General features: G+C 33.1%; 3 protein-coding genes across 3 annotated transcripts; all 3 read right to left on the bottom strand.

The window, feature by feature from the left end:
* Positions 1-1,548: 1,548 nt before the first annotated feature.
* On the bottom strand, positions 1,549-29,910 carry LOC140452099 (uncharacterized). Its single transcript, XM_072546163.1, has 3 exons — positions 29,650-29,910; positions 10,389-10,581; positions 1,549-6,434 (listed from the first exon to the last, which is right to left on the bottom strand). The coding sequence occupies exons 1-3, from the start codon at positions 29,840-29,842 to the stop codon at positions 6,278-6,280; spliced, it is 543 nt and encodes a 180-aa protein (XP_072402264.1). The 5' UTR covers positions 29,843-29,910; the 3' UTR covers positions 1,549-6,277.
* A 14,013-nt stretch (positions 29,911-43,923) lies between these two features.
* Positions 43,924-48,751, bottom strand: LOC140451734 (uncharacterized). Its single transcript, XM_072545576.1, has 2 exons — positions 47,447-48,751; positions 43,924-44,004 (listed from the first exon to the last, which is right to left on the bottom strand). The coding sequence occupies exons 1-2, from the start codon at positions 48,749-48,751 to the stop codon at positions 43,924-43,926; spliced, it is 1,386 nt and encodes a 461-aa protein (XP_072401677.1).
* A 1,960-nt stretch (positions 48,752-50,711) lies between these two features.
* On the bottom strand, positions 50,712-132,494 carry geko. Its single transcript, XM_072546162.1, has 3 exons — positions 132,144-132,494; positions 76,586-76,721; positions 50,712-54,364 (listed from the first exon to the last, which is right to left on the bottom strand). The coding sequence occupies exons 1-3, from the start codon at positions 132,358-132,360 to the stop codon at positions 54,193-54,195; spliced, it is 525 nt and encodes a 174-aa protein (XP_072402263.1). The 5' UTR covers positions 132,361-132,494; the 3' UTR covers positions 50,712-54,192.
* Between the last annotated feature and the right edge of the window lie 11,685 nt (positions 132,495-144,179).

Below are 144,179 nucleotides of genomic sequence, written 5' to 3'. Positions count from 1 at the left end.
GTGCCAATATTTGTATTCAAATCGGTTCGGATTCCGTAGGTCAATGATCCTGTTTTTGGCCCAAGTTCATGGCTTGTAGTTGGTGGAAATATGTTATTTTTATATAATATTTAGCTATGAGTTACTAAAACGTTTGAGGTTTTTTACAGCAGGTATTCATTTTAACTAACTTTTATTCAGGTTACTGTCAATAGGAGCAATTGCTACAAAATATACGCCAATAACACTAAGGGTGAAAGTACATAATGTGAAGTAAACACTATATGTTCCTGAATATTTTTAATATTAATCATTTATTCTGCAGCCCTAGGCGAGATCATTCATAAAAGACTTATCGTGAACAACTTGGCTTAGTTTCACCGTCGTTAACATCGGTATTACTGCTGATCATTGACCTTCAGAAGGACTTATAGGCTTTCAAACAGCGCTCAAGATGTTGTCATAAGACTCTTACCGAAAATTCAAAGAATTCAATTCAAAGAAATATTTTGATAGACAACTCTATCAAAAAGTGACTACCCTTAGATTTTACTGTTCCTGAGACCAGAACATCAAATTCCAGCATGTTTGGATTTCACTGTAAATGTACACTTCTATCATATATGCCTTAAGTAAAAAACAATGTGTAACTGTTCTCCACAATGCATCACAATGATGATTTAGATTTAGATACAGGTGATCTTTTGAAACCAGTAATAATAACGGATTATAATTCAACAAAAAGTGGTGTTAATGTAATGGATAAGCTAATGACGAACTATAACTGTGCTCATGGTACCCGAAGGTGGCCTGTAGTAATATTTTATGGGATAATGAATATTGCTAGTATAAACAGCCAAATTATTTATGCGGCTCCTAATCCGAATATTGAAATGTTGAAAAGAAATTTCATTCTTAATCAATCATATGAACTTTTTACTTCACATATGTAAAAAATGTTCAATTCGTCATATGTTCCAAGACTGATGCGGTTACGTCTAAAAGACTTACCAACCAAGATACTACCGAAGCTCCAGTTCAAAGAAGGCGAATTGGAAGAACATTGCGGTGTTTTTTGTGTTTAGAACACTTATATATAAGGACTGTAAATAATTTATTTTATCTTTGTATGGCGTTTTTAGTAGTTTGCTGCAGCATTTTTCATTATTTTTACTATTCATTTTAAGAGCTGCCTCTTCTTTGTATGTTATTTGTTCTTTTGTAAGAGTATATTTTTAATTTAAATAAAAACTGGTTTAAAATATGTAGTGCTGACATTTTTGATATAATAAAGTTAACCTATAGTTAGCAATTACCCAGCAAAAGCGGTCACAGGGACTGACGCGACCAGAGTATCCTAAATTTATCAGGCGACAAATGTATAGTTACACCTAAGATATAATAAAGAACATTAAGTTACACCCATAAAGGTGAAAAAGTCAAATAAGAAGACATTGTTGGATACTGTGTTTTTTATTGGGAGTTCAACCATTTACTATGTAAATGTAAAATGTAAAACACTTACATTCTCAATGTAAAAATAAAAGTAAAAATAAAAAAACAACAGTAAACAAATTAGACTTTTTTTGATAATAAATTATAAAATTTAAAACGGAATTTACATTTTTCATATACCTACTTAGCCTACGATAATATCATTACAAACATTGACTAGCAAATTAACGATACTCGATTTGAAGCAAATGTTTTTATAGATAAATACAAAAATTAATCTAGGTAATGCCCTAAATACATTTATGACAACTTAAAATATCTGCTCCACAATTAGTAGATCCATGGTATCCAAAAACATATCAAAATTGACCAAATTCCTTCAGTATTTTCTGATCAGTATGTACATAGTAATCTAGAACTTATCTAAACTGTTTTTTTCTAATATATCCGTGGTACTAACGAACGCTTGTCTAATTTTGCAAACTGGAGATAATAAGTTGTTATCATATAAAAAACTTCTCATAAAATTTCATTCATTTTTTGCAGATGACCAAGTCATTTTTACACAAGACAGGCATGACATGGAATTATGATGAGAAGAAAGTTAAAGGAAGAATGGAAACTAAAGATAAATATGTATAAGACCGAATAGTTATGTATCGAATCCGAGTTATATATGTGTAGTATCCGAACTATATGAACACACTATTTTAAAGATAAAGTGCTTGACACACTCTCAAACAAATTTCATTCAGAACAATGTATCAGACAAGGATGTATACTCACTCCACAATTATTTAATAATATATATATATATATATATATATATAAACGAAACCGAATTCAAATTTTTTACCACTGTGTTTCCTAAAACTTGCGAAACAAACAGCTGGATAAATTACTCGGCAAGGGAATCTAAAATTACACTCCACATGCTGTTTATCCTGGTCAAAATTCGTAGTGAACTCAGTTTCTGGTACTCCAAACGAAGTAAGTAATAAAACATAATGACGGTATTAGATTTTTGTTTTGATACAGGGCAGCGACAACCGCTTATACGTATTTCGACCTCTTTAGGTCTCGTCAGAACGGTATAGTCACTGCTCTGAACCAAAACAAAAATCTCTCCCGTCCTAGACAATAGTTATCAAAATAACTATATACGGACGTAACTACGCCATCTAAAAACAAAAAAAAAATCAAACGATTTCTACCTAGCGAAACCGAATTCAAATTTTTACCACTGTGTTCTCTAAAACTTGCGAAACAAACAGCTGGATAAATTACTCGGCAAGGGAATCTAAAATTGCATTCCACATGCCGTTCATCCTGGTCAAAATTCGTAGTGAACTCAGTTTCTGGTACTCCAAACGAAGTAACTAACAAAACATAATGACGGTATTAGATTTTTGTTTTGATATAGGGCAGCGACAACCGCTTATACGTATTTCGACCTCTTTAGGTCTCGTCGGTTTCGCTCGGTATAAATCGTTTGATTTCTGTTTTTGTTTTTAGATGGCGTAGTTACGTTCGTATATAGTTATTTTGATAACTATTGTCTAGGACGGGAGAGTTTTTTGTTTCGGTTCAGAGCAGTGACTATACCGTTCTGACGAGACCTAAAGAGGTCGAAATACGTATAAGCGGTTGTCGCTGCCCTGCATCAAAACAAAAATCTAATACCGTCATTATGTTTTATTACTTACTTCGTTTGGAGCACCAGAAACCGAATTCACTACGAATTTTGACCAGGATGAACGGCATGTGGAATGCAATTTTAGATTCCCTTGCCGAGTAATTTATCCAGCTGTTTGTTTTGCAAGTTTTAGGAAACACAGTGGTAAAAATTTAAATTCGGTTTCGCTAGGTAGAAATCGTTTGATTTCTCTTTTTGTTTTTAGATGGCGTAGTTACGTCCGTATATAGTTATTTTGATAACTATTGTGTAGGACGGGAGAGATTTTTGTTTTGGTTCAGAGCAGTGACTATACCGTTCTGACGAGACCTAAAGAGGTCGAAATACGTATAAGCGGTTGTCGCTGCCCTGCATCAAAACAAAAAATCTAATACCCTAATACCGTCATTATGTGATATATATATATATATATATATATATATATATATATATATATATATATATATATATATATATATATATATATATATATCAACAGCATATTATGAGAAAAGCACTAAAAGGATTGAAAAAGGATATGAGATGTCCTTTTCCAATCCTTTGGCCAAAAAATAAACAATTTACGTTTTGCAGATGACACAGCCCTTCTAGCAAATAGTCTCATGCGACTGGTTGAAAACGAAAGTCAAATATTTGGTCTGCAGTTAAACATTTCAAAGACAAAATTTATAAGAGTGGATAGACTACACAACAATCATCCACATATAACCACGATTGACCGGTGTGGTCGGTACGAATTCAGAGTACCGACCACAGTACAAATAATTTAATAATTATAAATTAGCTAAAAGTCAGCAAACGGCTAAAAAGCAAAGTCCATCTCTCACAATTAAAATACTGTGGACATGTTATAAGAGCAGATACAGATAATATGGAAAGACTTATTATCCAAGGAAAGGTGAAACGCCGAAAATCACGGGAAAGATACACAACAAGATGGATCGATCAAATTAAAAGACCTATGCATGAGTTAAAAGAAATTACCAGAGAGAGATCTTTGGAGACGGACAATACGCGACATCACGATTACCACTACACTTCCTCTGGGGGGTGGGGAAGGTCAGAATTGCAGAGAGATATTTAAGCGGAGTAATACCAGGAGTACGGCTGAAATCGAAGTTTATTCTTCTTCTTTTTGGTGTGCCTTTCCGTTACGAATGTTGGCGATCATCTTGGCAATCTTTATCTTATCTGCAGCAGCGAGGAAAATCTGCACATATGTTGTATTGAAACAGATTCTGAGGTTCTTTAACCAAGATGTTCTTCTTCTTCCTGGACCTCGTTTTATAAATATTTTTCCTTGTAGTATGGCTTGAAGGAGAGCATATCTGGATTCATTTCGCATAATGTCCGAAGAACTGTAACTTTCGAGATTTGATAGTGGTCGGTACCTTTTGGTTCTTATTCATTCTTCTGAGGACCTCCTCATTTGTGACTCGGTCAGTCCACGGCATCTTAAACATTCTCCAATATAGCCACATTTATTGCCGACGTTTATTGCTTTACCAATATTACCGCATCCTGCAGTGATTTCCGGACCATCAGCTTAATGAACCATCTTTTAAAGGTATTTCTAAAAACCATACATCAAAGCATATATATACTATTTGAAGAGAAAAACAGGAGTACACTGTTTGGTTTTCGAAATGCAGTGGGTACGAGAGAGGCTCTCTTTAGCATACAAGTGCTATTTCAACGATGTAGAGAAGTAAATTGCGGTATTTATGTTTGCTTCGTTGATTAACATAAAGCGTTCGATATAGCTAAGCAGGACAAGCTGGTGGAGATATTAACAAATATTGGAATACGTACCTGTAATCTAAGAATTATTCGCAATCTAATAGAATCAAACATTGTCTATCCTACAGAGACAGGAGAAACGTAAGGTCCAATAGAGATGTATACTATTAGCCCTGCTGTTCAATAGGAAACTCTGAGAAAATCTTTCAATAAGTTTTAGAGGATGTTGAAGCCGTTATTCGAATTAACGGATAATATATCAATAACATCAGACAAGAGTTAGACACGGTGGTACTCGATGACAGTTATGAAGCCCCCAGGAGTTAATAAATAAGATAACAGTAAGATAAAGTAAGTCAGAGATATAAAATTGCACTAAATAATAAGAAAACAAAATGTATGATGATATTTAAGAAGTAATAGTAATTTAGATAAATTAGTGTAAACGATTAAGAAATAAAGCGAGTAAAAACATACATCTACCTTGGTACGAACGTCAATTAAAATTGGAACCATTTCCTAGAAATCAAATGTAGTATAGAGGCAGCAAGATCTGCACTTGCTGTCAAAAAAATGGTGAAGCTATTCAAATGCCATCATTGATCAATACCCATAAAAATGAGGTTACAACGAATTTATATCCTTTCTATACTATTGTACGGAGTTAAGTCGTGGACTCTCACAGACACTACCTGCAAGAAAATTTATGCTTTTGAAGCAGGTTACTAATCAGGATGTTTTAATAAAAATACAAAAAGAAAAAGAGCTGTTAACAAAAATAAACACAGCCGCAACTGAATGCATCGGTCACAACATAAGGAACCGGGAAAGATATGGATTGCTGCACCTAATTTGACAAAAAAAGTAGAAGGAAAACGAGGACCAAGAAGGATTTCCTGGCTGAAAAATCTACATACGTAGTTCAACACAACAACCACAAATCTTTGCAGAATAGTGTGCAAAGTATATATTGCCATGGTGGTCGCCAATATCTGGCGTTTGAAAAATGGGCACTACAACAAGGAGAAGAAAGTAAAAGGGACGAAGAAATCCACAAAAACATGTTACGCCGCAAATTCATGACCACATCACCAAAACTTTCATTGCACTGTAAATGGTATGAAGTATTGTATGGATGTTTTCAGTGATAACTTCTCCATACAATCTCTACTGCTATGTATTGCATAATCTACTTAAATTCACTATCACAAACTTTTTAAACAATTTTCACGGGATTATGAATGTGTATGGCGGCTATAGACTTCTATGGATCTATAGGATATTATTTCATATTTTTATTCTATTTTAAAAGTGTGTTTAAATTTTTTTTATTAATTTAAATAATTTTGTATGTAGCGTTCGTCAGATACCTTACAAATAATCTCATTCCTCATTATACACAAAATTTTATGATGCTGATTTACTAGTTGATCCTATTTCATCCTTACAGGCTCGACCTCGTTTCACTAACTGATTGCAGAATTTGGGAGACTGAATAAAATCACCCAAGAAGACGCTGAGTAGGTAAAATTCTTTGTTCTTTTCAGGAGAAGCTTTGTAATTCCTAAAACAGAAGAATGTTTAAGTTTAAATTCTTTAATAAGTGAGGTAGCACATCAAATGTTTAATCCTTTGTATTATTACATTAGCTACAAAGTATATCAATTTTTTTATTACTAAAGTTAGTTTCTAAACTTGGTGTTAAAAAAGATATGAATGACTTATGTTTGATGGAAACTAATACTGATATTATCTAAAATGGATAATATCTTTATTTGGTATACAAATCGCAGTATTAGAAGAGTAGCACCATTAACCGGAAGATTATTATTTATTATTTAGGATTATTCTCAACAAACATGCTTTATTCGCAACAAATCACAAGGCGGGTGGAATTTTCAAGACAATTTAATCTTCTTAATATATAGAGCAAATATATATTGTAACGGTAGTTTCCTAATTATCACTGTGTAAAGCAGTGTAAATCAGTGGCGGCCGGTAAGGGTCGACCCACACCTTTATAGATACTATAGATTTTTTTTAATATTTAATTTATTCAGTATTTCAATAATTAATTGTGGCAGGTAATCAGTTGATGTCATTTGTTTCTGTGAAATAAAAAAAAATATCTGTGAGATAATAAAGACTAAATTTCATTCATGGTTTTTAAAAGAATTCGTCCAATCTGAACGTTAACTGATCCCTGCGTAAGACACTTTTCAAATTAATGATCCGAAATCGGAGACATCCATCCGCCTGTGAATTCTTAAAAAGACACGTTTCGGGGTTTCGGCAAGCCGATCCCAAGCTTGACAATTGAAATGTAAAAATCAACGGAATATTAGTTGATGAGTAACCAAACATACATTTCTTTCCATATGAATTTAATTACCAAGTACGGCAAATTTAAATTTGCGATGCTTCATTTGGATTGGTGATTGGTCGCGAACTGTACCTTGTGAGCGCAGGATGAAATGTTATTTCGGGATGGATAAGTACTTAAGAACTTAAGTAATGAATATTGAGTGCACGAACTAGCTTTTCTTTCTGTGATTTATTTTTATTTTCTAAAGTAATACTGTGATACGTTACGTCTGCCGTAAATAGTTAAAGGTTAAAGGGTTTTTTGATATAGGTAGAAGTTTTTTTTTAATTAAAGTGTAAACAAATTCAGGTAAATTAACCTAAAAAATGCAAGCTATGGGAGAAACTGTAAGTATTGATAAATCTGATCTTGTAAATTATATTATGCAAAATGGGTTTTCATATATTCCATACAAAGAACAAATTGTTATTAAATATAAGGGGCGTCCTTTGCCTAAAATGTCCCGGCTTATAAATATTAGTGCGGGGGGTAAGGTAAGTAATAAATCATTTTCAGATAATTGGTACAGCAAGTACTCATGGCTTACCGGGAGTGAAATAAAAAACAAACTTTCTGTTGGCCTTGCATTTTATTTTCGACAAATAGGGCAAACACGAAAATCCGTGGTGTGAATCTGGTTACGATAATTTAAAGGAATTATTTAGGGCTTTACCTAAATATGATATTTCGAAAGATCATACATACAGCGAGATTAAATTAGATTTATTTGGAAAACAAAATATCTCTGTTTCATTAGATAATTCCCAACGTGAAAATGTTATTAAACATAACGAAATTGTAAAAAATAATCACGCAGTTTTACGTCGTTTAATTGATATTATAATTTTTTTAAGTTGTCAGGAATACGATTTGGAATTTTCTAATTTACTTTCTGATTCGAAGACACTTAGCGATGTATCTAAAACAATCCAGAATGAATTAATAGAATCAATTAGTTACATTTTGAGTAACGTTATTGAATCTGAGATTTAGGAAACCGTTTGCTTTTCACTAGAAGGAGATGAAACTCTTTGATGAAAAGTCTTTAATGCTTGGAGTACTTCATATAATTCTGCGGTGTAAATAGTACAACTTCTGGGTAGTCGCACAGAGCTTATTGTCATTGTCATTATGGACACAGCGCAGCCACAACAATCTTCATTCTTGGAAACATTGGTGTACAAAATTTCATCAAATTGAGAATGTTTCGGAAGGATTTTCTAAGGATTGAGTTTGTGGTTTCTATGTTGAAATCTGCATAAATCAGTATTGAATATTGAAAGATTGTCCATCCATGGAGCTGCCTTGGGGGTATAAATAGAAATAGTATTGGAAAGGTTGATGGAATCTAATAACGGAGATAATATTTGTGGTAATGTGAGTAAGTGATTGGTTGAGTTTGCTGGAGGAGGTTCTATGGGATTAATTACATTTATTACCGTGTTACTTGCTGGGTATGCTGATATTCTTACAAAGTATGAAAGTAAAAGTTGCTGCCTTCTTAGATGGAGTAGTGACTCTGAAAATTTAACACAAACACTTTTAGCGGTGCTTGATTTGAAAGCACCAAGACATAGTCTTAGGAATGTATTTTGAGTCGTGTTTAGAGACTTTAGTAAGGAGCTACTATATGCCATATAAAAAATACTGCCATAGTCTAACTTAGAGCAAATTAACGCTCTATATATTTTAAGGAGAGATTCCTCATCAGCCCCTCAAGAGTAGTCAGCAAGAGATTTAAGAAAATTGATTCTTTGGTCACAGTTACCTTTCGTTTCAAGTGCCTGAAAATGCTGTTTCCAGATAAGCTTTTTATCAAAGGTGATACCAGGAAGTGTCAAATAGTTAACTGTTTTTAAACGAAATCTGTTTAGAGTTATAGAAGGTAGATTAGGTCTATGCTTTTTGGTAAAGTGAATTACTTTGGATTTAGAAGCTGAAACACAAATCCAGTACGCGTAGACCAGGTGTCTATTTTGTTTATTGGATTTTGTAGCAAAGTGCTGGTGGTAGCTGTGACTCTGCTTTGGCAGTATAATATAATATCATCAGCATATACAGAGTACCTGACTGGTGGTTCTATATATGAGGGTAAGTCATTCATGCTAAGTAAAAATAAGGTTGTGCTTAAAACTGAGCCCTGAGGTAAACCGTTGTCCAAACCATATGGGTTTAATATTTTTCCATTTGTTAATACTCTAAAATATCGATTTGTTAAATTGTTTTTCAAAAATATATAAATGTTACCAGTTAAATTATATTCTGTTAATTTTCTGAGAATTAGAGGTCTTTGTACAGTGTCGAAGGCACTTTGGATATTCAAAGTTGCTACTATGAACTCGCATCTATTCGAAAATGCGTTAAAAGTGTTAGTGTGTAGTGTCACCAAGTTATCCATTGTACTTCGATTTGATCTGGAGCCTGTTTGGAATGGGTCAAGAATCTTATTTTTTATTAGATACCATAGCAAGCATTTATTGACCATCTTTTCTAACAGTTTAAACAGTGAACAAGTAAGAGAAATTGGTCTATATGATTTTAGAAGATTTGGGGATGAGTCATTCTTTCTGATAGGAATTGTACTTGCTTGTCGATATAATGTTGGGAAGTGCTTATACTATAAACCAACGTTTCTTATTTTAACGGTTTTTAGGAGCTCGCTCATCTATACGTCCGAACAGTAACATGGTCCGAACCAAAATCGCTATAAAATCTCTATAAAATCGCTATAAAATCGCTATAAAATCGCTATTAAATCGCTAAAAAAGTATATTTTTACAAGGAATAAAGTGTATAATTTATAATTTAGCAAACATCTCGCAAATACTAATTATTTTTTAATAATTTCATAGTGTGTGCCGGACCATTAATGTTTTAAAAGAAAATCTTTAACTTTAGGTAGTTTTCAAGAGCTATTCGGACCGAATTCAAGATCTACCGAGAAAGGACTTTAAATTAATATTTAAAAAACCTACATGTATAAAATCACAAGTGATTTGTAGTATTTCAAATTATTCATTACAAAAATGTTTAGTGTTTCTTTCAAAATAGATTGTAAAAGAGGGTCAAAAAGCTCATATATTCTCCAAAAGTTCAGAAGAATGGCTGGCATTTCGAAAGACCGACTGTAAGATAGCCGAATTTTTTATTTACCTGAAAACCTCGTCCCAATCAATGGCTATTTCCTGTCGTCCTTTGGATTTGCTCGCTTTTTCTGCGTGATGTAAACAAACTTTCGGATAAATGCAGACATTTTCACCCAATTCCGAAACTAATCTCTTCTCGGCTTCTATCATGTTGATCATTTCGTCCGATGAAATGGCACGACGTGTTCGTCTGTAGGTGCCTGAAAATAAACTCTGATAAAATAAAATCCTTCGAGATTGAATCGTTCCGTCGAAAAAACAACTAAAAAGGTTTTGCTGATTGAAGCTTAAGGGATAAACTGTTTTTACGTAACACTTGATACATAGTCTTATATGAACTCTTTGAGTTTTGGATTTTCTTTGCATGAGTTTCATTTGAATAAATAAAAATGGAAATATAAAAATTTTGCGAAAATATATATTATGTGTAATTATTGAAATATGCAAATAAAACGTTTATTGATCACTTATATAATATAGAAAACGATATAAATTTTTTTTAAAAAATATGAAAAGTTTGGATTTACAGCTTACTTTAATCGCTTTCGATACTTACTTTACTTTTTCTCATTAGAGGTCGCTAATTGCATACTTTGGTATATTACTTTACTATAATTTCCAAATAGCCGCAGCCGGTACTTTTCGATTCAGTTTTATCACAAATTTCCCTGATGATAGGTAGACCTTGAAACACGTGCAGGAAAATGGTGAAAGATTCGAATTAAATCGAAACAAAACCGACTATATATATTTACTTTATATGAAAACGTCATGTAAAACATGTTTATCGACTTTTTATTATAATAATAATAATAATAGAGTTTTTTTATAACAAAAAAAATGTGTTACAATATAAATTTACATATTTTACACAATAAATAAACCCAGTTTCTCACAGAAGTTGTGTGTCACATGGACTACAACTTGTACGTGAGGGTTGAATTTTTTTTTTTGACATATTCGCACAAATTACAATTATAAAAATTTCAAAGTAGTAACATACAAACTGTTGACAAATTACAATTAGGAAAACATAAAATTTAAAAATATAACATTTATTGGAAATTGAAGCTCATTAATAGCTGTTAGTAATAGCTCAATAATTCATGCAATTTATATCTATTACCATGGATCCATTGTTTTAATTTTTTTTTAATTTTTTATAGTTTTTTGATGGTAGATGGTAAACAAATAAACATTTTTGGTCCCAAAAAATCAATGCAACGTTGGCCAATGGTTTTTCCTTTTTTTGGTACTAATATCGTTAAATTTCTATTTCTAGTTTAATATGTATGGTGGGTACAATTCAGAAATGATTTCTCACTATGTAAATATAATAATGATTTGTAGGAGTACAACTGGTTTAAATCCATGAAATGACTGTCTGTAAATAATTGGTCCACTGAAGATCTTATACCCCTTCTATATATTATTCTAATTATCCAATTTTGTATAATGTTTAGATTTTTAAGGTGAGCATTGTATTCTCTTCCCCATGCAATAATCCCATAGGTTAATTATGATTGTACCAGAGAATAGTATAAAATCTTTAAGTGGTGAACATCTAAGAAGTCGCGAAGATATTTGAATTTTGGCAGTAAACCTCTTATTTTTTGGACTACATATTTGATATGATGATCCCATTTTAAGTGTCTGTCTATTACAATACCAAGGTACTTAATGTTTTCTGCTTCTGGAATTGTTGTATCTTTATCAATTTCAAGTTGATTGAAGTTTGGTAACCCAGTGGTGTATGACGAAAATGCAGAGTATTTAGGTTTTTCAATATTTAATGTTAACTGGTTATGTTAACGTACAGGTGTATGCCAAGGGTCAAATAATAGAACAGGTAAATTCCATAAAATATTTGGGAAAAAATATCAATAGTCAGTGTAATCCAAAAAAAGAAATCCTGTCAAGAATCGAACAAGCAAGGAAAACATTCATGAGCATTAAAACATTTTTTACAAGATCAGACCTTAGTCTACAGCTTAGAATCCGAATGATCAGATGTTACGTTTTTTCTGTCTTACTGTATGGCTGTGAAAGTTGGACAATGGACTCCGAAGTAGAAAAAAGAATAGATGCCTTTGAGATGTATATATACAGACGAATGTTGAGGATTCCATGGGTACAAAGAGTTACTAATGTTGAGGTACTTCGTCGCATGTGTAAACAAAAAGAATTACTAAGAATAATCAAAGAGAGGAAAATGCAATACTTGGGTCATGTGCTGAGAGGCGAAAGATATGAATTACTTCAAGTTATACTGGAAGGAAAAGTACAGGCCAAAAGATCAGTAGGAAGACGCCAGAACTCGTGGCTGAAAGACCTGAGGAGATGGTTCGACCGCTCATCCGCAGAGATCTTTCGCGCAGCAGTTTCCAGAACTACAATTGCCATTTGGATCGCCAACCTTCGAAAGGAGACGGCGCAATGAGAAGAAGAAGGTTATGTTAAAATTTTTTTTTATTTTTACAAAGTCCATTTCAACATTTTCCTTTAACTTTTTCCAATTATTATTGCTATAAAAAATGGCTGTATTTTCAGCGAAACTTATGATCTGGCCTGAATTCTGTAATGTAAGTAATGGGTTTATATAAATAGTAAATAAAAGCGGCCCCAACACCTTTCCTTGCGGGACTCCGTAAGTCACAGTTCTGGTCATGCTGATTTTACATCTACAGTTACCTTTTGCTGTATGTCACTTAAGTAGCTCATTAACAATTTGTAGACCACACCTTTGATGCCGTAATTTTTTAGTTTATGTAGTATTTTGTGGTTTACAGTATCAAATGCTTTAGAGAGATCTACAAATATACATAAAGAAGCTTTTTTTATTATCTAAAGAATTGTAAATATTTGTTACCAATTTACCAATTGCATCTTCTATAGACCGTCCCTCTCTAAAGCCATATTGACTTTCAGATAATATATTACGTTTCTTTAAAAAATTATTTAGACGAGATTTTATAATTTTTTCGATTACTTTACTGAGATTAGAAGTCAAGCTTATTGGTCTATAGTTTCCAAGTTCACTACGAAATTCACCTTTAAAAAGCGGTTTAATGATATATAATAATAGTCTCCCGTTTTATACCGCTGTCGCGGCTTTGGGAGTATAGCAGGGTAGTCTGCTATATCTAGGGCCTACGGTATACAAGGAAGGTAACATGGCCAGTGCTACGCTTCAACCGTCTATTATTACCCCTGGTTTTACCCAAGGTACTCATTTTTATTCAGGCTGAGTCGACCTGGGGCCTATAGACATTTTTAAAATGTCTAGATGTTCTTGCCGGCGGTGGGATTCGAACTCCGGACCACCGGCTTGCGAGGCTAGCATCCTACCGCTTGCGCTACGCAGGCCCTGTGGTTTAATGATACCTGTTTTTAATACATTGGGAAATGTACCCATTTTGGTTCTCAGTAGACTTATTTTTCACTTCTTTTCTATATTCTTCTTTGTGTTGTTACTCTTAATCGGATTTGATGGGTTTTCGAGTGTTCCTATTGGTTTTTCTTCAAATACTGGTATTTCTGCATCATTCTTCTTTTTGATACTTGGTATATTTGGTTCACTATTTGTTTGGTATATATTTTCCTCTGTATCTTGCAAGTCTTCTAAAGAGTAAGAACTTCCGTCTACAAAAAGTTTATTGCCTTTAATGTAGCTTCTAGTATTAGAATTTTCTCGGGCAAGTTTAAGATGGTATTCTAATATTTTTTGCTCTTCTCATTGTTTTTGGGTATAGTCGTGAGTTATGTTTATGGTCGTCCCTTTCAATCGATGGCAATTTTTAAGAACCTCTCTTTTCTTTATATTTGAAATTAATTCTATTTTAATCGGGTTATTTTGAGAATTTTTAAACCAGATAAAGTTGTTAATATCTTGTCTGTTTGACTCAATTCTAATCCATAGATAAAAATTGAGTTTTCCTTGGATTTTCTTTCTATTTTTTCTAATTTACTTTTTAACTCCAAATTTTCTTTCTTTAAATTTTTTACTTTTTTATTTAAACCTTCAACTTTCATAATAATTCGTGTTTAACTTGCCCCTATGCTTCTTTTCAGACCATTAATTGCTTCTTTAAAAGATTTCATTAAGTGTTCTACATCTTCTCTCGTTTGCGCTATTTCGGTTAATATTTTATCGTAGACCACACACTACGTGTGTGGTCTCCTTTATTATTTTCACATTAGGCGTAGTAATTAGTAAAATGGTAAATTTACTGTCTTTTTTGGTTGTTTTTCCGATAAATTTAATCTATTGATAAGAATTGACTCGTTTGATCATTTATACATTTGGAATTCGAAGCATTTATTTAAAAATACATTCAATAACTTACAGTTTTCGATTTTTCTTTTTCACAATATTGCACTGTCTTTTAAACTGTATTAACACAACTAATTTTAATTATTTTACTATTATTTATACCACTCAAATATTGGTTTTAATCGGGAACTAATAAGCGCTATGATTCTTGCATACAAGAATGTGTATGACATGTTACGTTTGATCATATTGATGTTTCTGATATTTGACAATATTTGAATTGACAAAATTTTTATTTTATGATTAAATTAAATTAAACAGCAAATTTTTACAAATACTACTACCACTAGTGAACAATAAATAGTAGTTTGTAAACAATAAATTATATTGTTTACAAAGCAATAAAGTTAATGAAATGTACTCAGTCCACGAAAAATCGCAATAATGCTGTATTCAGGCAATATTGCGAGCACTGAATAACTTTATTTAACGTAAGATATTATAATCCACTCCAATTCAATTCCAGGTTATACAACAATTCAAAGAATTTCAATATAGTTTTGCTGTGATCCTCCCCAAAAATAATTTATGATAATTTCTAAACATAAAACTATAACAAATGTTCAAACAATAAGCCATTTTGTACTAAGCAGTATCCCAATCGATTGTAAAATTCTCGTTCTACATTAGCTAGGATGCGTGGCATTACTTTTGCACACTCTTCAACACATCGCATTTTAAATGCTTCAATATCTGTAAATTTTTGGTCAGAATAGATTTTTCATGCCCCTAGTTAAAATAATCATTTGGAGCTAGGTCGCCCGATCTCGGAGGCCACTTATATTATAGTCAGGTCAGTGCTTTAAATATTGAGAGAATTTGCTACTATTGTTTTTTTACCTTTTATTTCGAAGCTTTCATCCCTTATCCAAAATTGTCGCAAATTCGTGGAATGTACTAGAACTAATGTGTATATTTTGACTCAGGGATATCAGTAGTATATCATAGGTACAGGACTGGTCCTAAAACTACTTTGAGTTACATTTGAATTAACATTTTTAGTTTCGAGTAAGCTTCTTCCTGTAATATCAGTCATTCTGTATATTCTCTGAGTAAAATCTTGCTTAATTTATTTTTAAATTTTTTGTGCCAAACTTTATCAAAAGCTTAGAATATTGTTCCTATTATATCCGTTATTTTATGAACTTAATATATAGTAAAATGGCTTGTTTTAAATCCAAATTGATGTGATGGAGCTATATCTTAAATTTTTATGACAGATTTCATACTTTTCAACAAAAGGTTGTCATGTAACTTCAAAATTTTTGTGGAACATATAGGTCGTGATCTATCTCTTAGTAAATTGTTTACAATATTCTCTTTTTGTACTTTTTCTTGTCTTTGGTAGACGTTTTATTTCGCTCTTTAACCTTAATTCCAATATTGGTGTTGCAATCATTAAATAAGGAATTTTAATTAATTTTTAAGAAATATTAGATTAGAAGGGAATATACACAAAATATTTGAATAATACATAAACCTATACTATATCTAGACCAACTAAATGGCTTAATTTAAAATAGTTTCTTGTTGCCGTGAATTACGATTTTAAATAATGGTAGAACAGACACACCCAGTATATATTAACATCCTTGAAACCCGTTTCCTTTGGACTATTAGCTTTGCTCTAATTTTTGTTGCAAAACAAAAGATATTAGTCACCACTATTTACAATATAGCTTGCGAAAGATACCTATTAATATTTTTGTTCTTTAACCTTTAACGAAAATTGAAGATTATAAATATGTGTGTATCTAATTACTTTATAAATTGTCATTGCATTATATTAAGCAATTATTTTAATTGAATGAAAACGTTTAGTGGATCTTTGAGACGATTGCGCCAGAATAAAATTGTTTTGCATGGCCACCTTGAACTGAAAAATACGAAACTTTAAGAGAATTAGTTATTTTCTAATGTTTAACCCTGCGTTAGTGGGCATATATAAATTGGCACGAGAAGTGTTCCGGGTTATGTCATATCCCAAACTAACTAACACACGAAGTTAAAATTATTAAAATTTAATTATTTAAAATGGTTAATCTTGGTTTTTTACTTATTTATGATTCAAATAAATTAAATATGGTACTGTAAAAGTCTTATATTTAAATGTTAAATGTAAATTATCCAAAATATTGCAATTACGCTAGTCAAAAAACACGAGCGAACAATAATACACTCAGATATTATGAAGCATTTTATTGATCACACAACTCTAAGTAAACTAATAGACTAAGATTCTACAAATTAAAGAAAAAATGTTTCCTTAAAATTGTTACAATTTGAACACGTCATTATTTCGTGTTTTGGAGAATCAGATCGCATGCATATGTAAAAAGTCTTCCTATCTTTATTTCTTAGACAAACAGAACATCTACTGCTTTTTCTATGTAAGATCTATTTCTATGTATTCTAAAGATATTTTCTTCCTCGTGTGTTCAGAAGTGCTGTTGAAAATTGCCTTTTATTCTTCTCAACTGTCCCAACCGATGTAAGATGATGAGTTTGAAGTAGACTGATCATAAGAGGATAACTAGTAAACCAGTTATCGAAAGTAATATTAAGTTTAGTACCAGAAACTGGCCCAATCAAACGTTCAACTATGTTTTGCGGATTGTTACTTTGTCGAAAGGGTCCTTCTGGCTGTATACCTACGTAAACTTACATGTTTAGACAGTAGTAAAGTTTGGAATCCACTAGCGCAAGTACTTATAACCCATACTTCGCTGACTAATTGGGTATGGATTGAAGAAATGACACACGTCCCTTGAATGATTCCAGTTTTTCGTCTGTTGTAAAATGTTGACTTAGTATATAGTTTATCTTACAGTTGCCAACAAATTGAACAAATAATCCTCTTAATGATGCCAATTTGTCGATCTGTTTCCGTTTTACTTTATTTTGCAAATTGTCGAATCGCAAACGTTGCAACAACATGAAATATCTTTGTTGTTGCATTGTTGTTTGAATGAGATCAATACCGTTGCCATCAGTATTCCAAAGATCTAAAATATTTTGTTGGTTTGACTTTTAAAATCCCGTCAAATAGAGCAGGCCTATAGCAGCTTTGATTTCTTTTTTGTTAGTCTCTTTGACTAAATACTGATGTCGTGCATAGTACCGTGGGGCTTTCGTCGCTAATTTTACATTTGTGTAGTCAACAATGTCATTTAACATTTCTTCTGTAAAGAATAAGAACTAACAATCAAGAACACTCTGGTTTTCTCGTGCTATTCCTCTTACCAGGTAAATATGATCCTCCCTTTTGTGTGCTCTCCTTGAGCCTCTTTTTACAATATGATTGTCTCTTGACTTTCTAATGCGGTTTGTTCTTCCTCAGATTTACTATCAATGAACGATTTCTCTTCATCAGAAATAGTGCCAAACACCGCCACTACACGTTTTAACCTGTCCTGCTCTTGTTCGTAAGACATATACTAAGTGACATAGAAATCCGAACACCCAGTTTAAATGATTTTATGTTAATAAATTTTTGTATAAGTACTTAATGAAGCATAATAAGTAAATGATTAAAATTTTAAAATGATTGCATTGCTTTAAAGCCCTTTTACCTTTAATAATATGTGGATGCACCCCGATGTGTTACGCATTCTCCAACGCGCCTAGGCATGATTCTGATCAGGTGGTCAATATCCTCTTGTGGTATCTCATTCCAGGCAACCACCATCTCCTCTCGAAGTGCTTGTAGAGTCTGAGGAGGACGTTGCAAATTGAGCAATCTCCTACCCATCATATCCCACACACGCTCAATTGGGGATAAGTCGGGAGATCTTGATAGCCATGCTAACAATGTGATATCACTATGTTGAAAGAAGTCTATTGTGACTCTTGCAACATGTGGTCGGGCATTATCTTGTTGGAAAGTTGGATTTGCCAGGGTGTCAAGATAGGGTAAAAGTTGGGAAACGCTGCGCGTTCATGTTACCTCTGATGAAGATTAAAGGTGACCTGAAACCATAAGCTATAGCACCCCAAACTCTAACTCCAACAGTGTGATGAACATGTCTTTCAACAAAAAACTGTGGATTTCTCCTTTCACCACGTCGCCTTCTAACTCTCGCTCGACCATCGTGCATGCCTACACAAAATCGAGACTCGTCACTTAAGACAATACTGTTCCATTCCTGATTCCAGACTGACCGTTTTCTGCACCACTGAAGGCGATTACGGCGGTGTTCTGGAGTTAAAGGGAGGACCCAGTGTGGTCGGTATGAAAACAGGCCAAAACTTCTCATTCGTCATTAAACACTTCGCTTGCCAATTGGTCTTCCGTGTTCTGCAAACCATTCATTTGCAATGGAGCTGGTAGTGGAGAAACGGTCTCTTAAGGCCAATAATCTCAGGCGGCGATCTTCACGGTCTGTTGTTCTACGGCGGCGTCCAGTGCCCCGTGCTCTTTGCGTACGGCATTCTTGAAGCCATGCCTGATAACACCTAACCACGGTGTCTACACTTCTTTGCACTCTAACTGCAACTTCCCGAAAAGAAAGTCCAGCTACCCGAAGTTCCATTATACGGTCCCTATCAAACTCACTAGGTTGACGAAATCGTACAGGTCTTAGTATTCTAGGCATCGTAACCAATCGTAAAGAATGTCAAGAACCACAATCCGCCAAATTTGGATCTTTACTGCGGCTGAAATATTCATTTTTAGATTGTTAGTGAATTTAAAAACAAAAAGTATAAAAACCGGAATTTCCAACTGATTAAAAACTTTATCACTTGTTTTTTTCAGTAAGATAAATAAATTACACCAAATTTTATTGAAATAAAATCCTTTAAACTGGGTGTTCGGATTTCTATGTCACTTAGTATAATTATTGTATAATTCAGTATCGCTAAAAGAAAAATAAAAATCATAGTACATCTCTAAAAAATATCAAAAACATCATGTAAATTTACCTCCAGAAAACAAAACAACTGAAAGTTACAACAGTAGTGTACCGGGGTATGACATACCCCGTCTGTGACCAACTCCTAATTGAACTGAAATTATATGAACAGTTGGCAACAAGGTCATCGCGAGAAAACATATATAAATTATTGCTACTAGGCTCTAGAAGACGCTATTTCATCTATTTTTGATTTTATAGTAACAAAAGGAGTACCTGGGGTATGGTATACCAAAAACACTAACCGAGGGTCAAGTCAGTTTGGTCGAATAGATGATTAGTTCTTCATAGTACTCAGTATACCAGTTGAAACACTAAAGCTTATAGTCCAGGAAGCAACTGCGCTAGGAAAAATATTTTGATTGGTTTTTTTTTGCACAATCTTACTCGAAAACCTGTTTTAAAAAATTTGCATGTTGCCAGGTCCAAAAGTGCGTGAGAAATTATTTAAACAATTTTTTTAAACAAATTGCAAAAATTGGTCTTTTCGCTCCTAAAAAAGTTTTTTAAATTTTTTTGGTCATTCTGAATAAAACAAATTCTTAGATTTTCTAAGATGCGCCGTTTGGGAATTACAAACGATTTCAATTATGAAAACACGCAAAAATGGCCATTTTCAACTCCGAAAAACAATATAAAAAAAAGGTAGTTTTAATGTTGTCATAGGTCAACAATATTCTCTAAAGATCCATTAAGAAGATCCTGAAGAATGTTAGTGTATAATATTAATCTAAAACTAAATTTTTAAATTTTTAATCAATAGCAGATAATCAATGAATATCTGCTGAAGCGCGATTTGTTCATATATACCGCATCTCTCTCACATTCATGCTGAATATATAAAATGCTGGCGCTTATATTTGAAAGGTAAGTACATTTTATTCTTGCTTTAGGTATCTAAATTTAAAAAGTATACAATTCTTTAATCTTTTATTTTGCCACGTATATTCAAACTATTTTTATTATCGCAACGAAACTAATTTACACTCATAATTATGCAAGAAGAAAATAAACTTACCTTTCCAATATAAACGCCAGGCATGGTACATATCACAGGTATGTCCCCAGGGTGAGCCCTCTCTCCCAGTCTACAAAGTTCGAATCTCCTATTTTACGAGACGTAGCAGTCTACTCCAGTACTCTCAACTTTGTAGCAAAACTGCCGTTCTGCCTTCTTGCCGATTACACCAGTGCCCAGACCCATCCTGTTAGGGAATTGCTGGTTGACGGACATGGAAAAGCGGCATCACTACTTAGATTGCATTTCCCGGAGCACTCTGATCTTAAATAGTACGCGACCTTCTGGCCTAGGTACAGACCCGCCTTACACTTGCGATGGCAGGACACATATGCGCAGCGGGCGGGATTCGAACCCAGGTCACCCAATAAAACCTGAATCCCTTACCCTTCAAGGGATCCATGTCAATACAAATGGATAACAAAAATTTCCTCCCCGTGAAAGCCGATGACTCCTGGATATTGACGACCCAATACGCTACCGTTTGAGTAGAGTAGGAGCATAAAGGGTATTGCCGACTTCCAAGGGAAAGTGTATCCTATTCTGGTAGAACCAATGCCCTTGTGAGTCCGTCTCCAGTAAGGATAGCCATGTCGTGGGGATCTATCCTTCCCGCAATACCTGTGTTGCTGAGTTGCCGTACTCATCTCCTGCTATAGGCACGTCTTACAGGCACACGTTTAGATTGTGACTAATCGTATAGAACCTGCAAAACCTCCTGCAGAGGTTATGTGGAACGAAAGCAGAGTGGTCCCACATGAACTCGTCTCGAAAACTAGGAACGCAACCCGTTGACCAGTGCGACTTATGGACTCGAGTAGCCCCCATACCGACTACCGATACCTAAAATGACGGTCACGTTATTGTTCCTACGTACGAGACGTAAGAACTAGATCGCGCCCTGTGCTCGTTGCTGCAATCCCGACACCTCAAGCGAGGGCTCACCATCACTTTACGATCAGTAGGGACCAGCTCCCTAGCAGTATTTAGTTCGTTTTTTCGCTCCGAAGAGCTAGGCAGCCGGACATCCCATTGGTCGCCTCTTACAGCTGGTAAGGACCAGCACCCTAGTGGCATTCTTTTCATCCGTTTGCTCGTAGGAAGTTACTAGGATTAGGCCGCACGCTAGCCATATAGCAAAACAATTTCCTCGTGTTAAATTATAACCCAAACAGATATCTTCATATATCTAAAGAAGTATATATTTATTTTTGCATATAAAAACCAAAATAGCTTAAAGTAGAAGAGAATGATATCGCTATTGCAAAGGCAATTGAAAGAAAGGAATGACCAAGTTCAAATAATTGCCCTGTTAAGAAAAACTTTTTTAGTTAAATTTAATTTAATCTATATACATAGGTTGCACACATTTTGATTTTAATTATTATACATTTAGTTTGATTTAATTTTGGATTCCCTTTTGTATCGTATGCGTCTTTTTTTTTCGCCACTGAACAAGCTCTAAGAATTAATATTCCTTTTTAATCCCCCTGTCTCAAATTTCCTATGTGAGCTTCATGCATATATTATATTTATATATCTAAGATTCTCCCCGATATGTGCCTTCTTGACGAACAGTCTAATTTAATTTACTTTTTTACCGGATGAGTTGCGATCAGTTGAGCAGATATTGTTAGTGATGCATACAGATTGGGGATAATTCAATTATAGAAGTGGCTTTATTAGGCGGTAACGGTTTTGCATATCGAGACTTTCCGTTGCTCCTATTTAATGGTACTTTCGGATTATCGATTTCTTTACACTCGATGCATTTCAGCATCGTGTCGTTAAACGATTGGTATCGCATCTGGCAATTTTGTGAAATTAGACCTGATTGAAATAAAATTTTAATTTAGAAAAGTAGAAGGCCTCATATATTATTTAATTTAGAAAAATGAAGGTAAAAATACATAAAGATTATACAAGAAAACCCGATTTATTGATATGACCCCTCTTTTTATGTTTATTTCGTTTGTTTATCTTTCCTCAATTTTTACTGTAGTTCTTTGGTTATACTAAAGGCTAGTGATTATCATTAGGTCTTTGGAATCTATGTATTTATCTTTAATAAGTTGTATAAGTTGCACACGTCTCATTTTGTTGTCGAATGCTTTGTTGTAATCGATCAAGCGTACATAGCTATGTTGATTTACATCTAGGCATCGTTGTGTTATACTTTTGTTGAATAAAAATTGGGAATCTCGATGTTTTATTCGAGTTTGGCTCATCGTCTATGGTGTACGATTTTCAGAAATAGTTTTAACATAGGACTCATTAAACTTGTTCTTCTTCTTCTTCTTTTTATGTAGACATAACTGTTTGTTTTTCAATGTGCCTCCAGTAAGTTGTAGTTTCATCGTTTTCATGGTCTTCCTACTGATTGTCTTAGTATTGGGGAACCGTCTCTTGCCGTCTTTACTACTCTATGTGTTGTCATTCAGCTTATATGATCGTTCCATTATACTTTTATATTTCTTACCCAGTGCTTAATGTTTTTCACCTTGCATCTACGTCGTATATCCGTACTTCTAGTTCTGTCCTGTAGTATTTTCCCTTCAATTTTTGTAACTGTTTTCATCTCTGCTGTTTCTAACATCCTATTTGTCTTCTCCTGTATCACGTCGTGTTTTTACGGCATCTGTCATTATAGGTCTGATGACTGTTCTGTAAATTCTACCTTTTATTTCTTTCCCGATATTTTCATTTCTTCATATTGTTCCATTCAGGCAACCCGCGACTCTGCTTGCTCTCTTCACTTGACCTTCCACTTCTGTTTCAATCTTTCTAGTAGCTTTCTATCCTTCTCGTAGCTAGATAATGTTATTCCCAGATATTTAAAATCCATCACTTGTTTTAACTATTCAGCTCCTTTAATTTGACCCGGTCAAATACTTTCTTAAGGTCCACAAAACATCGATATGCCGGTTTGTTGTATTCTAATGATTTCTCTTGCACTTGCCTCATTATAAATATGGCCTCGGTGTTATAATTTCATTCAGTTTATTTGTTATCAACTTGGTTGTAAATTTTAGTGTTGTGTTTAATAATAAATTAATTCCTCTATAACTTTCCGGGTATGATTTGGCTCCCTTTTTGAAGAGAGGTATTAGGATGCTTGATCTCTATTCATCAGGAATTCTGTTATGTACTATTATTTTTTGGATTAGTTTTAATAGTTGTTTGGTTCAATAAACTTATCGTGCAATATTCATTTCAGTATTTGGCGTTTGGTTTCTTTTAGTGGTGAACTAAATTACAAGTACACCAGAGAGATATAGAAAAAAAAAACTTTTGGGAATACCTTTAAGAGATAAAAAAATTGAGAAATGGATTGGGCAACGAACAAAAGTCGAGGATATTATACAAAGATATTTTATAATTTATTATTTTTATAATTTCCAATTTAGCTAAAAATTTATTTCAAGAATTTATGATTGGCAACCGAAGATCTCCAACCGATTGGCGCTAAAGGTCAACCACAGTTCGACACTTCTACGGTTTGACCTCTACCAGATAATTATTTTTTTTTATTTATTTTAGTTTTTCTTTATTTATTATTACCAACTTTGCCGGTAAAACCAACGTTCCTCCGTTATTTTTTAAAGTTCGGATTTGAAAATGGAGCGTGCTCATACACATCTACTCGCTTCGGCCAAGTCTAGACAGATTTCATTTAATGCACACAAATACTTAAATTCAATGTTGAATAAAATTATTTTGTACTAAATTTTAATTATATTTGACCTCGATAGTGGTTGACGAATACTATGTAAATAATTTTACTATTATTACAATTTTTATCCATGAAAATCTTCCTCGAGGAATAATATCGATCAACACAACGATTCAGCGAAAATCTCATTGTGTCGACTTAGCTCTAAATAATTTTTTTTCTATGGGGATATTGTAATGACAAAAGATGTATGGTCAATTTTTTGCAATAATCCAAAATTAGGAAAACTCAAAAAAAAAATCACCAAAATCATGTTGGAAAATGTAAGAGAATCGTTATAAAATGGTTTAAAAATCTAAAGGCTGAAATAGATACTATTTTAGATAGATCCAATATTAATGTTAGTAAACGTGATACGTACCATACTAGTGATCAATTACGTTACACGTAGAATATTAATTAAATCTTTTACATTATTTAATAATTATAATATAATAGTAACTGTAAAAATAATGAGTGGAAGGGACTAGCTATACGGCTTTGTAAGATATAGCTCTTGTATATTCAGTTATTGGAGTTCCAACCCTGTATAATTATCAGTAATAAAAGTGGAGGCAAAAATTGTTCTATCATCAATATTGCCTCAAGAGCTCTTTAGAGCTAAAGCTAAAGTAAAACAAAGCTGTTAACTTTAAATAATATCTTTATATGGGAATAAGCCAAAATTATTGGTTGCAATGGAAATCATATTTTTAACTAACTAATGTTTGACGTTTCGTCTTCCACTGCGGAAATCATTCTCAAAAAAGATTATTATAAAAAATTATGCAAAATTTATAACCAGTTATTTGTTATTAGGTTGTGTCATTTCTAAATTAATAGACTTGGCCTCGATCTTGTAGTCAGCAGCATGTAAATGTCTGAAAAATCCTCAAGGTGTTATTTTTACCCTAGGGTAAAAGTGGAATATCCTTATTATGAAATCAATCTCTTACTGTCGCTGCAGTGTGTTGCTTTGTATTATCCTGCATGTAACGCAAATCAGGACATGCAGTAGTTGCAAATAGAAGGACAACAGGTTCTAAGATACGATCGATTTATTGATATTGATTTAAAATACATTCCACGAAAAGGGGAACAGTTTAATAATAAAAAACTTATTACAACACACATCATAACTTGTAGACCGCTATAGGAACGAACACCTTGTACATGCCTGAGTCTCTCTTGTCTACCAGGTCCTCTCCGAACTCTTACTCTTTCTGAATCAGGATAGATACAAAACCTAGCTTCATCTGTGAATACCACAGAACTCTATTCATGTAAGCCCCAATGCACCCACTTTATGACGATATCAATGACGTAACATGTGAACCCTAAATGGATGTCTGACTTGCAGGCCAGCTTCATGTTATCTATTTCTCAAAGTTTGATCACATACAGTAATGTTGATATTATTTTTTAAGGTCCCACAGGGTTCACATGCAGTTATATGCACATTGCGACAAGCTAATCCTACCAGAGACTGAACATGTCAAGGAGTAGTTGCACGTTGCCGATCTCGGTGTCTTTCAGCGACATTAACAAATTATTCATATTGACGTCATAATCACGAAATTACTTCAAGATACTTCAAAATGACCTGCAACATCAGCGTGTCAAGGACCAGCCTCAATCATATTCACAGCACTTACCATTTGAACATTTGTTCAATGCCGACGCTCCATGACTATCGTAGCGTTTATCGCAATCTTGTTTTAACAAAATTTTAAAGTAAGTACAGACTATTAGAAGCAATTAATCGTATGAATTTGAGGCGCTATCACTTTTGACTTATTAATAAAACAGTACAATTGATAGATTAATCATCATGACATAACTTGATTTGTAGATCCAGTTTTAAAATCGAATGGTATTTATTGAACAAAGGTGTTTCTTGAAAGAAGGGTATTAATAGTGGTATCCCTTATTTTTTTGCATACAAATAGAGTCTTATTTGAAAATTAAACAAGAAAGATTTTTTATCATAAATTAAAATGGGAAATAAAAAATGATTTTTAATTTAAAATATCTAAGTGGAGTACTAATTTTTTCTCTAATAAAATTTAGACCATTTTTCGAATGCGCGCCAATGATTAATATAAAATTCTTAATTGTATCCTAAAAAATATAGAATGGTATTTAATCCATACTTATCCACTTAAAACCCACCAAATTTGATTACCATATATATTAATCGGTTTCAGAGCAGTAAATAAATCGGCAGTTTGTAAGAAGCATTTTCAACACCCTGTATCTCGGAAACGAAACCTTTGTTAAAATTATAAAATACAGTATGTTTTATTTAAAATTATTGACTTATTTAGTGACTTATGTCTATATGTAGTTTGAGGTTTAAAGAAATGGCATAACATTTGTGACTACACTGTATATAGAAACTCAATTTCGATATAAATTCCTGAAAGAACATCACCATTTGATATTGAGAATGTTATATCTTCCTTAAACTATACCAGCTCAGTAGGTATTGACCAAATCCCCACTAAAATAATTAAATACGTCTCTTCATAATTATATATTATCTCCTGTTCTGTCTCACATCATCAACCTATCTGTCAAGAATGGCAAGTTTCCAAGTGACCTTAAAACGGGAGTAGTTAGTCCAATTTTCAAAAAGGGAGATCCATGTTTGGTTGATAATTACAGGCCAATCACTATAACAAGTGTACTCTCTAAGATTATCGAAAAGTGTATTTACAATAAAATGTTAAATTTTCTGAATAAATATGATATTTTAAATAAATGCCAGCATGGGTTTCTTCCTAATAAATCTACAGAGAGTGCTTCTATTTCATTAGTTAATTATATCCACACTGCTTTGGATCGAAAAAGGTATGTGAGTGCACTATTTTTTAACTTAACTAAGGCTTTTGACTCTATTGACATTGAAATTATACTGCATAAATTAGAAGCCCTTGGTTTTCGGGGTCACTTCTTGAACTGGTTAAGGTCATACTTACAACATCGTAAATTCCTAGTAAAAGTCGATAATAAGAAGTCATCTGTTTTTAATCTTGATCAAGGTGTACCACAAGGATCCTTATTGGGACCCTTAATATTTCTTTTATATGTCAATGATTTGATAAATTTTTTAACTGCAGGTCATACGGTTCTCTATGCAGACGATTCAACAATTGTAGTTGACGAGTCAACTGAAGTCGAACTCATCAAAAATGAACTTGGTAGCACAGGAATTTACAACCTGCCAACCAATTATAAGATCACAGTGAGTTCTGAGGAAATACCTTTTAGTGATACAACATTATTTGTTGTCTTGTGGGAAAACTCTAGGAACTCTTCTAGAGTTTTTACAACTCAAAAGAGAATTCTTAGATTGATATTCAATATTGATAATAGACAATCATGTCGTAACTATTTTATTGAACACAGACTGTTGACTTTCCATGCTTTATATATTTATAAGTGTATTATTCACGTCAAAACTAAATTTCAAAATTTTACCCTCAACTCATTGTTTGACTTTCATAATTACCCGACAAGACACGGAAGGTTGATAAGCGTGTGTAAACACTCCGCAACTCTTTTTGAAACTAGTCCTGATTTTGCAGGATCTAAATTTTACAATTGTTTGCCATTAGAAATGAAAATAGTATTCAAAAATAAATTAAAATCATGCTTGATCCAATTATGCGTTTACAACCTAAATTATTATTTTGACTTAATAAAAGACTACAGGAACTTTTTTTATATTAATCTATATTTTGTTTTTTATATTCATCTATATCACATTGTAATCTCATTGGATTATTAAAGAATATTCTATTCATTATCTCTAGTCTTTGTGTATAAATGTTTTCAATGAATTATGATTGTAAATGGAGGAGATATTAACTTTGAAAAGTTTGGCTCTATCTGTCAAAATTTTTGAAAAAAGATAAAAAACTAGAAAAGTAGTTTTGACCTATGATACGTCTTACAAATTTTATCTAGAATCCTACGCAAAATCTAAAAAAAAAAACAATAATATACAGGATGTTTAATTTAATATAACAAAGTTGCTGCTCACTTCTGGTATAACCGGAAGTGGCATCTCTGTCAAATTTGTTTTTTTAAGTTTTTTCTCCCCATAACCCCCATAAACTAATTTTCATAAATATCGTGTAAATAGTTTCCGATGTATATATATATATATATATATATATATATATATATATATATATATATATATATAGTTCGGATAAATTTCCGCGGTCAGGTAAATGAAAATTACTAAGTTCTCGGGAAGAACCGCGTTGAGAATTGAATACTCGACGTTTTGACACCCATTTTAAAGCCATTATTAAGAGAGATACGGTTGCGTTCGAGTTCGGGGTCCAAATCTGCCTGCTCTCCTTACTCGTGACGTACCAGTATCGTGTTCTGTGTAAATACAATCCCTCAAACGTCACTGAGGTCTCAATCTGCCTACTCCTCACTCGACACTGCAAGCGTATTGTGACGAGTGAAATTAATTCGGATCAGATCAAAAACATACAGGCATATAGAGAGATAAGAAGTAGTTACTCACAAAATAACAATTCCAGCATGCCTAACCTAACATACAAGAAAAAATCTAGGCCTAATACCAATTCAAATTTGAACATCTAATCAATGACAAAAAAAAAAACAAAAACAAAAAATGACCCGTACATACCGTTAAAAAAAGGAGGTTCTCTAAATGAAACGGAGGTTTAATACACAAACAAGTGATGACCGTAGCTGAACGACTAGGGAAAGGCTTATCAAGCCAGATGACCTGGGTTCAATCCCGACAAAGACATCTGAAACTTTTAAATTTCTTATTGAACTGAGCCGCCACCGTGCTTCGGAGGGCACGTAAAACCGTCAGTCCAGCTACGTAAGTACTCTTTATTACTAAAATCTGAGCGAAAAGGTTACATGATTAGGGAATATACAATTGGCTGCAATACAACTGGTTATAACAAAAAACTGCTTCCGAAAACAAAAAATCAACAAACAGAGACTTAAAATTGGAAGTACTAACCTTACGAAAACAAATAATTGCTGTATGCAACTTGTTAAATTATCACCAACACGGTAATAACAGAGAAGGAGATATAAAACAATAAAAATAAAAGAAACTAAGATGAATTTTTGTAATTGATACCTTAAAACTTAATACTACATTTAGATTAAAAATATTGAGTGTTTATTTTATTTCTAGTTGGTATTTATTTTCAAACAATAAAATATCTTCCCAAGATTATGCAAGTACTTTTTAAAAATTGTAATAAATATAGTAATACTTACTTGGATTTAATGAATATGCTAATTTTTTAACAAAATTGGACAGCCTGACTGCCACAATAATGACAGGAAAACCGATCAACTCCACTGGCAACTCAAACGCTGGTTCCTGGGCGGCCGTGTTAGCAGGTTGATCCAAAAAAATAATGCACTGAAACAAAACTATAGTAATAGTCAACAAACCCACTTGATTCATTTTGAAAAGAGTGGTTACATCGACGTGAAACTGACTGAAGAATAAGAATGAATAGAACTGGACTACCAAGTGAAAGCGACCACCACTCCTTATAGTTAATAATCGGCGAACGGATCTGCATGTGTAAAACTCAAGACTGTTAGCTAATTGATACCGAAAGTATTACGCAAACTAAACATTATCTAAAGAATTTAATTAGGCTGAAATTGTTGGTTTTATTGACACTTATATTTCTTTGTATTGATGTTGACACCGTGGGTAATATATGGTAGCCAAAATAATTAAAATTTCGACAAAAGATGTTTTTATCGCGAGGTATATGAACAGGCAATCTTAAAACAAAGAAAAACAAATATTAATCATTTAAAATGGAGTTTCTCAGAATACGTTTCATATAGATGAGCGTTTCCGAACCTTTCAGTTTTCAATGACAGTTCTGATGGGCTATAGTTTTTTTTTCATAAAATAATAAAATACAAAGTACATATTTTATATTATACGTTGTGATAAAGAATAGTAGATATGTGCTATGAAAGCGTATAGATAAACAAATCTGCCCTATGGACACTAGAAATTATCCCAGAGGATTGGAAAGTAGGAATCATATTTTCTATGTACAAGGGAGAGACGAACGACTCAGCGAAAATTATAGGGTCATCACAGTGTTAAATATCGCCTACAAGGTATTATTTGGAATTATATACAGCCGCCTTGAATCTTTTTAAGCGGAAATAATTGTGAATATCTTTTTTTAATATTTTTTGTATGCTGAGGATCTGGTAATTCTAGCAAGAAATAAAAACATATTATCGGCTTATAATCGTATTTCTGCAGCTCGTATAAGTCGATAGAATCGTGGTCTAACAATATTGGGCTCCAGTTTTCCAACACTAAAACAAAAGCTATACATTTTTCACGAAAATCAAATACACAAAAGTTCCCAAATCTATTTTTAAACAATTCTCCTTTATGAATATACAAAAGAAATTAAATTCCTAGGGATGCAACTGGACTCAAAATTAAGTTGGACAAGTCATATACACTCGCTAAGAGTATCGTGCCAAGCTGGACTAAACATTATGAAATCTGTATCACATAAAAATTGGGGAGCAGATTTTCCAACTCTAATAAATTTATATAGAGCTTTAATTAGATCAAAACTGGACTACGGATGTGTTGTGTATAACACCGCAAACCAAGCATTGCTTAAAACTTTGGATACTCTTCAGAGTTCAGCCGTTAGACTTGCTCTAGGAGCATATTGCACCAGTCCTGTAGACAGTCTACTCTGTGAAGCTGGAGAGCCACCCTTAAACCTAAGAAGAAAATACTTAACTCTATCGTATGTCTCGAGTATAAAATATAACCCAAAAAATCCAGCTCTTCATCATGCTGTTGCTAACAGGTTCCAGGAGGTCTATCGAAAAAGAAATGGGGGTCCTGTACCTTTCTATGAACGAGCTAATAGATACTTATTCGATTTTAATATTGAACTACCACCCATTTATCCTATCTGTGAAATAAATTTATGTTTTCCTTGGGTTGTTCCCTCTCCGCTTTGTAACCTTAAACTTACAGCATATAACAAAAATAACGTGATACCAAATTTTTTTAAAACTCACTTTCTCCATGTTCTCACACAGTACAAAAATTTCCATTTTATATACACGGACGCATCTAAGACCATAAATGGAGTAGGAGCATGCTTTGTGACATCCCATGAACATTCCATCTATAAATTGTCGCCTAAGACAAGTATTTTCACAGCAGAACTATTTGCCATCAATAAGGCCCTAACCTATATTCTAGAAAAAAAACTTCCCAAATCTCTTATAATATCTGATTCACTTAGTTGTCTGACATCAATTTCTCAGATCTATCCCTCTCATCCAACATTGCAGCAGATTAAGTTAATTTTATACCGTATATACCAAAACAATTTGACAGTAGAGTTCCTCTGGGTACCGTCACACGTTGGAATAGATGGTAACGAAAAGGCAGATAGTCTAGCTAGGTCCGCAGTAACCAATACAGCAGCATTAGTGGAAAATCTAACGGTGCATTTGGATTTAAAACCTTACTTAAAATCAAAATTGCACGATGTTTGGCAAAACCAATGGAATAGAAGCACCACTAAATTGATAGAAATAAAATCTTCCATCCTTCCATGGAACTTCTGGCCTTCAAAGCGACAACATCAAGTCCTAATAACACGTCTTAGATTAGGACACACTTCTACAACACATGAATACTTGTTGAAGAAAGAAGAGGAACCAGTGTGTTTTGTTTGTGAATGTAAAGTGACAGTGAAGCACATTTTGATTGAGTGTCCAATATACTCAGTGGAAAGACTATATCATCACTTTCCAAAAACATTAAAAGAACTTTTAGGAGAATCTAAATACGTAGCTGACTTGATAGAATTCTTGAAAACTATAAACCTTTTCAATAAAATTTAATACAATACATTAATAATTAAAATATATATTGTATACATTATTATGTAATTGATATTTTGTATATGCCTATTTATGTCTTTATCACTTTTGTATTTTTCTTATGCTAATAACCCTAAGTGGTTGAAGCAAAATAAAAAAAAAAAAAAAAATTGTGAATATCAATGTGGTTTTAGACCAAAAAGTCAACTATAGACCAAAGATATATTATGTTAAGAGGTATATATGAATAATGTGCTGAATATAACATACCAATTTACAACTTGTATATTGATTTCAGACAGGTGTTTAATGTAGTAGATAGACACTCTAGATACAATACAAAGTGAGAGATGGTAGGTGAAAAGAGACATTTTCTTTGCGAATATTTGGATCAGTGCATTCAACCCTAAATTGTAAGAAAAGGGTTGATTTTTTGGGAGCAATGATACAAAAGTTTTTTATAGGTCATTCAAAGGCCTTTAAAATAAGCACTGCAAAATGTCATTTACGTGTATACTAAGTAAGTTACAGGTCGTAAAAGATGGAGTCTTCGAATATTTTAAGGAAAAACGGGCAGTATCCTTATAATCATCATCATCATTATCTTGGTGCTACAGCCCTTAGAGGGCCTCGACCTTCTCAAGCTTTCTATGCCATTCTATTCTGTCCCTCGCTTGCATTTTCCAGTTGCCGACTCCGATCTTCTCGGCATCTTGTGTTACCCCGTCCATCCACCTCAGCTTTGGTCTACCCCGTCTTCCCATTCCCACGGGTTGCGCTGTTAGAATCTTTTTTATCATGTTTGACTCAGGGGCCCGGCTACATGTCCTGCCCACTGCAGGCGGTTTCGCTTAATTATAGTGGTAATATCTTTACCACCAAACGTATGCTTGTAGATATTCTGCAGTTCAAAGTTATATCTACGCCTCCATATTCCGTTCTCACAGACCGCTCCGAATATCTTGCGTAGCACCTTTCTTTCAAAAATGGATAGAGCGGATTCATCTGTTTTCGTTAGCGTCCATGCCTCTGATCCATATGTGAGAACGGGGACTATCAGTGTTCTATACAGCCTTAAACGAGTTTTTTGAAACCTTATAATCACCAGAAATAAAATTAATTATTTTCCTTCTACATAACATTTTATTTTAGTGTTCTTCATTAGATCCAGGGGATTGACTGGTTTAAAATGTATTATTTTGAAAAAAGTTATAATAAATTGTATCGTCTATCTTCAAAATTTCTAAAAAATTGTTATTTATTTTAAAATAACGTAAACACTGTAATATATACGTTTATTGTACAAAAACGTAGCTCTTTTTTCAATAAATATTTTAATTTTCTATAATCTTGTGTACCTTAAAAAGCAATGGAGATATCATCCATTAAAATGTATGTCTTGGTGTGAACACTCCCTGTTTCGGGTGCTTGAAACCTTAATTTTTCGAAATTGTTGCTCTTGCACCAATTGCACAAATAACCTTTCAAATGCTTGAAAATTAACCGACTTATTGAGGAAAAAACAATCATATTTTTGGGAGATAATTTTGGAGCGTGAAAAATATATTTTTTGGAGCTCTCACATATCTAAAGTACGCATAATAGTTTTGTAGATGAATATCTCGGCACCAACAAATAATATTGAGTGCTTTTTAGTGTTATTACCATAAGGGGTAGTCTCTAATGGTTAAACAAGTTGTAACCAAAGAAATAATGTTTCCTAAGCAAAGAACAAATTTTTATTGATTTAAATACATAAGTTTAGAATTTTAATGTGTACAAAACTATTTTTCAAGTTGTAGTGGTCTTTAGGAGTGATTTTTAGGGGTTGACAATTTGTATTAAAGTACAAATTATTATTGAATATGTATGTTTTACTTAATTCAATCAGATTTTACTGCATAATACGCTAAATACGTGTTTTTCTATTTTTGCTACTTAGGGGTAGTTTTAACTCCCTAAAAACAAAAAATACATTTCGTCCACATATAATGTTTGCAAAGGAGTGTTATGCAATTGTCTCGGGTAATTGTTTATGTATTTTAACCTTTCACTGTATCATGTTGTTTAAAAACAACATACTAAAAATAAACATTTATTTTAAAAGCAGATAAAAATGAATCAGTTTGTGCATGACGTTGTCCCCTAACAATGCAATATTAATCAGCGTAAGTAGCCTAAACAATCATGGATGGTGTTGGTTACCAGTATTGTGTCTTTTTAGTTAGGTAGTGTACAAGATTAGACACTGACACGTGTTTCAGATTCGTTTTGTTAGTTTTACTAAAGTAATTTGAGTTAATTTATTTTACGTGTTATTAATAAGCTAAGTAAAATGCATAATTTCTTGCGGTATACAGTACTGCGCATATTTGTCTCATAATGATGTTTTTTGTTGTTGTTGTTTACAAACAACATCATGCATATCTAGTAAATTTTATCTTTTATATAAAACATCATGAGTTGGAAAGATAAAAGGCCGCTGACTGAGAAGGAACTTGCCGATATAATAGATAGGCTTTGGGATAGCGAAGATGGGTTTGATGATGATGATGCAGATCCAGATTTCTTACCTGACGAACAAGTTGGTACATATGATGAGTCTGATAATGAGGATTCTGAACCATTAAACGAAATGGACGAGAATGCTGTAGACACTAATATAGTTGATAGCACTGTAGAGGAAGAGCCTCCAGTAACTCTGGTATACATTTGCCCTTGGAAAATGTATACTTATTTTAGAATCAATTTGTGATCAAAAATACTAGATGTTTTTTTATTTTTAAACATTACATGGAGAAAAAAAAATTTAACTTATCCGAAAAGCAACTGGAATTTAGAGGAAATCAGAGTCTTCCAAATCATATTCTACAACTTGAAAGTCCCTATGAATATTTTAATTTATTACCAAACAAGCCACATAAATGAGGTTTTAAATTTTTTGTCTTATGCAGTAGCTCTGGATATGCGGTATCCTATATAATTATATACAGGACAAGAGAATGATCAAAAAACGAGACCTGCTTTTGAACCTGACCTCGGAGTATTTGCAAATGTTATGGTGAGATTGGCTAGAATTATTCTTAGGAATAGGAGTCACAGGCTTTATTTTGACAATTATTACTCTTCTATACCTCTCCTCGTATATCTTTCCAAACAAGATATTCGCAGTTTAGGAACCGTAAGAAGGAATAAGATTCCAAATTGTATGCTTCCGGATATAAATGCTATGAAAAATGAAGATAGAGGAACTAGTGTACAGTTTATTGGTACTTGCGATGGTGTGGAAATAAGTAGCTTAGTGTGGAAAGATAACAAATTAGTCACGTTTTTATCGACTTTCGCTGATGAAGTTCCTAAAACTACTGCCAAGAGATATGACAAGAAAGAAAATAGAACAAAAGAAGCAAGTTGTCCATATCTTGTACAAGAATACAATCGTCAGATGGGCGATGTTGATTAGTTGGACAGAAATATGGGACGAAATAAAGCTATTCTAAAGAGTGAAAAATGGTATTTTAGAATATTTTAGCATCTACTAGATCTAATCGTTGCTCTATTATTGTAACAGTTGGATTCTTTACAAGAATTCAGCTGAACATAGAACTGGCGCGAAGCTTAAAGTCAAACACGCTCAGTTTAGAACACAACTGGGAGAAGCATTATCCAGGATAGGAGAGCGATTCACCAGTGCAAAAAGCGGAAGACCTCAGCAAGTTAAACTGAGAAGTCGCTACAAATAAAGAAGAGAAAAGGCCCAACACAGGTTATACCAGTAAAGGATGTTTGAATAGATGGAATTCACCATTGGCCTGTAGGTCCGAAAAACAAATAAGGTGCAAATGTTCACAGTGCATCATTTTTCTGTAAAATGTATAAACAACGTTTTATAGAAAAAACGTTAAAAAAACAAAGCTGTAACTTATATACCTTTTACAACCTTCAAGAAACTGTATAAGATTTTTTCAGCTTCTTTGTCTTTTACTAAACTATTTAGGCCTAGCGCGATAGTCATAATACACAAAAAAAAAATCTAATTTTAAAAAGCTTCTGAATCTTTCACGAATATTAGTTAAGCTGCAAGAAATAATTAATTGTAATAATATAGACCACTCTTATTTATTTATTTACGTCTCAACCTAACCGGGAACGAGTATTACTTAATTAATTTTATTTATGCTTTTTAGAGATATATACTTTGCACATAACCATTAATCACATTATATTGGTTACTAAAACGGTACGATAGAGACATTCTAGAATCATTTAAATTTTATAGTTATAGCTCTTATTTACGATCCATTACTGGATACCTGCAATTTTTTTTTAAAGTAATGACTAGAAATATTCTCAAATGATGAGATATTATTAGTTTTTATTTACTTATCCTTATGTTTAAAATGGTTGTATTTAATTTTTTTAAGTTTATACAGGGTTTAGCGGAAATATTGTATTTTACCTTAGTTTTTTTTGGAACATCACGCAGTCGAACCATGATTCTATTTATAACATATTCTGTATATGTAACTGAAATAAAGGCAATTGGTTTTCTACTGAAGATATGGTATAGTAATTGGACCGGTCATTTTGAAAAAGGCATGAGTCACACTTTTTTAAGTATCACTTGTTAGTGTCCATTTATTTCTTGATGCGTTGTACATATTTTCTGTGAAAAGATCACATCTTAACATGATACCAGTTAACATAAAAGGCAGACGAAAATTTAGGTTTGTTTGAAAATGTCACGAGTCCTGGACTTATTTTACTTTCTAGTAAAACTGGACGCAACTGTCAGATGTGACATAACATCGTTTTAACTAGGTTCTGAAACTACTTTTGGTGAATTGAAAAGAAAGGCAATCAATCGTTTAATTACATTTCAACGTTTTCTCTTTACATAAACAGTGCAAAAGATGGTGTTTTTCAAGGGTAAACTATAGATGTTTCGTCGACATATAAGGTTATTGCTAACATTAGTAGGAATATACCGACCACGTTACTAATCAGGACGGTTTAAGAGCAGGACATAAAAAAAAAGAGTTTTCAACTACAATAAACACAGCCGAAATCAAATATCTCAGTAACTGAATGAAACGAAATAAAAATAATGAAAAACAGTGAAAGATATGCATTGCTGCAACTAATTTTATAGGGAAAAGTAGGAGGAAAGCGAGGAATAGGACGGCTAAGGATTTCCTAGCTGAAAAATGTATGTACGTGGTACAACGCAATAACCACAAATCTCATCAGAGCAGTAGCGAGCAAAGTACAGCTTGCCCTCTTGGTCGCCGACATCCGAAACGGATAGCCACTATAAGAAGAAGAAGAAGCTTGGATTTTCAGTTCACTTTATTTGTGATCGAAGAGAAGTTTCCTGACTCCTCGTTGCTTGGTATAGATTTCGCTACTGGCATACTCAGGCATGTTATATTACTATAACGGCCAAATAGTTGATCAACATTTCGTTTCAATTTAAGCTACCACAAGTGCTCCTGATGAGAGGTAAATACTTCGAAATACGTGTAGAATAATGGTGAATTGAAAAGAAATAACAAGAGAGAAGCTTGAATTGAAACGAAATGTAATCGTCTACTTTCATTATAATTTTTCATTTATTAGTTCCTTTCAGAAGTCTTTCCTGCAAGTGTCATTTTATTAATTTTTTCCTGCCAGTGGCATCATCAGTATACCCTTTTTTATTCTAGCAGCTATACTTTCTCTCTATAAAGTTATTTTATGGTTTTCATCATCCCGTCTCCATTATGTGTTATCGCTGTATTATGCAATAAACACAGGTTTTCTGAAAACAAAAAGTCAGCTGGAACGGCTTGGTTTAAAGATTTTTTAATGTGACATTCAGAAATTTCTTTTAGAACTTCTGAGGCTACCTCAGCCACCAGAGCGAGAGACTTTAATTTTTTCCCTTTTAGATGAAATACAAAATAAAAATAACATCAATCCTATGAGAATATATAATATGGATGAGGCTGGTATCCAGACGGTCCCTAGCAAGTTGCACAAAATTTTAGCACATAAAGGGCAGAAACAAGGGCTTCTTAAAAATCGTTGAAAGGAGATACAATGTCACCATTGTTCTCTGTGTAAATGCTGCTGTTCAATTTATTCCTCCAGCAATAATATTTCCTCGCAAATAAAGGAATGAATCAAGGCGTTCCATATGGAACCCTTTCTCTTTACAACTAATCTGGATATATAAAATCTGACACCTTCATTCTGGTCTTAAATCATTTTCAACAACATACACTCAGTGCTCAGTTCAAGATAGGGTCCTAATGGCGTATTTAAATAAGAAAGTTATATTATGGCTAAAAACAAACCCTGAAAACGTAACTTTGTACAATATAACTAGCTTATTTGAAAAATCGGATCGAACAGCTGCCACACTTAACAACGGACTCAGTGGATTCGAGACAACATGCATCTGTCCTTTTAATCAGAACATATTTCCAGATTATAAATTAAAACCATTGTGTACAACTGATCGACCTATAGTGGAAAATGAAACAGTTGATCCTATTCATGAACCAAGAACTACTTCTTCACAAAGAGATACTTCTTCGCTTTCAAGTTCTTTACTTATAAGGAAAAGAAAAAATCGTAATACATCTTCATCAGACCCGTGAGAGGAATGAGAAGTAAATGGACGATCTTTGGATGATATCACCTTTTTGGAAACAGTCCGGGGGGATTATCAGCAAATAAAACTTTATCCACTGCAGCTTCAAATCCGGAAGTTGTTGTTTCAAACGATTAAGTTGACGTTACAAGCTCTGCGATTGGTAATTCAATACCAATTTCCGAAGTTAGCACTTCAGAACAGAAAGTTGGCGATAAAAGAAATGAAATTCCATCATCTTGTGTAAAAAGATACTTATGTAACTCCATATGCTATGTCCCTACTACCTAAGACGCCTTCTTTAACAAGGAGTTCAAGACCTTCGTAAGGATCAACTTGATCAAAGGAACAAGGTTATTACCTCCATACCAATTTATCTTTTAATAAAAGAAACACAAAAACACCAAAGTCAACTTCAAACGTCAAGAATATGAAAGAAAACAAAAGGTTTAATGATGATGAAGACGACGCCGCCTGCATATTTTACTCGGAATTATCCAGTACATCCAACAAGGAGGTTTGGATTAAGTGCATTTTGTGCAATAAATGGTGCCATCTATTGTATGCGTGTGTAACTGGAAAGCAGAAACTGTATGTAGGTATATTCGTTATTTTTGCAAATAGCAATGTTTTATTACTTTTTTTGTACAAAAGAACTGTAAGTGTCATTTTACCTCATGGACGGGGCCATTTTACTCTAACCATGGTGTAAACCGGTCCCTTTAGAGCTTTTCAAAAATAATGTTATTTTTCTTTTAATTGCATATTTAATTATAATTTTTTCACAGAAATATGTTCTGCTATACGCCTCTTATTGTTTGGTTAAATTTTACCTAATTATTTCGTTTTTTGCTATTGTTAGCCTAAAAAAATGTTACAGGGTTATTATATAGAGAACAGTGGACTTCAATAGTGAATAGTTTCTAAGAACAATTTGTATAGGAAAAACAATTTGGGGTTATTTAGAAAGTATTAAATATTGTTTAAAATCTTACAAATAATGATACCTGGTTTTGTATCAGATAAAAATTTTAAATTAATGTTTGATAGACAATGGTTTGTATATTATTATTATTATTTTTTTTTTATTTATTTTACTTCAACCACAAATACAAAAAGTGATAAAGACATACATAGGCATATACAAAATATTATCAGTAACATAATAATGTATACAATATGTATTTTAATTATTGATGTATTAAATTTTTATTAAAAAACTTTATAGATTTCAAGAATTTTTTTTTTGACGTGACAACGTCTTAAATTAGGTTGTGGCTCGGAGTCACTCATGAAAAAGTGTAACGCCCGCTCACGTCTGTTACGATGAGTCACCGAACGAGAGAGAGGCCCGCCGGACCAGCGAATGCCTTGCGTCTCTCTCCCACTCAAACATGATCGGTCCGCTGCGCGCGCAGCACTAGAGAATTAGGTGCGTTGAATCGGTGCGTGCTTGTGTCTCTGTCTTTCTCGAGCGTTCTTGGCGTTGGATTACACATTACAGCAGAAGCACTTCCTTTCATTTCATATTTCTCCTATCATCGTCCTATCCTCAACAAAATCACTCAAATAGAAATTAGTTAAGTTTAAGTTTACATGTACAATGTTTTAGTAAACAAAATATATTTCTATAGTTAAAATTTGTGCAATTCCTATTTTCATTCAATTCCTTGTTCCTATTGTGCAATTTAATAATATTCATATCAATAAATATTCTACCGAGAAAAAGACGTTGTCACTTAAAATCTTCGCCCGTAAAACCGACTTTACAGGCAACCGATTTTTTTTTTATTTATTTTGCTTCAACCACTTAGGGTTATTAGCATAAGAAAAATACAAAAGTGATAAAGACATAAATAGGCATATACAAAATATCAATTACATAATAATGTATACAATATATATTTTAATTATTAATGTATTGTATTAAATTTTATTGAAAAGGTTTATAGTTTTCAAGAATTCTATCAAGTCAGCTACGTATTTTTTTTTTTTTTTTTTTTTTTGTGGCATTGACTTTCGTCATTCAGCCAGTCTCGAAAGGTTATAATATATTCCTTAAAAAAGTATAGACAGATAAGTACAGATTATTTCTCTCAGACAAATGCACAGCGATATCCCTAAAACGAAATAGACGAATAATTAATAGAAGAACACGTCGAAGGAAAATACAAGGACACTCGCTTCTCGTCTAGGGGTCCGTCAAGACATTTATTTTAGCAGACAAACACAGCTACGTATTTAGATTCTCCCAAAAGTTCTTTTAATGTTTTTGGAAAGTGGTCATATAGTCTTTCCACTGAGTATATTGGACACTCAATCAAAATGTGCTTCACTGTCACTTTACATTCACAAACAAAACACACTGGTTCCTCTTCTCTCTTCAACAAGTATTCATGTGTTGTAGAATATTATTTTTCTTCGAGGCAATGCTATGAATAAGCTATGAAGTTTACAGTTTTTCTTGTATTTTTTTGTTTCGTTTCTCTCGTTTAGTTGTTAATCTTTAATGTTAAGCTATCGTAGAGTTTTTATAACATCAAAAAACCCTACAAATTGTTTTTGTAACTATGAACCCTGTTGGTTGTTTACTTATATTCTAAAATCTTTTTAATTTGTAGTGAACTGATGATGCTTTTAAAAATAAAAGCGAAACGTATTCGAATAAATCAATAAAGTAGTTGACGACTTTTATTTGCCAATTATTGACCGATAAAACCTCTGCTATTCAACCATTGAATATATTTTAAATATATATATACGAGGCATGTTTTTTAAGTAAGTACCGTTTTGCGATTCCGCCGCCGCAGCGCTACGGTCGGCGTTCCGCGCATGAGCGCTGGTTACTTACATCTCTTGTCTACGCACTGACGCCATTACAGTCTGATTCTTCATTGTATACTTGTTTACTCCAGTGTTTAAGATGCCTCCAACAATCGTGAGTCACGCTTATTGTGAAGTACGGGCTGTTATACGATTTCTTAGTGCTAAAGGCGTAAAACCGATCGATATTCATCGTGAGATCGTTGAAGTTTACGGACAAAACATTATGAGTGATGGAATGGTAAGGAAATGGGTGAGAGCATTTAAAGATGGCCGCACAAATGTGCATGATGAAGAACGGAGTGGGCGTCCTTCGGTCGTTAATGAAAATTTGGTGCAGAAAGTGGACGAAAAGGTGAGAGAAAACAGACGCTTTACAATTTCATCATTGTCCGACTGCTTTCCTCAGTATTCTCGTAGTATTTTGTATCGCATTGTTACCGAGAACTTGAGTTACCGGAAATTGTGTTCACGTTGGGTTCCAAAAATGTTGACGGATTTGCACAAAACCCAACGTTTAGGCAGTGCATTGACTTTCCTTGAGCGGTACCACAGTGAAGGTGAAGATTTTTTAGACCAAATTGTTACTGGTGACGAAACGTGGGTGGCCTACGTCACACCAGAATCGAAACAACAATCCATGGAATAGCGACATTCATCATCACCCAAAAGAGTGAAGTTTAAGCAAACAATTTCTGCCCGGAAAATCATGTGCACAGTTTTTTGGGACAGAAAAGGAGTATTGCTAGTGGAGTTTCTGCCTCGTAATGAGACAATCAATGCAGCGTCTTATTGTGAGACACTGAAAAATCTGCGTCGTGCAATCCAGAACAAAAGACGTGGCAAGTTGAGTAAGGGTATCGTTTTGCTGCATGACAATGCCCGTCCACATGTGGCTAATCAGACCAAAGATCTCATTCAAAAACTGGTGCCACGTTATGACAAGTGCCTCAATATTCACGGAAATTATGTAGAAAAGTAGATTAAGGTACAGGCTTTCATGTAAAAATAAAATTATTGCCATATCTTTGCACGTCTTTTTTTAATTCCAAAACGGTACTTAATTAAAAAAACACGCCTCGTATATATATATTTTAAATATATGTATATATATATATATATATATATATATATATATATATATATATATATATATATATATATAAGGACATTGTAAGTGGAACTTATAGTGTGCATATTTTGTGAAGTTGTAACTTCCGCTACTGCATTCAGTTTATGATAATAACTTAGAAATGATGTGAAACTGTTCGGGTGATGAGTTGGGAAGGAAGTACATAAGAACCAATTTTCAGAATCTAGCATAAAATTTATTCAGGGGCAGTTTCGGTTAATATAACTTTATACTCTTTGTTTCTATGCAGACAACCCATAAAATTTCCTCGTGCTACCCTTAATTTATTTTCTCAAAAAACATTAAACTCCAGTCTTTCTTGTTTTACATCTGTATATTTGGGTTAATTTAAAAACAAAATGTATATGAAAACTACTTCATTATCATAAAGAAACCGGGAGCTTGATGGTGTAAAAGTTTTATTAGACTTTTTGGATTACGCCTGACGTGATGTACATTATAAATACAAAAACTCGCTGAAACTTGGAGTTACTAGCTGTGTTCCTCTAAAAACTTTAACGACAATTTTAATGCTATAAATAATTGTTTATTTTGCAAATATAGAACTTGGAAAACATCAGAAATATTTTAAATTAATTCCATTAAAATCGTCTGGCATCGTAAAAAGTGTTTTCAATTATTTTAGCAGGATTTACGTTTACTGTTTGTATTACTGTTAAAACACATAGACGGTAAAAAAGTTAATAAAAATAATTTATTCCTAGATCTTCGTGATGGCATATGATAAAATTATTCTCAACAAGCAATCTATCTATTTCAGCGATCAATATTGGACATAATCTTTACTTAATTTCTTCTATTCTTCTACTTGTCTTGATATTTTCATCCACGTCGTGTCTGTGAATTTTTTAAGGTTGCATTCCCAGCGCATTTGTAGTCTTCCTTGTTCTCTCATGTTATACCAAGGTCTTCACTAAGCGATTAGAATATTCTACCTATCATATTGATATTTTATGTTTTGTACTGAGGGTACCATATTAGTTTCACTATTTTCCTTCCGACATCTCTTAGTTTTTTCCATGTACGGCAGTTATGCAAAAGTCGTTAGTAATACTGTTATTAAGCTATTTGTTGTTGCATTTTTTAATGGATGGTTTATCAATAAATCTACCTAAAAGAAACAAAACTGGATAAAAACGTTATCAGACAGATAAGCACAAAAGTTCATTTAAAATTACTGTTTCAGAACTAAAAATACGTCATTTAATGTAGCAAGAATTATGACCGAACGGTGTAATTTTTAATCATTTTAAGACTGACCAGACTTAGACCAGAAGAAATTATTAGTAATCCACTTAAATACGCAATCAATTAGAACAACTATTGATGCCATTAATTTTATCCTAGAAGATCATGATAAATACTTTGGTCTTTGTTTAACTGAGCATTGGAAAACAGAAAAACAACTAAGGGACTACAATGTGAGGAATTTTAAACTGATCTCTTCATATTGTAGAAACAGATCACAGGAGCAGTGCGGTATACATCAGACACGTTTATTGCATTAGCCCAGGAAGATATTTCTAGTTTATCAGAAAGAACGGTGTTTGAATGTTCCACTGCAGAGGTGCGAATTGTTAAGAGGAAGATTGTAATTTTATCCATCTACCGAACAGAAGAACCACAAGTTTTAAAAACAAATTAGATCAAATACTTTGTGATTTAGTTGACAAGGACTCCATCAGTTTTCTGTCTGGTGATTTTAACTTAGATACCCTGCTTGAAGGTGCGAGGTGGCCAGACACATTAAAAATGTTTTTGAGCTCCTTTGATATTATACCTTCCATCAAAGACTATACACGCATACAAGGTAACAAAAAATCTTGTATATATAATATTTTTACAAATCTTGACATAATTGATTCCGTTGTATTAAATCTGATCATACTGCTCAAAATGTAAAATTTGAATTAAAAAAAAAACGAGTATTTAGCAAGGAGAATAAAGTTTTTTTTTAAATTTATGTTAGGTAATATAGACTGGGTATCTGTTTTTGAGACAATAGAGGTAGATGATAATCAGTGGAATGCTTTTATGAATATAGTTCAGAAAATTTTCATACAGTGTTTTCCACTCAAAGAGATAAATACAACAAATAAAAAAACTACAAAATTATTTTAAAAATGATAATATAAAACATTGTAACTCTAGGCTTGATGTTTTGTTTACACTGTCTAATAATAATGTTGATTATAAAGATATTTACAGGTCAGAAAAACACAAATACAATTCTTTACTCACTCAATTTTGAAAAAATTGTCATAAAGAATGAATTGAAAATAGCAAAAATAAAACTAAAATGGCTTGGCAATTATTTAGAGGGTGTCCCTCCGGTGCTTTCTAACGAAATAAATCAATTTGGCAAATGCAGCGCCAGAAGCTGTAAAGAAAATGAAGCATGTAAAAAATTTTCAAATTATTATTGAACAAAATAATCATTGCATGTTCTAACTCCAGTTTCAGAGAAAGAAATAAGCCACATAATAAATAACTTAAAAACAAGCATAGCTCTGGTTATGATGAAATATTAACCAACTTAATTAAATATGTCTCATCAGAGATTTCTCTTCTTTCTTTTATAGTTAATGCTTCTTACAGGCAAGGTAAATTTTCTAAACACCAGGTGCTTTTTTGGGCCTATCTAAGGCTTTCCGATAGTCTAGATTATGTTCTCTTATTACAAAAATTACATCGTTATGGAATACAGGGACCGGCATTAAAATGGATAAAATCATTTCTCACAGATAGGTCACAAAAAGTATGCTTGGAGAAAAAGGGATGTAAGATTTACTCTTAAGGATGTAAGAAACCGATCAATTTAAAATTAGGCATACCACGAGGGAGCGTCTTGGGGATTTTTCTCTTTTTGGTCTACATAGACCTTCCCAATGCGGTGGGTAGTAGTTCCTCAAACATTGTAAATTTCGCTGAGCACAGTGGCAGAGCAAACTCTAAGCAAGGCTGAACAGTGGTTCAGTGAAAATTGGTTGTTGCTTAATACTGATCTTTTTGTTTACTTAAGAACCAGCTACTCACGAGAACAGTTCCCTGACACAATCAATTTATTATCTTTCTGAATAGAGCCCGCTACTCATTAAGAGTGTTGAAGAGCTATCTAGACCAGGTGATCTTACTATCTTCTTCTTCTTCTTGTGGTGCCTATCCGTTACGGATGTTGGCTACTAGCATGGCAATTCTAACTTTATTGACCGCAGCTCGAAATAGTCCTAAAGTGGTCAAGGAAAACCATTTTCGTAATTTCTAGAGCCAAGATATTCTTCTTCTTCCTGGTCCCCTCTTTCCGTAGACCTTTCCCTGTAATATAAGTTGCAGCAGGTTATATCTATGATCGTTTCGCATTATATGTCCAAAATATTCTAGCATGCGTTGTTTCACCGTGGATATAATTTCACATGTTTTATCCATCCGACGTATAACCTCAATGTTTGTTATTCGGTCCACCCAGGAGATCCTCAGTATCCGTCTATAACACCACATCTCAAACGCCTCGAGTTTTCCCTTGGATGCCTCGGTTAGTGACCATGATTCAACCCCATAGAGCAGCACTGTAAATACGTAGCATCTCAATAAACGGATTTTCGTTTTTAAGGGTAGGTCGTGGCTCTTAAATATCTTGCTCATTCTGACAAATGCTGACCTGGCTTTTTCAATTCTTTGTTTTATCTCAACTGAGTGGTCCCATTGGTCGTTTATGGTGGTTCCTAAATAGTAGTAACGGGTACTTGGAGTATTTGTTGCTGATCTACCAGTAATTGACTAGGTGGAATATGCTTCTTACTGATGACCATGTATTTTGTTTTCTTGATGTTAAAATCTAGCCCGTATTCTTGACTGATTCTCCACAATTGCGTTACTAGTGTCTGTAAACCTTCTAACCTGTCTGCAAAGAGGATGGTGTCGTCTGCATATCTGATGTTATTCAGAGGCTCACCATTTATGAGAATACCCTCTTCGATATGCTCTAAGGCCTGGCTCATGACGTATTGCGAATAGACGTTAAATAATAGGGGAGAGAGTATGCAGCTTTGTCGTACTCCTCTCTTTATTGCAACTTCTTCTGTTAGTTGGCCTTTCACCCGAATGGTTGCTGATTGGTTGTAGTATATGTTCTTGATTACTCGAAGGTCTTTGTTATCCACATTAGTTGCCTTTAGTATATCCATGATCTTATCGTGTTTGATTCTGTCGAAAGCTTTCTGGTAGTCGATAAAGCATACATAAATATCGCAGTTGACGTCTCTGCACCTTTGAAATAATACCTGAACCGCGAACAAGGCTTTTCTTGTACCTAACGCATCCCTGAGCCCAAACTGCATTCGTGAGATCTGTGACTCGCATTTCTGATAAATTCTTCTGTGTATTATCTTTAAGAAGGTCTTAAGAATGTGGCTCATTAGACTGATAATACGATGCTCTTCGCATTTTTTTGCATTAGGTTTTTTAGGTATAGCAATAAATGTAAATTTTAACCAGCTCTCTGGGATTTTTCCCGAGTCATAGATTTTATTGAACGTTGTCGTAAGCCATTTTACTCCTTCGTCTTTCATGATTTTTAGAAATTTTAAATGAAAGTTGTCGGGCCCTGGTGCTTTGCCTGCTTTGGTTGCTTTAATTGCGGCTTTGACTTCGTCTTGAGTGATTAGTGGTCCTGTGTCGTATTCCATAATTATCTGGTTGTTATCTCTGTCGTCATCGAATGTCTTCTCAACGTATCTCTTCCATATATTCTTTGTTTGTTCAATGTCTATTACCGGGTCGCCATGATCATCAGTCATATGTCCTGATCTCTTGGGTTTGTACATTCCTGCTGCCTCTTTTACCTTTTTGTGGAGAATAAACGAGTCGTGTCTACTTTCCAATGATTCTATTTCTCTGCATTGATCTTTAAACCATTTGTTTTTGGTTTCTCTAATAGTTTTTCTTATTTCTTTGTCAATTCGTTTATACTCCCACATGTCTCTGTTTTTAGCTCTTCTTCTATTCTCCATCATATTTAGGATTTTATCAGTAATCCACTCTTTCTTTTTAACCGTTGTTGGGCGAAGATATTTATCTAGGATTGTCTGGTTAATTTGTTGTAGTTTTGCCATTTCGCTATCTGGTTCATTAGCTTTGTCTGTACTCTTTAATTCTTTTTCTATATAGGGTTGTATCTGGTGCCTGGTGTCTTCATTTTTTAATGGTCCTAAATTGTATTTCCTTGCTTTTGCACTCTCTATCTTTTTCAGCTTTAGTCTGATGTTAACTACCAGTGGGTTATGGTCCGACCCGATATCAGCACCAGGATTTGTTTTGGCTGATGTTATTGCGTTTCTGAATCTTTTATTCACCATAATGTAATCAATTTGGTTTCTGATGATGAGATCTGGGGTGTCTTGAGGTGATCTCCACGTATATAATCTCCTAGCTGGTAGTTTAAAGAAAGTGTTGGTGATTACTAGTTGTTCTTCCACAGCGAAGGTGATAAGGTGATGTCCCCGTTCGTTTCGTTCCCCCAGTCCAAAGGGTCCTACAGTTTCTCCACATCTACCCTTTCCCACTTTGGCATTTAAGTCTTCTATAAGCATTTTTATTTCGTTTTTGTGAAGTTTTTTCAGGATACTCATTAGTTCCGAATAGAAATTTTCGATCTCTTTGTCTGATTTGCCTTCAGTAGGTGCATATACCTGGATTATGTTGGTCTTAACAGGGAAGGTGTTAAACTGAATAAGGAGTATTCTCTCTGAGATTGGGACGAAGTTTGTGACGTATTTAGAGATGTTATTATTCACTATGATACCAACTCCGTTAATAATGTAGGTTTTCGCTATTTCCGGAGTAATAAATCCGGTGGTCATGTTACTATCAGTATATTATTTTTTTTCTATTCTTGAAACTTTTATTCTATTATGCGATATGGACTAATTTTCTGGGGTGCTACAGTAGATAGCTTTATAGTTATATAGTTTATAGTTCAAAAAACGCAGTCCGGGTGATCTTAGGATTAAAGGCGAAAGAATCCTGTAGAGGCCGATTGAAATCAGTCAATATACTAACTTTCTCAGCCATCTATATACTTGAATGTATTATGTTCCTTTTTAAAAATTTTACTTTGTTTCATCACCTGCTTCCCAATCATAGATATAATACAAGAAGCCTTAATTTGAATTTTACACTTCACAGATTGTCTATAACAAAGAGAAGTCCTTTGTATGCGTGTGTTAAATTCAACAATACTCTACCATCTAACTTTCAACAGGAAACACACTATAAAGCTTTTAAAAGAAAGGTTTTTCAACGCCTAGTTAACATTGAGCCCTATACTGTGGATGAGTGCCTGGTTTATACTTCTCCCTGACCAGCATATTTAATTTGTAATGTTAATGTATTTTAATCTGTGATGTTAATATATATTATTTTAATTATTGAATAATGTGACGTTATTTGCTCAATTATGTTAAAAAATTTATGCAAATAAAAATATACTCTACTGTACTCTACTCTACTCTACTCAATGTTCTATTAGTTAGTTTTGAATTGTGTGGTTGTGGATGTGTAATCATGTAGTAGAAAGATTAGTTCTTTTTAATAACCCTTTTGGGTATAAATTTTCTATTAATATTTTCTTTAACTTCCTTAGCCCATTCTCTGTGCGTGTTCAATATGACAGCTTTGTGATTCTGTTTTTTAGTCCTAGAACTACGTTTATCTTCATTCAAGGACGATATTGAGAATGATAATTGATAAACCTGTTGCTTGATGTAGGTTTTCTGTACCATTCTGTCTTTAGAACATTATCAAGTGTGCGATGAAGCATAATAATAAGAAAGACTATCAAGAAAATTCGATTTGTTTTAACAACAAAACCCATAAAATCATTTAAGGACCAACACTTTAAAATCACTACATAAAACGTTAAGGTTATCTCCAACTCATACACTAAAACTACAGATCCTATGACACAAAATAAAATTTCAATGGCTGTGTATGAAATACCATGCTCAGATTGTGACAAAATACATATAGGAGAAACTTCTAGAACGTAGCACAATAGGATTATATCACATAGAAATGACATGAATACAAAAAAAAAATAATAAAGATTTGTGCATTAACAAAGCATGCAATCAATGTCAAGCATGACTTTAATTTGTCTGAAGCAATCGATTTATAGAAGGAAAGAAATGAACACATTTATGTTTGGAAACGAAACACATTCAAAAAAAAACAAAAAATATATTAACAAGAAATCTGACATAGAAATAGGAAGTAATATTTACTGGTACATATTATCATTCCAAAAATCACAAACACACAGGCAATCAGTAATCATAAGTATTGTGAGTCATCTATCAGTTTCCTCTGACAACATAAGCTAAATATCTGTTCAGAAAGCACAAAATAATCCAATTAGTAATTTAATGATTTATCTTAATTAAAATTATCCAGATATCTTAATTATCAAATTCAATATTTTTCTTGTTCGTTTTATTTATATAGATATCAAATATCCACTTGTTTTTGGACAGGTTTGTTGAATTTTTATTTGTGTTTCTTTATATTTACAATTTTTTTGGTTCTTTATAGAGTACTTATATTTATTCTGCCTCACCTTTTATTCCTACTACAAATATTCGTTTTAAAATATATTCTGCACCCTCGATATTTTTCTATTTTTTAGTAGTATAACTACAATTTTTTGTCTTGTGTTATTTATTAAGACCTTTGTTAGAAGCCGAAGATAACATGACATAAAAGTCTTTATTAAAAAATGTTTTGCTGTCCAAAAATAGGATGTGAAGAAATAAAAAAAAACAATCGTATCAATATTTTATTATGTACAACTATATAACAATTTTGTATCACATTTCAAATTCATGGTTGCTCGTTTCTTTGTTTAAAATTCTGACTTTGTTTCAAATAGGATGTTTTTGCCGAATATATCAACAATATTTCAGAAATATTAAAGTATATTGGGATTCTTTAACAATTTTGTTTCAGCCAACTTTTAACTCTTTGAATACAAACTTTCTTAAATCTAGTGTTACATCAGATAAATTACTACGAGATGAGAATTCCTAAAGTTAATAACACCATTTAATCTAAGAAATATTCGATTAAATCGATGCAAGAAAAAAAAAAAGAATAGAAAAAAAATTGAAAACAAATAATTATATGCAGGTAACGGCAGATAAACGACCAATTAGAAATATCTCGAGAAGGGGTTTTGAAGAGTGAACTGTTTAATGGAAATGTTTGTATCGATTTTCTACTTCCGGTTATAACGGAAGTTGCTTATACCTTCCTTTTTTTTAATGGGATACCCTGTATATTTTTAATTTTAGGAATATTTACGTTACTTTGAAAATTTTTTGTTAATACTATTGTGAACCGTTTTTGAGTTATATTTGCTTTTTTAATAAGAATTACACTTTTCTACCAAGTATATAAAGTTCCATATCATCTAATGCAATGTGAATAAAAAAATAAATTCCTTAGGAACTTGAATTGATCACAGTTTTATCGTTTATAGTATAAAGTTGTCTTTTTTATTGTACAGAGTGCTGTCAAAATTGGCATAAACCCGGTATCCTAAATTTTTGCTCAACTCCTTCTTTTCAAATGGGACACCCTGTATGTGATTCATTATTTTAAAGGAATACGTTCCTCACTATCGATCTGTAATTCTGTATTAGTATTCCCAATACCCATCTCTTGCAGTTTTCAAATAAACTAACTTTATACTTCATTCCATTGTAAAATTTAGTTTGAACTTGACTTTCGTTGCAGGAGGTTGTTGTTGACAAACCATGTCTTCAATAAGCAAGTGCTTTAGTAGTGTTTAGACCAAGGTAAAACCTGGGCTCCACAAGTAGTATAGTGTTGAAAAGTTGTGTTGAAAACTTGAGGCACTGGACAAAAGGACAACGAAAATGTTTAAAGTTTGGTATTCCAATGGTATGGAGGGAACCAAAAAAATGATTTTGACGATTGCTATTTTTGTCTTTTGAATGTAAAGGGCGGTCATCGTAACAATCGACGTATATGGACATATCCCAACATAAATTTAACAATAAGACCTATTTCACATCAACTTACCCCATTCCAATATTTACTAGCCTACTTACGTTGGCAGAGGATAATGTCGAAACGTCATCTGACGAATTACCGACATACATTTGGGGGAAACGACAGTGATTTTGAAGGAGATTCAACACGCCCTAAATGCTTAACTCAGGACGAGCTAAATGATCTTTTTAGAGATTTAAACCTTCCAAAGCAATCTTCCGAGTTGCTTGCCTCTAGACTAAAGGCAAAGATTCTTCTTCATCCGGGAACCAAAATTACATACTACCGTAACAGAGAAAAAGATCTTTTGTCGTTTTTTTCTCAGCCTGATATGGCTTTTGTACCAATATTTTTGGACTGTTAGAAAAAATGGGTATATCAAAGTGCACACCAGATCACTGGCGTTTGTTTATCGATAGTGTGTGTTTTTGGGTATTCTACAAAAATCAAAAAAAAAATTTAATAAAATATCGCTGGTGCTAAAAAACATCAACTATGTCCAATCACCTATCACTATCACCAACAACAGTGGGTGATCTGTGTTTATTTCAAGATTGTGAACTTTCTTCTAAGAGAACAAGGTGATTATACAAAACATCCTTGTTTTTTGTGTCTCTTGGATAAGGACAAGCTAAAGTAATTAACGAAGCATTGGTCGAACGAGAGAGAATAATATTACCTTCGTTGCATATTAAACTAGAGGTCATGAAACAATTTGTTAAGGCCTGAGATGAGAATAGTTATTGTTTTGAATACTTTTCCAGTAAATTCCCTACACTTAGTACAGAAGGAAGCCATCATCATCAGTAGCTCGACAACCCTTTCTGGGTCCTGGCTTGTTCTAGGATTTTCCGCCATTCTGTTCTGTTCCTTGCTTTGTTTTTCCAGTTGGTAATCTTAAGTGTTTTCAGATCTTGTTTCACTTGTTCCATGTATCTAAGTTTGGGTCTTCTCTTTGACCTTCTTCCTACTCGTGTTTGCCTCATAATATGTTTTGGTATTTCAGTCTCCAACATTCGTTCAACATGACCCATTGTATGCTGTGTATAGTTCAAAGTTATATCTTCTGCGCCATATGTCATTTTCAGAAGGAAGCCATGCTCAAGAATTTATTGCCTCCACAGCCACTTAGACCGTTTCCCAGAAAATCTTGGTGGCATTAGTGAGGAAGAGAGAGAATGATTTCACCAAGGTATCAAAACAATGGAACAGAGGTATCAGGAGAAATGGAACACTCACATGGTGGCCTATTACTGTTTTCTAGGAATCGTCTATTTAAATCCTTTGCAAGAAAATCTTATAAAAGGAAGTTTTTAGCTGACGCCAAATAGCATCTTTGTGCTGCGATGCTGGTTAGGATAGATGAAAAGGTTTAGGTTTTTGGGAGATATGTTTCATGATTTTTGTACCTACTTTATTCTAAAATAAACATCCTTCTTTTCATTCGTGTCTTCTTTTTTTTATGTCTAGTAGCACTACATATGTAGGTAACCGCTACTTTAAATTACATTAATTAATTTGAAAAATTTGATCTGTTCTTGTATTTTGTAAAAACGATCTGATGGAGAAATTCTGATGGCATTTTTGCATTTAGCAGACCCAAATTACATAGAAACAGTGAAAACATTTCCGGCAGCAGATTGTGTGTTTACAAGTGAATCTACTATCTAGGCTAGGTGCTTAAGAATGCATGTTACAAAATAAAATGTTTCTATTAATGAAAGTAGTAACAAAAGAAATAAGAAGACCTTGCTAGTGAAGTTTTTGAAAAGTAGGGAGATCAAAACAATATAAAACAAGACAGTTTGACATCTGCCTGAATAGGATTAACCGATTCATATTGATATTATACAAGATATATAGATTAAAGAGTAAGAATAAATAAAGAATATATTAGAGAAACGGTAAATTTTTCTTTCAATTTGAACAAACTGATATGCTTATTTGAAGAAATATTCCTTTTAAAATCAGTCATTTATGTTCTAGTATATTAGATCTGATATAATACTGGATATTTAATTTAACATGGAACATGTGCTCCAACAAACGCGGAATAGACGATTTCTTAGAACGAGCCCATCGGAACACCCCGTAATCAACGGAAACGTCTATTAATTTTATCTATATCATAAACTTCTCTATTGCATCCTAAAAAAAACTGAATCATTAAAAGAAAACGCTTTTCCGAAATTGCAGATGTTCTGTAACGATTTCCTTTCCTCGTAAGATTCTAACGCATCCTGACTTTTTTCATCATCTGAAGGACCTGCAATCCTGGGAAGGGACATGTAGGATAAAAGTTATGGCAACCGTTTCCGTCGACTCCGTTTATTAGCTGGCCCATATGGGCGGCAAAATGGTATTTTGATGTCAGTTCGGCAGTTGTACTGATAGTTGTATCTCTGAAAACAACACAAACACATGAGATTCTAAAAGTGTATACACAATATCCCGTAAAGTTTACCATTTTATTTTATTATTTGAAAACTTTACAGCCGGGATCATATTGCATTATTTAATAAAATATAATAAGTAATATATTTGCTTTCTGCATTTTCCTTTCTCACAGTGTCCACTGTCTACTATCTATAAATAAATATGTAGAATGAGATTTCAAAATTTATTGTTATTGATAGACATAGGCGTGCTTTGGGTCAGACGATTGATTAGCGAAATGTCTCTAAGTATGCATAAAATAAATATATTATTGAAGATCATCAGTAAAATATTTTAATAGACTCGCGATTATTCAAGCTAATTGGGATCGCGCATACCTCGAATACCAAAAAACTCGAATAACACAGAGATCGGGTATTTGCTTAAAATAAACGAAAAATTCAAAAGTTAGTGTGTAATTAGTTTATTATGTACAATTGAAGTATGTAAACCTGTATATAGAGTACATAGTTAAAATATATAGATAGGTAAATATTTACGTATTGGATCATCTTCATGTTTTTAAAAAGTCTTTGATATATTTCTGCGCCAACTTCCGGCCTTGTTTTGATGCTGCGATGTTGCACCAACGCTGAAGATGAAGGACATCGGCAGAGGTTGATTCTTCCTGTTGCTCAATGTAGGCGAGGGCAGCTTTAATCGACTTCAATCTTTCGGAGTGAGATATTTTCTCGATTATCTCATCTGTGTCATTCTCAGTGATATTGTGTGGGTTAATAACCATGTTGGCAATTGCATCTTCAGTCAGTTCCATTTGTTGATCTTGCATAATCCACTCGTTGACGTCTTCATCATTTATCTGCAGTTCCGTTGGTAACTGATTAGCGAGGTCTACTATTTCAGCAATACAGTTATTATTATATTTTCCATCACTTTTCCCTTCAATTTGAAAAAGCTTTCACCATGACTTTTGCAAAATTGTTAGTCTCATATTATCCTACGCTAAAGCTATCCAGTAAGACACATCTTTAACGGAGATCTTTTTAAGGGCTGCTGTTACGATCATTCCCTCATACAACCAAGTCAACAACACTTACAAAAGTCTTCGACGATAGTTCCGTTTTATAGCCTCTAAAACTCCTTGATCCAGAGGTTAAATGAGAGATCCGACGTTTGGTGGCAAGAAAATAACTTTAATGTCACCGCTAGCCAACGAACTTGTATCTGGATGATCTGGACGTAAGGACTGCCCTATAAGGTATCCCTACTATAAGGCAGATTTGGTTAATTAAAAAATGTAAATCAGTAAACAAAATGATCTTTAAATAAAACTTGTGTATTATGAGAGTTGCCAATGTGAGTCCATATTAACTATGATGACTAAGTACACACAGGTATCCAAAATTCAAATCAATTTGTTACATTATACTCCGCCAAAAAAGTATCGCATCACTTATAAAATTACAAATATTTCTGACAGCATATTGGTTAATTTAAATTATTTTTTTCTGGCCCTTAAGAATATTAGGGCTAGAATAAATATAAAAAAGAAATTTGTAAATACAGCTTACTGTTTAAGAAAAAAAATGTTAATTGCTATTTTGTCTGGTTTTTATATTATCACTCTTTATTTTATTTTTGTAAAAAGTATACAATTTGCGTTAAATTTCGTATTAAATATTGAGTATGAAAGGTCGTGACAATATAAATTTAAGTTTAACGAGAGATCAAGTGGTTAGAATAATTTCCCTCATTGAAGACGGAAGGAGTCAGAGATATGTGGCAAATTTAGTGGGTGTAAATTAGTCGACAGTATCACGAGTGGTAGTAAGGTACCGAGAGACTTTTCTTTATGAAAGACGAGCTGGTCGTTGGACCAACAGGTTGATCAAGAGCAACTATGCATGTGGACAATAGATTTTTAGTCCTTCAGGCTTTGCGTTGAAGACATGTGACTGCAAGTCAACTTCAACATGACTTAACCAAGACTCGAAATGTACGTGTGTCTTTAGAAACTGTTAGGCACATCTTAAGACAGTCTGGAATTAGGGCCACAGTAGCTGCCACTTTCCGAGACTTACAAGGGAACACCGTATAGCACGTCTAACATTTGCAAGAGAGCACGTAAACTGGAATATCGACGACTTGGGTAACATAAACTCTATATGGATGAGTCAAGATTTTGTTTATACACTTCGGATCGAAGAATACCAGTTTATAGACGAGATGGCGAGCGTTATTTCAATGCAACCCAAGACCGGCGACTTTGGAGGAGGATCTATTATGCTCTGGGGCGGAATATCTCTTAGGGGTCAAACCGGATTGGTACAGCTAGATAGAGGATCCTTATCTGCTGATAGGTACATTAGAGAAATTTTGGAGATGCATGTTGTTCCTTACGCCCCATTTATTGGTAATGACTTTGTTTTAATGCATGACAATGCACGTCCATACGTCGCAAGAATCGTTACCGAGTACCTTCAAGAGGTGAATTTACAAGTTTTGAATTGGCCAGCGCTCAGCCCGGACTTAAATCCAACAGAACATGTTTGGGACCATCTTTACAGAAGGGTGATATCTGGTAATGTGAAGCCAGCTAATCTTCAGGACCTGCAACGGTTGTTAATCGTAGAATGGGATAATATCGATCAAGCTTATCTAAGAAGATTAATTGGAAGTATGCCACAACGTTGTCTAAATGTTATAAGAGCTATAGGAGGCAATACGTCTTACTAAATTATCATTACTTTTTATTTTTATTTTTTTTTATTCAATTCTGTTTGTGCGTTTTTGCTGTCAAAAATAAACAACAGTACAAAATCCATGTTTTAAATTATTTTTAATACAAAATTTGCAGTTTCATAGGTGATGCGATACTTTTTTGGAGTGTATTATTAATATTTAATATGGCTATACTTTTCTAACAAAAGCAACTTGTCTAATTTAAAAAAAAAACAAAGCTATAAAGAATTGAAATGTCCAAGAAAAACAAACTATAAACTTTTATGGATAACTAACAAAATAAATTTGTGGTGAATATCTATAACGAAATTAAAAAAAAAACAACGCAATCAACAAAACGCATATATTCATATTAGAATACACAACCAAACAATACAAAATTTTTAATGTAAAAATTAAAAACAGCTGTTTTTTTACCTAGTTTACATTTTAAAAACAGGTTCTTTATAGTCTAATTACAAAAAGCAATAAATAGATGTCCAACCTTCAAATTTAGTAGCAATTAATCACATACTTGAATTTTATTAGTTGACAAAACAAATAGAAAGCACTCTAGGATATATTACAAAGTAATTGGTCAAGTAAACAACCAACCACCTACTGTAAACTGAATAATTTAAATTAAATAGGTGGATCATTTAATGAACTTGAGGTAACGCCTACATAAATCAGTTCAATAGGCATTAACAATATGTAAAGGAAAACAAAACAACAAAAACAAAGTTAACTCTTTATTAAACAATATAAAAAAATATTGAGGAAGCAGTTCATCACCTTACATCAATCATTCAACAGGCAGCTTCGAGAGCAACTCTAAATCTAAATCAGAGTAATAACTGTGAACCATATCCACATCATATAAAAATCTTAATAAAAGAAAAGAGAAAACTAAGAAAACAGTCGCAAACTTCCAGATCTCCTGAGAACAAATCTGAACTGAATAGGGCTACTCGTTTGCTTAAAAGAGAACTACACAAATACAAAGATCAAGGCATAAATGAATTTCTTGAAAGTCTCACTGCGACGGATGACACAAATTACTCTATTTGGAAACTCTTTAAGAAACTTAAACATCAGATTAAGCATGATGGTCCCATTAGAAATAAAGATGGTGATTGGGCCAAGGCCGATGAAAATAAAGCACAAGCATTCGCTAATCACCTCAGCCAAGTTTTTCAACCTCACTCCAGAACTATCTCAAAGGACGAAGAAGAATTTATTCACAAGAACTTAGATGCACCGTACCAGATGTCACCTCCTATAGAAAATATTAAAATTAACGAAATTAAAGAGATAGTTAAACATCTCAATACTAAAAAAGCTCCAGTGTATGATTTAATATCGGGAGAAATCTGCAAAAATTTACCCGAAGAAGGATTTCGGCTGGTTATGTACATATTTAACGCAATACTAAAGTTAGGCTATTTTCCGTTTCAATGGAAAATGGCACAAATTATTCTAATACCGAAACCGAATAAAGATCCACGCGAACTATCATCCTATCGTCCAATCAGTTTGCTTCCCATTATCTCCAAGATATTTGAGAGGATACTCCTACAAAGAATGAATTCTATAATCGACAGACAAAAGTTAATACCTGATTATCAGTTTGGGTTCAGGCAACAACATGGAACAATTGAGCAGGTACATAGAGTTGCCAAAGTAGCAAGAGATGCAATTGAAAAGAAAGAATACTGCACTGCAGCCTTTTTGGATGTCTCACAAGCATTTGATAAAGTATGGCATAAGGGGCTGCTGTCTAAAATAAAAACTCACTTTCCTCATTCTCTGTATGCACTTCTGATATCCTATCTTACCAATCGATATTTTCAGGTCAGATACAATGAAGCAGTATCAAACATATCTCCAATTCTATCGGGAGTACCTCAGGGGAGTATATTGGGACCAACTTTATACTTACTCTATACGACAGATATTCCCACAAGAGTAAACAACACAATTGCTACCTATGCAGATGATACTGTGATAATGGCTTCTAGCTCGGTTCCTGTTACAGCCTGTCAAAATTTACAAATTCATTTAAATGAACTAGAGAAATGGTTAAAACTGTGGCGAGTTAAAGTAAATAGCAGCAAATTAGCACATATAACATTTACTTTACGAAAAGAGAGTGTACCATCTGTGAGCATAAACAATACCATAATACCCAAAAAAAGTGATGTTAAATACTTGGGAGTACATTTTGACAGCCGACTAAATTGGGAAAAGCACATCTGAACAAAGCGACTGCAACTAGGATTAATATACAGGAAAATGTATTGGTTCATGAACCAAAAATCCAAATTAAGTCTACATAATAAATTATTACTGTATAAATCTATTCTAAAACCAGTTTGGACCTACGGTATACAGATATGGGGTACAGCATCTAATTCGCACTTACTGAAACTTCAGCGTTTCCAATCTAAAGTTTTGAGACATATTACCAATGGACCGTGGTATGTGCCCAATTTTGTTATACCTCGAGACCTTCAGATCCAAAATATTAAAGACACCGTTGTCTCACTTAGTGGCACTTATAAGAGAAGAGGAAGACTAAAACGCCGTGATCCCTTAGACCTTTCTATACCTTTACATACATAAACGTATACTCTATCATTTTATAGCTACACCCTATGCCCTATACTATATATACCTATAACTTATAATTGTGTGTGTATTTTAACTATTGCTATTTTTTTAATATGTTAGTAAATGTCTTTGTAAAGTGTTATTTATATTTCAAATATTATATATATTAGAAATTTATCTTAAAGGATTTTTGTCACTGGACGGATCTCCCCTGTGTTAATTACATGATAAACTTATTGATTATTGTGTTTATTGTAGAAACAGATTACAATAAATAAAGGATGTAAAAAAAATTAAACAACACAAAAATTGGTCCTTACAAAGAAATATAAGATAACAATAATAAAAAAACCATTAACTTCTTAGGGTCCTACATAGTTTAGCTACCTAACATAATAACTGAAGTCAAACATAGATGATTTCAACAACAGAGTAAGTTATAGCGAACATTAGAACAATTTCTAAAAGCGAACAAAATATCAAAAAATCAGTTTGGTTTTCAAAAAACCTGTTCTATTGAGGATTCAAATGCTGTATTCTTGCAAAAGTATTTGATAACGTTAATCACAGTTATTAGAGGTTCTGCAGGACTGTGGAAATGGGCAAAGGCTAATGAGCTCATAAACAGGAAACAAAGTGTTAAAAAAGTGAAAGAATATAGGAATACTTTCAAAAAAAGTGGAGTACATACTAGAATTGTACTAGGCCTAATGATTTTTATAATTCTCGAGGTCAAATTATTATATGTAGGTAAAACTAAAAGCTTTGCTAATGACACGGTAATTTTTTATTCATATAAATCTGGACTTCTAGATCGAACCACTGAATACATAGACAAAATACACCTTTAATTTGTTTTTAAATGCATATTTTCGTATGAAGCCCCTTAGAATTAATATTTCTGAAATAAGATCAAAATTCTACAAGATATAGAAATAATCTTTCTATAAATAAGCTGAAAGTTGTGAATTTCAAAAAATCATATCTTTGCTAAAGTAACTAAGAAGATTTTAAAAACGAGCGAGGGGAAAACCCAGAAGAAAATAGCAATCACCAATGAAGCCCTCGGCCCTCACGACCAGTACAGCGATTTATGTATAAACGTATAAACAGATCGTTCATTATATTTTGTCTGAATGTATACTGCTCTCTTTTTGTACTTTCACAATAACATTGTTAAAAGTTTGTGTTTGTAAACATAATTAGATATAATACATATTTATATACATAGTATATAAAATGTTTAGGATTTTTACCCCGAAGTTTTTGGTATTATAGAAGTCTAATAGGAAGTTGATATTCATGTTGAAATATCCAATTCCACTCATCATTATAAAATACTATGAACATACATGAGCCCTAACAACAATTATATTGTTACAAACTAAAATACAAGCATAATTCAGATAGTTGACAGTTTATTTTTTGCAAATAATGTTTTTAATGTAACACTATGCAATTAGTTAATTATGAATAATATAGGTTCAGTTAGTAATCAAAAGCAAAATATACTTACTCTAACTAATTAATAATAAAACAATTAATATAAACATAATATTAATGGAATTAAGCCACAATTATTTTTTTTTTGGAAAATAATGTGCGATTACATAGGTAAGTTATACATTGTGATATATATGTATAGATTTAAGATCTTAGGTTTTCTATCGGACACATATCACTAGACTTCGGCAAATATGCAAATAAAAATGTAGAAAATATGCGCATAAATATGCACGTGTTTACCCGAAAATATGCAAATATTTTACAAAATATGCATACAAATAAATACAAAAATTGTAAAATAGTAACAATTTTATTTAAAAAAAAAAGTGTACATAACTAAATATTTCCTACTATTCATTAAGATTTACATTTATTTTAAGTAACTACATCATTTTTAAGTATGAATAAACTTATTTAGAATTATGGTAACAATAAATGACCAAGTGGTGTTCAAAATTTTCTAACAAAAACTTGTGGCTTCTGTCTGAGTACATATATTTATATATGGAAAAACTTCGTTCAACATCAACTGATGTAACGGGAGCATTTTTCAAACTAACCAAAACATTTGGTTCTAAATTAATTCTTTCCGAAATATTTCCAGCTAGAACACTGACTACTTCAGAAAGAATATGGTAACCTTTATTTTTTTCCATAGTAGCTTCAAATTTTTTTAAAATATCTTTTCCAATATTACCTCTAACGTTCTGACAACATGACGCAAATTCTTTTATTAATGCTGTACTTTCGAACAATGACAGTTTTGGTGATTCTAACTGAGTAATTGTTTTTTGAACAAAACTAAAATTTGATTTTATAAATGAAAGTTCTTGTTGAAGCAAGTTACCCTGAAAAGTTTGTTTAGAATCCAAAAGAGATTGGGAACTTTCATCTGTTAACGTATCAATTATGTTCTTTATTTTAACAAAATGATCTGCATAAAAATTAGCTGCTTCTAACCATGTTCCCCATCGCGTTAAAATAGGTTGTGGTGGAAGAGGAATGTTAGGTAGCATTTCTTTATAAAGTTGAATTTTTATAGGAGATTTAAGAAATACTTTTTTGACACTGGATATCGTGGTATTTACAAGAGGAAACTTTTTTCGTATTTCCTCTGCAACTCTGTTTAATCCATGCGCTACACAAGTAACATGTATTAAATCTCGGAAAAATATTTTTAAATTTTGTCCTGCTTTCACCATATAAGGAGCAGCATCCGATAAAATAAGCAGTAATTTATTAGAAGGAATAGTTGTCGGAAGAAAAAAAGTTGCTAATGTTTCTTGTATAAAACGCGAAATTGTTAAAGCATTTGTTTTCTCAAGTTGCTGGCACGAAATAAGATGAGCTTTTGGTAAGGTATCTTCTTTAAGAACACCAATCAATAAATGAGCAATATACTTTCCTGAGGAATCAGTGGTTTCGTCTACAGATATGTAAAAATAATTATCTGCAATTTCTTCCTTAATATTAATTAACACCGACGAGTATAGCCCGTTCACATTATTTCTTCTTAGAGACCGATCACTTGGAACATTAAGTTTGCAATATTTTTTTAGAAACGAACTAAAATTTACATTTGCTAATTTTGAAAGCGGTATGTTTGCAGACACTAATGCGCGACACAAGTCTTCATTAAAAGTTTCTTGCTCATCTAATTTTTTTGAAGTAGATTGGAAACATTTAGCCATTGAAGTTTGATGTTTTCCTCCTAGTTTTCCTTTTTTTGCAATGTGTGAAGCAGTTCTCACATGTTGGTCTATCTGAAATTTCTTCTCACATGCTATCTATAAATAAAAATAAAAACCTTTATTTTAACCCAACCTTTAAAATATAAAAATATACAAGGTGTTTTTGGTTAATCAAATAACTGGTTTGGAAAAAAAAACACTCGCTAAGTGTTTTAAATGCAGTATTAATCCACAAATTAGTTTTTGTTACTAACCATTAGTACATCATATAACTTATTTTAAAATTTAACAAAAGTTTTTTTTTTGTTAATTCAATTACAATAAAAATAATTGTGTTTTAGAATAGCTGACTTCATAAAAAAAAGTAAAGGTGAAAAATTTTTCTAAATACACACCATTGTATTGTACCATGGACAATTTTTTCTCACTAAAGGAAGCTATTTTTCATTTAAAAACAACCTACGAGTACTAAATTTCAAGTAAATACGTTTATTGGTTTTAAAGTTATTGTTGTTATTAACTAAAAGAATTTATTTTTTTTAATTTTAACACCCTGTATCCCGAAAAGTAAATAAGTTTGACCCCTCATTAACTATATCGTTTTGTTCAATTTTTCGAGAAGTATCTACAGTCAAACGTTGTAAGTGTCATTTGGAAACACCCTGTATGTATGAAATATTAGATATTTAATAGAAAATATTAGATACTTACAATTTGGCCACAGACTGAACAGTAGATTTTTCCCATATCCATAGACAGCTCTTTATAAGGTTTAATCCAAGTTGAAGCACTGGTTGTTTTAGGCATTATAAAATCACAATCTTCCTTTTTGTTACGCACAACGAGTGTTTACGCTTTGAATATCAAAACAAAAATGATTTACAAATCTGAGCATCAAATTAGAAATGTTTAGGTACCTAATTCAATGAACTGGGAGATTTTGGAAAATCCCTAAATTAGGAACAAAACTATTAGCCGTTTACCTGCTGTTAAGATACAATAAATTGTAGATAGATTTGGGGATTAGATCATAAAATGCAAATGAGCGAACCCTTAGCGATTATCCAATAACTGAATGCCTCAGTGACCGAGACTTTCTAAGAATGTTGAGGGCTACTTAAATTGATCTTCTTTGAAATTGTAAATGTTTTGTACCTGTAGAGATTACGTACTTAGATCATTTCTTGATTAAAATGACTACAAAATTTTATACAAGAATTGAAATAAATTGGTATGTTTAAAAATTTTCAAATACAGTATAAAAATCTGAACTTTTATGCACTTTATGCAAACTTTTATACAAATATGCCAAAATATGAAATATTTGCATAAAATATGCAGAATATGCAAAATATGCAATATGCATATTTGCCGAAGTCTACATATCACCTATAATAGCATCTCTAATATTATAGCATCTCGGATAAATTGTTGGGTAGACGATAATGAGAACAATGTTGTTCATATGGCATTCTATTAATATATGCCTGATGCTTAAAGATGTGTTACACAGTTTGTATGAATGTATTAGTCTTGAGCATCCTAGGCGTAGTCTGCCTAACACTGTTTGTAGGCGACGGTTGTCAATTTGTGGACACCAAGGTATTACGTCGTTTTTAATAGATCGAACTTTAGAATTAGATTGGCACTACTCGCGTCTCCACAAACACAACGCTTACGACTTCAGCTACGATTTTAAGTCACATTGGAGTATTCACTTAATATTTCACTCGTTGCTGCACTTCGCGAACTTTTATCTGCTGCTTCATTATCGTCAATGCCTGTGTGTGATCGGATCCATAAACATTTGATTAGCTTATTTTTGTTTCCCAAGCAATTAGAAGTTTGCATTTAATTTTCTTTTCTATGGGGTGTTTGGGATATAGATGTTGTATAACTGCGATAGAGCTAAAGGAATCAGTTAGAATAAGAGCTCGTGGAGTGTTAGAGGTATTTAAATATTTTAGAGCTAGGTGTATGGCATAAAGATCTGCCGTGAAGATGGTTGTTTCTAAGGGAGGTTTGAACATAAGCTTGGATGTTGGGAAAACTATAGCTAAGCCTACACCATCATTAGATTTAGATGTGTTTGTGAAGATATTATTAAAAATTGAATGTGCTTCTAAAACAATATCTTTTTTGAAGCTTTTATTGAGCTTTTAATTAAAGTAATGGAAGTATTCTGTTTATAGAATTAAGTAAGAAAAGATACACACTCGGGTGCTTTTACTATCCAGGAGAAAAGATGGTCAAGGTTTGTTGGGAGGACTGTTGGAAAACTAATGTCTGAGGCAGGGGTATAAAACCACTAGTGGTACGCGGAAAGATTTCAGGTGGTACGCATCGCGTGTGTGAAAGAAGCGATTACGCTGAGCCTCTGTCTGAGGAAGTGCCAGTGCGGTAAGTCGGATCAGGTGCTGCTCGATGACTTGACTGTGCCTGGCGTTCCTGCATTCCTCGCAGCCCGTACGGGCTATTCCCCTCCTCTGCCGCGCCACTCCTATTCTTCCGTTCTGCGGTCGCCAGTTTGCATCCAGCAGTGTAAGCATTTACATATTGTGTTAAGCATACATAAATGTTGTGTTTGATTTGTTGTGCTGCCTTATTAAACTATGAAGCGTTTTTTGGTGAACCCTGGGACTTCCAAAGGATATTGTTACAAAACCTATACCGCAGACCAAATCCTATATTCAGACGTATTGTCGCCGGCCTATATTGTTACAAAACTTATACCGCAGACCACTTTCGAACCAAAGCATAAAGCCTTCTATATTGATACGTCACCAAGACACAAAGCATTCTGATTTTTGGTTCTTAAGCCGATCGAATTTTTTAAAAGAAAATCTACTTTTTTTAAAAAAGAAAATAAATGCATGACTAGCTTTGTAAATACTGATAGTAACTTAATAAAGGCGTCCTACCTTTCTAGTTAAAGAATTGCAAGGAATGGAAAGCCTCACACAATAAGAGAAAACCTTTTTTTATCGGCCGCTGTAAGAAGGAAAGGCAGCCAAAGAAATTAAAAAATACTGTTGTCAAACAATACAGTGTAAAGGCGAATTACTGATATGTCTTCCAATATTAAAGAACTACTTTATTTAAAACTTCAACAATGCTCATATTTTGCGCTTTAATTAGACGAAAGAACCGATATAACAAACATGGAAAAGCTATTTGTATTTATATGATTTGCTTTTCATGAAGAAGTTATACAAGAGTTTTTGTTCTACAAACCACTTAAATTAAACACTACAGGGGAACTCATTTTTAATAAAATAAATGAGTACGTACTTAAAATAGACATTTCTTGGTCAAAGTGTACTGGTTTATATACAGATGGAGTAGAAGCTATGTCAGGAAAATTGACAAGGCTAGCAGCAAAAGTAAAGAAAGTTGCTCCTGAATGCCGAAGTATACATTATGTTATACATCGAGAAGAATTAGCTACTAAATATATGCTGGAAAATATGGTCCCCGTTTTATCACATGCTGTGAAATGTTCTGTGATAAAGAATAGTTGTCAAGATTGGCATATCCAGCTGACATTTTTACATGCTAAACATGGGTCTTTAGGGAGAAAACACAACACCCTTCACTTTTTATACATTTGAGGAGTACCATTTTTCTCAACACGAATATTGGAAAATCAGTTATTCGCTTTTATTTGAAAAGTTCTTTGTTTAAGAAAGTTTTGGATGTAAGCTAAAGTATCACCTCTGATATTCCAGAAGTGTAGCTTTTCCTAAATATTATATTTCCAACATGTACTGAATATTCGTTTTAGGTCAAAATTTATAGCAATGCATAATTGTTTAATTGCAAACTCCTAATAAATTTAGCTCTCTAGGTTAAGGATATTGTTGAACGATTGTATGTATTGGCAGAACGATTTTTTCGAAATCCATTTTGTTCAATTATGAAAAGATTTGATTTTTGAAAGTCCACAGTAGTCTAGAGTTTATTATTTTTTCAAACAGTTTTCCCGTATCAGAGATGAGAGATATTGGTCTTTAAGACTCTGGATCGAGGCGAGATTTGTTGGGTTTTAAACAAGGTTAAATGATTTAAGAAGAAATTGTTTTGAAGTAGAAAAAAGGTGTTAGAAATATGGCAGGAATATACTCTGAGCCAGCACTGGAATTTTTTAAGTGATCAAGTTCTTCAGGTTTCACTAGGGTAGTCTTTTCTTTTTCTATTTTAATTTTTAGGAAAAAAGCGTCATAGTTTTTACTTGATTAGTGATTTTCATACAAAGCAGCTAGAGTATCTGCAATTTCTTGTGTAAAAGTTACAAGGTTGCCGTTAACCTTCAAACTTATAACTGAGGGTAAATAATTTACACCAGAAATAAATACTTTTTTCCAAACATCGGAGTAGAGCTGTTTATATTAGTAGCATTTATTTTAACCACGAAGTTTAAATTTATTTTTTAGATATTTTTACTATTAGTTGCGCTTTTGCTTTAATCTCTTGAACTTCATGTTATTTTTGAGTGTTTTGTACATTTTACAGTTTTTTAATGCTGATTTGCTGGTATTATTTGCTTTTTCACAGTGCTTATTCCACCAGGCGATTGGGGTACGATTGTTGACTTTCTTTGTTTTGCCGATGTATATTTCTGCACTTTTTAGAATGATCTGGTCAGTCCTCTAGTGATTTATTCATACTTTCTGTTATGTTACAGTTTAATAGAGCAGCTTCCGTGTAATTTGAGAAGCTTTCCCAGTCTGCTGACTAGATTTTCAATTTGGGTGGATACATATCGTTAGCATGGAAGGCAAGTAAGAGATTATTAATTTTAATGGGATAGTGGTCGCTACCCTAAGAGTTTTAGAACCTTATTAATAATAAAAAATGGTTTATATAGTAAATAATATAAATAGTAAGAAAAATATTTTTAAAACGGAGTAGCATCGTCCTGAGACTTTATGATCACTCAAATTTGGGCTTCAAGTTTGTGTAATGTTTATTCCTTTGTAGCGTTTTATATTTAATATCTATATAATAATATAAATTCTTAAAATTAAAAGTGAAACTGGAACAAACCATGAAGTGGAGATATTCAGGAGTGGCTAGTATACCTGTTGAATACAAAGCACGTGGTGTTCGTGTGTATTAAGGTATAAAAAAATTGCTTATTACAAGCTTAAATTTTTATTTTAAGAAGATCTTTTCGGAATTAATACATTCCATCATCAGTTAACTAAAAGAGAGAGTAAAAATACCAATATTAAAAAAACACAAGTTAAAATTTAAATATATAGAAATAACACGTTGGTTTTTTACTACTTACATAAAAAGTTGTTAAAAAACATTGTATGGCCACTTAAAAAACTTTCGAAGGACATCCGTATTAAAATATAATCCTCATGGTTTTATCAAGGTAAATGCAATAGACTTAACTTATTGATTATTAAAAAAACTGAAAATGGGGGCATCTTACATGACCCCCTGTAGCTGGTGTAAGTCGAAAAAACTTTTTTGCTAAAGTTAGATAAATTGCTTTCATAACAATTTAAAAATTGTAATATTTAACAATTTTAATTTGATTATTATATTATAGAAAATATATTTCATATATAAGGTTAAATTTTAAGATATTTTCATAAAAAAGGATATCTTTAATTTTTAATAATCTAATTTGGCCATATTAATAAATAACCTAGGAACCATTTCGAAAATTTTTTGTAGCAATCTCCTTTGTAAACAGATATACAGTTTTTTTTATTCTGTATTTTGCAACTATTTATATAGTATATTTTTTGTGCCATTTGTATTTTTGATAACTGTTTGTGGTAAAACACAATAAATGTTAAATTTTGTTTCTTAATATTTGTTTCTTTTTTTTAACTAACCTTTTTTTGAGTTTCCGTTTGAAAAAGATATGTTTCTTTATGTTTGATAATTATTTCCCTAGTTACAACTAGCTGTTGTAATGGTTATAATTAGGCACCTCGAAGTGGCGCTCTTTATAAATTACTAGAGGTGTTTCCTGTTTCCTTTTGTTTTGTTTATCCTAAGTGATTCATGACCCTTTGTTTCATTGTGTAGCTGCCCCAATCCTACCCCCCTGTCATTTACTTACCCACGACCCCAGCTCTCCAGTTAACCCCTGAGTGCCGTTTGCACAAATAACGATTATTTGGCTTGCCCTATCTTGACCCCCATTAGTTTCTGTCCCCAATTTTCTACCCCTATGTTCTTACTCTAAGGTAGACAAAATATATATTCGTTACACCTTAGTATCTGTTTCATTTTGGTGCCATACCATTTCAATGAAATTTTGTCATTGTTTTTATCCATTAGACACTCTTAGTTACCGTTGGTACAGTTAATATGGATACCACCCTTCATTGTACTGTATTGTATTCCACATACTTTTTTTCGGTCTATATAATGGTAAAAACTGCACAAATAAAAGTTCCTCTTGTCTTAACTTTTTTTGTTTCATTGTACGATTACGAAACACAAATGATGAATTTTCTTACCACTACTACCGGCGTACGTTGTTGTTTGATTTAGTTCACTTCCTAGTTATGCCTATTAACGTGACCTACAGTTCATTGTTGCTTATTGCATTGACTAATATTAAAGTGATACCTTATTTCATTAAAATAATAATGAGTTTTGAAATAAAAAAGAAGATCTCAATGCATATTTGACATTATTATTGCTTACATAATGTTAAATAATTCTGTAACTATTCTCGCATTATTGTTTATTAAGAAATAACGGGCAGCATTACAAGAAGTATTATATAAGAAAAAGAGAAAGTTTGTTTTAAACAAATGCACGTTTGGACTACTATTGCTTTCTTTGGTTAACCCGGTTACGAGGCTCGCTGGCACTTTTGAGAAGTGTGTTAAACGATACAACCTACAAACAATTCGTATGAGTTACATCAATTACATAATCTTGTGATGTATTGGTTATTTGCATTTAACAAGTGGAGAAATGAGTCAATATTCGTAACATTTAATATATTTTAATGAAGTTCTTTTAACCAGATATTCCTGTTTACATGTTTTTGTTATTTATCAGTTAATAAGAAATTGTAAATATAAACTTTAAACAATATAATGTACTAACCATAGAATTAAGATGAAACTTGTAAGCAATTTGCGAACACACCAATCATGTAATAAACCTTTTAATACGAAAAAATGAAAAAAAAAAATTAAATAAATAAAAAAAAATATGTAAAACAAAATTATTATAAAAGATGACCAAAACAAAATAAAAAATATATATATACATATTACATACAATATCTAAAAAGTAATAAGGAAATATTAAAAAGAAATAAAAAGAAATAAAAAAAAAAAAATAAAAATAAAAATAAAAAAAAATAAAAATAAAAATAAAAAAAAATCACCAAAAACAAAATCAAACAGTCAAAACAAGTCAATTCTTTAATTTTATACCGGCTTGTTTCCTTATGTCATAGTCCATCTTAAATTTGGACGTCTCGATCTCTTAACGCCTCTTGGATACCACAGTGTAATTCTAGTGGAGTCTGATTTTACCCTGGATCATCCGTTCATTTTTGTCCATGTCATCATTAAGGGGAAAGAAATATACATTAATGATGACATAAACAAAAATGAACGGATAATACAGGGTAAAGTCAGAACGAAGGCAAAAGAAGCTAAATTGGAAGGAAAAAACGTCAAGGTAGGATTTCAAAAAATTAAAATAAATGAGGAGGTATGGACATGTAATAAACATCAGCAACAACTCGTAAAAATAGAAAACCAAAACAGAAACCAAAACAACTAAATGACGTAAATAAAACGGTATCAATAACGGCAAGGGACAAGGAGACGATTGGGATTAAAAACAAGAAAATGAAAACTAATTTGGGAACATGGAACGTAAGAGGAACTTACGTTTGGGAAACGGGAAAACTTAAAGAATTAATTAGAGAAACAAAAAAAATATGAAATAGATATATTAGCTTTACAAGAAACAAAATAATTAAACACAGAAATAGTAGAAATAGATGATATAGTATTTTTTTAAAGTGGGGGAAGTAACACATTGCTAGGAACAGGCTTTATCATACAGAAAAGATGGAAAACCAGAGTGATGAATTTTAAGCCAATATCAGATAGAATGTGCAAATCAGGTTAAAAGGGAATCAACGAAACATAAGCATAATAAATGTACATGCACCAATAGAAGACGCCACCAAAGAAGACAAATATGCATACCAAAGAATATAGACGCTTATAAGCTATATAAGCGTCTATATTCTTTGTGCATACTATGAGCAACTAGAGAGAGAATATGACAGACTACCAGCATTTGATATCAAAATAGTAATGGGAGACTGCAATGCTAAAGTGGGAAAAGAGGATATACATGAAAATACAACAGGAAAATACAGTAAACACGATGTATCAAATGATATCGGTCAAAGAATTATAGGTTTTGCCACAGAAAGCCAAATGATAATAAAAAGCACACACCAACGCAGAAAAGATATACATAAAGGAACGTGGATTTCCCTGGATAAAAGGACAATAAATTAAATAGACCACATATTAATAGAGAAGAAGCACGCCCATAATATAATAAATATAAAAAGCATGAGAGGAGCGAAATATGACTCAGATCACTTTTTGATAAGAGCAGGTTATAAAATGAATGCTTATATAAAGAAAGATAATCAGATGGACAAAGAAATCAAAAAACAATTCAACACAGCAATACTAAAAGATACTACGAAACAGAAGAAGTACGAACAACGAATAACCAGCAGACTAAACGGAGAACCAGAAACACTAGACCCGGAAGAAGAGTGGGAAAGCATAAAAGAAACAGTTTTAAACACCAGTAAAGAAACATTAATTAAAAGTAATTGAAAACAAAAAGCAAAAGAATGGTATGATGAGGAATGTCAAAAGATAGCAGAAGAAATTAGAAAAATAAAAATAAAAAACTTAAGAAATACTAGTGACATTAGCACCCAAGAATATAGAGAATTAAGAAGAATTATGAAGAGAACATGCAGAAATAAAAAAAGAAAATACAACGGAGAAAAACTCAAAGTGATAGATGATAAATTCCAAAAAAAGAAAATAAGATCTTTTTACCAGGAAACAAGAAAAATGAACCTGGGGAAATAATGAGAAATTGGCAAACTTACAACTTCTAAACAAAAACGAAGAAGAAAGGGGAACAATCCAGGAAATGAAAGATGATCATATAGTAATAGAAACACCTACGAGAGAAGAAATAGAAAATGAAATAAGAGGACTAACAAAACAATAAAAGCCCAGAAATAACAGAAATATCGGCGGAAATGATAAAGGCAGGAGGAAAAAGACCACACAAGGAGATACATAGCCTGATAAAAAGTATATGGGAAACAAAAAGAATGCCAGGAGAACGAGCCAGGGCAAGGATATGCCCTATACATAAAAAAGGTGACAAAATGAGATGTGAAAATTATAGAGTTATCGCGTTGCTAGAAGTCGTGTACAAAATATTGACAAACATCATAAGAAAAAAGCTGAATCAATACACGGAAAAGATATTGAACGAATATCAGGCAGGATTCAGAAGTAATAGGTCGACGACAGACCAAACAAATATTTGCGTTAAAAGAAATCCAGACTACGTAAACAGGCCTACGATACGGTAAAGAGGCAACAGATGTACGCACTAATGAAAGAAATGGGCCTACCAAGTAAAATCGTCAGGTTGGTAAAGATGACTGTGGATAACTCCACAAACGAAATAGCATGGAAGGGACATAAATCAAATAATTTTGAAACAAAGGAAGGATTAAGGCAAGGAGACCCACTATCAACGACTCTTTTTAATGTAATACTGGAAAGAATAATTTGAAAAAGTAAAATAAACACACAGGAAACGATTTTTAAAAATGGCCATTAATGTATAGCATTCGCAGATGATCTAAAACTGTTAACAACAAGTAAGAAAGATCTAAAAAAATTAATGAACAATATAATAAAAAAAGCAAAAATTTTTGGTCTTCTCATAAATAAGGAAAAGACAAAATACATGATAATGGGAGAAACAGATAAAGAAAAAGAAGATAATTTCACATTGGAGGTAGAAGGAAAAAATTCATGCGCGTTTAAAGGAGTTTACTGACCTGGGAGTAAAAGTAGATGAAAAGGGACATGGGGAAGGGGAGATAAAAACAAGAATAGCAAAAGCAAACAAAAAGTATGAAGCTTTGCGTCCATTAATGAAATCCAAATATGTCTCAAGAAAAACAAAAATAAGAATCTACAAAACAGTTATCAGACCTACAGCTACATATGCATGTGAAACATGGGTGCTTAAAAAATCAGAAATAAACCTTTTAGAAAGATGGGAGAGGTAAATACAACGAGCAATATATGGAGGCGTGAAAATAGATGGACAATGGAGAAGAAGAAATAATAAGGAACTTGAAGAACTATATAATGAACCAAAAATAACGACGGCAATCAAAGCACAGAGAATCCGATACTTAGGACACATCGAAAGAATGGGAATGGCGAGAATGCCAAAAATGGTTCTATTACGTAAACCAATACAAAAAAGAAGAATAGGAAGACTAAGAAGGAGATGGAAGGACAGCATATGTGAAGACTTAAAAAAAGTAATATTGTAAACTGGAAAGAAAAAGCTTTGGACGGAAAACAATGGAAGGAAGTGGTGAAGAAATGTATGGAAAGACTATAAGGAATATTAAGTTTAGTATTAAGTGTTTTATATAAATAAATGTACTATTGTATATATTATAGTAGTATAGGATATCATCATCATCACTGGCTCGACAACCCTTTTTGGGTTTTGGCCTGTTCCAGGATTCTTCTCCATTCTGATCTGTTTCGTGCTGTTTTTCTCCAGTTAGTATAGGATATAGCATTATATATAATATGTAATAGTAATTGTAAGGAAAAATTAAATCTTTCAGCATTAGGCCTTTAAGGCCTGTTGAGCTTAATAAATAAATAAATTCTAGTGGCCCAAACCAGTTTCATTCTTCTGTTAATTTTTGGAAATAAGTAGACAGATTTATGTATTAATAAAATTGTTTCAGGTATACATACTCGTCTACTGTCTCAAGTACAGTGTTGTTTATTACTACATCTTGGATATCCAATAGCTCGTACATGGCTTTGGTTTTTGTTAAGTTCATTTTTAGGCCAACTTCATTATTAGCTGCATTTAGGTCGCTTATAAGTTCTTGTAGTTCTGGAGGATTACTAGCAATCAGAACGATGTCGTCTGCAAATCTTAGATGGCTGTGGTATTCTCCATCACTGGATATTCGTTTGTTCTGCCAGTTTATTTTTCTGAATATATTTTCTAGAGTTGCAGTGAAGAGCTTTGGTGATATTGCGTCTCCTTGTCGGACGCCTCTGGTAATGGGAAATTCTGGAGTATTTTCGTAAATTTTTACCTTAGCTTTTGCTTGTCTGTATATATTTGCTATGTACGGTTTGTCAATGCCTTGGTTGGTCAAAGCTTCTATTATTATAGCTATAAGCTTGGGATATATAGAATCGAAAGCCGTATAGAAATATATAAAGGTTAATGGTAGCAGTATTTTATGTTCTTTAGCTCTACTCATTAGTAAAAAGTAAGTAAGTTTGTGTAACCTTCTGGCTAAGGTCTAGTGTTAGGGTTTTCAGGTCGCGCAAGCGCCCCTAACATGACTTAACGACTACTTTCGTAGCCGGGACCGACGGCTTTACGTGCCCTCCGAAGCACGGTGGCAGCTCAGTTAAATTAGAAATTGAAAATTTTGTCGGTGCCAGGATTCGAACCCGGGCCCTCCAGCTTGTTAAGCCAGTAACACAGCCACTGAGCTACGGCTGCCACTACTCATTAGTTATCGAAGCGTATGAATATGATCCAGGGTACTTAATACACTTCTGAAGCCAGCTTGCTCCCTTGGCTGTGCAGTATCTAATGCATTTGTTAATCTGTTGTTGATGATCTTTGTGAATATCTTGTACATGATTGGTAGTCGATTTTTAGGTCTGTAGTTTTGAAACCATATTTTTGTTTACCTATTTTTAGAATTACTGACCATATTTTTGTTCAATTATTTTTAGAAGTACTGGTTGTGAAAAAAAAAATAGTTCTATAAAAATGAAATTAATTTCAAAACTACTACTAAAATTAAAAATAATTCCAAAAATTAGAAACTAAAATCAAATTCTTACCGAATTAAATGTTCAAACAAACCACCACCTTGTGCCAAACAGAAACGAAGTCTGTTATAAAACGTCTTTCTCATGGCGTTGAATTCATTGGCGCTGATAAGTTTGACTAACTTTTGTCTTAAGTGCTCCAAGTTGGTGGCTCATTTGAATTCATGCCTATACAAAAATTCGTCTTTAGCATCCACCAAAAATAAATATCTAGGGGAGTTAAGTCTGGTAACCAAGGGGGCTATTTTATTGTACCTTGTGTACTAATTACACGTTCAGGAAAAATTAAATCTAAATAGTCTGTGACAGTCTGTTTATTATGTGAAGGATAGCCGTCTTGTTAAAACCAAATTTCGTTAAAGTTGATTTGAAGATGTTGTAGTGCAGGAATATTTTGATTTCGTAACAATTCAAGATATTTTACTGCGTTTAAACTTCCTTCGATGAAAAAAGGACCTATAATATGATTTCCCAAAATTTCAATCCAAACGTTCCTCTTTCGTGTATACAGCGTACGTCAGACATTCTAAAAAGCTAGTTTTCTCAACAAAATTCAATGGATGCAGTATGTTTCCTATGAATGATGAAGGAGGACTCAGCTGTATGTTATAACAGAGGTAGTTGTTTCTATTCAAAATATTCCTCATTGTTTTTTCATTCAAGTTAACTTTATCGTCAGTTTGTCTCCTCAGACACGACATCGCTTCATCCAATGCACAGACCTGGGTTTCTCCAATTTTTCGTTCTTGACTAATTTTCTTTTTCCAAAGTTAATCTGATGGGCAGCAATTCTTACATTTGCCATTAGTAAAGCCAAACATTTTAAATTGATGAATAATGACTAATACAATTTTTTCTACGGTTATTGGCCTATTTTGAAAAGCTGTAATTAACAAAATGAATAGTTTCTTGTATAGAATGTTGCCTAAAGTACAATTTTATTATTCTTACTCTTTCGGCAGTGATATAAATGGTCGGAATCGGTATAACTCTTCATTTTTTTGGGCGTTGGTGAACAATGTACAGGGGTGACAAGGGGGGACTAATTTTGATTCCTAATTTTGTGATATTCACTATACATTTTTTCCATATCTGTATATAAACAGTCTCTTGGTATAGTATATTTTGTTCGTGCTTCTTTTATAATTTATATCTTCATCTGTATTATTTTTTTACTTCACCGTCCCAATTCATTACGTTTACACCCTTGATTTTCGTTTCTCCATTTTTGCTGCTTCTTCTTAGATCTGTGTAGTAATTTCTTCTATTTCTTTGTCATCCCTTTCTTTATTTTTTTTTGTTTTAATTTTGGTTTTCATTCTTATTGTCAATTATTCGTGAAAATTTTTATATAAATAAATTTAAATCAGTATAATGTAACATATTCCGCGATGGTCGTTTAAAGTAATCGGCATACAGTAATTTTGTAGTTTCTAAAAATTAAAACAAATTTGTAATACACAAAACAAACAAATGGTATAATTAAATATCTATCAGCATCTTTACTTACCTAAGTAAACTTAATAATGACTTTTCTGAATCCGTTAACTTATCTCTCTGTGTCGAAGCAGTTAATTCACATATCAGTTTTGGCAGACAGGCTTTTTTAATTGTTTTCACTATTTTTGATTTTGTTGTTTGAGATCCTGAAACACAAAGAATTATACCAATATTTTGACTACCACTATTAGCGAAATATTTGATTCATTTTTATTAATAAGAAAATATATATCTTTAGCTACTGCCGTTTTTAATTAAATAGTTTTATTAATTTTTGTCGCCTTTTCTTCACGTTGAGTTGTAGTGTTATATGACAAAATGGATATTTTAAATTCAAAAAGATAGTTAGATTTAATTTTAATGCAGAGCATCATCATTCTCTTACAGGTATTTCGTCCTTTTGGACTCCTTAGAGTGAACGTCTGGTAAGCTCTGGATGAAACAAAATCTTTCTGTCATATAAGCAATTATTTTAAAAATAATGTGCACCAAACGCTATAGCGACATCTATTAAAAATTAATAGAACTTAGAATAGACAATAAATGAACTGATATGAGAGATTTAAAAATTACCTTGCATATGCCATCAACTTATCTAGGTAAAAAAGATTTCTAGTATCATATTGCGCGAGTAAATGAAAAATGCGAAAGACAGTTAAAAGAAGAAATTTTGTTTGGCAGAATTTTTTTCCTCTAGAGATTCCTCTATAATATTAGCTAGCTTATGTACTAGATCAATAGATAAATGAAGAGTGGTGAGCTCTGCAATCTAAAATGATGCAATACTATTATATTGTTGGAGAAGTTTACCTTATTATTGTTTCTGCAAATTTATATAGCCTAGAAATTTTTGAGTTGCGTTCCTGGGACGACCTTTTTGGAAGAAAGTTCATTCGATTACATGAAATCAACTTTAACTTGAGTATATCTGTCAGAAAAAGCATAGAATGTGATTTGTCTTGAACGCAATTCAAGACAGATTATATTGCTATTGTTCGCTGCTGAAAACAGGAAAAATTTAAGAACTAGCTACACAGTTAAAATAATACAAGATATATATTGCAAGAATTCAGGAAACCAGATGGAGGGACATGGAAAAATCGAAAAAAAAAATTATGCAGTACTGTATGCAGTCGAAGAAAAACAGGGATATGTAGGAACGGCCTTTATGATGATATGAGAAATGAGACATAAAGTTATGACAGCAGTTCTATAAAACACTAGAAGAAAACGGCGAGAAAATCCCGGGAGAAGATATATTAATCCTTATAGGAGATTTCAACGCCCAAATAGGCAAAGAAAATTGCTTCAAAGAGGTTGCAGATGCAAACTATGTAATTTAGCAGCTGCATTAAACATAGACATTAGTAGCACGAGATATAAATACAAATACATAAATAAAATAACATGGATGAGACCAGGAAGTCTGGAGGAAAATGAAATAGACCATGTTCTGATTAAAAAGACACACGAACAATCAATAAATGACGTTAGATCTCACAGAGGACCCAACATCGATTGGGACTATATGCTAGTGATTACAAAATGTAAAATAAAAACAACGAAGAATGAAAGGCGAAAAGCACAGAGAAAATAAGAAATAGATAACTTGAAAGAGAAAGTAGTAAGAAGAAGATTTTTGCAAGAAATAAATACAGAGATGCAGAACAAATAAAGGAACAGTGAAAAAAAATCAAACAACGAATAAACAATACAGCAGGAAATTTGACAGCGTTAAGAAGATTTAACAGCGCCACTTATTTCCATTCAGACTATAAATAATGGGTATTTCGCCCTGTTAGTAAAGGGATTTTTATTTAGTGTAAAATACCAAGAACATTTTGGTGGAATGTATTCAAATAGGAACATTACTTTAGTGTTTTTACTTCGATTTATATAAAAATATGCAAAAAGTTTATTAGTTGAATAAGATATGAAAAATATACTCTGTGTATATTTGCCTAAGTCTGATTACGAGAAATCAAAAATATAACCTAGAACTCATTATTTACCGAAAGATACAAGACGCCCGGGAAGAAGCCAAAACTCCAGGGTTGAGGGTATGTGACAGTATATCAGCAAATTATCGATATAGTTTTTTAGATCAGCGGTATGCGAGACTAAATTCACTAATGGAGTTGTCAATGTCCTTATAGATACGTAACCCCAAGAAGAAGAAGATAAATGTGTTGTTAATGTTAAATTATAAATATTTTCCTAAGAATTAACTATTATGTCTCATATTTTAAATAACAATTTTTTCTTTGTTAAGAATAACAATAATACCTAGTGTATCCACTATTTTTGAAAATAATTATTTTTGAAATAACTTGCTGCGTCGGAGTAAATCCTTCCAACAAAAATTTATTTAAAATTTAAATTAGGATGTTTATGTGAAAATCGCTATATGCAAATTCAAGGTATTTTCCTTATTTTATTATTCACCCAAAAACTCGCACTGTAAAGAATTGATGTCATAAAATGGATTTCTTTGCCGTCTACCAAGATAGTCACGAGACTTAATAAATTCATAAATTTTACGTCTATTTTGAAATCCAACTAAAACTTTTTATAATTTATTACCTATAATTACGAATAAAACGGATACAAAATCCGCGCAGAACTAGTGAAATGACCTTATAAAATTAGTTAGTGTGCAATAAATATTTTTTTAGTGTACTATAGTTCAAAATACTTTACGAAACTTATAAGATACCAATGTGTGATGTTCTATGCCAATTCTGCCATGTTATAGTTTCATTTATAATTTTTTTTATTCGAAACGAGGTCTTTGATACGATGACAGTATAGTAAAATATAAAAATATTACAAATACAGTTTAACATTTGGCATAATATACATTATTTACTTTTTAACAACTTTTTTTTATTTTTAAATGCTTATTTATATTCTACTCATAAACACTACATTGAGTAATTAGTAAATGTGATGACAATATTGACTTGATTTGGGTACCATCCAGCGACAATTTTCCATTTTCACCTATGTTAACAGGTCTTCTTGCCAAGTCCTCTTCAGTCTTCGTTCCTATATTGGTGGCTGCTGTAATTCAGTAATAATTTGGCTGTGGTGCGTTGAATTAGGAATTTTGGCATTGTTTGCGTGGTCATTGTGGATGGTTGCATTGCTCACATACCAAGGGCCGTTAGATATCATACGCAGTGTTTTTGATTGGAAGGTGTGCAAAATTTTTGTGTTTGAAGGCTTGCTACAGCCTCAAAGTTCTACGCCGTAAGTCCATATTGGCTTTAGTATGACTTTGTAATGCAGTATTTTGTTCTCCAATGACAGTTATGACTTTCTGCCAAGTAACCAATTCGGGTTGTTTTAATTTTATATTGAGCTGAGTTTTTTTGGCGTTAATGTGTTGCTTCCAGGTCAGCTTTTAGTCCAAATGCAACCCAAGATATTTCAAAACGTCTCTAGCAGGAATGAGGGCATTGTTTAGACTAACTTGTGGACAAGTAAATCTTCTTGTTGTAAATGTGATTTGGGCTGATTTTTCGTTATTGACTTTAATTTTACATTTTGTCAACCATATTCAGCACTCAGATCTTCTTCTAGAGCTGCTTATTTCTAGAGTCGCCAACAATGAGGTCACGTTTTTCAATCACCGTGGAATGTCATTGTCGCCCATATCTTGTGCACGAACAGCTTACTAGATAGGTTCGATGATGAATGCTTCATTGGAGATTCAATAACCTCTAACCACCTCCCACTTCTAGTCAAAACTGACTTAAATTCCCCTTCAACCATAAGAACTGCTATCTACAGGATAGATTATCGTAGCAATTTGGGAACTTTTCCAACAATATATCAATCAAAACCTCCCAGAGTTGGGCGATATGTCAACACACAATTAAGTTGACACAGGGATTTCCAAAATTGAGAAGCTTCTTCAAGAAGCCTCATTCCTGGCAATCCCAAAAACAAGATACAATCCATACACTCCAACTCTTCCACCCAAAATCATCGCACAAATTAAATCCAAACGCAAAATGATCAGAGAGTATAAAAGATTCAGAGATCCCCTCATCAAAACAGAGTATAACAGGCTCTCGGCGGTTATAAGGTTGGAAGTGAACAAGCTGAAACAATTATAGTGGTGGCGTGTCACAGCCGAACTTAACTACCGAGAGGGTGCTAGATTCTGGAATCAACTTAAAGTCCTAACGAAACAAAAAAAGTCAGCCACGATCACATCTCTTAATTAACAACGCCATTCTCAACAATCCACAAGAAAAGGCCGAAGCCTTTAAAGATACATTACAGGCCGCCCTCGTTTCCCCTAATAACCCAAACTTTAGCGAAAGATCCAAAAGAGAAGCCGAAAGGAGAGTGGAAGATATATTCTATTACCCTCAGGCACACTTGAGACCACATCCTCACCCGATGATGGTCCCTGTGATTGAGGACACCGTCAGGCAGATGTGTAATATTGGAAAAAACACAGCTCCTGACACAGACCTCCACATCTCTTACGCTGAGTTATTTTCCAATTCCATGGAAAGTGACCAGCACAGTTATGATTCCCAAACAAGAGCAAACTCTTACCAACCCTGAATCGTACAGACCCATTTCATTATTGAGCACCCTAGGTAAAGTCTACGAGAGGATCCTTAAGGACAGACTCGTAGAATTCCTAGACGCCCACCTTGCCATTCCAGACTACCAATTCGGATTCAGGGCTGAAGACTCCACGCAAAATGTATTGGTTGAAGCAACAACTTTCATTTTAAAACCACTTAACGAAAGGTACCACGTCATAGGCATATTCCTTGACGTCCAGAAGGCATTTAATCAGGTCTGCCATACAGGCTGGTTGAAAAACTCCACCTTGCTGGATTGCCGACACGTTTCGTTAAACTAATCAATTCCCATCTCTCTCATCGGACAATCACGATCAAAGTAGGCGAAACCTTATCCACACCCTTCACTCCACAAGCTGGAGTGCCCCAGGGCGAAATTCTTGCTCCAATATTAGACACAGTCTACAAAAGTGACATTCCCCGCCCACAGAATAGATTGGAGACCCTTCTACTGTATGCTGACGACACTGCTCTCCTCACGTCGGGATCACACATAGAGCGTGGACAATTGTCTGTATTTGAAAGAGCGCAAAACTACCTAGACTATTAAAACTACCCTCCAAAACACAATTAATTTTATTATTTAAATTTTATTATATAATTTAAAACTTCAAATTGTCGCGATATCTGTGGCCGAATAGCTCTGTTAGGAGAGGATTTTATTCTCAGATACCCTTGACAGGGTGAGAAGGAGGTTTGAACTCCTGACAGTGCTATCCGGTAAACTGGGCAAGACGTCATCTAAAACTTTATTGCACACCTACAAAACATTCATCAGACCCATTATCGAATACAAGGCATGCATCTACGCCTCTCTGAAGGCCTACGAAATCAATGCCATCACGGCTACCGAAAGAAAAATCCTCAGATTCTCCATGAGGCGGAGCAGGCTATACCCATCAGCACACATACACAGACTGGCAAAAATAACACCTATTAAGGACAGAATCGTATCCCTCAGCAGGAGGTATGCCCTTCGAACCATAACAGGCGCTCGAACAACCGAGCTAAGCGAATATTAAAGACACCTTGCAATCGCCGAGGGCCAATACTCACCTTCTTCTTCTTTGAGTGCCTCTCCTATCGGAGATTGGATATCATTAGGGCGATTCTAATTTTATTTACTGCTGTTTTGAATAATTCGTTAGTGGTACAGCCAAACCACTCTCTTAAATTTCTCATCCAGGACATTCTTTTACGGCCTGGATTCCTGCGTCCTTGGATTTTTCCTTGCATTATATTTTGTAGGAATGTGTACTTTTGTCCTCTCATCAGATGGCCTAAGAATTCAAGTTTTCTCTTTTTTACATTCACTATAACTTCTGGATCGTTATTTATTCTGCGTATTACCTCTTCATTTGTAATTTTATCCACCCAACTTATTTTTAGTATTTGGCAGTAGCACCACATCTCAAAGCTTTCAAGATTTTTAACATTCCTCTATAATTACTATTGCTTTGGTTCTCTGAATTTAGATTGTCATTAAATTATTAAATTTTTTGCTCTTATATTAAATATATGGAATAGTCTTTGTAGACTATTTTCATCTTGGGCTATCAGTATTGCGTCGTCTGCGTAATAGAGTATCAATTCTTTGTTTCCGATTCTGTATCCTCTTCCTTTGTTGACACTTTTGATGACTTCATCCATGATTACATAAAAGAGCACAGGACTTAATGGGTCTTATTCAGTTGCCTATGTCTATAGATTCTGTAAGTTGTCCATCTATTCTGACAGACATTCACTTTATTGTTTTGGTAGATATTTTAATTTTTTTTATTCATGTAAAGTTCTCTATTGTACAGAAGATGGATTACATCTTAGAGTCTTACTCAGTTAAATGCTTTCTTCGAGTCAGTTAGACATATAAAGTCTGGTGTATTATACAAAAGTTTCTAAAATAAAAATTATAAATACAATTGGTACAACCTGTAAATATTTACAAATAACATAAATTATTCATTTTTTATTTTAGGAATTTTTTAAAAACGATTTCCCGATTGGATATCAAAACGCTCAAAATGGAAAAATAATTTTTAATACAAATAATTCTGGTTTATTCGTATACACAAAAAAAATCAGTAAAAACATGCCACTAGAAAATAGTTTCAGAACCATATCCTTTTTATTGTCATAATAATTAAATCAAGTTTAATAACATTATTTCGCACGCAAAATATGATTCGGATAGCATGCCTATTAATTACATACATGACAAAACAAACTTTCCTTTGATGAGTCATTTGTAGTTAAAATAATACAGTATAATATAATATACACATATATTTAAAAGTTTTGCATCACTCTGATTCTTGGCACAAAAAATTGATATATGCCATTCACGAACTAATTGAACACTTGACTACAAAAACAACATATCTGTATTTTTATTGTTTTGCATAAAATAGAAAAAACTTAATTTCTATGAAAAAGTGGACATTTTAATGTTATTATTTATAGATATTCTAGAATAATGTGCATTTGTTTGAATGTGTAGGTTAATTTTCATTGAAGGTCCTTGTTAAGAAAAATAAACAGAAATTTTACATTATGTACTTTTTGTAAAATTTTGTTATATACGTAGTTTTTGGACTAAACTAGTAAGGTATATAAGTTTTGTGAAAATCTAAAACACTGCATTATTAATAAATTTAAAGTAGATTTATTCATGAAATGTGCATTGAATTAAAGTAAATAAAGTAAAAGTTATTAAAGTTTAATCTTCTGTGCCACTACTGTTGTTCTCGCTGTCGATATCATTATCAGATTATTATTTCTGTAAAATTCCTGACTAACTGCGTTTGATACGGATTTCTGCAAATCTTGTTTCGTATGTTGATCCCATACCATGGAACTGTAAATGTATATCTAACTATCATTCTAACTTTTTTTAACTTCATTGATGGTTTACTTTGACGTAAAATATACTTCTCAACGGCTGTCTTTATATTTAAGAAGACATAATGCGTAATTGTTTCAACTTTGTATGGAGATGGGTGTACCCGAGCATTTTTCATTATATTGTTCCAATCTTTTGGAATCTCTGCAGTGTACTTTCTTTTCTTTGTACCAATTAGACTAAAATCTTGTCATTGGGTAAATATCTATGACCCTTAATAGGAAACACATATTTAATGTAGTTAAAAAGACTGATCGAATGTACCAAGCACTGCAGAAAAAAAAAACCATACGTAATTTTTGTTTTTTTCTGAGCATCCCTTGACTTATAAATACTAAATTTCTGGAATACATTTCATTGTGATTTAAATATCTGAGTAATAATGTTGTAACATCAATTTGGCCTTTCTTGCCCTCTGTTTTTAAATAACTGTTTAAAACGACATTATTTTTCCCAACATCATGAATCCCAAATACAAACATCCACAGCTGGCGACACTAAAAACATCACTGGTACGTATGTGTGGCAAATATAGGTTTTGCATATAATCAAAGGTGATTTTGATGGGCATCTTGCTTAGTTTTCTTTTAATTTCAGTAAACTTTCTAACTTCCTTTAAATATAGTTTGTGCTCAGTTTTAATTACGTTTGCTTTTTTTAAATTTGCCAACTGAATTTTTAGTCTATAACTATCACATGTAGCATATGTATCAGTTCGTGGGAGACCAAACTTGAGATTGTACTCATTCTTGAAAACTGACCAATACACTACATATGAAACCTGTATTTGATATTTGTGTAAAAATAACTTTTACATTTTATTTACTGACAAATCCTCAGACAAATATCTACAGTTAAGGGTTTTTTTAAGAATAATGTGATTGTCTTGTAATAAAAGACTCAATATGACAGCGGATTAACTTTAAAATTTCCTCTGGTGTTTTCTTATACCGGTTTGTCTTGTGGCTGCTTCTATTGTCTTTAGAAGTCAAAACATTACAATAAATGAGATCTTGAAGCATTCTAACGCGACCTTTTGCAACACCATGTACCGTAAAATGCGGTGAGATTGATCTCCCGGGGTGACATTGATCATTTGTCGTTGTATCACATATATGTAGATACAACCGACAACAATGTAAAATTGTTTATGAGCGTGGCACTATTCATTTCTGGGATCTTGACTATGATCAGTTCACGCCGTTGTTAGTTTGCAATTGGCATTGGGAAGAAGTTATGTAGTTTTGAAATTAATCATAATTTTTGGCCTATTTTTATAGTTTGTGTACTTTTGATGGTAGAGAAAGATCAGAGGTAAGTTCGCTATTTCTAGTATTATAAAATTATTTTGTATGGTTCTGTAATAATAATTTTAAGTATCTAGCATTTTAACTAACGCTAGCTTTTTTAAGATGGCGGATAATATTGAATGGGGTGACATTGATCAGGTGATCAATCTAACCCCACGTTACGTACGTTCCAGAAATTAATTTATAATTTTTGTTACAGATTTAAGAATATCAATCAAAATGGGAAGAACGTACAAAAGACAATTAGGCAGTAGAACGTATGGCAATTTTAATGAAGAACAAGTTAATCAGGCGTTGCACGATGTATTGGAAAATGGATTATCGCTAAGAAAAGCTGCAAAAAAATACAAATTGTCCTACGGAACTTTAAATAACAAGTACCATAGGAGGAAGATTAAGAAAACAGGTGGACAATCTGTATTCACATATGAAGAAGAAGTAGCCATTATAAATAGCATTTTAACTTGTGCAGATTGGGAATATCCTCTAAGTCCAATGGATTTGAGAATGTTCGTTAAAAGTTTTTTGGACACAACTGGTAGAAGTGTATCTAGATTTAAGGAGAATATTACTGGAATTGACTGGATAAATAGCTTGTCGAAGAGACACGGAGGTATTGCTGGTAAAAAATTAGCAACTAATATTAAAAAAAGCCGAGCAGAAGTATCTCCGGACCTGATTAAAAAATACTTTGACAATTTACAACAAGCGATTGAAAATGTTCCAGTTGAAAATATTTTTAATAACGACGAGTACAACGTCTCAGGTGACCCCGGAAAAAAATTGTGCATCGACCGAAGAGGTACTAAATATCCCGAAAAAATATGCAACCATTCAAAATCTCCTACATCGATAACGATTTGTAGATCCGCCTCAGGTATCCACCTTCTGTCACCCTACGTCATATACAAGGCGGAAAATTTATGGGATACTTTTACAGAAAATGGTCCCAAGGGCAGTCCATGCTGCGAACAGCCATGTTGCTCACTAAGGACACGATATAATCGAACCTTCCATGGTTGGATTGATATGTCAACATTCAATGATTGGTTTGTCGCTTGCTTCTTACCACATGCTAGGAGACTCGATGGAAAAAAGGTGTTAATAGGGGACACTAGCATCTCATTTTAATCCAGATGTTCTGAGACAATGTGAAGAAAATAATGTAATATTTTCATGCTTACCAGGCAACTCTACTAATATTTACCAGCCATTGGATGTCGCATTCTTCAGGCCCTTAAAAGAAAGCTGGAGAAAAACTTTAACATCATGGAAAATGCAAAATTCCAAAACCTCTGGCATTCCAAAAAATGAATTTCCTAAGCTGTTAAAGCAAACACTTGAAATCATGAATAAAGTACCACCTAAAAATCCAGACGGAGAGAAAAGTGCTGTAAAAATAAATTTACTTTCTGGTTTTGAAGCAAGTGGAATTGCACTATTCAACCCCAATCGGGTTTTGAAAAAGCTACCACAAGACGCTATTGATCAAGCCGAGCTTAGATGCTCTCTTACTAACTTTTTAAAAGACCTATAGATCCACGATTAAAACAAAAATATTCCATCTTGCACATACCATGCGTGAAGAGATCGTGGTCGATTCCAATTTTTTCAAGTAAAACTAGTTTACATGGTAATAAATGCAATGACAATGTCGACAGACAGACTTATTTATACGACGATGGTAGTGAGATAGAGTCTACATACCTTACGCAAAAAACAAATTTTAATAAAGAATGTCCCAGAGAATTTACGATCGTTCTGTTTACAATGGGAGCAGTCTGTGGAATCTTGTTAGCTTCCCTACTAATTTATATAATATTTGGTAATGACATACTTCATGTCTTTTTCAAGCAAAGGGAACCGCCGGACGCATCTATAAAGTCATACGTTAAGTACGTTGGAGGAGGCCTAATATACTTTTTAAAAGACTTAAGGTACAATTCCAGCTCTGAAAAACCTAGACGTAAAAGAAAACTGTTAGCAGCTGAACCTGGTCAAAGTGTTACAGCACCTAAACCATCAGAGGAGTCCAGTGACGATGATTCAAATGAAAACCTGGAATTAGATGACAGCAACAGTGATGTTGATATTAACAAAGATGAAGAGCAGGTTGAATACTTCTGTCCTTCATTAGAAAACATCACGAAGGGAAAATTCCTGTTAGTGAGATTTTTGTCTGGTTTTCGGAAAAAGACGGAATTTCGCTGTGTCTGTCAGGTAAAATGAATTTCCTAAGCTGTTAAAGCAAACACTTGAAATCATGAATAAAGTACCACCTAAAAATCCAGACGGAGAGAAAAGTGCTGTAAAAATAAATTTACTTTCTGGTTTTGAAGCAAGTGGAATTGCACTATTCAACCCCAATCGGGTTTTGAAAAAGCTACCACAAGACGCTATTGATCAAGCCGAGCTTAGATGCTCTCTTACTAACTTTTTAAAAGACCTATAGATCCACGATTAAAACAAAAATATTCCATCTTGCACATACCATGCGTGAAGAGATCGTGGTCGATTCCAATTTTTTCAAGTAAAACTAGTTTACATGGTAATAAATGCAATGACAATGTCGACAGACAGACTTATTTATACGACGATGGTAGTGAGATAGAGTCTACATACCTTACGCAAAAAACAAATTTTAATAAAGAATGTCCCAGAGAATTTACGATCGTTCTGTTTACAATGGGAGCAGTCTGTGGAATCTTGTTAGCTTCCCTACTAATTTATATAATATTTGGTAATGACATACTTCATGTCTTTTTCAAGCAAAGGGAACCGCCGGACGCATCTATAAAGTCATACGTTAAGTACGTTTGGAGGAGGCCTAATATACTTTTTAAAAGACTTAAGGTACAATTCCAGCTCTGAAAAACCTAGACGTAAAAGAAAACTGTTAGCAGCTGAACCTGGTCAAAGTGTTACAGCACCTAAACCATCAGAGGAGTCCAGTGACGATGATTCAAATGAAAACCTGGAATTAGATGACAGCAACAGTGATGTTGATATTAACAAAGATGAAGAGCAGGTTGAATACTTCTGTCCTTCATTAGAAAACATCACGAAGGGAAAATTCCTGTTAGTGAGATTTTTGTCTGGTTTTCGGAAAAAGACGGAATTTCGCTGTGTCTGTCAGGTAAAAGGAATTTTAGAAGGAGAAGAAATCGAAGTTCAAGGCCTTAAATCAGCAGGATCCAGGAAGATTTTCAAAATTTTCACCCCGCATGATCAATCTCACCCCTTTGTAAAGACTCAAAAATCTGTCTGGCCGAATTAGTCAGGGTTAAGTTTGGTCATATTCTATTTAAAAGCACTACTGTTTCATGCTACAAAATCATCATGATCAATCTCACCCCAGTACGGGTCTAAGATTGATTACCCTTTTTTTATGAGATAAGTGGATTTTCTTAATAATTAAAACAAAACTAGTGTTAAATCACTACTCTTTAGATATTAGTATAACACGTGAAGTGATTAAATATAAAACAGTCACAAAAATGTTTAAAATATAAATCAAATAAAGGTAAAAATCTCACCCCTTTTCACGGTATATTACAAAAGGCAGTAAGGGAAATGAGCTGTTCATTTACTATTATAAATAATCTATACAAATCTTATAGGAATAAGTGACCGTTCTAAATTTTTTAGGTGTTATTGTTTACTGTCTTTTTGTGTAGGATAAATCTCATTAAATAGGCATCCTGGTCGTTTTTTACTTTCAAATCATTAAAATGTGTCAATACAATTATTTTAACGTTGTTCCACGGAAATTGTTGTTCACAAAAGTACATAACTGTTCAAATATAAGTAGTTTTTGCTAAAAAGTATTGACAGGTACGTAGTTTTTGTAAAACATCGATATTTTTGCCGTTTATTTTTAGCGGCCTGTGTCGTTTTAAAAAATATCTTTTACAGTATCCGATGTACCTTAAAACAAAGAGTTGGCTGGAGCATTAGCTCAAATTTAGTAAACGTGTTATTTTTTTTTTTTTTTATTTAAAGGCAGCCGCATCAACCATATTGGTTATTAGCGGATGAATTTAATACAAACAATAATGATTACAAATAACAAATAAATAACATACTTATATGTGGTTCAATAGGTTACAGTCTCTTAAAAATTTCACAATATTTTCACTGGTACACTCACTAAAAATGTCCCTTATAACTGATGGGATTTTATTAGTTAGTCTTTCAGTACTATATTTGGGACACTCCGTTAATACGTGTTTCACTGTTAACGGCACGTCACAACTCGTACATTTTGATTGAGGTTCCTTCTTCATGAGATATTCATGGGTGAGTTTGCTGTGTCCTAATCGGAGCCTGGTTAATACAACCTGAAGGAAACGGCTAGGGGCGTTGTTAGTCCATCGTCCAAAATTTGGTTTAATTTCTTTTAACTTTGAGGATTTTTCTTCCCAACATTTAGTCCAATTACATATCAGCTTTTGTTTAAAGTACGGATTGAGATCTTTTGCTAATGGTTTTATTATCGGTCTGATATTTGGGGAATTTGCTATTTCCCGAGCATTTTTATCAGCTAGTTCGTTTCCTTTAATGCCTATATGTGATGGTACCCACACGAAGGTATGTATGTATGTATGTATGTATGTATGTATGTGTGTTATTAATTAGGTTGTTTTTGTAAATTTAAGTCTTTAATTTAATATTACGTTTATATGGGATTAAGCCACAATTGATTGTAATGAAAATTACATTTTTATCTAACTCGTGGTTGACGTTTCGATTTCCGCTCCGAAAATCATTAAAAAAAAAAGATTATTTTATAATAGTGAGCTGTTATTATTCTTCTTCTTATGGTGCCCTATCCAATTAGTGGATGTTGGCGACAATTCTGGCATACTTCTCTCGGTCTTGTGTCGCTGTAAAGAGTGCATGGGCATCGATGTTTGTCCAATTCCTTATGTTTTTAAACCATGAGTATTTTTTTTTCCGATGCCCCGTTTTCCTTGTATCTTCCCTTCTATAATAAGCTTTAAGAACTGGTACTTGGAATTTCGAAATATATGACCCAGATAAGCAGTTTTTCTCCTTCTTATTATTGGCAGCAATTCTCGTTTTCTTCTCCATTTAAAACTTCGACATTTGTTGTGTAATCTGTCCAGGGAATTTTAAGTAGTCTTCTAAATACCCACATTTCAAAGGCCTCTAATCGGTTTATCACATTGGCCTTTATGGCCTAGGTTTCTACACCATATAGCAGTATGCAGTAAATGTAATATTTTACAAAACTATATCGAAGCGTTAAGTTAAGGCTGCTGTTGCTTAGCAAGCTTTTCATATTAGTAAATGCTGTTCTGGCTTGCTCAATCCTGCTACGTATCTCTATGTGTGGATCTAGATCTTCAGTTATCCAACTACCTAGATATCTGAACTTGAGGACCTTTTGGGTATTCTTATTGTTTACTCTTATATTTAATTGCATATTTCGTGTTCTGCTAACCACCATTACTTTCGTCTTGTCTATATTAATCTTCAAGCCTAGTCGTTCTCCTTCAGTGTTTATTCTATCTATTAGTCATTGTAGCGCTTCTTGGCTATCAGCTATTATGACTGTATCATCAGCATAGCGAAGATTACTAATAGTCTGTCCGTTGATTTTGATTCCATCTTTAGTGTCATTTAAGGCTCTATCGAAAATCGTTTCAGAGTAAAGATTAAAAAGGAGGGGTGACAGAACTCAACTCTGTCGTACACCTTTTTTGATTGAGAAATAAGGTTCTAAGAGATAATAAAGGTTCTTTATGATTTTAAGGTCATTCTCATCTATCGTACGTTCCTGGATCAATCTTACTAATTCTGAATGATTAACACAATCGAACGCTTTCTGGTAATCTATAAAGCATAGGAAGACATCTTTTTGCTGATCTCTGAATTTCTGAAGTAGGACAGTTAAGCTATACAGTGCTTCTCTTGTGCCAAATCCTTGTCTGAAACCGAACTGTGTGGGGCCTAATGTCTCTTTCACATCTGTTGTATATTCTTATGTGAATTATCTTTAAGAAGAGTTTTAGGACCTGGCTCAATAAGCTGATCATTCGGAATTGGTCGTAACTATTAGCGTTTGGCTTTTTTGGGATTGATATAAAGGTTGATTAAAGCCAATTCTGTGGTATTTGACCAAACCCATAAATGTCATTAAAAAGATCTACCAAGGCGTCTATATCGTCTTCACTCAACATTGTTAGAACCTATATGTATATGTCGTCTGGGCCTGGTGCTTTTCTCCATTTGCTCTGTTTGATTATAACCAATAGTTATTGTCGGTTATTATTTTTAAAATTAACAAGTGACTTACTTGGACTCGATCGTCTAGGCAAATAGCCATGCTTTTAGTTGAAAATTTTGAAGGTTGTTTTTGTACCCTCAGGATAGCAAATTCTGATTGTTTTGTTTGTTTATGTATTATGTCTGTATGTATTACATATTCGTGTATTGTGTATGTATTGGACATAATTGTAACTGATGCGTCTCTGACTTTCTAAAACCCTTAAATGCCCAATAATATGTAGGTTCCACGTATGCCCAAGGCTGGGTAAAAAATGTCTACCTCGAAAATTGCTAATATAATTGAGAGTTGTTACAACTACAATGTGAAGATACAACCCCTTCAAATTCTCTCCAAGTTGGACAAGAAGCTTTATTAGTTTGACGCCTAGCTCCTGGAGGACAAGAACCCTTTTATTACGTTTTTTTTTATATTCCATTATGGGTGGTTAAGTGTAATAATGTAAAGAATGTTAACAATGGAAACCATATTGACTTATTCTTGGAATCGTTGCTCTCCACGTCACCACCATGTTGTGTATATAAGAAAATTACTGTTTTTGTGGGCTTTATCATAGGGACATGGGAAGAAGGGAAACTGTTACAGTTCCGGACCGGGAATCCGTAAAGGCGAACATATTTGAGCATAGTTTTCTATCTTGAGTTCTTTTGATAACGTCAGGTATATGTTTTCGGTTTTGTTCATTATACCAACCATAGTGAAGGAAAGGTAGAAGGACGAAGACCAAGAAGAAGATCTCCAACACGATGGGCAGACCAAATGAAGAGTCTGGTGGGAAAATCCCTACATGACGCCGTCCATATGGCACAGAATCGCAGTCAATCCAATTTAGGCAGCAAGCCAATGATATTTAATTTATTATATTATATTTATTAATTATTTAAATTATTTCGGCGTTTAAACTAGTGAAATAGAGACAAACAAACAGTCAAAATGATAACCTGACAGCAGAATATAAAAAGATACAGTGCGAGCTTAATTTAATGAATGAGGAGAGTAAAACTTTTATAAGGAAATAAACCAAAAGACGAAGAGGGAAAAATAGAATACCACACGGATTAGGAAGAATTCGCAAAAGGAATAAAATAGATTAGAATAAAGGAAAGAATTAACAAAAAAAAGGATAATGGATACCTCGTTATCCTCTCAGCAACAAAATAAAGTGGCTAATAAGCCCATAGAAAAACAACCACCATCTGTTATAGTAGATGGAGTGGAAAATTTCAATACACCTCATGAAAAAATAAGCATGGTAATGGTTGGCTATCAATTTAAAATCTTAAATAATAATAGCATTAAAATTAATGTAACAGATAGAATATATTATAGAAAATTGATATCTATATTAAATGAAATAATTCCTTAGTATCACTCATTTAAAAACTAGCAAGAAATGCCAATAAGGGTGACGGCAACAAATTTACATTCTGCATGTAGTACAGAAAAGATAGTTAAGGACCTCCTCAAACAAAGCATCAAAATAACTCGAGCCGTAAGCAAACTAAGGTGGAGAACTTAGGAAGCACTAAACATGTTTATGCTAAAATTTGAAAATAAATAAAGCATTTACATAATATTTTAGATTACCAATATCTTTGAAATTAAAATTACCATTGATGCAATGAAGAACTCAAAATTGATTCCGCAATGCAAAAAATGCCAAGTCTATGGACACACAAGGCACTATTGTGTTGAACCGCCTAAATGTGTCAAGTCAAACTGCTAACTATCGAGGATGCAAAATAGCGAAGAAACTACAAAAAAATTTAAACAAATCGCCCAAAAAAATCAAGTCTTACCCAATATGTCCAGAGAGAAGAAGCTAAAGGAAAAGTAGTAAGCGCTGATAAAACATATTCACAGATTGCTAAAAGTACTAAGATTAAAAGTGAAAAAGAATCTAATAATCAACAAGACTTGACTATAGAAACCACCGTTCAAGTGATTATGGAAAAACTGACTTGCCAGGAAAGGTTATTTAAAAGAATTTAGGAAAGATTGACTGTTCTAAAATATGGCAATAAGGGAGCAACCCAAAAAAGATAATATAAATGGCCAGCGGTGTTAAAATAATAAGTTGGAGAATCAACAGATTAATGCAAAGACAACAAGAATTGCAACTAACCATGAATATGAACAAAATTAACGTATGTTTAATATCTGAAACACACCTCGGTAAATAATCATTCATTAGATTTTAGGGATACAAAATATACCACACCATACATCTTAAAAATAATACAAGTGAAGGTAGCGCGGTTATAATCAGAAAAAAATTTCAACATAACGAAGAAGTTAAATTTGAAGCTAAAGATATTCAGGCAACGGTGGTAAACATGAGGAGCAATAACTATGACCTGGCAGTTGTTGGTCTGTATAGTCCCCCAAAACACAATATCAAAGCTGAAAGATATGCTACACCTTTTGAATTCGCGGGCAATCGGTTCATCATGGGAAGATATTTTAACGCAAAACACACACAATGGGGTTAAAGATTCATAAAAGCAAAGGGTAAAGAATTGCTCAAAGCAAAAAATGAGAAGCAATCATCAAGAAGAAGCTCAAGTGTGAAGCAATCTTAACAGGAAAGCCTACGTATTGTCTAACTGACCCTATGAAAATTCCTAATTTAATAGATTTTACGAACGTATCGAGCAACAATATACAAATAGAAGAGAACTTAGAAGCCAAGTCAGATCATACTCCCATTGTATTTTTTATTAGTGAAAATATCATTCAAAAGCCTTACAACCGTGGGACAGCTAGAAGAAAGTATTGATTTCGTAGTGTCTTTGGAAATTAAAGAATATTTGGACGCTGAAGTAAAAAAAATGCAATACCGATATTTAATAAGCGGCCTATGAAAATACCCCTGAACTACTAAGATGATTAAAAGGAAAAAACTACCCTAAGGAAATCTTGAAATCAGTTTACGAAAAAAGAAATGGCAACTAACCAGAGCGCCACAAGACAGAACAAAAGTAAACCAACTTGCCTAACAACTAAAGAGTTCCTAACTAGCGAATTCCTAATATATCTGACAAATGATTCTAGTATTGAATACTTGCTATGGAAAACCACCAAGAATTTAAAGAGACCAATTATACAAACGCCTCCTATAAGAACAAAAAGCATTAGTATTTGCAAACTATCTCGAAAGTGTTTTCCAACCATATATAGTAGACATAGATAGGCCCCCGGCTACGACTTTATGACTGGGCATGTCCTTAAGAAGCTACCTAGAAAGACCTGGTTAAACTTACCAATCTAATTAACGCATCGGTTCTTTTAAATTATGTTCCACAAATATAGAAGGTAGCTGAGATCATCATGATCCCAAAACCAAGCAAATCGCCACAGAATGACGTCGTATCGGCCATTATCCTTGCTACAGATTATGTCAAAACTGTTCAAAAAGCTCTTGCTCAAGATACTGACACCTTTTATCAAAAAAAGACGACTCATGCCCAATCACCAATTCGGATTCCGAAATCAGCACTCACAATTGATTAAGTCCACCGCATCACGGACGTGATCTAAAGATTACTTGAAGAAAGGAAGATCTGCTCACCATTATTATTGTATGTAACACTGGCATTCGACAAGGTCTGGCATTTAGGACTGGAGCATAAGACCAAAATGGCCCTTCCTGTCCAATACTCAAAGATCTTAGTTTCATATTTGTGATAGAGATACTTCAGGATTAAGCAGGAAGATGCTTATTCTGAACTAAGGAAAATTAGTGCAAGGGTACCACAGGGAAGTGTACTGGGACTCGTTCTATATCTCCTGTACACTAAAGACCTGCCAGTTTCAGAGCAAAATATTGTAGCTAATTTTGCTGATAATATGGCAATTATGACTGTTCGTGACAACGTAACTGAATCAACAGATAAGGTACAGAATGGAATTGCCGAAGTGGAGAAGTGGATAAACATATGGCGTAATAAATTAAATGACAGCACATCTAGATTTTACCAACAAAAATATGCATAAATTGAAGCATAATAACGTTGTAGATAAAAGGTTTTTGGGATAAACAATTTCAATTGTGCAATAACTATTAAGTGAAACTTCTTGAAATTGTTAAACTTGTGACATGGCCCTTATTCTCAAGCAAAATTAAATTTCTTCGCGCATTTTTAGGAATTTTATTCTTCACTTTTAAAAAACAACTTTTTAAGCTATTTTTGCAATAATTAAGCAGAAATATAACAAAAATAACTTTATAAACTTGATTTTCTATGCTTTTTCAGTAAAAGTGTGTCACTTTTACATTGTTTATATATAGTGTATCAGTTAAAAATGACGTTTATTCTTTTGTATATTTTGTTTAATACATACTGTTATCATCAAATTTAGCCAAAGCAGTTTTTAAATACCTATATCAATAAATGTCACCGGAAAATCCTAAGTTTTCTGGACTATACTCACCATTCGATGTTACATATTTTCAACATTATTAGATATATAGTGCTCAATTGCTACGGTAAATGTTACAGTTTGCTTCTTTTTTACATGTAGAAAATAAAAATATAGCCTTTGTAGGCCATGATCATTCATAATTCTAAAAAGCAAGGTCAATTTAAATATTTGTATGGATCTTTAAAATAATAATAAAAATAAATATTTGCATCTCATATTCATATATAATATATCTATTTATATCTAAAACTGTGCTCGATATCTGTCTTTTATTTGATCAAAGTTCATTTATATAAATATTCATTAATTAATATTCTTCGTTCAATCAACCCATCCATAAATATTATATAAAATGATGTGCAAATTTTTTTGGTTACATCTAAGGACTTGGATTTATAAGCAAGGTCAATTTAAACATATTTATGGACCTTTACACTAATAAAAAAATTCATCATTTTGTATCTCATGTTCATATTAATTCCTAATATTAAGAATATTTAATATTCTTCGTTCGATTTGAAACATTTGGCCAATTAACTTAGTTTTTTATTCGACATAAGTGTACTTTTATATAAGATACTTTTTTTTTTCTCATTTGTGTTGGATTCAGGGTAGAGGAGTACATCCGAGCCCATTTTCCCTTAGAAGAAGGAGGTCATGCAAACAGATAACCTACTGTTATACTGCCTACCAACTAAAACCACCCTCTCTTACTTACGCGCAGTTGACGCACTACGCAGTTGAAAGTGGGATGGCCACTATAAGGCCGACGATACTTTTGACGCACATTTTTCTCTAATCTAGATCTTATCTGTGTCGTTGGTCCGGCTGGTGTTTCTCTTCTTTTTTCCTCCTTACTTCCTGTCATTTTCACAATCATCTCTCTCACAGTAACAGGGTTCATACCTATTTCTCTATACGTTCTGTTTCTCTCCACTGTCTACCTATTACACTCCAGCATTGTGTGAGTACCAGTGTTAGAGTATAGGTATTTATCTGTATCTGTTTTTCTGAACCTATGAAATATGCCCTTAAACACCTGTCCTGTCAGCACTTGCGTCATGAAGTAATCCAGTCGCCTGTGACCACAGTACATTCAGTTCTTTAGGCTCGGGATCAGCATCTTGGTCCACTGGGCAACATCTTCCGTCGCGTCGTGTTGTTCCACTCTTCTTGCCATCTTCTAGATTAATATATATCTCTTTCTTCATTTTTTATGGCTGCTGTCACAAATTCTCTTTTCTCATAGATATGTCTCCTTTCTATTGCTAACACATGCAAAGAAACACAACCTGTGATAGTCCACAAGGCTGCTGTAGATACAGTCCTGTAGAAGCATGCTACTCGCAACAGACTTGTTCAACAGATACGATAAAAAGACTCATACAAAAATGCATAAAATTAATTTATTTGAAAACTGCAAAAGTTAGGTATGGGGAATACTAATACAGATCGATAGCGAAAAACATATTTTTCTAAAATAATGAATCATCTACAGGGTGTTCCATTTGAAAAAAAGGAATAAGGCGAAAATTTAGGATGCTGAACTTCTTTACTAATACTTAACTCACTACACAGGTACAATCTTTTTGACTTCTTTCTACTGTAAAGTGATTCCGTTCCACTGAGTTTTTTTATGTACTCTCCAACATGCTCTTCTTCAGATAGTTTTTATTTTTTGTAGTGTCACCTCTTACTTTTCTCTTCAACAGTAAACCCAAAATGCAATTTTTTGGTTATGTTTTTTATTCTAGTTTCTCCAAAACCAACAACAGTGTGAAAAAATTTTAAACATACAGAAGTTTAAGCACCAGAGATAGTTGGAAAGAAGTATTGTATTGAGTACTTTTGCTCAGGTCTTTTGATTTGTGTTCTATGAATCAAACTGGCAATTATTATCTTGTCTTTTCTTGTCTGGAACTTTATAAAGCTCTTCTTTGAAAGCTTTGATGTAATTAGGGCTTATTTTTACGCACGTGAAATGTTTGTTTTTGTGCTTACACAATACAAAAACTAAAGCTATTTTAGGAGCTGCGTACCTGGTAATTTATTTACTTTTCCTTTTTCCTCCTGCAACTCTTCTCTTAATAGTCCCTTCATTTCGTTCACCAACACTTACACTTCCATCTGCACCATGCATTCTGCTTTAAATAATAATGTAATTACTAACTGTTTCTAAATAGGTTAAAAATCTAAACAGTAGTCACAAAAACTTTTAATACAAAACCCTTACATTAACTCAAATTTTCAAGACTCACTGGGTCAGCTGAATGGCAGTTGCAGCGCATCTATTGGTTGGTCAGAAATAAGCTTGTTTTTATGGACCAGTACAGTGAAAATAAGTTTTTTGCATGTAAAGGTGGTTTTTAACATGCTGTTACCATCGGAAATAACTTTTTTTGCATCAATCAGATAGAATAAACCAATTTAGATACAACAGAACAATGTATTGTCACATCTAACTCAATTTTGGGTTTTGTGTGACTTAAGGCTGTTTGCATGTTCCTCCTCATCTATCCGCATATACTGAGATCTTTGGTAACCGAAACTTGAAATTCCGGGGAGGTGAGCGACTTGCATCTTCCAGGCCACATATTTATTACTCCCATATAAATGTACAGCAACTGCGATATGATAGAAATACCACGCAACAAAATACATTGGAATAGCATGCGGAATAACTGCTGTGCAGCAGAACTTAAACTATTTTTTTTGTGCGACACACCGTGAATGCCGCCTGGCGATTAACGTCTTAAACAAATCAATAATTTTGTTTGGTAAAAGTTTTTTTTTTAAACTTTGACTTTTCTTATAAATGATTGGTTAATTTTAGCCCCTAACGTTGGTAATTAACGTTACAGTGTTTGTCTGTTCTAGTACGCCGTCCTACTTTGCAGTTGGCACAAGTTTGATCCAGTACATCCACCCCAACTTTGGTAATGTTGTAAAAGTCTATAATATCCGGTAGTTTCTTAGCTGTCTCCAATACTTTATTGTTATGATGGAGACTGGACACTAGACAAACGGATCGGTTTTTTTTCGGTACGTAGGACACCAGGGTCACGTCTTTAGTAAATCCAAAAATAGATGAATAAACCGGACGTTGATTATTTGGTAAAAACTCCGTTGGCAAATATTTTTTTATTTTTCCGCATAGTACCAACGTAAGTAAGTTTACAGCAGCGTAGCTCTTCAACAAGCTCTAGTGAAGAAAACCAGTTGTCACCAGTTACATTGCGATTGGAATTTACTATTGGTGCAGTGAGCGAAAGAACATTTAGTGCTGGTATGGATAGCTTTTTTGGATTAGGTATTGCATCTTGTTTTCCAGTGTAAACTTTGACTTTTCTTATAAATGATTGGTTAATTTTAGCCCCTAACGTTGGTAATTAACGTTACAGTGTTTGAAAAAAGGCTATCTTGGCTCCTAAGGGTCGTAGGAGTAAAGTTTTATATTTTAACCAGCTTTCCGAATATTTTCATTTCCCATTTATTTTGGGCTAAATTCTACGTTATTGTAAATGTTTTTAAGCTTAAAAAGTGCTATTTATTATTAAATTTTTTTGTGTACATACATGTAATTTTTTTAAACCTTTTTTTTCATAGGGTATTAGTATAGGTCAAAAAAAATGAGCACCGGATTATTGATATCCATTCAATCAAATTATCTGGACCAGCCTTGGAAATTATTTAACCGATTTGGCTCATCTTTTAGGCCCACAATTCAAACACGATGAGATCCTCAAGCTTAGTTACATTCAAACAAATTTTAATAAAGAATAAATAAGTTATTAACAATATTTAAAAACAGCGAGATTTACACCTGTTCGTTTTTCACAAAAACCTAACTTCTTCTACAACTTACACCCAAAACTGTCTTCTTAGAGGCATCTGCGGTTTTTATTAATATTTCAAATGCCTCATCAAAATTTCATGTTTTAGGTTTTAACGATTGGTCTTTAAAAATGAAAATTTTATTACGATTGGTCAATGAAAGTAACAAATTTTATTGACTCACGAGAATGTAAAAAATGGCAAAATTTTCGCAACGTTTATTTTTTGAACAGGTTTATAGAAACTGGCTTAATTTGCGGCAAAATACAAAAATTTTATACAATAGATGCACTTTTCACCTTTAAAACGAATTTAAATTTTTGTCGATAGGACGCTCTGATCAAAAGATATCGAATTTTTACCGTCGAGTTGCCACTTTTTTATTGAACAATAACTTTGCGCGCGTAATTGACATTCAAAATCGCCGATTTCTTCAAGCGTTATTTCTGAGAGAACGGTTTATTCTACACAAAAGTGCTAATAAACATTTTGGTTCAAAATTATCTCAGCTACATTTTTTATTTAAAACATTTTTTTCTACAGCATACATATTCTTGGTAAATTGATTTTTTGCGTTTTTACCCCTTTACGAGGGTGAATTTAGGAGGAAACCTGGGCGTAAAAGTGGTGTAAACTTTTTTGCATCTTTTTTGGGGTCCCAAAATTAATATTCTTGGCAAAATTCAGCTTGTTTGTATGATTTTGAGGGGCCAAATCTCTCATGAGTCTACTAAACTTTTTTTTATTAATCGATTTTAATTCAACATATTTCATTTTGTGTATATTTTTTTGCTGAAAAAGTTATCTTTTGACGTCAAATCTCTAAACAAACAAGTTTTTAAGTTATGAGCACAATAATGAGTTTACCGTTTTGGCTTTTTATTTAAAAAGTTCCACCAAAAAATTGATGAATCCCTCGATGAGAGTCTTTTTGTAATATCTCATACTACATTTCAACTGTCAAACCCGTCTATACACATTATGACGATTGAATATGAATTAATATAAAAAAAGGCTGAGTGTTTACTAATTTGAACGGCCTATATTGCAAATAGGCACATTGTAGTACAGTAAAAGAATAAGATATCTTACATCATACGTTCAACATAAAAATGTGCATTTAACGGCATCCTTTCTATACTAGTTATATTAAGGAAGTATTAAATAAGCTAATAACATGAGTTGAAAGTACTAGTAAAAAGTGAAGGCGTGATTAACGGTAATTTACGAACAAAAATCTCCATATCAAGTGCTATAAATATAAATTTTTACTTGTGCATGGAGTTAAGAGGCATAAAATATCAATATAGTTAAAAATCACGAACATAGAACATTTTAATTACAACTTAAAAAAAAAAAAGATTAAACCATTGTGTTTGGTAAATACCAAAATTATTTCTGATATGGATAGGTGGGATTTAGATACTTCATTATTTGACATACGTTTTTCTATTTTTTGAGTTTTAGCTATTTGTATTTGCTGTATATTCTTTTGCTTAAAATACTTTACTCCGCCTTTCTGTACTGGTTGTCCGTGCTCAAAGATAATAGAAATATTTGTTGTAAATTTGTAAAATGTTGGAATATTTTAAGGGTTATAATAAATTATACCAAAACCGGGAAAACACACATAAATAAAAGAAATCCCATCCAGCTCGGGCTTTATCTGCTACCCTAGACTCTGGGGTCAGTTGCCATTTAGAAGTCATTGCTGTTTTCTATTTTCTACGACATAAAGAAGCTCTAAGAAGAAGCTAGCTATCTGTATCAGATATTTTTAACGAACTAGGATTTTTCGAACTCAGAAATCCCAGAAGCTACGGAAGTTCTCGAAGTAGGCACAATCACTCTAGAAAGTGGTTTGATAAATCACCTAAGCACAGAAATACGCGACTACAAAAACGTTAAGGATATAACCAACGGGTAGATGGTGATCTAGAATACCACGAAGTCACCGATACATCTTGCGAGGTTGGCACCTTTTGAAAATTACGCTCCCAATGACAAGCTTCTGTGTTTTATTTTGTAATTTTTATTCGTAATTCCTATTTTCTGATTTGTATTTTTCCTACATGCGTAAGTTCTTCTAATTAAAGTTTACCAACTGCCCCAGGGTGTCCAGAGTGAGCAGATGTGTAAGCCAAATATGAGTGATCTTCAAGTCATCGCTTTCACATCAGCAAAAGTCTGGCATGCTTGCTGAATAAAATAAACGAATTTGGATATAGCAAAGCGATGACATTTCTACACTCGTCTTATCTAGAGGGTTTGGAGTTCGGATAGGGCCAAACCGGTCCGAGATCGGAACAATGGAGTCCGGTAGGGAGCAGTGTTATCGCAGTACCTGTAAACAATTTTCACGGCGGATACCCCACCAGGACCCAGAACAATGCTAAGCCTATACGCTGACGATACCTTAATAGCAGCTAGCAGCAGAGATCCCAACCTGATAAAGAGACACTGACAAACAGCGCTTAACTGTATGGAATCCTGGTGTGTGTAGTGAAAAATCGCGGTCTACCCGGAGAAAACACAGGCCGTCATGTACCAAAAAAGAAAAGGACAACCTAACAGGATACTAACCCTGTTTAACACTCATATTAAATGGACAAATAATGCCAAATACCTTGGCATTACGTTAGACAAAAAATTAACATTCACCGAGCATGTCAAACAAACGGCGCATAAGGCCAAGGTTCTTAGGAGTCAAGCCTCATCACTAGACTTCGGCAAATATGCAAATAAAAATGTAGAAAATATGCGCATAAATATGCACGTGTTTACCCGAAAATATGCAAATATTTTACAAAATATGCATACAAATAAATAAAAAAATCGTAAAATAGTAACAATTTTATTTAAAAAAAAGTGTACATAACTAAATATTTCCTACTATTCATTAAGATTTACATTTATTTTAAGTAACTACATCATTTTTAAGTATGAATAAACTTGTTTAGAATTATGGTAACAATAAATGACCAAGTGGTGTTCAAAATTTTCTAACAAAAACTTGTGGCTTCTGTCTGAGTACATATATTTATATATGGAAAAACTTCGTTCAACATCAACTGATGTAACGGGAGCATTTTTCAAACTAACCAAAACATTTGGTTCTAAATTAATTGTTTCCGAAATATTTCCAGCTAGAACACTGACTACTTCAGAAAGAATATGGTAACCTTTATTTTTTTCCATAGTAGCTTCAAATTTTTTTTAAATATCTTTTCCAATATTACCTCTAACGTTCCGACAACATGACGCAAATTCTTTTATTATTGCTGTACTTTCGAACAATGACAGTTTTGGTGATTCTAACTGAGTAATTGTTTTTTGAACAAAACTAAAATTTGATTTTATAAATGAAAGTTCTTGTTGAAGCAAGTTACTCTGAAAAGTTTGTTTAGAGTCCAAAAGAGATTGGGAACTTTCATCTGTTAACGTATCAATTATGTTCTTTATTTTAACAAAATGATCTGCATAAAAATTAGCTGCTTCTAACCATGTTCCCCATCGCGTTAAAATAGGTTGTGGTGGAAGAGGAATGTTAGGTAGCATTTCTTTATAAAGTTGAATTCTTATAGGAGATTTAAGAAATACTTTTTTGACACTGGATATCATGGTATTTACAAGAGGAAACTTTTTTCGTATTTCCTCTGCAACTCTGTTTAATCCATGCGCTACACAAGTAACATGTATTAAATCTGGGAAAAATATTTTTAAATTTTGTCCTGCTTTCACCATATAAGGAGCAGCATCCGATAAAATAAGCAGTAATTTATTAGAAGGAATAGTTGTCGGAAGAAAAAAAGTTGCTAATGTTTCTTGTATAAAACGCGAAATTGTTAAAGCATTTGTTTTCTCAAGTTGCTGGCATGAAATAAGATGAGATTTTGGTAAGGTATCTTCTTTAAGAACACCAATCAATAAATGAGCAATATACTTTCCTGAGGAATCAGTGGTTTCGTCTACAGATATGTAAAAATAATTATCTGCAATTTCTTCCTTAATATTAATTAACACCGACGAGTATAGCCCGTTCACATTATTTCTTCTTAGAGACCGATCACTTGGAACATTAAGTTTGCAATATTTTTTTAGAAACGAACTAAAATTTACATTTGCTAATTTTGAAAGCGGTATGTTTGCAGACACTAATGCGCGACACAAGTCTTCATTAAAAGTTTCTTGCTCATCTAATTTTTTTGAAGTAGATTGGAAAGATTTAGCCATTTAAGTTTGATGTTTTCCTCCTATTTTTCCTTTTTTTGCAATGTGTGAAGCAGTTCTCACATGTTGGTCTATCTGAAATTTCTTCTCACATGCTATCTATAAATAAAAATAAAAACCTTTATTTTAACCCAACCTTTAAAATATAAAAATATACAAGGTGTTTTTGGTTAATCAAATAACTGGTTTGGAAAAAAAAATACTCGCTAAGTGTTTTAAATGCAGTATTAATCCACAAATTAGTTTTTGTTACTAACCATTAGTACACCATATAACTTATTTTAAAATTCAACAAAAGTTTTTTTTTGTTAATTCAATTACAATAAAAATAATTGTGTTTTAGAATAGCTGACTTCATAAAAAAAAGTAAAGGTGAAAAATTTTTCTAAATACACACCATTGTATTGTACCATGGACAATTTTTTCTCACTAAAGGAAGCTATTTTTCATTTAAAAACAACCTACGAGTACTAAATTTCAAGTAAATACGTTTATTGGTTTTAAAGTTATTGTTGTTATTAACTAAAAGAATTTAATTTTTTTTAATTTTAACACCCTGTATCTCGAAAAGTAAATAAGTTTGACCCCTCATTAACTATATCGTTTTGTTCAATTTTTCGAGAAGTATCTACAGTCAAACGTTGTAAGTGTCATTTGGAAACACCCTGTATGTATGAAATATTAGATATTTAATAGAAAATATTAGATACTTACAATTTTGCCACAGACTGAACAGTAGATTTTTCCCATATCCATAGACAGCTCTTTATAAGGTTTAATCCAAGTTGAAGCACTGGTTGTTTTAGGCATTATAAAATCACAATCTTCCTTTTTGTTACGCACAACGAGTGTTTACGCTTTGAATATCAAAACAAAAATGATTTACAAATCTGAGCATCAAATTAGAAATGTTTAGGTACCTAATTCAATAAACTGGGAGATTTTGGAAAATCCCTAAATTAGGAACAAAACTATTAGCCGTTTACCTGCTGTTAAGATACAATAAATTGTAGATAGATTTGGGGATTAGATCATAAAATGCAAATGAGCGAACCCTTAGCGATTATCCAATAACTGAATGCCTCAGTGACCGAGACTTTCTAAGAATGTTGAGGGCTACTTAAATTGATCTTCTTTGAAATTGTAAATGTTTTGTACCTGTAGAGATTACGTACTTAGATCATTTCTTGATTAAAATGACTACAAAATTTTATACAAGAATTGAAATAAATTGGTATGTTTAAAAATTTTCAAATACAGTATAAAAATCTGAACTTTTATGCACTTTATGCAAACTTTTATACAAATATGCCAAAATATGAAATATTTGCATAAAATATGCACAATATGCAAAATATGCAATATGCATATTTGCCGAAGTCTACTCATCACTAATAGGACAAAAAAGCAGAACAAGGTTTAAAAACAAAGATCAGAATGGCAAATGCCATGATTCTGCCAACTCTTACATATGCCTCAGTCGCATGGGGTCACACGTGCACTTCAAATCGGAAGAAAATTCAGACCAAACAAAACTTCATGATTAGGGAGGTTCTAAATCTTCCTAGATATGTACTTTTAAGGTACCTAGTCAGGGATTCTCAGCAAAAGAGAGTTCTGAAAATGATGGACGAACGAGCATATGAAATCTTTAACAACATTAGAAACCATCCAATTCGAACACTAAGAGTGTTGTCAGAATACGATCCGAACATGAGGATGGTACATAGATGGCCCAAACAACAGATAGCTTGATATAGAGGGGACCCAGATGTCCTACGAGGAACGAGAGTTACACCATAACGACGCAATAACAGAAAGCTCCAAAAAACATAAAAACATATAAGAGCATTACTCGCCAAAAATATCAAGTAAGTGCTGACGTCTTTTCACACATATATAAAAAAATTGGGGGTATAAGGACCCATCAGGTCTTGTATACGGCTGTTTAGACATAGGCCCGTAAGGCAGGTCAAAGGCCTTAGTAGCGAAAACTGAACATCAAGCTCTTGTGCTACAAGGACAGACGATGGCCAGACCTTTTGGTGCTCAGCCGGAATTTATTTTTGTCAATTATGCCAATTCGGCATCTACTACTTCATGACGAAATGTGACCGGTTTGATCTTTGGACATGTCGTTGATCCAACTGTTAAATGGAATACACATGTCCCTAGGGGCTGAGTTGTACGCGCGCGAGTGTGTGTGTGTGTGTATGTGTGTGTGTGTGTGTCATCGCTTTCAGTCAAATTGACATCGGCGTATATGAATTATAACTGTAACCGTTTATCCTACCGTGGCGATGTTGCCGATATGAAAGATGCTCTCTATTTCTCCCATTTGAAAGCATAGCAGTTAATGCCATGTTAAATAAATATTCAGTTCTTTGTATTCCTACACTGTATATTTGTTGCATAAAACACAAAAACCATTCATGTATTTAAGATCCAAATCATGGGGCTTGTTTAATGGGGCTTAAGGAAGTATTAAATGAAAAATAACATTTCCAATTAATTAAAAGGTAGATATATCAGACGAATTAGATGTTATCTATTAATAATAATGCAGATATGATATTTACTTCTCGGAAACACACGTATCAGAGTATGGAGTATTATTAAACAATGTATAGATCATTATCAGAAGCGGCATTATAACAGGCATTTGAAAGATGAAATTATATATAGAAAGAGAGACTTACGATGAGATCTAAGTTTTAAAAATATAAGAATTTCACCAGTTTCTTTCATGGATTTATTCAAATTTTAAAATCAATTTTTTAGAATTATTTTAAAATAAGAAGAGTTAAAATCTTCAGTCGATGTGTTTGGATTATAAGAAGAAGACAATTTGTGGCAATAAATATTATATTGCTCTAAAGTTGATTCTATGCTGATGCGTATCTAATATCTATATATTTTTAATATGATTCGATTTCCGAAATGGCAACCGAAACGCCAAAATAAACTATTGTAGTAAGTAAAGTAAAATTGTGCCTTATATCCAGTAAAAATAATAAATTGTATTAAAATACCACAAAAAGATAGCTTCAGCACAATATGAATATACACTCAGATGCAAAAAAAAAACGCAACGGAGAAAATGTTGGTCAAATTCGAAGTATTTAAGTTTTTTTATTTTTAGCCCTATTTTGATGATTTTTTTAGCACACTGTGTATACATTTATCAATTTTAATTTGGTATAGTCAGTTTTTTGATAAAATTTTATATTTGACTTATTTTACGTGGTTAATTAAAACGTGGTTTTATTATCCTAACTTTGAAACATCCTGTGGAATTATTTCGTTTGCGAATTTTCGTAAAACCTTATTTTTTTTATTATTATTATTTTTATTATTATTTTAAAACCTAATTTTTCGGTTGCAACCATGTCTTTTAAGTATTGTATTGTTTGTTTCATGTCAAAATATGCCTTGGTTCTTTATTTAGAGCCAAATGAATTTGATACCCACAATTTAGGATTTTATTAATTATGATTATTTTGGAGTTATTTTGTAATACGAGGTGACTTTGGTGACTGTTATCAGTATGTCATATTGACACTTACATTTTGTTTACCTATGTTTTATCATGGTTCTTAGTGACGAAGATTGTGCGAAAGCCGTTGCTCTGGTTAAAGATGGGCGAAATTATGAATATGTGACGAGAGTACTACACACTCATCGCTCTACCATCCAAAGGGTAGTGGAATGTTTTATACGAACAATCGGAATCGACAAACTACCGCTCTGCAATGTGTATCAGGCAATATTTAAAGGAAGTTGGTATTAATAAAATGAAGTGGCCAGCGTGTTCGCCAGATCTGAACCCAATAGAGCACGTTTGGGACATGATTGGTAGAAATATTAGAGGTCGCGAAGTCGCACCAGCCTCAATTAACCCTGCGTTGGTGATGGGGTGTGATACACCCCACGCATGCAAAAAATGGAATTTCTCTCAAAAACAGCATCTTACCTCCCTCTATTGTTCAGTAGCTGTTACTATAACATCAGTCACACCTCACCACACCTCTGGCGTCAGTCAGTTAATCATTGTTGATGCATGGACATTTTTTCCGTCCATCATTTTCGTGATTTTTTTGTTTTTTACTCTGGTTGTTGTGCTCAAAATTTGTTATGAATATGTATAGTTATAAACAAGAGCAAGCAAAGTTGCTAAAATTCTGGGAAGAGGTACAAAGTGATGAAGATGAGGCTACTCCTGATTCCGAAGACAAAGTGCAGCTCGACAATGTTAGTGAAAGGTCTCATGACACAGACACAGAACAAGATGGTGACGAAAATGAAAGTGAACAAGAGAATGGAGATGATGTGAGTACATTTGCTAGATATTATTGGAGCAGAGATAAAGTGACGAAATGGGCTAAAAAGTTAGAACTATGATCGATTCGCACTAGAGCCGAAAATATAATTTCTCGATTGCCTGGCGTGAAACGACACACTAAAAAAGCTAAAATTGCAATTGATTGTTGGAAGCTTTTCATGGATGACATACTCATTGCTGATATTGTAAAACATACTAATGAGAAAATCAATTTATTAAGTGAACGTTACAACGATGATCACCAATACGTAGTAAAAGAGACCTCCGACCAAGAAATCAAGGCTGTATTTAGATTACTTTATTTAGCAGGAATTCATCCATCGTCCCGGCGAAACCTTGAAGATTTCTGGGCAAATGACGGCACAGAAATACCAATATTCAAGAAAACTATGTCTCTAAATTGCTTTCAATTTCTGCTAAGGTGCTTGCGGTTTGACAATGAAGCTACACGCGTAGATAGAATCAAAATCGATAAATTAGCCCCAATTAGAGGGGTTTTCAGTCTGCCTATACACCTGGCATGTATCTCACTGTTGATGAAAAATTGGAGGCATTTTGTAGCAAGTGCCCTTTTCGGCAATACATTCCAAATAAACCGGCTCGTTATGGAATCAAAATCTTTGCTTTAGTAGATTCAAGATTATTATACTGCAAACTTAAAAATTTATTGTGGTTCTCAACCGGATGGTCCTTTCAAACCAAGTACGAAGCCTACATACATATGTAGTTTTACGATTGATTTCACCAGTGTCTGGCAGCAAACGAAATATAACATTCGATAATTGATTCACTAATTATCCATTAATGCAGCAACTTCTTGAAGAACACCAATTAACATCTGTGGGTACTGTCCGAAAGAGCAAGAATCAAATTCCTTCCAAAATGGTCAACACAAAAAATCGAGAACAGTATTCTACACTTTTTGGTTTCCAAAAAAATACAACCTTAGTATCCTATATCCCAAAGAAAAACAAAAATATTCTGTTGTTATCAACACTACACCATGATGACAGAATAGACTCATCTACGGGAAACGCTAGGAAGCCAGAAATAGTTAGTCACATTCTACAATGTTACTAAAGCAGGGGTTGGCACCGTTGACCAGTTATCAAGTAATCTATAAGATCAACAATAATGACTATACACTGAAGCGTCGAAAATATTTAAAATATCGTAGTTTGTCACTGATAGCAGATTATATGGAAGAAAGACAACAGAATCCTCGGTTGCCAAGAAAACTACGTGAGACACAGTGCTATAACACTACAGATTGTGAGGAACCGTTGCCTAAACGTCAGAAAGTACAAGGTAGATGTGTAGTGTGTCCCAGAACAAGAGACAGAAAAAGCTCTACGTGTGTTATGATTGCAGACATTTTGTTTGTTTAGAACACGCATGTTTCAAATGCGATACTTGCCTCAACGAGGAAAGTCAGTAAATGATGTAACTTTTGTTGATGTATGTATTATTCTTTATAACGTTTATTTGCTTATAAGTCAATAAAGAAAATTGTGTTGTGCTTTGTGTTCAGAAGTCTTTAGTTTTTTTTTTCATTTCAGAAAAATGTAATGATTTTAAGTTGCCATTTCTGCTATTTTTGAACTGTGCAATAAATTGTTTGAGCTGATAATACTTTTTCAATTTTTCTAATAGTATGCACTCCTTCAAACGAAAACTATATACTTTTGAGGCAGATACTCAAGTATTGGCATTGGACTCAAATGTGAGGCAGACACGTAAGTTTTAGGCACCACACCAACGCAGGGTTAACGGTCTTCACTTGGCTATAGAAGAGGAATGGCAAAACATCCAGCAAGATAATATTCACAACCTCATAGACAGCACGAGCCGACGTGTACAGGCAGTTATAAAGGCTAGGGGAGGCAATACAAATTATTAAGTTATTTTTTAGTAGTTTTTCTTTGTTATTTGCATACTTCGGTTAAGTTACATTTAAGTTTTTTTTTATGTTTTGTTATTGTTATCATTGTTCATTAAAACCAAGAACATGTCGTTGCTTTTAATCATTGGTTAAATACAGTGCTTCTGGGATGTCTATATGACATTCCTTCGATATCAGTCACCAAAGCCCCGATCGTCGTATAACAAATTAATAGAAAAGATAATGGTAATAATACGAAAAGTCGTAAATTGTGGGTGGCAAAGTCATTTCGCTCTTAAAAATGAACAAATCAATATTTTAAACAATCCAAAAAACATAGTACTTAGAAGACATGGATGCCACTGAAAAACAAGGTTTTACGAAATTCCTATTCCTACCCACATCCAGTCAATAATATAAATATATAAAAATATAAATATAAAAAGAAAGCAAGTAGGCCTTCTTATTTTTTATTAAGATATATAATTATAAGAACTGGTATCCATGGTGGCAGTAAAGTGAAATAATTACCTATGAAGTAGTAGATAACCTTCAGATATTTTTGCGTTCACTTTAACAAAATGTCGCCTTGACGAACCTCAAAGGTCGAGAAAAAACGGATCGGAATAAAACTCATGGTTTATGCTAAGAAGCAAAACAAATTTTTAATTGTCTGTATTAATTTGAATTTTTATTTTTCTTACGACACAAAAAACGGAAGTGAGATACATGCTAGTAGCATATACAGGGTGGCTGGACGAAACAGAAACATTATCAGGAACTTTGACATTTTTAACAATAACGGAAAAATATCTTCCCGTTTAATTAAAAATCGGCATGTCGCTGGATGTTTTAAAAATGTATGTCTGCCTAATGATGTGCGAAATGTAAAAAATGTCCTCCGTTGTTAATTTGGTAGTATCCTAATCGATGGTTGAATGCATCTCTTACATTTCTCTATGTTTCTCTAGAAATTAATAAGGATTCATCAATAATTACTTGACTTAGGTCTGCAACATTTGCTGTAATTCAAATACTGTGCAATACAAATAATTTTTGGAATTTACATCAGGTGAAAGAAGAGGCCATTCAATGCTACCTAATCTATCAATCCATCGTCCTGGTACTGTCTGATCTAAATAACGCCGAATATTTATAGACCGTCAGATTTCAATAAAAAGTTCATTCATGATTATGCCCTTATGCCTTTTGGTGTACTGAAATTATTACTTATGCCATTTTATGAATCCATATAGGAATATTGATTCTATTTTTAAAAATTTTTGCGTCAGGGTTACTGGTGCCCTATAGGTATTAATTAAACATAAACATGTAATGTTAATAGGTCAGTGTTCGTGATTTGATCCTTCATGCTACTTGAAAAATGGTTAGTTTTCACGATAAGGAAACTGCAAAAAAGGCATAACCGCAGGTCGAGGAAAAGAAAAATTATACGTCAGAAAAGTTGCAAAAGTTTTTCAGCATCGGTCTGCGATTTTCTCGCTAATGCCCATTGAAACTGTTCGATGCTTATAGCTAGAATAAATACTTGGTCTTATCGGCATAACTATTCGGCAAGTCTATACTGCAAGCATAAGTCGTAAATTTGTTAAAAATTTGTACAGTACTTTAATAATAAAATAACACCAATCTACACCAGGGACCTGATTCTAATTGAGATTTCGACTCAAAACATGTCGAAATTAATATGGCGACGTCGAAATGCGACTTTGCGAACCTTGTGGATTTCAGCTGAACTAACCAAACGACGTCACTAATTTTCGATTTATCGAAATTAATTTCAACTTCAAGAAAGTGGTTGAAATTTCATTTCGAGAGAAAATTAATCTGACAATATGACTGGCTGGACTGGGAGAACGAAGTGAACTTAGGTTCAGTTTAGGTAGGCGGTGTTGTGTTGTTTTGATCCTTGCAAGGAAAACTGAGGCAAAAATTATTAATATGGCTGTGTTTTACGGACATTTGCTAGTTTTGGAGGAATTAGAGAGGATAGATATCCGACGCTCACAACGGAGGATAAGAAGAATGTTACGGGATACTCAAAATTCTTTTTCACTAAGTGATGCTCAATTTAGGCAGCAATTCCGGCTTAATAAACAAGCTGCAAATTATTTAATAATGGTATTAGAACCATATTTTGAAGGTGTTTATGCCTCTAGGATACCCAAAATGTTAAGAGTTAGTATTACTAAGCTGCAGTAAATTTAAAAATATATTAGAATATAACCACTAAGTCAAATCTTAGTGGTTATAACTTAAGGATCTCCCACATCGCCTTTTTTTTTCTTGCCATCTTTTCTTTCAATTCAAAATATAATTGAGAATGGCCACTATTTATGATTTAACAACTCAAACAAGAAAAAAAAGACGTTCACGTAACGCAAACAAAACAAACATTCAACAAGCGTAGTGCAGCGTGCAGCCAATAAACAATAGGGCCAACCCAAATTTTCAGCAGTGTCAAAATGATAAAGTAAATATCCCCAGTTTTAACTACAATCGAAATGAATGAGAATCGCTAGCGATTGCCACTGTCATGGGAATAACGGGAATAACGGAAAGCTGTAAATAAACACAGGTATGTATGTTTATAAAACATCTGGGCAACAAACAACACTAATACCAGAGACCTCTGTGGTCAGCAATCTAAACTAGGTGGACTGCCATCCTTTTAGCATGCATATGTAGGTAGTACTCTCATTCTTTTAGCCTAGAAGATGTATTTTTTAAAGCTGAATAGCTTGTACTCCTTCATCTTTTTTGCTTAGTTAGATACCATACAATATTTTACATGAGATAAAGTACAAGAAATAAGTATTATCTCCATAATGAGAAATAATGGACCCTCATTCTTGTTAGCTTTCAGCTCTTCGATTAATAAAAGTAGACTTTTGAACAGCCATAACTTTTGTAAATATTAAGCTTACAGTAATAATTAAAAACCAAATCTCTTTGTTTTTTATATTTCATGTAACAGTTTTTCCGACAAAATGTAAATTTTATGAGGTATTCGCGAAAAACCGTCTAAAAACATGCCTTTTTGCCGTGTAATTTTTAACTTTCAGTCACGAATTACTCCTAAAATATTAATTTATTTTGACCAACAGTTTTGTTTTAAAATCCAGTAATCTAGCGATTACCATGGCTTTTTTTTATAAACTTTTTCCACCACGAGTTGGGATGGTAACCATCTCCAGAGGTAAAGCACATATTGGCATATGACATATGTTGATGTTTAAGCTATTTTCTACCTTCTGTCAAAATTGATGCATATAAAAAGAAATCGGAGCAGAATGCACGTCAGTATCTGTATCGCATAAAGTGACCTTTCATGCACTTGATTTAATTAACTTTAATTGTATATGAAGTCAATATATTTACAATACTACTACCATCAATAAATTTTTATATACAAATTAAGTTGTGTAACATTAATTAACATTTGCTGTAAATTCTTTGTGGGCGAGTGACTAACCATCCAAAAAAGGTACACTTCCAAGACTTACTCTAATTACATTTTTTATCAATGGCTCGTTTTATAGCAACACAAAAAAAGAAAGGAGTGATACTGGCTTCTGTACAAGTAGGTAGTGTACAAGGCACAACACACAAGGTTCGAACAAAGCTACAAGGACATCTTAATAAATCGGAATTTGAAACCTAACTTGTGGGGTTTGTACAAAAATTTACATTAACCATGTAGAGAGAATCTTTAAAAACCTATGTTATAGTATACGAAATATTTTTAAGAGAAAAATCACGTCTCCAAATACATGCATCAAAAATGTCTAAGGAACCTTTTTGAATATTTCACTTTGTAATGAAATCTTATTTGTTATTACGTACCATACGATTTGAAAACTTATTCTTTACAAATCAAGATATGCCACGTAAATTAATCTGTCAATTGTACTCTTTTATTAAGCCAAAAGAGACAGCGCCTTTAATTCAAATTGTAAAGAAACAGTACTTCAGATTTTAAAGATAGTCTGTATTAATTTTTCTTTAAAATTTTACTAAAACAAGATTATTAAACGCAGAGATGGTAATGAAGCGTCGGCATTTAACACATGTTCAAATGGTACGTGCTGTGAATATGATGGTCAGGCTGGTCTTTCACAAAATGATGTTGTACGTCAATTTAAAGTGTCTCAGAGTGTGATTTCGCGATAATGGCGTCAACATGAACAATTTGGATATCGTTGAAAGATATGGGGGTCATCAACGTGAAACCTCGAAATTCCATTCTTCTAAATAATCGGTAAGTGGTGGGATTAGCTCTTCGAAATGTACATATAACTGAACGTGAACTCTTGTGGGTTTCCATGTTACGTCATGGAAATCGTTAACTTAAATTAAGATGGGCATAAGAACATGTGCAGTGAGGCTTACAATAATGGAGTTCTGTGTTGTTCACAGATGAAGCTGGGATTTGTCTCTACCCTGATTAAAGAAGAGTGAGAGTTGGAGAGAAACTGGTCGAAAAGAAAGACTCAGGCATGTACAGGGTGTTCGTCCATATAGTGATCTACAAGTTGTGATATGGGCTGGAATAATTTTTCATTATCGAATTCATCTGTGAATTCATCTTTTTGAGGGCCAAATATTATTTGGCCCTATTGTGAGAACCTTTCTTTCAAATACTAGAAGCTTATTGATTTCCTTCTGGTTGAGAGTCCATGTTTCACTACCATACGTAATAATTGGGCGAAAAATCGACTTGTACAGTGTTAATTTAGATTTTCTTTTTAGCAGCTTCGATCTTAATAATGTTGAAAGGGAGTATAATGCTCTATTTGCCGCAGCTATCCTTGCTGAGACCTCTTTTTCTGAGAATAATATTTGGCCCTCAAAGAGATGAATTCACAGGGGATTGGAGAAGACGCCGCAAGGCTGAATTGGTGACTCTGTATGGAACTAAAAATATAGTTAGACATATCAAGGCAAACCGAATAAGATGGGCAGGTCACGTGGTACGATCAGAGGATGACAGAGTGTTAAAGACAGTGTTTTTTGAAAGACCAGATGGTAGAAGATCAGTAGGCCGACCGAGAAAAAGATGGAAGGATGATGTTGAAGCCGATTTATCTAGAATTGAGGTACAACAATGGGAAATAGAAGCACAAGATTGTAGAGGATGGAATGCGATAGTGGAATCGGCGAAGACTCACCCCGAGTTGTAAAGCCAGTAAAGAAGAAGAAGAACTGTACCCGTTTTTTTGTAAAAGGCACTTTGAATCAATCTAAATATATTTATCGTATCTAAGAATCTGTTGTCCTTCCATTTGTCACTGCTGCCGGTCCTGATTTGCGTTACATGCAGGATAATCCAAGGCCACATACTGCATCAATACCGTCGCCAGGACAATCGCCAGATCTTAATCCCATCGAGCATGTATGGGATATGCTTCAGAGATAGATTGCTTCTCATCTGCATAATGTTTATACTGGACAAGGTCTTTAAGATCTTCTTAAACAGAATTGGATCCTATTGCCTCGAAACGAAATTGATAATTTAATTTTAAGTTTGCCAAGGAGCTGTCAAACTGTAATTAATCCTGTTGCAGGAAACACAAATAATTACACACATTTTTTGTTACATTTTTATATATATTGACCTATATTGACTTTTGCGTTAAAAATTTAATTAAATTAGTACACTTCTTACCTTTTCCTTGATTATTTTATCATAAAGAAATCATAGCATACTAAGAGAAAGCTCAATTTATGGTATGTAATTAACGGTATGTCACTTTTTATAGTTTAATCCAAATTGATGTATCTCATGAGAAAAAAACTTTTTGTTCCTAGACATTTTTGATGTGTTTATTATCGCCACATGCTGAAAACGATTTATTCAATGATAATTAAAATTCTGCACATTTATTATAGTAAAAACAGATAAAATCCTCATTTGAGTAATTCAGCTGAACCATATATAATTAAAACTAACTGATATTATTATTCTCAATTACATTAAAATTAGCAATTGTTGCCTCTGAGTGTAACATCTAGATACTGAAGGTAAAACATGATCATATCAAATATAATTACGCGCTTGACTGATTTCGATTACATGTATTTTTCATGAACAGTATAGAAAGTATCCTATAAATAATAATAAACAACTAAGTAAATAATAATAAAAAGTACAACTATTTACAACTGCATTGTCGCTGATTCTTCTAAATTTGTGTTTCTTTAAGCAATACGGATAAACGGAGAGATTGTGTTTTAACGGTTTTGTATTATGAAGTGGTTTTCTTTTCTGGATTATATTTTGAGTACCTCACAGTGCACAGCATTTTTCCACCTAATTATCTCTAGAATGGATCTTTCGAATTGTACAACAACCGGGGTACACCTTCTCATTTAGATTTACCATTTTTTTCTGATATCACTAGTCACTTTGGTTTTTGAATCCAAAACTCTATATATTGCATTATTATTAGAATCCTGACTGTTCATAAACTAACAATAACTTGAAATTTATTAAAAAATTTTGTAAAATAAATTGTAATAATAACTAATGCTGACAGTTGTTTTATGTGTTTTTAAAAGTTATATTATAAATATTGCTTTTGTATTAAAAGAGAGAAATTACTGTTTCAATGATGACGGGTTACTGCCTATCTACAGGGCGATGGTATAAAAAATTGTAAAGTGAACGAGTAAAAGATGGATGGCATTTAACAAAGTACATCCCCTCCTCCTTGGACAATTCGACTTTCATCTACTGACACCAGCTTATTGCGCCTAAACAAATCAGAAACGCCAGTAAGTCAAATTAATCAAGAATTTCTAAAAATATTAAGCAAATATGGAAGCTGTTTCGAAGTTTACACCGATGCCTCCAAAAACGAAGACGAAACTGGGGCAGCAATCTACTCATCAGATTATACAGAAGCTTACAAATTACCTTCATATACAACAACGTTCTCAGCTGAACTGTATGCGATACTAAAAGCACTATTTCTGATAGTTAACAAAAATAAAAAGAGAAATATCATTATTACAGATTCTCTCAGCTCAATAATGGCATTAAACCAAGTCTACTGTAATCATCCACTACTCCACAAAACAAATTCTCATATTTCCTGAAACATTAAAAAAGGAGCCCGCCAAATTTAGCGTCCAAGCTGAAGTTTGCTGCCAGGCTGCCAGCTCTAATGTCAATAAATAGAACACGGAACGAAACCGTAAGTAAGACTGTTCTCTTCCCTTTATGACAATCATCGAGCCAAGGAACGCCGAGACACCAACTTGGATTTCTGTACTCTGTGTTCGCGTTGACATTCACCGTTTCATTACGTCAAAAATTAACAATTTATTGGACATAACCCTATTAAGTAACAAATATTTACTTTGATTTCTGTTTTTAAAAATATAAGTATAGGTATTTGGTCCTATTTTTGTATGTATTGTCTTGTGTGTTATGTTTAATTAATATTTTAAAGGTAATTGTTTACTTTAACGACCGTTTTTCTTTTTTTTATCAGTGTTTCAGAATCTCATAGATACATTTTTATATTAAAAATACTTTGTCACTTAACTTAACAAAGCCTTTAAATATGTCTAAAAAGGATTTGGAAAAACTGATAACAAGGAAAAGGCAAGCGGTAAGCACTATAAGTCGGGTAAAAAGATTTATTAGTGAACATAAAGATGATCCAGAAAGTTCAAAAAAGGATGATCTATTTTCTATTAGAAAAGACATGTTATGTGAATCATTTAAAACTATAACTGATTTAAATACAGAAATTGCTCATTTAGATGAAAATTTTGATGATGATATTGATGACATAGAAGCTGAATATGTAGATCTATTGGCAACCATCCAAGGAGTTACATCCATGAAAAACAATAAAATCACAGTGCCTTTAGTTCATAATATGCCACAGCATCATGCAACCAGTACCACTAAATTACCTTCAATTGAAATTCCCACATTTGATGGGAAAGATTTAACTAAATATAAATCATTTATAGATATATTTACAGCAGTTATAGACAAAAATATAAATTTAAAAAGCGTAGAAAAATTATTTTATCTAAAAAATTATTTAACACATGAAGCCCTCAGCTTAATAAATAATCTGCCATTAGTGAATGATTCATACAATGAAGCTTTACAAATTTTAAATAACAGATACAATAATGAAACTATGATTATTAATTCACATATTTACCAAGTTCTTGATATACCTGCCATGCAAAAAGGAACTGCTAGTTCATTACGAGAATTTATAAGTAAGGTCAAACAACAAATTGGTGCCTTAAAAAATCTTAATCAACCAGTAGATAGCTGGGATATGCTTTTAGTCTGTATACTGTCTAGAAAAATAGATCAGTTTACGAATAGGTCATATCAAATTGATAGAGATAGTTCAAGTTTACCATCATTAAATGGATTTCTAAAATATCTCGAAAATAGGGCAATGGCTCTTGAAGCCACTAATAGTACATCTGAAACAAAGTTGAAGGAAAATAAACAACTTACACACTTAGTAACCAAATCACAAAGTAATGTTAAATGTCAATACTGTTCCATCAATGGACATAAACTTTATAGTTGCAAAAAATTTAAAGTCCTTTCAGTCAATGAAAGAATTTCCTTTGTTGATAGAAACAAACTATGTAAACTATGTTTAAACAGCCATACTGATAAATGTAGGTTAAATTTAAAATGCCAAACCTGTCACAAAGGACACAATTCATTACTGCACTTAGAAAAAGTGGCAGTAAGTTCTAATATTGCTCAATCTAATCAAGATGCAAGCACTTCATCGCAATACGATGCTGTAGTAAATTTTAATTCGATTTATAAAAATCGAGCAAATACAATCTTACCTACTGTAAAGGTAAAGGTTAGAACAGCATCAGGTCACAACTTGATTGTCAGAGGTTTGGTCGATACAGGCTCACAGGTTTCTTTGGTAACAAATAGTTTAGTAAAAAGGTTAAACCTAAAGACATACAATAATTATTTAGATATTGTAGGGATTTCACAAAATAGCACAAGAATCCAAAAGGCAGTTGATTTGAATATAGAATCATGTATATATGACTTCAGTACAAATATAAAATGTTCTGTAGTGGATATAATAACAGGGAATCTACCCAGGTTTAGTTTTAATACATCTAAAATACCAGAATTTGTTCAATTGTCTGATGACACTTTTAATCAAAGCGGTGAAATCAGTCTACTACTAGGAGCTGATGTTGTGTTTAAAATATTGCTCGCAGAAAAAATAAACTGCCAAGAACTAATACTTCAAAATACTCTTTTAGGTTTTATTGTTAGTGGATCTGTATCAACCAACCAGTTCTCAAATTTAAATATTGTATGCATGCATACAACTTATAGTGATTTAGACACTGCCATCTCTCAATTTTGGGAAATGGAAAAGGTTCCTGAAGTATTCTTAGAATTTACAAGTGATCAGGAAGCTTGTGAGGCTAGTTTTCAAAATTCAATAAAAATAATCGAAAATAAATATCAAGTTAATCTGCCTCTAAAACAAGAAAATATTAATTTAGGTAACTCTTTTGCTGTAGCTCTTAAGAGATTTGAAAACTTAGAGAAAAGGTTTGTTCTAAACCCGACTCTATACTTTGATTATAAAAAATTCATAGATGAATATATTCAACTTGGTCATGCTAAAATTGTTCATTATGATCCAAAAATTTTAAATAATGGCGAGGTTTATTTTATGGCTCACCATCCAGTAATAAGAGAGGATAAGAAGACTACAAAATTAAGAATAGTTTTTGACGGTAGTATGAAATCTAAGAGCAAAAAGTGCTTAAATGATTTTCTATATAATGGTGCTGTTGTACAAAATGAACTATTTGATATATTAATCCTATTTAGAATTTATAAATATATTATATCTACTGATATTAAACAAATGTTTAGAAGAAGCAAAGAAACTCAAAAATGAACTAATTTCTCTTTTGCAACTAAGGTCATTTTCCTTGCACAAGTGGTGTTCAAACGATCCAAGAATAATAAGTGATATCCCCAAAGAAAATCAACATTTTGATGAAATTGACATAAATAAAATCAACTTTGTTGTAAAAACATTAGGTTTATCATATGATACCATTACTGATAATTTTAAACTGTCATCGCCAAAAATTAATATCAATGACTGTCTAACAAAAAGACAGGTATTAAGCTTTATATCAAAATTTTATGATCCTTTAGGATTAGCAGGTCCAGTGTTAGTCAAAGCAAAAGTTATAATGCAGACAATTTGGCTTCGTAAAATTAAATGGGATGAGGTACTGCCTAATGATTTGCAGGAAATTTGGAAAAATTTTATTACTGGTCTAATAAATATGCCAGTTTTAAAAATTCCAAGAAATTTAGCCTTTACTGATGCTGAAAGTATTGAACTTGTAGGGTACTGTGATTCATCAATGCAAGCATATGGAGCAGCACTTTATGCTCGAACTATTTGTCATGACACAGTTAATGTTAATTTAATTTGCTCACAGTCTAGAATCGTTCCAATAAATAAAAAGTTAACTATACCTAAACTAGAGCTAAATGGTGCCTTGTTGTTAACTAATTTAACTTTTAAAATTCATAATTTGTTAAAAGCAAATATTAAAAAGATTTTTCTTTATTGTGACTCAAATATAGTATTGGCTTGGTTAAAAACCGAACCTGTCAAATTAACTCCTTATGTAGCTAATCGTGTTTTAAAAATTCAAAACATGTCCACAAACTTTAAATGGCTTTATATTAATAGCAAAGAAAACCCAGCAGACTGCCTTTCTAGAGGCTTGGAGCCTAATGATATTCAGTTGCATCCCTTATGGTTTACTGGTCCAAAAATGCTGTTGGACAAAAATTTTGCTCATAATGAGCTACCTGTTCAATTTCCTTATCCAATGCCTGAACAAAAAGTTAGTGTACATGTTATACAAACAAAGGAAAATACATTCTTTAAAAAATACTCCAATATAACTAAACTGCAAAGAATTACAGCATACATTCTACGATTTAAAAATAATTCTCTAAGTAAATTGAAAGGCACAGAAAAATTTTCTGGTAATTTAAATTTGCTAGAGTTAGATAATTCTTTAAAGGTAATTATAAAGTGTCAACAATATTATCATTTTTCTCAGGAAATTAAAGATCTTATATCAAATATAGTTTTAAAATCACCATTAAGTACGCTGTCTCCTTTGTTGAACGTGATGGGCTTTTAAGAGTAGGTGGTAGATTACATAATTCTAACATCTTATATACTCAAAAGCATCCAATAATTTTGCCAAAGGCTAGTCATGTTACAGATCTCATAATAAGGCATGAACATTTGAAATTACTTCATGCTGGTCCCAGGCAAGTGCTAAGTTCATTAAATTTAAATTATTGGTTAATAAATGGAAACCGAGAAGTAAAAAAAATTACTAAAAAGTGTGTAATATGCTTCAAATTTAAAGCAAAATGTTCTGAACAATTAATGGGATCTCTACCAGAAACAAGAGTTTGTGCTGCTAGAGTATTTCAAAATGTGGGAATAGACTTTTGTGGCCCTTTTCTCGTCAAGCAATCGAGAATAAGAAAATCAATAAGCACAAAAGCCTATATAGCTCTTTTTGTGTGCTTTTCTGTAAAAGCTATCCACATGGAACTATTATCAGACCTTACTACTGAAACTTTTTTAGCAGCATTTAAGCGCTTCATTTCTCGCCGTGGGAAGCCTTTGAACGTATATTGTGATAATGGATCCACGTTCAAGGGTGCTAACAATCAAATTAATAACTTTTATAATCAATCAGTAAAAATAGAAAATGTCGGTGTAAATGAAAAAATTAAATTTAGTTTTATTCTCAGTTACTCCCCAGTTTTTGGTGGTTTGTGGGAGGCTGGAGTAAAAAGTGCCAAATACCACATAAAAAGAGTCATGGGCACAAATGAGCTCACATATGAGCAATTTAATACATTAATTGTACAAGTGGAAGGTATCTTGAATTCAAGACCACTTATGGCTATGTCACAAGATCCAACAAATCTGGAATATTTAACACCAGGACATTTTCTTATAGGAGCCCCCATAACCAGCTTTCCAGAACCTGATATTACCGAAGTTCCAAAAAATCGTATAAAATTTTGGAATCTCTGTACTCAAATGCAACAGCACTTTTGGAAAAAGTGGCATCAAGACTATTTAACACAGTTGCAAAATAGGCCAAAATGGAAAAATAAACTACCTAATTTAAAGGAATATATGTTAGTCTTACTAAAAGAAGACAATATTCCATCATTTAAATGGGCACTTGCACGTATCACCAAGGTTATCCCTGGAAAGGATAAAATGGTTAGGGTTGTTGAAGTTAAAACCAAAAATGGGACCTATGTAAGATCAGTCAAAAAGGTGGCAGTATTGCCATTCTATGAATAATTGTAAATAATTTAAATAAAATTAATTTAGTGTAAGAAGTAGTATAACTAGTATTTTAGATAGTAGCTATATTTGTAAGATTTCACATGAAATGCTCTGGCCCCCAGCATGTTGGAAACAATATCCAACACCTATGCAAAATTATTGCGACGCTTTGTAGGTTCGGGTGTGTTCGGTCGGAAGTGACAGTGTTTCTCCCTGCCACCACCAAAAGGTGACAAGTGACATTTCTGCGCCAGTGCATTCATTACGCATAACGCCATTTTTTTAGTTGTAGTTTTATAAAAAGTAAAAACATACATTAGCTCTGGCTTGTTGCCATCTAATTATTATTATTATTGAACTAGTAAATATTGTATTAGCTCTGGCTTATAGCCATCTAATTATCATAAGTGAATGGTGAATAGTCTAAATTAAATAAAGGTGTAACTACAGTAAGTTTCGTGAGTCTTATTTCAATTAATTAAGTATACAGTCCGCTAACCATCGAGGCTTTATTGTGCGTCTCGTACACCAAGTACGATGTGCAACGCAAAATGTATAACATACCATCAACATTAAACAGTGCTCTTGGAAAAGACAGTAATACTACAAATATTTTCGCCTTTCTCAAAGACTGCAAGCTTTATGTATTGCTATAGTTAATATTCTATTGTTAAGTTCTAACTCTGTATCACAATCCATACACGCTAATAACCATGCGTGGTTGATGCGTCATATAAGGAAAAAAAAGTACATCAAAAACTGTTATTAATTACAAAACTGTACAAATACATGATGTAGGATATTCTTTAATCTTGCGTGTATTAGATAATAATTCATTTGGTTGTAATTTTGGTACTACTATGATTGTAACTACAAAAAAATTGAAGCGGGCCTCTTGCATACGATGCGTCTAGTGAGTGTACTTCCGTTGATAGCAGTTTATGCGAAAAGCTCGTATCCGTTCAGAACAATATTCTCATGAGATTGTTGCATAATCACTTTTATGAGATACCCAAAATAAGGTTTAACAGGTCGTCAAGGCGAAAAGTTGTTTTTGGTTTAAAAAAAATTTTTAAACAAATTGTAACAATTAATTTTTTCAGCCCGGACAATTTTTTTTTAAATTATTTTGTTAATTATGATTAAAATAGATTTCTTGAATTTTTTTTGTAAACTGGGTCGTTTCCGAGTTATAAACAATTTAAAACTGAAAAAAACGCAAAATTACGATTTTCACGGCTCAAAAACACAAATAAAAAATAGTATTTTTGAATTTACCAAGGAAATAAATTCAGGTACAAACCTTGTTCTTTAATTTCTTAATTAGTATTTTGGGCTTATTTTTTTTTAATATTGTTTTTTAATCGGTAATAGAGCGCTTATGACATGGCGGGCGCTCGACCTGCGGCATGCATAAGAGAGAGAAACAAGATCAATGGCACAACTTTTTGCTGGTTTGAATAATTATCATTGTAAAAATTAGCGCTCGCCCTGCCATACGCGCTTGATTAACGAATGAATAACAGTGTTTTAAAATAAAAATAAGCCCAGAATTGTTATCTGGAGCTGATAGATGAAGGCTTGAACTTGAACTTAGTCACTTAATGACTTCAAAAATAATATTTTTTTAATTCTGTATTTGAGCGTTGAAAATTGATATTTTGCATTTTTTTTTAATTTTAAATTATTTATAACTCAAAAACGAACTTTAGAGACCTTTCCTGTTCATAATAATCAAAAAAGCTTAAAAAAAGTTATTGTTACAATTGTTTAAAAAACTGTTTAAAACAAATTAAACAAATTTTATTATATAAATTTTAACATATATATATATATATATATATATATATATATATATATATATATATATATTATATAATAATATATAGCTCTGCCCACGTGAGCCATGCTTTACTCTCAACTCACTAAGAAAAAACATGCCCCATCCCTTCATCCTTCTAAAATCTAGTTACCTTTTTCCTTCCCATCCCTCCCTGATGAAGGGCAGTAGCGATCATCAGTACCACCATCGGCTTGAAACTGGACGACCACAAGCATGACTGGAGCAGTCTAAATAAATGTGGTACTGCGATGAAGAAGGCAACGGGGAATCACCCCATTATTATTTCCTTTTTCATTCATAACGGCACTGACATATGATAAGAAAAGATATACTGATAATGGTCCTTGGACGCCAAGATCCGGCAGGAGAAGACAAGCACGCAGTGTCTTGATATGAATGAATTATAATGATAAGGCTCAATGTACCAGTTTTAGGGATAAGCGAGATGCGCTGGCCAGAGACTGGTAAATGCCAGTCCAGTGCCAGGATGCAATTAAACTCAAAGCCAGTGGATATTAATTTGATCCAAGTTTATGCGCAACCAGCGAGCAGTAGTGAAGATGACAGAGACATTTTATGATGATATAAAGATCATAATAAGTCATTTGAAAAACATTATTATATTAATGGGGGACTTTATTGCCAAAGTAGGAAAAGGTAGACAATAAAACATTGTAGGCAATTTTAAACTTAATACAACGTAATAACAGAGGAGATCGTTTTGTAGAATGTTGCGGAGAAAATAATTTATGTGTGACAAATACATTCTTCAAACTACCCAAGCGTCGTTGACTTGACTGGTCTAAGCATAATCTTCGATAAAATGAAGGGAGCTATACAAGTATCAAAGAACAGGAAAGCAACTGGTCCAGATGAAATTTCCAGCGAAATATTTAATCTACTCGACGATAAAGGCAAAATTTCTCTTCTAAACCTCTTCAATAAGATATACGAGACAGACATATATCAACAGACTGACTACTATCAATATTTGTAATGATACTGAAAAAAATAAACGCTAAACAATGTAGCGATCATCGCACTAATCGCACTAATAAGACATACACTGAAAATTTTGTAAAAAATACTGCACTCGAGAATTTACAACAAAACAAAAGTACAACAAAGCGAAACTCAGTGTGGTTTCAGAATCAACTTTGGAACCAGAGAAGCATTACTCAGTTTTCAGGTTCTGGTGCAAAGATGTAGGGATATAGAACAACCAGTATATATGTGTGTGTTATCGACTTCGAAAAGCCTTAGACCGGGTCAATCACGACAAACTGATAGGCCTCTTAAAACAGGCGAGAATTGATGACAAAAACTTCAGTATTATCAAAAATTTATATTGACATCATTATTTTCAAGGAAATCTTAGATGAAGATGCAGGCATTAAAATCAACGGGATTAATGTCAACAATCTCAGATACGCAGACGTCATGGTACTGATTGCATCCAATGAAAAAGAGTTGCAACAACTTATAAATAGGGTGACCGAAATATGTGTTGAATATGGGCTAAAGCTTAATACTTTTAAGACAAAACTTATGGTTGTCAGCAAAACAGAGTTATAACCAATGAACATCAGAGCGCATGGAATAGATTTAGAATGCAGCACATCTGTTGCTCTTGGTCAGACTCAGGTTGATTTCAGTTTCTTCCTTACATGTCTGATCAATAAGAGTACCTAAGTACATATATTCATCCACCTTCTCGAATTCTACAACTGATTCCTTATCCACCTCCAATTTAAAGGAGCCCCTAGTGTTTATTCCTTTTTTGCTCGAGATTTTCATGTACTTGTACGTATTAATATTAATTTTCAGTCCCATTTTAGAGCTTTCCCGAATCCGTCTTTTTACTATAATTGCCAATTCTTTTCCATTTCTTGCAATGAGAATTTTATCATCAGAGTATGTTGTTCTTTGTATAAAATAGTACCGCACCTATTTATCTTACTAACCCTTACAATTTTTTTAAAATTATATTGAATAGCGAGGTAGACAACGCGTCTCCTTGGCGAACACCTTTTTTTACTTCGAATTCTTCTGAGACTGTACCGTTGCATTTCACAGCACAAATGGTTTGTCCAATTGTCCTTTTAACCGATGTTACTATTTTTTCTGGCACTTGGAATTCTTTTAAGGTTTCTATTAATTTGTTTCTGTCTATTGTATCGTAGGCGGCTTTGTAATCGATGAAAAGTAGGTGCTGAAATGTTGTATTCATAGCAACTGATCAGGATTTGTTTTAGCATATAAATTTGATCGGTTGTTGATCCTCCCTTGCAAATTTTAGCAACAACTCTTTTAGTTTGTGCCATTTGCATTGTTTTACATCCTTATAATTGCTGCACTCACCTGGCGGCTAGTAATTTAAAGTTCTACATTGAAAAAAGTACTTTATGCGGTCGTCGAATACATTGCTATTAAAATTCAACAAACAACGTTATTGTTTTTTATCGTTAATATTTAAATCACTTCTGTTTACCTTGTTTATTTTTAACAATGGCACTATATAAATAAATTAATATCCAGTAGCATTGTATTTATTCGCTTGGACGATAATTCTCACAAAGTATAAACCACTAAACTCATGTTTTGTCTCTTTACTTTTTTACTTTCCAGTAGTTAGGTAAATGGATAAATAATGATGATGGTTATCTACATAAAAACATATAATCTGAAGAATATTTATATAAAGAAGTCGTATTTTTAATTTAAAAGTCAGTTTCTTGTAGTCTGTGTTTTAGTCACTTCCTCGAAAGCTATCTACAATTTCTTATATATTATGCACTTCGCAATATATTCATTATTTAGATAATTTTCAAAATGTATTTCGTATATCTGTACCCCGGAGGTAAACGACACTATGTCCATTTTTATCAAAATTGGAATTATTGCACTTTTGAATATAACTTTTCTGGCTCTAATAAACACCAAGTCCACTTCCAGTCAGAGGTAAACAACACCATATGGACTTAGTGTTGTTTACCTCTACTAAATGTGTGCACTGTCATTTACCATCCTGACATAGTGTTATGTACCGTAGTACCTGGTAAACCAGCGAAAACAAAGGTAAAAGAAAAAGCTATTACTACTCCTACGACTAGTGGGGAAATAACAAAAAATCTTCTTAAGGACGATTTATCCTTAAGCAGTGATACAGGAAATTCCAATATGAACATCTTCTTCTTAAAGTGCCTATCCGTTCCGGACGTTGGCGATCATCACGGCTATCTTCACTTTGCTTATTGCAGCGCGGAACAGTTCAGTGGTAGTCGTGTTATACCACTTTCGCAAATTTTGAAGCCAGGAAATGCGTTTTCTTTCCGGTCCTCTCTTACCATTTACTTTCCCTTGGAGAATCAGCTGGAGAAGGCCGTAACGATAATATATATACCGTAATATGAACATAATGAAGTTATTTTAGAAGAAGAGAAAAGTTTTAAAAGAAAGGTACAAAATGTAACTAAGTGCAAACAAAAAGGTAAAAAACGTGTAAATAATGAACAAAATTGGGCCTGTAATGTTCGCAAACGAAAAATAGCTGGCGGAAAAGAGTATCTCAGTAAAAGAGGCAAAAACATGCCTGCAAAAATGTTAAAGCCTCCTTGCATGTGTTACATGAAATGCTCTAAAAGATTGCCAGAATATGAAAGACAAAAAATCTTTAACTCATACTGGACTGAGACAAATGTTTCAAATTTTAAACAGCAATTTATCTTCTCATGCGTCGACATCCAACCTACTCTTCGATCAAGAAAAAGAGACCCAAACTCTACCAAATCTAAAAATAATACACTACACTACCATTGTACAGTGAACAATCAGCAATTGAAGGTGTGCAAGGTTACGTTTTTAAACACACTTTGTATATCTAATTTAGTAGTAGTGAATATGTTGAAAAAAATTGAGCCAGGAGGTTTAATAAAAGCTGATCAAAGAGGTAGACACACGCTAGTCAATAAAACTCCTACCAAAATCATAAATAGTATACATCAACATATCAATTCCTTCCCAAAGTACGAGAGTTATTATTCCAGAGAAAAGAGCAAGAGAAATTATCTGGGCACAGCACTTACAATAGAAAAGATAAATCAACTGTACAGTGAAAGCCATGTGGATCCAAAGCTAAGAGCAAAAAAGTGGTTGTACGCAGATATTTTTAATAAAGACTTCAAGTTTTAGTTTAAACCACCCAAAATAGACACTTGCGGTACATTCACCGTTCTATTGAATAATAATCTTACTGCAGATGAACTAACCAGTGTACAGGCTGATCATGATGCTCACCTAATTGAATCTAAAACTCGGTATAACTTAAAACAATTGGACTTTATAATGGCTAAAGAGTCACCAAAACACATAGTAAGTACTATCTGGTGATTTGCAAAAATGTTTGCCTTCACCACTAACAAACAATTGTATTAGTTTTTACAAAAGGAATCTTTGGGCATTAAATTTTACATTATGTGATGCCAGTGATTCTTCTGTACAATGTATGATCTGAGACGAATCGAAAGGGGCCCGTGGTGCAAATGAAATTGCCTGGTCAATTTTGAAATGGGCTGACAATACAATTCCACGTAGTCAGGTAGAGGACATCACTCTTTGGACCAATAACTGCTATCGACGAAATAAAACTATAAGTATTATAATGTGCTATTTTTGGATTCTCCATACGTACCCTCAAATAAAGACGATCACTCAAAAGTTTTTACTAAAAGGGCACACACATATTGAAGCAGACAGTGTTCTTGCTTTGATCGAGAGAAAAAGAAAGAAACTCTCCAATTTGGCCATTTTAACACCATGGAACTGGCAATAGCTAGTTAGGCAATATGGAAGTTAGTGCACAATATGGAACTTGCAGATTTCAAAAACTTCAAAACGCTATTCAATAAGAAACTGTCACCTAATCCTCCTTTTGTAAGTAGAAAAAAGAATGTTAACAAAGAGCCTGTTCTACCGTCAATATGTGTTTTCCTACAAGTCCAACAAGAACACATTGAAAAGCTCTTTTATAAGACCGATTTCAATAATCAAAATATGTATGAGGTGGACTTCATGAGGTATCGAAGACAGCAAGTAACGTTTCCAGCCCAATTAAATCAAGTCTCAGTAATCCAATTACCAATCACAAAACAAAAGTACAATGACTAATTGCACTACTGCCTTTTGTTTCGTCGGTTTGTCATGCGTTTTATCAAAATTTAACACATAGCGATGTAGCCACAAACGATTACCCCCAAGAAGATGAAGATGATATGGAGCCTCTTTAACAATGTTGGGACTTATCGTCTATAATTTTACTTAATTATTGTAGCATTATAATATTTGTCTCTAATAAAATAATACTATAGGCTTTTTAATATGTTTGTCTTGTTTATTTCGTAGAGACCTTAACATGCAATGTCACATTATTTAGAAAAGTTGTTAGAGGTAAACAGCACTATGTCCAACTACACATTTAAAAAAAAAATTATATAATGAACGGTAAACTTCAGGTATATAACACTTCATGGAAGGAAAAACGATTATACACACAACAATAATAAAATATTAATCTTGGTTAAATATAAGAAACATTTGAGTATTTACTGATTACAAAATTAAAAAATGTCATATTGTGTATGTCATAAAATGTCATAAAATGTATTCAAATTAACTTATACAATTTTCACGTTGAACCTTATATGCAACCTGTTGTACAGTGTTTCTCAGCGAGACAATGTAAATAAAAAAATAAGAGATGTCGAAAGTGTACAGATACAAGTAACCATTATCATCATCCATCCTTTATTTATTACGTCCACTGCTGGACATAGGCCTCCCTTAAACTCATCTATTTTTACGATTTTGTGCTCTTTGTCGCCAATTTTTCGTGATACGCCTGATGTTGTCAGCCCAACGTGTAGGTGGTCTTCTTCTACTACGTTTGTCTGCTCTCTTATCTGATTTGTAATTTTGCTCGTCCATGGTGAGTCATGCATTCTCACTACATGGCCTGCCCAGTTCCATTTCAGTTCCGCTATGTGTTCCACAACATCAGCAATATTCGTCCTTCTTCCCAGATCTTCGTTTCTTATTCGGTTCCGCAACGTCACTCCCAGCATAGACCGTTTTTTTCATCTCTGTGTCACTCTCAATTTCGAAGACGTAGTCTTGGTTAGAGTCATACAGCGAATAAATTTAAATAAAGTAATAAAGAAAACAATATCCAGGGTAGCCAAAATCTGAACATACAAAACAATAATTTGACCAACAGTCCTATACATATGTGAAACCAAGATCATGGAGCAGAACGAGGAAGGAAGTTGAGGATCTGGAAAAGGAAAAATCATTGGAAATATTGAGGTGTGGAAGGAGAATAGAAGAAATAAACTAGACAGAAATTAATAGAGATAACATAGATATGGGCAATCCAAACTGACACAGCAAATTCGGATGTAGAGACTAAGATATTTCGAATGCGGGTTACGGTTGTTAATGAATTTAAATATCCAAAGAATATTACAGCCGAGTGAAACAATAAACTAAGAGAATAATTAAGAAGTTAATTAGTGGACGCATTTCAGAGGTATATCCATAAAATGGGAATAGCAGACTTAGGTTGTTACAAGTGAAATATCATAATACCTGGAAAGAACTAGCTATAGGACAAAAAAACAAGATGAAAAGATAAACTTCTGAAATGCCTATTATATGTATATATGCTTTCTGTAGTTTTCCTGGTTTTGATGAAAACCATTATTTTGACGACGTTTCGACAAGGTCGCACTTGCCATTGTCAAGTCAGGTAGTAGCGCTTTTCGCTGATGCTTGAAGTTAACTTAATAAATGTAAGCTCCATCCATACAAAATTAAATTGGTACAACAGTTAAATGAAGACGATTTTGATTGTCGTCTCATTTTGAGAATTAATGACAAAATGCATCATTAACAATCCATAAAAAAGCTAAAAGTAATTTAAAAAAATAAGGGATGATACGGGGGTGAGAGGGTTAAAGCCCTTAAGGCTGGGTAAGCATTTCCTAGCAGGCGTAAATATGACCTAATGATTTCTCTACAAATATTAATTGACTTGTTTTTGCGCTTTTTCTAAAATTATTTAAGGTAAATAGTTTATTTGAAAAGCACTGTATACATACATATATATATATATATATATATATATATATATATATATATATATACATATATATATATATATATATACATATATATATATATATATATATATATATATATATATATATATATATTTATAGGAATTAAAAACTAACAAATTTTTCTTGAAAGAAAAATTTTTTGACCGGCCATGTAAATATTTTTTGGATAATATTGTTTATTTTTTTTTTTGCTAAATTGAGCCTGATTTAATTAAATTTAAAAATTTTTTTAATTCGAATCTTTTCTACATAGAGATGAAAGAAAATTTGAAATACTCACCTAAATGTTTGACAGATTCTTCTTCGATGTCAGCGTCTATGTCTATATCAGTCTTGGAATCCCCGTATCCAGGATTAGTTGGTCGGGGTGACACATGGTGATCATCAGACCTATTTCCACCAATCAATTTGTGCAAAATTCCGGAATAGTCCGTAACTATGAGCAAAAGCAAGCATATCGCGAAAACTACCCTAATGATAATCTTCCCCAACACCATGTTTTGATCACTGTTATAGTTAAGACATTTTCCAACTGATTGTAGTTCACTTTGACGACTAACAAAATAATCCTTGGGCTGACTTGCCTTACAGATCGCGAGCGAACTCCCCGCTCTTTAATCAACTTATAGTAACTCCATAAAACTATCAAATATAGCGGTACAATTCGGTTTTGAACGTTTTTTAGTTCAGTTTATTTAAGTAATTTATTTACTCCGCTTGTATGAACCAGCAAGAAAACAGCACTACACTACGAAGGATAGTGAAAGTGAATGCTTAGTTATAACATAAGTTAACGTAATCATATGGACGCAGTAGCTAAGTATCGCTGTGGTCATCCATTGAGACTATCTCAGTATTATACACGCGAAGAATGTATGTCAGTAGAACGAAACATTTTATAATCTTTGCATAATACTTAATATATGAAAAAAAAAATAGCAAAGGAACTAATATAGTATTTGATTTAAATAAAACGAATTTGCATGGTTTCTTAGTATCTAAGATTATTATATAGGTTTGTAGATGGTTCATCAAACTTAGAACTAAAATGCGAATGAAGCAAAAACAAGATAGATTACGAGCACGAAAATCTATGATAGGAAACCTTTTTCTTGCCAATATTAGGAAAAAAAAAATAAAGTGAGCATGAAATCATCAAAAAAGCATAATTTTTATTTATATATCTCAAAATGATCTATATAGACAAAGCAAAAAGCTCGGGTTCGTTCGGAAAAATATTCCATGAGATCTTTTTGCATAATAATTTTCTTGAGATACCCCACAACAAGATTCAATATTTTGCCCAGGCGAAAAGTTGATAAAAGAGAGCGTAGAGAGCTGATAGAATAAGATTTGAACTTGAATTTAAGTCCTTGGTGAATTCAAAAGTAGTATTTTTTACTTATGTTTTTGAGCCTTGAATATTTTGCACTTTTTTCAGTTTTTAATTGTTTATAACTCGAAAGCAATCAAGTTTACAGAAAAATTACAAGAGAGCTATTTTATTCAGAATAATACAAAAAATTTAAAAATGTACCGGCCCGAAAAAATTTGATTGTTACAATTTGTTTAAATTTTTTTGACCTATTGAACCTTATTTTGGGGTATCTCATGAAAACGAGATACCCCAAAAAAATCTTATGAGAATATTTTTCCGAACGAATCCGAGGGTTTACCCGGATAATAATTATTATCTCAGAATTAGCTCACAGTAGAAAATATCTCAATGTTTACCAACCCACGAAAAAGAAGAATATTGTGTAGGTACTATGTAAAATTGAATTAGAAAAGTCTAATAAAATTAAACAAAACATAAGCAATGAGAAATTAAAGGCTTTAGGAACTTTAAAAATGATGACTCCATAATTATCCTCCCAGCAAATAACGGATACGCAACTGTGATAATTGATAAAACTCAATATGAAGACAATATAAAATACCTAATTAGAAACGAACTTTATACAGAAATAACAAAGGAACCAACAAAACCTTTGAAAAATAGGATATATAGAATTTTATTCAAGTTTAAAGATGATTTAACAGATTATTATCAAAGAAAATTAATTACACCTCATTACTAATAAAATAAAAAATAAAAATAAAAATAAAAATAAAAACGTTTATTGCCATTCTAAGATATTTACATGTCAAAACTTAAGATATTTTAGCCTTCTTTCTTCCTCGACGTCCCGCTCGTGCACCGCCAGCTCTTGAAGATTTCTCCTTTCGGTTCCTGGGTTTTCCTGGGTGGTGTCCTCGTCTGCTTCTGTAGGTACTTAAATCGGCAAACGTACCTACTTCCCTGCACGCCTGGTTAGACCCTGATCAGGTGGTCGATCAGTCTATGGGTGGATCTGTGTATCCTCTGGATCCTGTTCTTCTCGAGGATATCCCTGGTCTTTCGTAGTCTTCGAGTGGCCTGGTTGAAGAACCACCTGGTTCTGTTCTCGGCCACTTCCCTTAGTGGCGTGTATCCTAACCTGTTCTTGATCGTCGCGTTTGTAACTCTATCCTCCCATGCTGCTCCGTCGATGATTCGGTAGCATGAGTTCTCAGTTGCTTCCAACTTTTTCCAGTGTGATTCCGCAATGGAGCTCCACACTGGTATAGCATACAGAATCACCGACCTAACATATGCTTGGTAGAGTTGAATTTTCTTCGCCTTCGAGAGTGGACTGGACCTAAAAATGAAAGGAAGTATTAGTTTTTTAGCTGCATTAGCTTTTACCTTAGTTTTTTGTGTATGCACCCGGAAGTTGAGTTTTCTGTCGAGGTGGACTCCTAGGTATTTGACCGTCTCTGTTTCCTGAATTCTGTTGTCTCCTACTGTGATCTGGTTCCGTAGTTGTCGTCTATCCTGGCCGAAAATGATGAACTGCGTTTTTTCGGCGTTAATCTTGATTTTCCATTTTTCGGTGTAGTCCGTGATTTTTTCCAGGTGGTTCTCCATGTCATCTATGATTCTTCTTTCGTCTTTTCCGGATGCATACACTGCTGTGTCGTCTGCATACAGGGCTGTAGAAGTCCTTGGATCTGTAGGGAGGTCTGAAACAAAAATGTTATATAAAATGGGTGATAAGATGCTGCCCTGAGGCATTCCATCCTGGATTTCTTGAATCGTCGACATCTTTTGGTCAGCTGAAACTTGGAATGTTCTATTAGATAGATACATGTCGCAGATGTTGATGAGGTAGTGTGGAAGTCTAGCCTTGTCCATCTTGTAGATTAGTGCCTTCTTCCAAACCGTGTCGTATGCTTTCTCTATGTCCAGTATGGCTAATCCTGTCTTCTGTTTCCTGTTGAATTTTATCTTCGTGTCGCTGATGATCCTTGCTAATTGGAGTTCGCAGTTTCTTCCTTTTCTGAAACCAAACTGGTCTTCTTGGATGACTCCTCTTCTTTCTGTATGCTTCACCAGTCTCTTGTAGATGATTTTTTCTAAGATTTTTCCCATCGTTTCCAGGAGTGATATGGGCCTGTAGCTTTCCGGTCTTCTTCCATCTTTCCTTGGTTTCAGAAGAGGTATAATCTTGTCGTGTTTCCAGTTGTTTGGAAAATGTCCTTTTTCCAGGCAGTATTTGAAGATATAGTACAGCTGTACTATGATCTTCTTCGAAAGTTCCTTGAGGGTGATGTTGTGGATTCCTTCTTGTCCTGGTGCTCTGCTTCCTTTCAGTTTCCTGATGATTTTTGCACTTCACCTCATTACAGCAACACATCTCATTTTTATGAAGTACCGAAAATTTATAAAGCGCATACACTACCTATACGTAGTGCCATGAATTTTCCTTATAGTAAACTGTCAAAATTTATATTATATATACAACCATTTGCAAATAATAATGATTTATTTATAAAGATTATACATTTTTGAAATAAATTTTTTGTCTTGACATATTTAGTTTATTTACAAATGTACCATTAGATAAAACTTTAAAAATAATTAAAACAAAATTAGAGAATGATGATACCTTGATAACTAGAATAATACTTAAATGTATCAGCTATAAAGGAATTATTGACAATGTGTATTTTTTTTATTAACAAAATCGCATCAGCCAAATTGGCTATTAGCGAAACAATGATAGCGAACAATAATTTGTATTACATTTATAATGTTAGTTTAGATAGTATTTAAAATGTTAATTGAGGTTAAGAAACTTTTCATGTTTGAATTATTGTACTGTAGACCTAAAATATAAGTTTGTTTGGTATATTGTACAAGACGCGCTTTGGCATCAATGCTGGACATTTCTCTAATATGTGTTTGGTTGTTAATTTTTCATCATAATGGTCACATCTTGGTTCTTGTTTGTTGAATAACACGTAGCTATTAGTTAATCGCGTATGACCCAATCGAAGTCGCTTTAATATTTCCTGGTCTCTCCGACTTGCTGGTAATGTAAGCCAGGGTTTTATCGATTTTTTAACATCTCGTAGCTTGGCGGATGACACTTTTCACTTTTCTTCCCACATATATCGCACTTTAAATTTAACCGCCGCTTTCACGTCCGCACTCGTAAATATTTCAGTACGCTCCCCACTATCACTACTTGCAGCTTCTTTTGCCTCTTCATTTCCGGAAATTCCAATATGGGATGGTATCCAGAATAATATAATATTTTTTCCATTCAGTTAAGCGGTATGGATTTCTTCTTTTATCGTGATGAGCAAAGGATTAGTTGAGTAAACATATTGGATTGACTGTACGGAACTTAGAGATTCTGTGAGTATAATATAATTGGTATTATTGGATGCGTTGACAGCAAGGGTGGCCTGGTATAGAGCATATAGTTCAGCAGAGTAAATGGAGTACTCTGAAGAGAGTTTGTATTTTTTTGTCGATGTTGGGGTTATGATTGCAGCACCAGTACCTTCATTTGATTGAGATGCGTCTGTGTATCATCATCATCAGTTGGCGCTACAGCCCTTCGTGAGCCTTGGCCTGCTTCAAAACATTCTTCCATCCTTCCCTATCGAGTGTCTGTCTTCTCCAGCCCCTCACTCCAATCTCCCTCAGATCTTCCTGTACATCGTCCAGATATCTGAGTTTAGGTCGACCCCTTCTTTTTCTTCCGACCGGCCTGTTTAGCATAGTTATTTTAGTGGGTATATTTAGTGCGTCTGTGTATATATGTGTATAATCCTTGTAGTTGTGAAGCAACGTCTCTGCCTTCAACGAAGTATCGTTGAAGGCGGATTTGATTAACTGTGGGTTTGTTGAATGTTTGTCGAAAGAAATGGGGCGGGTTACTGAGGGTGCACTGAGGGTTCTTTATTTGCCATGGAGGAATTAAGGACGATTGGGAGGAAAAGCATTCTGGGAACGTGTAGTTTAATTGATTTAAATAGCTTCTAATCCTTGCATAGAAAGGTTTGCAAGTTCTTGGCTTATTTATGAAGAAATTTGGGAACTTTTCTGTAAAACAATTGTGAATAGTAGGGTTTTTTGAGTTAGACCTTATTTTTGCGGCCTATGCTACACTTAAATAAAGTCTTCTGTCTTCTAAGGTCGGTTCACCAACTTCACAATAAATACTTTCGTTTGGTGTTGTGCGAAAAGCTATAGATATTATACGTAAAGATAGGTTGTGAAGACTGTCAAGTTTTTTTAGCAGTTTATTAGTGGCTGTAGAATACACAGTAGATCCATAATCTAATTTTGATCTGATTAATGTTTTGTATGACATTAAAAGTGTTTGGCGATCCGCACTCCATTCTTTATTGGTCAGAGTTTTAAGAAGGTTTAATCGCTTGTGACAAGATAAGATCAAATTTGTTATAATATGAAGTTTATAGCTTAGAGTTTATTCGAATGTCATGCTCAAGAATTTTATTGACGTTACACGTTTTAGATTTTCAACACATAGTATTAGGTTGGGGGGTTTGTGACATTTTTCTTAGAAAACAGGATGGAACGAGATTTTTAGTGGAAAAACAGAAACCTGTTTTTTGCGATCAGAGTTCTAAGTGTTGTATAAACTTGTATATGTGACAAAATATATTTTGTATATTTTTACCTTTGCGAAAAACTACAAGATCATCCGCGTAGACGCGTGCCTTTATAGGCGATTTTAGATTTTTGAGAGTATCATTGATTGCCACTATAAAGAGCGTAGGACTTATAACCGAGCCTTGAAGAATGCCATTTTCTGGATACATTACATCTGATGTTGGATACCGAGCCATCAGGATACATTTTCCAATAATAAATACCTACCTACAATATGTTTGGACATAGAAGGTGCTTATAATAACGTTTGTCTTGATATGCTTATGGAAGAAATGATTAGAAATTTTCATATACCAGCTGCATTAGTGAAAACTATTCTCAACTTTTACACCTGCAGAAAAAATTATTTGAGATCAAATAACAATAAACTTATAGGTCCTCGATATAACAACCTAGGACTTCCACAAGGGTCAGTTTTGAGCCCTTTATTATTTAATCTATATACATCTGATTTGCACAATGTCTCCATAGTAAATAACAGTTTTAATATAATACAATACGCTGATGATTTTCTTATACAGGGTGTTTCAAAAAAAGGTAACCCCGCCTCTAGGGTAGGTAAAAAACTGAAAAATAATTGGGGTTTTCTTAGTAAAAAATTTTTGTAACGTCATCCGTTTTCAAGATACAGGGCGTTGAAGAAAAAAAAATTTACGCATTTTTTACGATTTTGTCTCAATCAGCATCAATCAGCATTACTTCATAATTTTCAAATCAAAATATTCCGAAAACGGTACACACTATCGAGTTTTACCAAGAGTACCTTTTTCGTGTAAAATTGAATGATGTTTAAGTTTACTTGAAATTTTGATTAATAATTATACTCTTAAAAAAGTTATATTGACTAATACTTTGTACGATCCGTGTAACTAGCGCCCTCTATAAGAATCAGATATAAAAACAAATTCATAGGATGTATCAGCTTCCAAAACATATTCGTATAAAATTTCATTACAATGTTGCCAGTAGTTTCGGCAAAATCGTAAAAAATGCGTAAACGTTTTTTTTCTTCAACGCCCTGTATCTTGAAAACGGATGGCGTTACAAAAATTTTTTACTAAGCAAACCCCAATTATTTTTCAGTTTTTTACCTACCCTAGAGACGGGGTTACCGTTTTTTGAAACAACCTGTATATTCATCGTCCAAAACATACGATAAGTGCATACAAATTTTGGGAAAAATGGACGACTTCTCCAATAGCTAAATTTCCACTCAAATATAGAGGAGAATATCTTAGTCAAAAATTTCTGTTAATATTCGGCATAGAAACCTCTCTCTTTGCTGCACTATTAGCAAACTTAATAATGCAGATTTAACAAATAAATATTGGAAACACAAAATCTTTCCTCCACTTTGTGACGCTTTTAGAAATCTCCAAAATTGCGATTACACCAACTCATACACATATGATAATTCATACTTTGAAGAATTTTATGTTTTTTTCCAAACTATTACGGTAAATAAACCGAGGTACCATGTAAATACTGTAATCAGCTACAATATGTTAAAAAATTTATAAGAAAACTGGCCAGCATCAACAGTTATTTATACAGATGCATCAAAGTCTTCTCTTGGCACTGGATGCGCTTTTTATATTCCTTCAAAAAGTATAGAAAACATGTTTACTCTAGATCATAATTTTTCAATTTTTACTGCTGAAGCCACAGCAATCTATGAAACATTAAAGTATTTTAAGAATTCCATTGACAACTCTACAATAATTGCTTCTGATTCTTTGTCGGTTCTTATAGCCATTGAGACTATATCTTTTCCTAGCAAAAGCACAAATATTTACATCCTTCTAATCAAAAAAAAAATTTTTTGAATTACATCAGGATCAAAGAACAGTTAGATTTTTGTGGATTAAAGCTCACATAGGGCTTGAGCATAATGAGTATGAGCTAAGATAGCCACTGATTCTGGTTTAAAACAGATTATAAGCTCTGCATATTAGATGTATTTGTAAAAATCAAGAATATTGTAAACAATAAGTGGAAACAAGAATATCATGAATATAGTCAACACTCTAACTCACAATATGCACTTATACAACCCATAATCCCGAGTGAATTTTTGGTCTGAAAATTACTCTGCTCGGACAGAATGAAATCAGGACACGCATGTTATCCGGCTCATCTGGAAAAACTTAAAATTATAAATTCCAATTTATGTGAAGTTTGTCAAAAAGAAGCAGATTTAAACACATTTTCTTTGAATGTACAAAATATATACAACAAACTGACGACTTAATAAAAAATTTAATCAAACATAAAATCCTTCCACCCTAAAACATTTTTGTTACCGTTTGTCATTAAATAACAAAATTGTATATAACTACTTAACAGAATTTATTTCGAAAAGTCTTGATGGGTCCCTAAACGAGAAGCGAGTAACCATGTTTTTTTCTTTACTGATAACCAAATATGCATTGTGATAATTATTTTCTTTTCTTCCCTTTGGGAAGAACTTAAAAAGTTGTGACTGGCTGAATGGCAAATGCCTATGCAAAAAAAAACAAGTATTATAATACAATTCATTAAATTACAATATTTGACAGTCTTCTGAGGTGTCCTAGCTCCTAACGAACTTTCTCCATTCCTTCCTATTGGATGCTTTTCCTGCCATCTGTGTTGCTTCCTGCCAAGTCTTACCCTTACTCTGCAGTATCTGCGAGGTGTCACTGTTTCATTCTTTAATGGGTCTTCCTCTTCTGCTCTTCCCTATTGGTTTGGCGTCCCACACTCTTTTTACTTGTCTATTATTGTCCATCCGGGTTAGATGTCCGAACCATGCCAATTTTTTCTCCTTGATTGACTCGAGTATCGGTTTGATTTTGAGTCTTTCTCTTATTTCTTCATTTCTGATTCTATCAGTTCTTTTTACTCCTATCGTTCTTCTGAGGTATTTCATCTCTGCTGCCTGAATTCTGCTCTGATGTCTTTTGTTTAATATCCAATTTTCTGCTCCATATGTCACTGTAGGTCTGTATATTGTTTTGTATATTGTCATCTTGGTCTTTGTTGATATTTCTTTGTTATTAAGGAATCCTCTATTTAGTGCTTGGAATAGTTTTCCTGTGTTTTCCATTCTGTTGTTAATATCGTCCTCGATGTCTCCTTTGTTGTTGATTACTGTTCCTAAGTATTTGTATGAATTTGTCTGTATTATTTTTTGTTGGTCTATTATTACTTCTATTTGATCTTCCGTCCCTTGTTTCCTTGATATTTTCATTATCTGAGTCTTCTCTTTGTTTACGTTTAAGTTGTATTTGCTTGCTTCTAGGTTCCATTTCTCTAAGTTATATTTCAGTTTTTCTGCTGTTTCCGCAATTAATACTATGTCGTCTGCAAATATACACATCTCAGCGTTTATCATTTGCATTCTGTTCCAACCGATGCAGTATTTCTTGAATGTTTTCTTACATTCTTTCACTATCTCATCTATTACCTTTATGAATAGCACTGGGCTAAGACTTCCCCCTTGTCTAACTCCTTGAGTTGATTCAAATGGTTCTGACTGTATATTTAACATTCTTACTGTATTTGTTGTTTTCATGTATATACTCTTTGTTGCTTCTATCAGTTCTTCACTTACTTGTTTCTTCTTTGGGATTTCCCATATGTCTTTTGTTTTGACTGAGTCAAATGCTTTTTCCATGTCTATAAAGCTCAGATATATTTCTTTATTTTTCTTTAAGGCTTTTTCTATTACTTGTTGCATGGTGAATATATGGTCTTGTGTGTTGTGTCCTTTCCTGAATCCACTTTGTACATCCTCTAATTTATGTTCTATTTCTTTTCTAATTTTCCTTTCTATTATGGTTTCGTATACTTTTGCTGCTACACATAGTAGTGATATACCTCTATAGTTCCTACAGTCTCTTGTGTTTATATTATATATACAAGAAAGTTATACTTTCTTGTATATAGGTATAATTATTGCATTTGTCCATTCTCTGGGTATTACTTTTCTCTTCCATATTAGGTTATATATGTATAACAATTTTTCTTTTGCTTTTACTCCTATATATTTCATCATTTCTGGTGCTACTTCATCGCTTCCTTGTGCTTTTCCAATCTTTATCTTTCTTATTGCTTCTTTCAGTTCTTCTTTTTCTATAGTTTCTGGATTTTCCGTGTTTCTCATGGATACTCTCTTGTTATGGCTTTCCTTCTCCATTGTATCCGCTTGATTTTCATTCAGTATCAGCTGAAAATGTTCCCTCCATCTTTCCATTATTGTCTTATCGTCGTTTATTATTGTTCCTTCCTTGTTCATTATTTGTTTCAGTTTCGTTTCTTTGTTGCTTCTTAGGTTTTTCAGTGTTCTGTAAAATAATTTTACGTTTTCTGTGCTGTTTTCTTCCATTTTTTCCCCGAATTTTTCCCAACTTTTCTTTTTCTCTTTCTTAAAACTATCTCTTTAACTTTTGTTCTTTGTCTCTTATAATTTTCATATTCTTGTTGTGTTTTGTCTTGTATGTATTCTTTCCATAATTTCTTCTTTTCTTTTATTTCTCTTTTCACTTCATCGTTCCACTATGATGTTCGTTTCCCTCTGTTGTTATTTCTTGTGGTTTCACATATTGATTTAGCTGTTTTTATCATCGCATTTTTAAATTTTCCCGATTTTTCTTCTATTGTTTCTGTTATTTCATGTTCATTGTCCATCTCTTTCTCTAGTCCTTCTGAGTATCTTAGTCTCGTTATTTCTTCCCTTAGTTTATAAATTTTTATTATTTCTTTGTGTTTTCTGTTTATGTTCTCATTTCTTTTTATTTCTTTTCTGTGGCTTTTGAATGTGGTTTCTAGTAGATAGTGGTCACGACCAATTTCATAACTCCTTTTTACCCTTACGTCTCTTATCCAGTTCTTCTCTGTTTTTTGCACTATAGTATAGTCTATAATTGATTGTTCGTCTCATGATTTGAATTCTCTTGTGATCTTGTGTATCCTTTTATGTTGGAAGTGTGTGTTCATAATCACCAGCTTATTGTCTAGACAGAATTCGAGTAGCAATTTTACATTTTTCTTTAGTTTTTCCTCCCCATAAGGTCCGATGACATTGTTCCATTTTTCTGTTTCTTTCCCCACTCTACTGTTCATGTCTCCTGTGATCACAATTTTCTCTGTACAATCATTTATCACTTCTTGTAATTTGTCCCAGAATTCATTCTTTTCGTTTTTTGTTGCGTCTTCATCTGGTCCATAGCATATGATTATTTTTGTATTGGTTTCCTCTGTATCCATATCTATGTCTACTCTTAATATACGTTCGTTGTAATATATCTAATTTTTTATTTTGGTGATACTCTCCTTCTTTATCATGCACGCTACTCCTGCCTGAGCTCTCTTCGTTTCTTCCACTCCACTGTATATTAGTAACATTCCGTTTTCTAATATTATTGATCCTTTTCCTTTTTTCTTTGTCTCTGTTATAGCTACTATTTCAATGTTCTTATCTCTAATTTCTTCCCCCAGTTCTATTGCCTTCCCATTTATACCTCTCACATTCCATTATGCCATTTTCCAAATTGTTTTGTTCTTTTCTGTGTTTAAGTTGTACTTCAATTTGTTTTTACTTCCGTTTGTGTTATTATCTTTAGATCTGCTCATGTCCCTGTTCTGTGCCTGTTTTGTTTCTCGGTCCGTCATTGTGTTTTCTTCAGCTAGTTTTTTGAACCAGTTGGTTCTGTCTTGTAAAACAACTGGGTCATAAAGTGAGAGACATATACTGGCTAATAGGAAAACAATCCCATTTAACAACTCAAAATAAATTACTCCTATATAAAGCTGTGTTAAAATCAGTATGGACCCATGGGATAGAACTGTGGGAAACAGCAGCAAATTCTAATATAGAAATTATACAAAGGTTCCAATCCAAAATACTAAGAATGATTTTAAATAAACCGTGGTATATCACCAACAACGCCGTACATCGAGACGCAGAAATAACTTATGTAAAGGAAGAAATTACATATCGAATAAAAAATACAAGGACCAATTGCGAGAACACCCAAATCACCTAGCAAGAAATTTGATACAGATGTGTACAGTGCATAGGTTAAAACTTAAAGTGCCTAGTGATCTAGTGTGAGCAAACAAAAAGTGTAGTGCTAATCATGTTTTTTCCAGAACCAACAATAGTTTAATAGACTAAGATTAAGAGCGGCATATTAATGAACATGTTCGCCACATATCAATAGTTTAACCGACATAAATTTTACTTGCTTACTATGTTTATTAATGCTTACTTTGTAAAAAATGCAGATTGTAATAAACTGGGATGTCAATACAAAAAAA

Source organism: Diabrotica undecimpunctata, chromosome 10, assembly GCF_040954645.1.
Source record: "Diabrotica undecimpunctata isolate CICGRU chromosome 10, icDiaUnde3, whole genome shotgun sequence".
NCBI classification, from domain to species: domain Eukaryota; kingdom Metazoa; phylum Arthropoda; class Insecta; order Coleoptera; family Chrysomelidae; genus Diabrotica; species Diabrotica undecimpunctata.
Note: the sequence above shows the minus strand (reverse complement) of the source record. Positions and strands in the feature narration are given on the sequence as shown.

Coding starts and splice junctions, on each gene's coding strand:
- LOC140451734 (XM_072545576.1), bottom strand. CDS start 48,751: ATGACCACCGGATTTATTACTCCGGAAATAGCGAAAACCTACATTATT. Junction 44,005..47,446: donor AAATCATGAAAGACGAAGGA/GTAAAATGGCTT, acceptor TGTTTCTTTTAG/GTAGATTTATTGATAAACCA.
- LOC140452099 (XM_072546163.1), bottom strand. CDS start 29,842: ATGAATCAAGTGGGTTTGTTGACTATTACTATAGTTTTGTTTCAGTGC. Junction 10,582..29,649: donor AGCATATTCATTAAATCCAA/GTAAGTATTACT, acceptor GTTTATTTTCAG/GCACCTACAGACGAACACGT. Junction 6,435..10,388: donor GATTGGGACGAGGTTTTCAG/GTAAATAAAAAA, acceptor CTTCTGTTTTAG/GAATTACAAAGCTTCTCCTG.
- geko (XM_072546162.1), bottom strand. CDS start 132,360: ATGGTGTTGGGGAAGATTATCATTAGGGTAGTTTTCGCGATATGCTTG. Junction 76,722..132,143: donor AGAATCTGTCAAACATTTAG/GTGAGTATTTCA, acceptor TTTGTGTTTCAG/GATCTCAAACAACAAAATCA. Junction 54,365..76,585: donor TCATTATTAAGTTTACTTAG/GTAAGTAAAGAT, acceptor TGTTGTTTTCAG/AGATACAACTATCAGTACAA.